The sequence below is a fragment of the Panthera uncia genome, chromosome X, assembly GCF_023721935.1.
Source record: "Panthera uncia isolate 11264 chromosome X, Puncia_PCG_1.0, whole genome shotgun sequence".
Taxonomy (NCBI): domain Eukaryota; kingdom Metazoa; phylum Chordata; class Mammalia; order Carnivora; family Felidae; genus Panthera; species Panthera uncia.
Window position 1 is genome coordinate 122,447,331 of NC_064817.1, and position 144,179 is coordinate 122,591,509.

A 144,179-nucleotide genomic window follows, 5' to 3' on the forward strand; every position below is an offset into this window, starting at 1 on the left:
TCACTGGTTATTGGAGAATTTAGTTCCTTGCAGTTGTAGGGCTGAGGATCAGAGAAAGAGTTGCTGATCAGTCCTCTGAATCACTAGAGCAAATAAATCAGTTGGAAATTTTCAGGGTAATCTGAGAACCCAATTACATCAAGTCATTAAAGTAAGACTATGAAGTGGGAACTTATGTAGGTATCTGTGGAAAGCTTATGCCTTTGTGTAAGCCATCATTTTTTTTAACTTAATATCTGATGGTAGATCTGGGGCTGCTGTTGGTCAGCAGGGGCAGCAGTTGATAAGAAGAGACAAAGGCTGAGCAGAGGAGAGTAATGACAAACTAATCTATAAGGCACCTCTGCATTTGTCTATCACTATATCTGCAGCACATTTGTATTTTTCAAAGATGGTTGCTACAATATCTCCCATCTTATATGTTCTTCTGCAATATGACTTTGCTATTCCCCCATCAGGAGGTACAGTCTATTTCTCACCCCATTGAATCTGGCCCCTGTCTGTGACTATTTTGACTAAAAGTATATATTGTAAGTGGAACTATGCCAGTTCTAGGCACAGCACTTACCTGGCATAAAACTTCTGATTCCTGCCTCTTGGAACACTTACTGTTTTTTTTAAGTTTATTTACTTTGAAAGAGACAGCACAAGTGAGGCAGGGGCAGAGAGAGGGAGAAAGAGAGAATCCCAAGCAGGCTCCATGCTGCCAGCACAGAGCCCTATGTAGGGCTCGAACTCACAAAACCATGAGATCATGACCTGAGCTGAAACCAAGTCGGATGCTCAACTGACTGAACCACCCAGGCACCCAGGAACACCCACTGTTGATACATACCCTTGTGGAACCCACTTTCCATACTGTAGAGGCCAAAGCCACATGGTGAGACCATATATAAGTGCTATAGTCCACAGCAGCAGCTAAGTTCCCAGTCAACAAGTTCTCAGGCAAGAGCCAACCATGTGCATAAACCATCTTGGATATCCAGTTGAGTTAATTTTTAAGATAAATCCAGCACCAGATATCATCTGAATGAAGCTGTGAAACCCCAAGTAAGAACCGCTGAGCTGAACCCAGTCAACTCACAGAACAATAAGAGAGAATAATAAATTTTTTCAGCCACTAAGTTTTGGGATGATTTCTCATGTAACAATAGATAATCAGAACAGTAGCTGATCATGAAAACTTCCCAAGAAGTATAGCCATTGTTTCATTTCTACTTTCTAAATCTCACACAGGGTCCTTTAACATGGAACCATTCAAATAAAGGTTTTCTAGGAAATGTAGTTACAAGCTCAAATAAGTTGATAATAGAATACTTGATATATTTGGCTTAGTTGTGTAACTTTGGCTATTGGAATATGAATTGACAGGACACAAGCAGAGGGTTTAAGTGTATTTGTTGTGTATTGGCTTTTTCTTCTACTTTTGCTATCTGCCATGAGAAGAACATGCTTTGGGTCCTACAATGATAAATGGAGCAGATCTGAATTGAACTCTCAGTCTGGAGTCAAACCTAGCCAAGCCCAGCAGAGCTCAGCAGAACCATAAAGAACTAGCAAACCTGTGAACAAGAAATAAATACTTTTTGTGAGCCACTGAAATTTTGAAGATGTTTGTTACATGGCATTATTTCAGGCAATAACCATAATAGATAATAGATAACTAGTAAATAGGTGGAAAGAACCAAACATTTTTTCTGCCTTTCTTGATGAAAGTCCTTCAGGGTAACCCAATAGTTGATGTGGAAAAGTTCTTCTTCACAGAAGAATCCCAGCTTATAAATGCAAGAAGAGTGAGAGGATATCACCATTTTGAAACCTATAATGAAATGATAGTTCTAAGCAGAGATAATTAAAAACTGCAAAAAATATTAGGTGAAAAGTGGTTGGGTAAGTTTAAAAAATAGATAGGGGAACCTGGGTGGCTCAGTCAGTTGAGCGCCCGGCTCTTGATTTTAGCTCAGGTCATGATCTCACAGTTTGTGGGTTTGAGCCCCACATTGGGCCCCATGTCAGTCTCTGCAGTGACAGCACAGAGCTTGCTTAGGGTTCTCTCTCTCCACCCCACCCTCCTCATTTGCTCACTCGCTTGCTCTCTCTCTCTCTCTCTCTCTCTCTCAAAAAGTGAATAAATTTTCAAAAAATAGTTAGATCTGGATGTCAACATGTGAACAAATTAACCAGTGTCAACATTACAGAGAGACAACCAAATCTCATGTGTCCCCAAATGTGATGCAATAGGAAATACAAACTTATAATTTATTCTTGCAAAAATTTGAATCTAAATCTGATAAACCTGTATACCTCGCTACAGGAAATGCAGGAGTCAGAGGAACTGATGAGTGGTGGTAGCAGTTAATGAGTTGGGAACCCTGGAAGAAGTTAAATGAGGGGCGCCTGGGTGGCTCAGGCAGTTAAGTGTCCGACTTCAGCTCAGATCATGATCTCATGGTTTGTGGTTTTAAGCCCTGTTTCCAGCTCTGTGCTGACAACTCAGAGCCTGAAGACTGCTTCAGATTCTGTGTCTCCCTCTCCTTCTTCCCTTCCCCTGCTTGTGCTCTCTCTCTCTCTCTTTCAAAACTAAATAAATATTTTTAAAAATTATTTTTAAAAAAGAAGTTAAATGATACCATGGGGAGAAGCATTTAGCAAAATCCAGAGTTTGGGAAATTTTTCAGGGCATACAGCTGATTTCTTCCTCAAATACATTAAAAGGAAGGAGAAGAGAAATATAATTTATAGATTAAAAGAGATTAAAGACATGTCAATCAAGTCTGACTTAGGTACATTGCTTGGATCTTAATTTAAACAAACCAATTGAAAAATAATGTGGGACACAACTAGGGAAATTTAGACACAATGGATATTTGGTGATATTAAGGAAGAGCTGTTATCGTTACATGTGATAATATATTTAGATGCAATTAGGGGATAGCTGGTATCTTTACATATGGTATTGTGATTATGTTTAAAAATGAATCCTTATCTTTTCAAGATATATACTTAAATGTTTATGGATAAAATGATGTATCTTGGTCTTGTTTCAAACTGGAGGGCAGTGGGTACGGGTACAGATAAAACAAGACTGGCTAAGAACCTGGGTTTTTGGCTGGAGCAATTGGGTGCATGGTTGTATAGTTAATGTGATAGGAAATCCAGAGACAGAGAAACACATTTGGATTGGGATGAGTGGAGTGGCAGATCGGGAGTTCTGGTTTTGATACATTAGATTTGAAATGTCTATTAGATGTAGAAGTAGAGATATCAGTCTGATAATTGTATATGAGAGTCATGTGCTCAGCTGAGAGGTCATGCTGGAGATAGAACTTTGGGGGTCTCCAGATTCTATAGTTTACACTCTCCCTATGTGAACTCATCTATCCACATATCTTTAATACTTTCTAGATTAGGTAGGAGCTATTTCGTTCTTTTACAGTTTCTACCATTCCTACAGGGAATGTCAGTGTATTCCGTCATTTTTGGATAAGTTAGAAGTATGTATTAAAATTAAAATGCACATCCTGAATGATCAGGCAATTCCACTTCTCTGTATCTACCCTAGAGTTACATTTGTGCATGAGCAAAAGCAGACATGACGAGAATACTCCCACAACCTTATTTGTAATAGTAAAAATCTGAAAGAACCCCAATGTCCACTGACAGGGGAATGGCTAAATTAAAAATATTTTCAAATTATGGAATATTATGCAATAGTTAAAAAGAAAGTAGGTAGGATATCTCTATGTACTATAATTAAAAGATCTTCAAGGTATATTGTTGAATAAAAAATGCAAGTTGCAGAGGAATACTTCTATGTTTATGTTGATACCTTTAAAAAACTGTGTGTGTGCATGTGTATATACATATATTTATATATGTGTGATAAAAATTTAAAAATATTTCAAATACTATACAACAAACATAATATTGGCTATATTGGGATACAATATGAGTTTGGGGAGCTGATAAAGAGAACTTTTAGCTTTCTAAAAGTAATGCTTTTAGAAAGTAATGCTTTCACAGGGCACCTGGGTGGCTCAGTCGGTTAAGCGTCTGACTTCGGCTCAGGCCATGATCTCAGGGTCCATGAGTTCGAGCCCCAAGTTGGGCTCTGTGCTGACAGCTCAGAGCCTGGAGCCTGCTTCAGATTCTGTGTCTCCTCTCTCTGCCCCTCCCCCTCTTGTGCTCTGTCTTTCTCTGTCTCTCAAAAATGAATAAATGTAATTTAAAAAAAATTTAAATAATGCTTTCATTTTATAATAAAAATATATTTACGTGTTACTTGCAAATTTATCTTTTATCTAACTTAAAAGAGTGAAGTAATTACATGTGCCTATCTGCAATCAAGTAATAGTAAATGGCATAGTGAAGTGGTTGGGAACAGGGTCTTTGGAGTGGGACTTCCTGGGTTTGAATCCTGGTTCTGCAGTTTAGTAGCTGTGTTTGAGCAAGACACATAAATTCTTTATGCTTCTGTTTCCTTATTTTTATTTTTATTTATTTTTTATAGTAAAGCCCACTGATAACATTTTTAATTTTTATTTTTTTAATGGTTATTTATTTTTGAGATAGAGAGAGACAGAGCACAAGGGGGAAAGGGCAGAGAGAGAGGGAGACACAGAATCCAAAGCAGGCTCCAGGCTCTGAGCTGTCAGCACACAGCCCAACGCAGGGCTGGAACTCATGAACTGTGAGATCATGACCTGAGCTGAAGTCAGATGCTTAACTGACTGAGCCACCCAGACGCCCCCACTGATACTTTTTTTAAAGTTTATTTATTTATTTTGAGAGAGACAGAGACAGCACGAGCAGGATAGGGGCAGAGAGAGAGGGAGAGACAGAATCCCAAGCAGGCTATGGGCTGTCAGCTGCAGAGCCCCACACAGGGCTCAAACTCATGAATCACCAGATCATGACCTGAGCAGAAACCAAGAGTCAGTCGCTTAACTGACTTAGCCACCCATGTTTCCTTTTTTTTAAAATGGAGATAGCAGTAGTACTTGTTTCAAAGGGTTGTATTCAAACAATACATGCAAGAGGTTTAAAAGACTGCCTAGTACATAGTGATTGATAAATTCTGGTCATTTTTATTATTTTAAAATTTTATTTATTTATTTTTAAAATTCAAGTATGATTAACATACAGTGTTGTATTAGTTTCAGGTATACAATGTAATGATTCAACATTTCTGTACACTACTCAATGCTCATCATGATAAGTGTACTCTTAATCCCCTTCACCTACTTCACCATTAGGGAAATGCAAATTGAAACCACAATGAGATATCACCTCATCCCTGTTAGAATGGCTAAAATAAAAAACACAAAAAACAAAAAAAGTTGACAAAGATGTGGAGAAAAGTGAACCCTCTGTCACTGTTGGTGGGAATGCAAGCCGGTGCAGCCACTATGGAAAACAGTATGCAGTTTCCTCAAAAAATTAAAAATAGAACAACCATATGATCCAGGATTTTCTACTACTGATATTTATCCAAAGAAAATGAAAACACTAATTTGAAAATGTCTATGCACCCCTATGTTTACTGTAGCATTATTTACAAGAGGGAAGATATGGAAGCAACCCAAGTGTCCATCCATAGATAAATGGATAAAGATGTGGAATATATATACATATACACAATGGGATATTACTCAACCATAAAAAGAATGAAATATCGCCATTTGCAACAACATGGATGGATCTAGAGGGTATAATGCTAGGTGAAATAAGTCAGAGAAAGACAAATACCATATGACTTCACTTATGTGGAATTTAAGAAACAAAAATGAACAAAGAATTATTATTATTTCCACTTTTTTTTTTTTTTAATTTTTTTTTTCAACGTTTATTTTATTTTTGGGACAGAGAGAGACAGAGCATGAACGGGGGAGGGACAGAGAGAGAGGGAGACACAGAATCGGAAACAGGCTCCAGGCTCCGAGCCATCAGCCCAGAGCCCGACGCGGGGCTCGAACTCACGGACCATGAGATCGTGACCTGGCTGAAGTCGGACGCTTAACCGACTGCGCCACCCAGGCGCCCCTATTTCCACTTTTTAATAGACTTCTGGTTTGGTACATTAAGGGTATCTGGATATTATTCTTGTAAATGAGATGATAAATATGGTCTGAATGGTATTGTTAGGATATTCATAACAGATTCATTCATTAAATATTTTGCATACCTATTATGTGCAATTGTGTCCAATGTGTTTTCATTCATAGATTGCTTTCTCCCTGAAAAGGCATGATGTGGTACTATTCAATAGTTTTGTAAAAAATTTGAGAAGAATAAACAAAGTGCAGATTACATAAATCTTCAAGGGAATACAAATCCCACAGATAATATGCAGGGTTGAATCCAATAAGATGAAAATAATTTTTTCATAAAGTAAAGTAATCTTAAATTAGATCTTAAAGTTTCTTTCATCCAACAGCCACTTCATGCTATACTACTCTCACCAGTATCCCAAATAAGAATCATTGTACCTCTTCTTAAGTATTGTTTTGAACAGAGGAATCATTATTTCATGAAGCAGACTGTTCAGTTGTTGAACAGCTAGAACTATACCTTATGTTGATCTTAAATCAGCAACTCAGCAACTTCAAAAACTGGCTCATTTTCCTACAATAGCTACACAAATCAATTCTCTTTCATCTTTTACATGGCAACTTTTTGAATATTTATAGACAGTGATCCTGCCACCCTAGAATCATTTCTTCTTCAGACTAAAAACTCCTGCATTTATTTGATTTCCTATCACCCTCCTTATCCTTTGGACTAATTCCAGTTCAGTGGTGTTCTACTTAAAGTGTAGGACTTAGTATTTTTGTTTCTGGGAGAGTATATCTGCTATTGCAACTCTCCACTTTTGTACATATCAGAGAGATAATCTGGAGCAGTTGTTCTTCTAATGACCTCATATAATTAACCCTTCTGGTGTCTAATTAAAAATAAACATATATCAGGGTCTCTATGTTTCCCTGTGGAACTGTTCTAATTCATCTTTGTCCTCTGGCTACTATTTTACATAAGATAACCATAGGGCAGTTAATTTTGGAAACACATATGACAGAAACTTGTAGTTCAGTTTTTTTCCTTAATGTACTTTCAATCAGCCCTTCCAGTTATACTCAGTGATAATTTTCTTATATCTATTTTTTCTTCAATCCATAACCCTACATAGGAAATACTGAAAATTAGACCTTAAAATGACATGGCCTAGAGCATTACCCTGATATCAAAACTAGACAGACACTACAAAAAAGTAGTATTTTTTTAAAAAGTAGTATTTATCAGTGATAAACATAGATGCAAAAATCCCCAACAAAATATTAGCAAATTGAATTCATTAATACATTACAAGGATCATTCACCATGGTCAAGTGAGATTTATTCCAAAGATCCAAGGATGGTTCAGTATTTTCAAATCAATCAATGCAATACATCACATTAACAAAAGGAAGGATAAAAACTATATGATCATGTCAATAGATGACAAAAAAGCATTTAACAAAATACAACATCTATTCATGATAAAACAAAACTCTTAAAAAATAGAGTTAGATGGAACACACCTCAACGTAATGAAGGCCATACATGACAAGCTAACATCATACTCAATGATGAAAAACTGAACTTTCCTCTAAGATCATGACCTCTAAGATGTCCACTCTAACCACTTTTTTTCAACTTAGCACCAGAAGTCCTAGCTGCAGCAATCATACAAGAAAAAGAAATTTTAAAAAATCCAAAATAAGTAAGGAAGCAATAAAACTGTCATTATTTGCAGATGAAATGATACTATTAGTAGAAAACCCTAAAGATTCCATCAAGAAGCTATTAGAACTTATAAATGAATTCAGTAAAGTTGCAGAATGTAAAATTAACAAAAATTAACTAACAAAAATGCACTATATTAGTGCATTTCTATACACTAATAACAAAGCAGCAGAAAGAGACATTAAGAAAACAATTGTGCTTACTTTTGCACCACAATGGATAAAATATTTAGGAATAAATTTAACCTAGGTTGTGAAAGACCTATTACTCTGATAATCATAAGACACTGATGACAGAAATTGAAGACAATACAAACAAATGGGAAGATATACCATGCTCATGGATAGGCAGAGTTAATATCATTTAAATGTCTATACCACCCAAAGCAATCTACAGATTCAGTGCCATTCCTGTCAAAATACCAACAGCATTTTTCACATAACTGGAACAAATAATCCTAAAATTTGTATGGAATCCCAAAGAGCTCAAATGGCTAAAGTGATCTTGAGAAAGAACAAAGCTGGAGGTATCACAATCCCAGATTTCAATATATACTACAAAGTTATAATAATCAAAACAGAATGGTATGGGCACAAAAACAGACACATAGATTAATATAACAGGATAGACAGCCCACAAACAAATCCATTCTTATGTGGTCGATTAATCTATGACAGAGGAGGCAGGAATATACAATAAGAAAAGACAGTTTTTTCAATAAATGGTGTTGGGAAACTGGACAGCTACAGAAAAGAATGAAACTGGACCACTGTCTTACACCATACACAAAAATAAACTCAAAGTGGATTGAAGACCTAAATGTGAGACCTGAAACCCTAAAATCCCCAAAACAAAACAGGCAGTAATCTCTTGGACATCAGCCTTAGCAATATATTTATGGCTATGTCTCCTCAGGCAAGGGAAACAAAAACAAAAAATAAACTATTGGGACTATACCAAAATAAAAAGCTTTTGCATAGCAAAGGAAATCATCAACAAAACAAAAGGGCAATGTACTGAATGGGAGGAGATATTTGCAAATGATATATCCAATAAGGGGTTAATATCTAAAATATATAAAAAACTTATACAACTCAAAACCAAAAAAAACCAAATAACCTGTTTTAAAAATTAGCAGAGGACCTGAATACACATTTCTCCAAAGAAGACATACAGATGGACAACAGACATGAAAAGAGGCTCAATATCACTAACCACTGGGGAAATGCAAATCAAACCCACAAAAAGATATTTTTCCTCACACATGTCAGAATGGCTAGTAACAAAAAGACAAGAAATAACAAGTATTGGCAAGGATGTAGAAAAAAGGGAAGCCTTGTGCACTACTGGTGGCAATGTAAATTGGTACAGCCACTGTGAAAAACAACATGGAGGCTCCCCAAAATATTAAAAATAGAAATGCCACATGATTCAGTAATTCCCCTACTGGGTATTTACCCAAATAAAATGAAAACACTAATTTGAAAAGATACATGCACCCTTATGTTTACAAGAGGGAAGATATTTATTTTTATTATTTACAAGAGGGAAGATATGAAAGCAAGCCAGTGTCCATCCATAGGTGAATGGATAAAAAATATGAATTGATAAAGAAGGAGATACATATAATGGAATATTACTCAGCCATAAAAATGAGCTCTTGCCATTTGCAGCAACATGGATGGACTTAGTTTATTAGGTTAAGTGAAATAAATCAGAGAAATACAAATACCATATGGTTTTACTTATATGTAAAATCTAAAAAAATGAACAAACAAGGGCACCTGGGTGACTCAGTAGGTTGAACATCCAACTTTGGCTCAGGTCATGATCTCTTGGTTCACGAGTTTGAGCCCCACGTCAGGCTCTGTGCTGACAGCTCAGAGCTTGGAGCCTGCTTTGGATTCTGTGTCTCCCTCTCTCTCTGCCCCTCCCCCACTGGAGCTGTGTGTATGTGTCTCTCTCTCTCAAAAATAAATAAACATTAAAAAATAAAAATAAAAAAATGAACACACAAAAAATTTGACACTTAAATACACAGAACTGAAGGTTGCCTGAGGGGAGGTGGGTAAGGGGGTGTTTGAAATATATAAAGGGGATTAAGAGGCACAAACTTCCAGTCATAAAATAAAGTCATGGAGATAAAAAGTACAGGATAGAGAATATAGTCAATAATATTATAATAATGTTGTATGGTGACTACATTTATCATCGTGAGCATCGAGTAACCTATAGAATTATTGAATAAGTATATTGTATACCTGAAGCTAATATAAAATTGTATTTCAATTTTAAAATGACATTGCCTATGTTATTCCAATCCTCAGATCTACCCAAATTTCCCCTCTGAAGCCAGGTGACAGATATTTTCCTCAACCAGAGACAATCTTGGCCTCTACTCTCAGAAATAAGAGAAATCTTAGGGAGGCCACATCAGCATACCTGAATCTGTATCTTTAGGCCCTTATACACCCTTTGGTTATCAAGTTTTGATCCCACCCAGAATGTGCTCTTTTATTAGAGTCACTGAATTCAGAGCTGTCTTTTTCCCCCCGGCCCTTTAAGGTAAGTCTCAGCTGCTTCCCATAAGACTAAGTAACTTCCAAACATTGGGGCTCCATCCTTGGATCTCTTCCCTGCCTACACTTACTCTCCTCCTTTAACCAGTTTTGTAGTGTTAAATACCATATACATGTTGATAATACAAGATGTATTATCTCCTGTTCAAATCTCTCCATTGAATTCTGACATTCATGTTGTCAGACTTATCCTATGGCTGACTCCTTTTAAAGTCATAGGATGGCTGCCAGCACACATCAGAATTATATTCTTCCTTGTTCCTATCTATTGGAAAATAGATTGCATTGCTTCCAACAGTCAAAATGTTATAAAAGGCTTTTTCTGTAATAGATTTCTATCATCATGAAGTTTTAACTTTTTTTAAAATTTTTTAACGTTTATTCATTTTTGAGAAACACAGAGAGACAGAGCATGAGCATGGGAGGGGCAGAGGAAGGGGAGACACAGAATCAGAAGTAGGCTCCAGGCTGTGAGCTGTCAGCACAGAGCCCTATGCGGGGCTCGAACCCACAAACTGCGAGATCATGACCTGAGCTGAAGTCGGACGCTTAACTGAGCCACCCAGGTGCCCCCATATAGTTTTATCTTTTAATGGTGAATTGCTTTTATAGATTTTCTAATATTAAACCACTCCTGCATCTCTAGCATAAAACCAACCATTGTATTCAGTTATTAATATTTCATGTAGGATTCAACATGTATATTTATAAATGAAAGAGAAATGTCATTTTACTTTTATATAATGTGTTTGTCTTTTTGGTACTATGATTATGCTGTCTTCAAAGATAAGTTATAAAGTGTTCTTTTTTATCTGTTGCTTGGGAGAGTTTGATTAAAATTAGAATGATCATCTTGAAATTTAGTTGAACTTGCCTGTGAAACCATCTGGACCAGGTATTTTCATTGGAGGAATATTTTTAAAATACTGCTTTAATCAATTTCATGATTCCAGGACTTTCAAAATTTTTGTATTTTCTTGGGTCAGTATTGGTTAGTTTATGTCAAACTTCTTAACGGTGATGTTGATATCTTTTATATTCTTCTGAATTGTTTTGTCTCCTTGATCTTACACTAATTGAGAGAAATGTGTTAAAGTCTCCATGTAGTAGATTTGTCAACTTCCTTCTGTATTCTACCAACTAAAAATAAACCCTTTTATTTGGCTAAGTTCTAAGCATTTGACATTATTATTGTTGACTTATAAGAATTACTTTTAACAATTTATATGTAACCTTCAAATTAGTACATTTTGATCATTTACCCTTTAATTGTACATGGAAGTTAATTCAGAGAAATCCCAATTGTGCAGTTGGCCCATGACATATGCAGACTCAACGACACACATTCATTTGGGCAGTTAGTTCATAATGATTTCTAATTGTTCCAGCTTGCTGCAGGTACAGTTCATGTCACCAACCCCTCTATTACTGCATATTCCTGCATTTAAATGGTGGATTTAAAATAATGATAGCACAGTAGTTGTAAGTACAGATAGTACTTCATTTCCATCATTCCTTTGATCACTTAGAGTTTTTATTTGTTTTGAACTCTGTTACTAGTGTAACATAGTATGAACTGAAAGATACAAAATTTTGTTTCATGTGGATTGTGAAAGTTTTAGTTCACACATGAAATATTTTACTCAGTTTAAACAATGTGCTTAAAATTGAAATTTAGTTTTCTTGGGGCGCCTGGGTGGCTTGGTCGGTTAAGCGTCTGACTTCAGCTCAGGTCATGATCTCACACTCCGTGAGTTCGAGCCCCGCGTCAGGCTCTGTGCTGACAGCTCAGAGTCTGGGGCCTGTTTCAAATTCTGTGTCTCCCTCTCTCTCTGCCCCTCCCCTGTTCATGCTCTGTCTCTCTCCATCTCAAAAATAAATAAACGTTAAAAAAAAAAATTAAAAAAAAAAAAAAAGAAATTTAGTTTTCTTAAGACATTGTTTTTAAGCTAAAGAAGAAACCAAAAAATAAAGATGAAACCAAGAAGATAACTTATTATTGCATTATTTGCGATATTAGTATGCAATATTGCAAAACATAATAATGCAACATTATTATAATTATTTGAATATTATTATGTTTATCATTATTTGCATATGTTTACCATAATTATTTACATATTATTATGTTTACCATTGAAAATAATTTTGTCACATGAAGGAAGAGGACACTAAAAAATGATCTCCAGGTGATAAATGCACTAGGTATACCACTGTTAGGCAATTTGCTCATTCAGTTAAAAGCTCTTAGAATTTTCTCTTTAAGATATTATGGAATTTCACTATCACTAGGTGTGGGTTTTTCCTTATTTATCCTTAAGAGCACTGTCAGTGAGAAATGTTGTTTATCTTTAATTCTGGAAAATTTACCTATATTTTTTCCTTACATTTTTCTCTTCCCTATTTTAATTTTCTTCTCCCTTTCTGACACTCCCATTACCCAAATGGTTTACTCTTATCACACACATTTCCAAGGTTTTCTTTTACATTTTCTTTCTGATTGAAAATTTTCTTCAGTCGAGTTTCAGAATTTGTTAATCTACTCCTTAGCTGTATCCATTTTCCTATTTATTCCAAAGGTTGTACTAGTTTTTATTTATTTATCTCAGACATTATACTCATTTTTTATACAAAGTATTTCTGCTTTTTTCTTTTTTGTAATGTAATCACCTTTAATCACTGAGACATAATTTATACACAGTAAATGTACCTATTATAGTTTGGTGAGTTTTGAAAAATGTATATGATCATGTAACTACCATCAATATCAAGATGCTGAACATTTCCATCACCCAAGAAAGTATTCTCACACCCCTCCTCCAACCCTTAAGTCCATCGCTTTCTGTCACTGTAGTTTACAGTTGGATTCCATAAAAATGGAATCATACAGAATGTACCCTTTGGTGTCTGGCTTCTTTCACTTAGCAGACAGTTTTTGAGATTCATTTATGTTGTTTTATGTATCAGTAGTTTATTCTTTTTTAATTACTGGGTAGTATTCCATTGTGTGGACGTAACCCTTTGTTTATTCATCTGTTGATGGAAACTTCAGTTGTTCCCAGGTTAGGGCTACTATGGATAAAGCTGATATGAATATTCAAGTTCAAGATTTCTTATGGAAATATCTTTGTATTTACTAGATAAATACCTATGGATGGAATTACAGGATTGTATGGACAGCATATATTTAGCTTTATAAGAAACTGCTGAACTGTTTTCCACCGTGGTTGTATCATTTAATGGTCTCACCAATAAGATGTGAGAGTTTCAGTTTCTTACATCCTTACCAATACAGGGTATCATAACATCCTTTAATTTTGGCCATTCTACTGGGTGTACAGTGGTATCACTTTGTGATTTTATTTGTACTTCTCTGGTGACTAGTTTTGCTGAGGATCGTTTCATGTGCTTATTGGCCTGTGTATTTTTTTTATAAAATGCCTATTCAAATTTTTGGCCCACTTTTCTGCAGGTTGTTTTCCTTTTGTTATTATTAAGTTTTGAAAATTCTTTGTATATTCTCAATATAAATCCTTTGTCAGATATGTTTTGCAAACATTTTCTCACAGTCTGTTACTTGTCTTATTTTAACAGTATATTTTGAAAACTAAAGGCTTTAAAATTTTGGAGAAGTCCAGTTAATCAGTGTTTTCTTTTCCTTTATGACCTGTGTTTTACAGTTGTGTCCTAGGAAATCTTTACTCACCCCAAGATTGCAAAGATTTTCTCGTGTCTTTTTCTATTGTCCATCTAAAGTGAATTTTTATATGACATGAGGTGTCAAGTTTGTTTTATTTTATTTTATTTTATTTTTTTGTATGTGGACATCTAGTTGTTCCAGCACCACCTGCTATAAAGATTATCTTTTTTCCATTTAATTATTTGCCACCTTTGTCAGAGATCAACTACCCATAACTGTGTGGCTTTATTTTTGGATGCTCTATTCTGTTCCATTGATCTAAAGGAATATCTTTTTGCCAGCACCAAATTATCTTGATTTCTGTAGTTTTATAGTAAGTCTTAAAATCAGGTAAATTTTTATTTTAGAAAATTCTTTATGGCATTTAGATTGTTTGCATTTCCATATAAATCTTAGTATCAGCTTGTAAATATCCTTTAAAAATCTGTTGGGATATTGATCAGCTCGAGTTAAACTTATGAATTAATATGAAGAAAATTGACACTTTGACACAACTGATTCTTCTAATCTATGAATATGATATATCTCTCCATTTATTTTTCTTCTATTTTTGTAAGCAAAATTTGAAGTTTTAATTGTACAGGTTTGCACTTACTTTGTTAAATGTAACTTTAAGTAATACATGTTTGGGGTGCCTGACTGGCTCAGTCGGTTAAGTCTCCAACTCTTGATTTTGGCTCAAGTCATGGTCTCACAGTTTCATGGGCTTGAGTCCCACATTGGGCTCTGAGCTGACTCTGCAGAGGCTGCTTGGGATTCTCTCCCTCTTTCTTTCTGTCCATCCCCAGCTCACGCTTTGTCTCTCTCAAAATAAACTTAAAAAAATAAAAAATAAAAAAGTAATACATGTGTGGAGATGCTATTTTAAATGTAATTGTTTTTTATGTCAATATCTAATTGTTATTTGTTATGGAAATACAATTGACTTTTGTATGTTGATATTACATCTTGTGATCTTGCTCACTTGTATACTTAAGAGTTTTCTTGGAAACTCATTAGGATTTTCCATGTATATAATTATGTCACTTGTGAATACAGATAGTGTTGTTTTCTTCTTTCCAATCTTCATGTCTTTAATTTTTTTATACTGATCTCATTGCAGTGGCTAGTTGAAAAGAAATAGCAAGAGTGGCCATCCTTGCTTTGTTTTCAATTCTAAGAGTAAAACAATAGGGCTGGTTTTTTTTAATATGCCCTTTATCTAGTTGAGGAAGTAACCTTAAGATTTTTGTGGTTTTTGATGGGTTCTTTTGCTTTTTTTTTTCATGAATTAATCTTGATTTTTTTCAAATGCTTTTTCCAAATGTATTGAGATGATCATATGGCTTTTATCCTTTATTCTGTTGATATGGCGAATTATAATATTTTCTGTTTTTAAGTTTTTATTTAAATTCCTTTTAGTTAACAGTTAGTTTCAAGTGTACAATTTAGTGATTGAACACTTCCATACAATACCTGGTGCTCATCACAAATGCACTCCTTAATCCCTATCACCTATTTAACCCAATCTCCCACCCACCTCCCCTTTGGTAACCGTCAGTTTGTTCTCTATGCTTAAGAATCTGTTTCTTGGTTTGCCTCTCTCTTATTTTCTCCCTACGGTCATTTACTTTACAACAATTTGTTTTCAATTGTTAATACAACCTTGTATTCCCAGAATAAATCCCATTTGGATGTAATGGATTATCCTTTATATATATTGCTAGATCCAATTGGATAATATCTTGTTAAGTACAATTGTATCTTTGTTCTTAAGGGATGTTCTGTAGCTTTCTCTTCTTGCAATATCTTAGTCTGTTTTTTTTTAATTTTTTTAATGTTTATTTATTTTTGATAGAGACAGAGTGTGAGCAGGGTCAGGGGGTGGCGCAGAGAGAGACGGAGACACAGAATCCAAAACAGGCTCCAGGCTCTGAGCTGTCAGCACAGAGCATGACATGGGGCTTGAACCCACGAGCTGTGAGATCATGACCTGAGCTGAAGTTAGATGCTCAACCAACTGAGCCATTCAGGCACCCCTTTAGTCTGGTTTTAAAATCAGGGTAATGCTGGCCCGAAAACTTGATTTAGAATACTTGAGCAGTATTTTCTAATTTCTGAGTTTGTGTAAGATTTATATTATTTCTTCCTTAAATGTTTCATTGAATTTATCAGTGAAACCATCTGGTCCTGTAGTATTTTAAGTTTGGAATTCAATGTCTTTATAAAATATAAACTTATATTTTCTTTTTTTTGGTCAGTTTCAAAATTTGATTTTTTGAGGAATTTGTCAATTTCATCTAAGCTATAAAGTTTTTTGGCATAAAGTTGTTCATAATTTTTCCTTACTATCCTTTTCATATATGTAGGATCTGCAGTGACATTCCTTCTTTCATTCCTGATGGTCATAATTTGTTTCTTCAGCCTTTTTTCTTGATCATATTAAGATTTATGAATCTTTTCAAATAACCAGCTCTTGATCTCATTGATTTTCTCTACTGTTTTTCTGGTTTCAATTTCATTGATCCCCCTTCTCTACTTACTCTTCCATTTCTAGTTATTGAGGTAGAAGCTTATATTGTTGATTTAAATACTTTTCTTCTAATATATAATGAGTACTTAATAACATAAATTTCCCTAGAGCACACTGATTTAGCTAAAAACCACAAATGTTGGTATGCCATGTTTTCATTTTAATTTAGTTAAAAATATTTTTTTAAATTTTTTGATGTTTATTCATTTTTGAAAGACAGAGAGAGACACAGCATGAGCAGTGAGGGGCAGAGAGAGAGGGAGACAGAATCCAAAGCAGACTCCAGGCTCTGAGCTGTCAGCACAGAGCCTGATGCAGGGCTCAAACCCACTAACTGGGAGATCATGACCTGAGCCAAAGTCAGATGCTTAACTGGCTGAGCCATCCAGGTGCCCCAGTTAAAAATATTTTCTAACTTATGGTTTCTTCTTTGACTCATGTGTTATGTACAAACATGCTTTTAATTCTAAACATTTAGATATCTTTGAGATATCTTATAGTTATAGATTCCTAATTTAATTCCACTGTGCATCATACTTTGCATGATTTCACTATTTCTAAAGTTATTGAGACTTGTTTTGTGGCCCAAAGTATGGCTGTTTTGGTAAATGTTCCATGACTATTTTATCTGATACTAATATAGCTACTCCAGATTTCTTTGGATTACTTTTTATATCGTATACTGCTTGCCATATATTTTCTTTTAACCTGTGTCTTTATAATAAAGTGAGACTCTTATAGACAACACATAGTTGTAGTTGTATCTTGGTTTTGTATCCAAGAGAGGAGAAGAGAAAATGTTTCTTTCATTTTCTTTTCTTTCTTTTCTTTTCTTTCTTTTCTTTTTTTTTTTTTTGTAATATAAGGAACTCTTATTTGAAAGTCAAAGTAAGTGAAGTCAAATGAGTATATTTTCTAAGATGAGTCAACACTGCCTGACCCAGCAGGATTTGAAAAGTTGCAGTAGGAAATAAGGAAGAATTAAAAGTATTTCTGGGCATTTTGACATTGAATGAATAATGCATGACTTTCAAGCAGTATATAATACAAATTAAAAATTTTGAGTCGGCAGTTCAGGTACATTTTATAATAGGATTGTAATAGAGAATGAAGAATAGGTCCAAGTCATAGACATAGTTATAATATGTATATCTCTCAGTTTTATGTTTCAGTATAAGGGAGTAAAGACATTAGTGATCTATAATGAAAAATAATTTGAAATAGTTTTATTTATTAGTGGAATAGATTGTAATACATTGATATGTATTATTTTTCCAGCAGTTTAACAATATTCCGGGTAGTGAGGGCACAATATTTAACAATATAATCATTATCTCTGCCCTCATGAAGTTTATATTTTAGAAGAAGAAAGAAAGAAGCACATAATTAAATAATTACATGGAATTAAGCAATTCCATGTAATTACTAGTAGTGAGAGCACTGAGTGCTAAGGAAGTGTATAATGAAGGACATAATCCAGTGTTCAAGGGACCAGAACCAAAATGGATAGTTAAGAGATCTAAAGAATAAGAAGGAGGGGTTGGTTTGATAGACTAATATGGCCAAATGCCTGGGGCAGGAGATAACTTGATATGTTTAAGGAAATGAAAGAAGGTTAGTATACCTGGAATAAATTGAGGGGTAGAAAGTAAGATATGAGATAGGAGAGAAGTTGGCAGTGACCTGACAACGTTAAGTTTGGTTTAGTAATTATGGAGCTGCAAAAAACAATGGAAATCAAGGCAATTACGTAGTCAAATTTGCATTAAAATTTTTTTACTCTTTGGTATGTAGATAAAATATTAGTGTGGAGCAAAAGATCTTATAAGAAACTAGTTAAGATGCTATTGAAACAGCACAACCAGGCATTGTTAATAGCTTTGTGGTTTGTATGTTATGGTTGTAGAGATGTAGAAAAGCTGATCAATTGGAGAGATTTTTAAGAAAGTAGGATTAGCAGGACATTTTGATTCATTGTATATATGGGGTGAAGAAGGAGGAGATAAGATTGATTCATTAGCTTATGGCTTCAATAGCTGAGCAGGCAGTATTACCATTTATCAAGTCTGAGAATCCCAGAAGATGACCAGGTTTGAGGCAAAAAAAGGTAATTAGTTCAATTTTGTGCATACTGAACTTGAGGTAACGGATGTATGCAGATGTAGAGTATGTAGTTGGATATAGTCTTGAGTTTGAAAAAATGATGGATGTTGGAGATACAAATGTGGGAGTCATCAGCATATTAATGACAGTTGGTCATAAGAATGGATGACAGACATTTCTTCAGTAAACTGTGTAGAACTGAAAAGCAAAGGGCACAGGAAGAGTCCTGAGTATCCAATACTGAAGGGCCATGTAGAGGAGAAGAATCTAGAAACAGAAACTGGAAAGTAGCTACAAAAATAGGAATGAAACCAGGAAAATGTATCTTAATGGAAGCCAAGATAGAAAAGGACTTAAAAGAGGGAAGAGTCAGTTATGTTGAAAGCTATTGATAGACCTGATAAAATGAAAAATGCATGTTTAATTTTAATATGCACATTTTAAGTGGATATAATCAGCAAATAAGGTAGTGCTACAGAGTTCAAAGAACATGATGTTTGATTGAGACAAACCTGGTTTTATTTAAATTTTTAGGCTTATTTATTTATTTATTTATTTTGAAAGAAAAAGAGAGAGATAAAAAGTGCACACAGGAAAAACAGAGAGAAAGAGGGAGGGAGAGAATCCCAAGAAGGCTCTGTGCTGTCAGCAGGGAGCCCAATGCAGGGCTTGAACCCACAAACCATGAGATCATGACATGAGCTGAAATTATGAGTCAGATGCTCAACCAATTGAGCCATCCAGGCACCCCAAGACAAATCTGGTTTTATTTCCTCAGGAAAGAAATGTCAGCAAGATGGTAGAATAGGAGTTTTAGCCTTCATCTCCCACAAAGAAACAAATTTTGACAACCACCCATGGATAAGAATACCTTTGTGGAAGTACAGAAATCCACAGAGAGGTTCTAGCACCTTGTTGGAGCCAAAATATCTGAGAATAGACTCACTGAAGAGGATAACAAAAAGTTTCACTTTACCTGTATAAACCCTCCACAAACAGCTCAGTGCCAAGAGGACCCTCTCAGCCTATGATTTCTCCCATGGGGCAAAGTGAGTATTTGACTTCCTTAGCTGCTCCATTCTCATCCTGCCCATAACACTTAGTAGCTGAGTAGTCAGGGGCAGCAAGGAGCAGGGAAAAGGGATGGGGACTCAGAGTAACTGGAGAGTTGAAGTCAACAAAGAGGCATAGATTCTACTACTTACCTTGCATAATCTGCCAGGAACCCCACAAGAAACTTTGTAAGATACATCACCTGCAGTCTCTTCCAATTATTCCACAAGTGCAACCTAGATCTACATGCATCCCTTACCCCCTCAGAGCTGGTCCCCTCCATAACCCCCACAAAATACATACTCAAGCCTCTACAGATTGTGCACAAGCACATAGAGGTGGCGCAACTGTACTGTGTTAGGAGAAGACACATAACCTTGAATGCTTCAGGGCCCTGCCTAGGGAAAATAAGTGGGAGGCTCTCAGCACGTGGTCCAGTCTTGCAGGATTGAGAAAGGGCATACAATCCTAAGAATCTCCCCTAAGAGGAACAAGAGGATCCATAGGAAAGGTCTAAGAGACCACTAGAGCCAATCAGCAAAGACCAAAAGAAGTGACTGCTTCAAATGCAAAGATGGCAATGCAAGAACTCAAGGAATATGAAAAATTAAGGAAACATAACACTACTAAAGGAGTGCAATAATTTCCCAGTAACCAACCCCAAAGAAATGGAGATCTACAAGTAGTCTGACAAATAAGTAAAAATAATTCTTTTAAGGAAGGTCAGAAAGCTACAAGAAAACATAAGCAATGCAATGATAAAATCAGGAAAACAATATATGAACAAAAGAATTTCAACAAAGAAAAAATAAATTATTTAAAAAAACAAACATTCTGAAGCTGAATAAAATGATAAAAGAAATGAAAGATGAAATAGAGAGCTTCAACATCAAAACTGTCAAATGGAAGAATTTGTGAACTTGAAGACAGATCATTTGAAATTATCCAATGAAGGGAAGAAAAAACAATAAAGAGTGAAAAAAGCCTTTTGGTTTTATAGGGCACTATGAAATGAATTAATATATTCATTATGGGACTCATAGAAGAAGAGAGAAAAGAGCAGGTTTATTTAAATAAATGGTGACAGAAAACTTCCTAAATAATGGGAGGAACATGGACATCCAGATGCATGAAGCTCAAATAGTCAAACAAGGTTAACCACATTATAATCAAATTCTCAAAATTCAAAGACAAAAAGAAAAATTTGAAAGCAGTAAAAGAAAAAGAAACTCATCACATACAAGAGAAACACCATTAGGCCATCAGTGGATTTCTCAGCAAAAACCTTACAGACCAGGAAATAGTGAGATGATACATTCAAAGTGCTGAAAGAAAAAAAAAACCTGCCAAATAAGAATAGTATACTTAGCAGAGATGTCCTTCATAAATGGAGAGATAAAGATTAAAGAAAACAAACTGAGGGAGTTTATCACCACTAGATCTGCCTTACAAGAAATGCTAAGTGGAGTTCCTTAAGTTGAAATGAAAGGATGCTAATTAATAATATTAAAACGTATGAAAGTATAAAACTCAATGATAAGGATAAGTATATAGTCAAATTCAGAATACTCTAATACTGTAATGGTGGTGCTTAAATGACTTTTAACTCTAGTATAACAGTTAAAAGACAAAGGTATTAAAAACAACTAGACCTATGATACTTTGATAATGAACACATATTATAAAAAGACAAATTGAGACATCAGTAACATAAAATGTGGTGGGGGAGTAAAAGTATAGAGTTTTTGTATGCAATTGAAGTAAAATTTTTTTAAAAGTCTATTTATTTTGAGAGAAAGAGGAAATGAGAGAGGGAGAGAGAGAGAGGAAAAGAGAGAATCCCAAGCAGGCTCTGCACTGTCAGCACAGAGCCTGATGCAGGGCTCTGTTTCATGAACCATGAGATCATGAGCTGAGCTGAAATCAAGAGTCAAACACTCAACCAACTGGGCCACCCAGGTGCCTCTGAAGGAAGGTCTGTATCAGCTTAAAATAAACTGTAAGATATTTTTGTAATCCTAATACTAACCACAAAGAAAACACTTCTAGTGGATGCACAAAAGGTAAAGAGAAAGGAATCAAAGCATACCATTACAAAAAAACAATTAAATCACAAAGGAAGACAGCAAGAGAGGAAGTAAAAAAGGAACTATAAAACTATCAAAGAACAATTAACAAAATGGCAATAGTGAGTCCTTACCTATCAATAATTACTTTAAATCTTTTTTTAATATGAAATTTATTGTCAAATTGGTTTCCATACAAACCCAGTGCTCATCCCAACAGGTGCCCTCCTGAATACCCATCACCCACCCTCCCCTCCCTCCCGCCCCCCGTCAACCCTCAGATTGTTCTCAGTTTTTAAGAGTCTTTTATGTTTTGGCTCCCTCCTTCTCTAACTTTTTTTTTCCTTCCCCTCCCCCATGGTCTTCTGTTAAGTTTCTCAGGATCCACATAAGAGTGAAAACATATGGTATCTGTCTTTCTCTGTATGACTTATTTCACTTAGCATAACACTGTCCAGTTCCATCCACGTTGCTACAAAAGGCCATATTTCATTCTTTCTCATTGCCACATAGTATTCCATTGTGTATATAAACCACTGGCCAAAATGAACAAATCAGGAGACTATAGATGCTGAAGAGGATGTGGAGAAATGGGAACCCTCTTGCACTGTTGGTGGGAATGCAAACTGGTGCAGCAATAATTACTTTAAATCTAAGTTGGTTACTTCTGGGGCAGAGGTCACCTGTGGCAGCAGTCTTGGCTGGGTTTGGACTTTGATCTGTGAAGCAGGTTTGGAGTCCATGAAGACCTTCCCCAGGCAGTAAGCAGCAAAAGGTCCTTTTTACCACTTCCATTTGCTTGGTGATTGCATGGACATGCTCTTTGGAGAAGGCATCTCCTGATTATACTCAGTGCCCACTTCACCGCCCAGTAAATGCTCACTGCCTTGGCTCTCACGTCCAGGCCAGGGCTGTGGCAGGGAGTGGGGACAAGCCAGGCACTGGTACCAGGTACTGACAGTACAGAAGAGACAAACAAGCATATTTTAGCTTGGGACTTCTAGGACACCTAGAGCCCAGAGCATGCACATGGACACACACACGCGCGCGCACACACACACACACACACAAATATGACAGAGAGCAAACAAGCAAGCAAGCATGAGCCAGAGCCATGCGACTATTAATCCAATGAACATTTCTGGGACAAGATACCTTCAGAGAGGGGTTTGGACAAACTTAAATTTATTTCACTTTCTTACCATCACTCCCTGCTTAACTTGTTTGAATTTGGCTCCTCCTACCACTCACTCAAAGTACCTCTTACTCTTATTAATTAAATCCAGTGCTTTTTCTCAGTCATCTTTCCATCTCAGTCGCATCAACCACTTTTAATTTGCTCCCTTGTGGAACTTCTCTAACTCTTGGGTCTTTTGTTTTTTTCTCTTAACCTTAAAAGTGTACTACTTGCCTTTCCCCCTGAAATCCCCATTCCTTTTAAAGGTACTTCATCTGCTCAGCCACCTGGGCTGGAAATCACAGGATTATCTCTGGTTCTGCCCTCTCCCTTTCCCTGCATATCCAGTAAGTAAGTTCAGAGTATTCTGTCTTAAACAGAATCTTCTGAAATGTTCTCTCCATTCCCATTCACTTTCCTGTATTGTTGTATTCTCCCACCTGGTCTCCTTTTCCCTGATCATTTCTACTGCTGCTTAATTTTTCCTTTCAAATCACATCAATGGTTTTTGTGTGTGTGTGTCACTGCTACTTGTTTCATGTTGTGCCTAATGTGTTTTCATACTGGGTTATCACCCATTAGTGTGGATCATGAAATAAATTTAAGGGGTTAAATCAGCCTTTAAAAAACTAAATGAAATTGGGGTGCCTGGATGGCTCAGTTGGTTAAGCATCTGACTTTGGCTCAGGTCATGATCTCATGGCCTGTGGGTTTGGCCCTGCATGGGGCTCTGTGCTGACAGCTCAGAGCCTAGAACCTGCTTCGGATTCTACATATCCCCCTTTCTCAGCCCCTCCCCTGCACAGGCTCTATCTCTCTCTGTCTCTCGAAAATGAATAAATGTTTAAAAAAATGAAATAGAATAAAAAGTCTCAGCATGCATGGCACAGGAAATGAGAAGTATTCTTTTAAGAAATTTAAGTTTTCAGCATATAATCATGAATCTCTTACATAAAGTTTGTGTATGTATGCATCTGCCGGTACTTGGTTGCAATATAGAATTATTTCTTACCATGGGTTGTAGGAAAAAATGGTTGATGGCTATTGGTTTACAGGACTTCAGAATGATCAGTTAGTCAATCAAAGATCTCTAGAAACTGGCTGCTTTGCCAAATCCATTTTCCATGACTTTGCTACAATATGAGTACACTGCTTCTCTGCTTAAAAGGGTGCTATCTTTAAGAGCTGTTTTTCCCCTCCCCCCTTTAAAAAAGAAATTACCAAAAAACAAACAAGAAAAACCTACCCAGAGGCAGTATAGTGTAGTAAAGAGCCAGAATTTCTGGGGTTGAAATCATAGCTTTGCCCATAAATAGCTCTGTGACTGTGGAAAAATTACTCTTTCAGTGCCTGTTTTCTCATTCGTAAAATGGGGATAATAGTACCTATCTCCTAGGACTGTTGAGAGGATTAGATGAGTTGGTATCTGTAAAGTGCCTAGAACATTACCAGGAGTATCATAAGTGTTATCTAAGAGGCCTTATGCTATAGCTGAAAGGATACTGACAGCCTAGATTTGAATTCCCCAGCTACATGGTTAACTGGATATTATTTCTAGCCAGACTTTGCTGCTCTCCTCATCTGTAAAAATTGAGACGGTTCAAACATTGCTGTAAAAATAGATTGATTGCTGGCATTGTGAACTTGAGGTTGGGGCTGTTATCTCTGTGTCCCCAACACTTTGCATAGTGCCTGATACATAGTGTACAATAAACTTGTTTTGAAATTACAAGTGAAAAAAACCTAAATTGATTAAAATTTTCTAATCAAAAGACAAGGTGGTTAAAAAGATTTTTAAAAACCCATAGGATCTAACTACAAGAGATTCACTTAAACTTTAAGGACACATATAGACTGAGAGTGATAAGATGGAAAAAGATACTCCATGAATATAACTGAAAGAGAGCAGGGGTGGCTATACTCCTATCAGGGAAAATAGACTTTAGGTTAAAAACTCTCAGAAGAGATGAAGAAGGTCATATAATGATAAAGGGGTAAATTCATCAAGAGGATATATCAATTGCACATATATAACCTACCAACATTGGAGCACCTAAGTATGTAAGGAATATATTAACAGAAATGAAGACAGAGATAGTGGTAATAAAATAAGAGTAGGAGACTTCAATAGCCCACTTTGAACAATAGACAGATCATCCATATAGGAAATGGATAAGGAAACAGAACACTTGAATAACACTATAGAACAAATGGACCTAACAGATATATACAAAACATTCCATCCAATGGCAGGATACATATTCTTTTCAAGAGCACATGGAATATTCCCCGGGACAGATCATATTTTGGGCCACAAAAAAAGTTTTAATAAACTTAAGCAGATTAAAATCATATCAGTATCTCTCCCAACTACAATGATATGAAACTATAAATCAATAATGAGAAGAAAACTGGAAATTTCACAAATATGTATAAATCAAGCAACACACTCCTAAACAACCAATGGATCAAAGAATTCAAGTGGGAAATCAAAAAATATCTTAAGACAAATGAAAACGGAAACACAAAATACCAAACTTACGGGATGCAATAAGTTCTAACAAAGAAGCTTACAGTGATAAATGCCTACATTAAGGAAAAAATCTCAAATAAATGACCTAATTTTACACCTCAAGGAACTAGAAAAAAACAAACTAAGCCCAAAGTTAGCAAAAGGAAGGAAATGACAAAAATTGGAGCAGAAATAGATTCGAAAACAATAAAAAATAATCAATAAAACTAGGAGCTGTTTTTTGAAAAGGTAAACAAAACTGGCAACCCTTTAGCTAGATTATTAAGAACACAAGAGATTAGATTCAAAGAAATAAATTTGTAAATGAAAAAGTAGACAATGTAATTGATACTACAGAAATATAAAGGATCATATTGGACTACTATGAACAATTATAGGCCAACATATTTATTAACCTAGAATAAATGGATAAATTCCTAGGAACATACAACCTACCAAGACTGAGTCATGAAGAAATAGAAAATCTGAATAGATTTTGATAGTGAATAATGAATAAGGAGATTGAACCAGTAATCAAAATCTCCCAACAAATAAAGCCCAAGATTAGATGGCTTTTACTGGTATATTCTACCAAACAGTGGAGAATAAATGCCAATTCTCAATCTCTTCCAAAAAATATTGAAGAGGATGGAACACTGCCAAACTCATTTTATGAAGCCAGCATTACTCTGATACTAAAGCCAGACAAGGACACTATAAGAAAAGAAAATTACTGGTCAATATCCCTGATTAACATAGATGTAAAAATCCTCAACGAAATACTAGCAAACTGAATTCAATAGCATATTTAAAAGATCCTATACCATGATCAAGTGGGATTGATCCCTATCATGCAACATGGTTCAACATATACAAATCAATAAATGTGATACACTACAGTAACAGAATGAAGAGTACATATTATGTGATCATCTCAATAGATATAGAAAAAACATTTGACAAAATTAAACATCCTTTCATGACAAAAACTCTCAATAAATTGCGTATCAAAGGAATGTATGTTGGGGGAGGTCATTGAGAGGACGTGACCACTGGTTTACCCATGAGCTGGGCCCCAGCAATCAGGGGCTCCTCATCCCCTCCCCAGTCCTTTGTGCATTCTGCTTGACTACTTCACTCTCAGAAGCTTTCCCAAATATATAGCCTTGAGATAGTGATATGGACAGTATATGTGACTGAACCCAGTTAAGGCATCTATATAAAATTTTAAGATTTGGCAGGTGCTGAGGAGATCTACTCATCTTGTGGCCACTTCAGAGAAGCCTCATATATAAATTCCATTACTTATTAAATCTGCCACATAACAATCTGGAGTAGTCTGCACCTTTCTTTGGTCTCTCCCTGTCCTCCACATACAGGGGCTGGCTTCAGATTATATCCAAGAAGTTCCTGAGGTTGTTAATCAACAATGTACTTCAACATAATAAAGGGTATATATGACAAGCCCATAACTAATTATCATAGTCAACAGTAAAATAGTCAAAAGCTGAAAACTTTTCCTCTAAGATCAGGAAAAAGACAAGGATACCCACTCTCACCACTCCAATTCAACATAGTATTGGAAGACTTAGAGAAATTAGGCAAGAAAAAGAAACGGAAGGTATCCAAATAAGGTAGAAGTAAAAATATACTTTTTTGGCAGATGATATTATTTTATATATAGAAAATCCACAGACTCTACCTAAACACTGTTAGAACTAATAAATTCAGTACAATTTCAGGATACAATAACAACACAAAAAATCAGTTGCATTTTTATACACAACCAAATATCCAAAAAAGAAATTAAGAAAAAATCTCATTTGCAATAATATCAAAAATACTTAGGAATAAACTTTACAAAGGAGATAAATGACCTGTACACTGAAACCTATAAAACATTGATAATATAAACTGAAGAAGACAAAGGAATACAAAGATATTCTATATCCATGTATTGAAGAATTAATGTTGTTAAAATGTCTACACTACCCAAAGCCATATATAGATTAAATGCAATCCTTATGAAAATTTCAATTATATTTTTCACAGAAATAGGAAAACAATCCTATAATTAATGTGGAACTCCACATTAAAAGACCCTGAATAACCAAAGCAAGCTTTAGCAAGAAGAACAAAGATGGAGGTATCAGACTTCCTCCTTTCAAAAGGTATTACAAACCTATAGTAATTAAAACATTAAGATATTGGCATAAAACCAGACATCTATATCAACAGAGTAGAATGGAGAGTCAAGAAATAAATCCATACATTTACAGTCAGCTCATCTTTGATAAGGGTGCAAAAATGCACAAAGAGATAAAATAATCTTTTCAATAAATGGTGCTGAGAAAACTGGATATCCACATGCAGAATAATGAAATTGGACCCTTATATAATACATACAAAAATTAACTTAAACTGAATTAAAGGATTAAATGTAGAACCTGTAACTATGGAACTACTAGAAGAAAACATAGGGTAAAACTTCTTGACATTAGTCTGTGCGATGATTTTTTTGGACATTACCATGTATTAGTCACAGTTCTCCAGAGAAACAGAATAAAATAATGATATAGATACAGATATAGATATAGATATAGATATAGATATAGACATAGATATAGATGATATATACTTACATTTAGATTTATAGATATAAATATATGAGGAGATTGCTTATAAGAATTGGCTCATATAGTTATGGAGGCCAAGAAGTCCTATAAGCTGATGTCTATGAACTGGAGACCCAGGAATGCCAGTGGTATAATTCAGTCCATTTCTGAAGGCCTGTGAACCAGGGGGGCCAATGGTGTAATTCCCAGTCTGACATTGAAGGCCTGAGAACCAAGGTGCCGCTGCTATAAATCCTAGAGTCCAAAGACCCAAGAACCAGGACCCCCAATGTCCAAGGGCAGGAAAAGATGGGCATCTCAGCTTGAGAAGAATTTTCCCTTCTGGTTCCACTTGGGACCCTAAAAGATCAGATGTTCCCCTCTACATTGTTGATGTCAGATCTCTTTATTCAGTCTATTGAATCAAATGCTAATCTTTTCTAGAAACACCCTTACAGACACACCCAGAAATAATGATTTACCAGCTACCTGGGTCTTCCATAGTGTAGTCAAGTTAACAAAACGAACTATCACAGGCCCCCAAAACAAAGGTAACAAAAGCAAAATAGACAAGTCAAATTGAATCAAACCAAAAAATTTCTGCAAAGCAAAGGAAATAACCAACAGAGTGAGTATACAACCTATTGAATTTGCAAACCATACATCTAATAAAGTGTTAATATATAAAATATATAAGAAACTAAACAACTCAATAGCAAAAAATACAAATAACCAGATTAAAAATGACCTAAAGAACAAAATAGACATTTCTCCAAAAAAGGTACATAAATGGCCAACGAGTATATAAAAAGGTACCTATCAGTAATCATCAGGGAAATGCAAATCCAAGCCAGTGTGGTACACTGGCATAAAGAAAGACATATAGACCAATGGAATAGAATAAAGAGCCCGGGAATAAACTCTCATGCATACAGTCAAATTATTTTTGACAAAGGCATCAAAACCATTCAGTGGGGGAAAGGACAGTCTTTTAAATAAATGGTGCTGAGAAAACTAAATATCCACATGCAAAAAAATGAAGTTGGACCCTAACATTATATACAAAATTAACTCAAAATAGAGGAAATATCTAAATGCATGACATGACTATAAAACTCTTAGAAAAAAACATAGGGGAGGGATGCCTAGGTAGCTCAGTCAGTTAAGTGTCTGACTCTTAATTTCGGCTCAGGTCATGATCTCATGGTTTGTGAGTTTGAGCCCCATGTTGGGCTCTGCACTGACAGCACAGAGCCTACTTGAGATTCTCTCTCTCTCCCTCTCTATGCCCCTCCCCCTGTTCGTGTTCGTTCTCTCTCTCTCTCTCTCTCTCAAAATAAATAAACATTAAAAATTCTTAAAAAATAAAAAAAAACAGGGGAAAAAGCCTCATGACATTGGATGACAATGGTTCCCTAGGATATGACACCAAAGACACACAAAGAAAAATAGACATATTAGGCTTCATAAAAATTTAAAATTCTGTGCATCAAAAGACAATATAAACAGAGTGAAAAGGCAACTCACAAAATGGTAGAAAATATTTGGCAAATCATATATCTGATAAGGGATCAACATCCAGAATATATAGAGAATGCATAAAATTCAACAACAACAAACAACCAGATACGAAAATGGGTAAAGCCATTGAACATACATTTTATCCAAAGAAGATATACAAATGGCCAACATGAACATGAAAAGATGTTCAACATCATGAATCATTAGAGAAATGCAAATAAAAACTCACACCTGTTATGATGACTAATTCCAAAAGAACAGAAAATAAGTGTTGGCAAGGATGTGCAGAAATTGGAATCTTGTGCAGGGTTGATGGGAATGTAAAATGGAACTACCACTGTGGAAAACAATATGGCAGTTCCTCAAAAAATTAAAAATAGAAGTACATTTACCAACAATTCCACTTTGGATCTATACCCAAAAGAGTTGAAAGCAAGGTCTCAAAGAGATAGTTTATGCTCATAGCATAGTAATGCTCGTAGCAATATTACTCACGATGGCTAAAATGTGGAAGCAACACAAGTGTCAATCGACAGATAAGTGGATAAACAAAATGTGATACATCTATATCTATATATCTATCTATATCAGGGGAGCCAGCCCCAGGCTCAGTGGTAGATCAGGGGCACAGCCCGCAGGAGAAAGCAACTCCCTCCCTGGGGTGCTGCAGAACAGGACAAAGCCTGCTTGTGTCTGCCACTCCCAGGTTTGGTGGCTAGGTCAGGGGCATAGTCCACAGTAGGAGAAAGTGGTCCCCTGCTTGAAGAGCTGTGGGACAGGACAAAACCAGCCAGGACCACATATCGGGCTGCACAGAGAGGCACTTCCCCAGGGCCGGGGTGCATGGAGCGGGAGTTTGAATCCCAGCGAAGTGCCGGGCACAGGAGTCAGTGGAGTGAGACAGACTGCCACGTCTGAGACAGCACAGTGAGGACAGCTCGAATGGAGTGATTTGGGACACCACTACCAAGGCGGGGCCTCAGGGATCTGACTGTGGGGCCCACAGTGGAGGTGGGACCCATTCACACAAAACCATGCCCCTCCCTGCTGGGTAACTGCATATCTGCTGGAGTGGGATAGATGTTGAGGAACCAGATGGCCGCCTCCTCCAGACCAGTGCTACTGCATTGCCTGGATTAATTCTTGGACAATTCTGGTTATTTGCATACATTCTTCCTTCATTTTCTCCTTCTTATCTCTTCCCTCCTCTAGTATGGTTACTCTGGTTGTTGGTTTATTTAAGCAGATATATTTAATCCATTCTCTTGATACCTGTTCTACACCTCCTTCTTTCCTTTCTCTCTCTCTCTGGAATAATCAAGCCATGTAGTTTCTCTGTCTGGGTAACTTTATCTTCATTTATTTTTCCCAACCACCTTCTTTATTTTCCTTTCTCTGTCTCTGGATTAAGCCCGTTAGTCTCTCTGCCTGGTCAATGTTTATTTTTTCTTTTTCCCCTCCCCTGTTATTTCTCTCTTTGTATGTGCTCTTCCATCAGCACCGCCTCCACCCTCTTCTTTACTTGTAGCTGGTGTTTCCAGTTTTTTGCTTTTGGATTGTTTTGTTTGTTTGTTTGATTTGTTTCTGTGTTTGCATGTTTTTGTTTCCTGTTTGTTTGTTTTCCTTTCTAGGGCTACTTCAAGGAACAAATCAAAGCACACCTGGTGGAGGGTCCAAAGCATCACTACGAGTAGGGAAATAAAATAACCAAAGTCACAACAGAGAGCAAGTAACACTCTCCAAAAAACACCACCTGAAGGGCCAGGCCCTGGACAACATATGACTCCCATTTAATATAGCAGTGCTCACATGTGCAGAGCACATAACAAGCTTTTAAAACTCATAAGGGACAGAAAACTAGCCAAAATGATGAAATGGAAGAATTCTCCTCAAAAGAAATTCCAGGAAGAAGTGACAGCTAAAGAACTGATCAAAACAGGGGCACCTGGGTGGCTCAGTGGTTCAGTGTCTGACTCTGACTCAGGTCATGATCTCGTGGTCTGTGAGTTTGAGCCCCGCGTCGGGCTCTGTGCTGACAGTTCAGAGCCTGAAGCCTGTTTCAGATTCTGTGTCTCCCTCTCTCTCTGCCCCTCCCCCGCTCATGCTCCATCTCTCTCTCTCTCTGTCAAAAATAAATAAACATTAAAAAAAAGAACTGATCAAAACAGATATAAGCAATATAACTGAACAAGAATTTAGAATAATAGTTATAATTTAATCACTGGGCTTGAAAAAAAGCATAAAAGACAGAAGAGAATCTACTGCTGCAGAGTTCAAGTAACTAAAAAACTAGTTATGATGAGTTTAAAAATGCTATAAATGAGGTGCAAAATAAAATGGAGGCATCCACAGCGTAGATTGAAGAGGCAGAGGGGAGAATAGGTGAATTAGAAGATAAAATTATGGAAAAAGAGGAAGATGAGAAAAAGAGAGCTAAAAAATTCTATACCATGAGGGGAGAATTAGAGAACTAAGTGATTCAATCAAATGGAACAATATCCATATCATGGGAATTCCAGCAGAAGAAAGAGAGAAAGGGGCTGAAGGTGTACTTGAACAAATAATAGCTGAGAACTTTCCCAATCTTGGGAAGGAAACAGACATTGAAATCCAAGAGGCACAGAGAACTCCCTTCAGACGTAACTTGAATTGATCTTCTAGACAACATATCATAGTGAAACTGGCAAATACAAGGATAAAATGAGAAGTCTGAAAGCAGCTAGGGATAAATGGGCCTTAACATACAAAGGTAGACACATAAGGGTAGTAGCAGACTTATCTACTGAAACTTGGCAGGCCAGAAAGGAATGGCAGAAAGTCTTCAATGGAATGAACAGAAAAAATATGCAGCCAAGAATCCTTTATCCAGCAAGGCTGTCATTCAGAATAGAAGGAGAGGTAAAGGTTTTCCCAGACAAGCAAAAAGTTAAGGAATTCATCACCACAAACAAGCCCTACAAGAGACCCTAAGGGGGACTCTGTGAGTGAAATGTTACAAGGGCCACAAAGTACTAGAGACATCACTACAAGCATGAAACCTAAAGATAACACAATGACTCTAAACCCCTATCTTTCAATAATAACACTGAATATAAATGGACTAAATGCTCCAATCAAAAGACATAGAGTATCAGAGTGGATAAAAAACAAGACCCATCTATCTTCTGTCTACAAGAGACCCATTTTAGACCTGAGGACACCTTAAGATCAAAAGTAAGGGGACAGATAACTATCTATCATGCTACTGGAAGTCAAAAGAAAGCTAGAGTAGCCATACTTATATCAGACGGACTAGACTTTAAATTAAAGGCTGTAACAAGAGATGAAGAAGGGCATTATATAATAATTACAGGGTATATCCATCAGGAAAAGCTAACAATTATAAATGTCTATGCACCGAATTCGGGAGCACACAAATATATAACACAATTAATCACAAGCATAAACAATCTTATTGGCAAGAATGTGGCAATTGCAGGGGACTTTAATACTCCACTTATAGCAATGGACAGATCATCTAGACATAAAATCAGTAAAGAAACAAAAGCCCTGAATGATACACTGGACCAGATGGACTTGACAGATATATTTAGAACTCTACATCCTAAAGCAACAGAATATACTTTCTTCTTGAATGCACATGGAACATTCTCCAAGATAGATCACATACTGGGTCACAAAACAGCCCTCAATAAATATAAAAGAATTGAGATCATACCATGCACACTTTCAGATCACAATACTATGAAACTTGAAATACACCACAGGAAAAAGTTTGGAACACTTCCAAAAGCATGGAGGTTAAAGCATGTATTACTAAAGAATGAATGTGTCAACCAGGCAATTAGATAAGAAATCTAAAAATATATGGAAACAAATGAAAATGAAAACACAACAATCCAAATGCTTTGGGATGCAGCAAAGGCAGTCCTAAGAGGAAAATACACTGCAATCCAGGCATATCTCAAGAAACAAGAAAAATCCCAAATACAAATTCTAACAGCACACCTAAAGGCACTACAAGCAGAATAGCAAAGAAACCCCAAGGCCAGCAGAAGAAGAGAAATAATAAAGATCAGATCAGAAATAAACAATATAGATTCTAAAATAATAGTAGAACAGATCAATGAAACTAAGGGTTGGTTTTTTGAAAAAATAAACAAAATTGATAAACCTCTAGCCAGGCTTCTCAAAAAGAGAAGAGAGGACCCAAATAGATAAAATCACGAATGAAAATGGATTTATTACAACCAATCCATCAGAAATAAAAGCAATTATCAAGGAATACTATGAAAAATTATATGCCAAAACAGGACAACCTGGAAGAAATGGACAAATTCCTAAGCACCCACACACTACCAAAACTCAAATGGGAAGAAATAGAAAATTTGAACAGACTCATAACTAGTGAAGAAATTGAATCAGTCATCAAAAATCTCCCAACAAATAAGAGTCCTGGACCAGATGGCTTCCCAGGGGAATTCTACCAGACATTTAAAGCAGAGATAGTACCTATCCTGCTCAAGTTGTTCCAAAAAATAGAAATGAAAGGAAAGCTTCAGGACTCATTCTATGAAGCCAGAATTACTTTGATTCCCAAACCAGACAGAGACCCAACAACAAAAAAAGAGAACTACAGGTCAATATCCCTGATGAATATGGATGCAAAAATTCTCAACAAGATACTAGCAAATCAAATTCAACAGCATATAAAACTAATTATTCACCATGATCAAGTGGGATTCATTCCTGGGCTGCAGGGCTGGTTCAATATTCACAAATCAATCTTTGTGATACATCACATTTATAAAAAAAGGATAAGAACCATATGACCCTGTCAATAGATGCAGAAAAAGCATTTGACAAAATACAGCATCCTTTCTTTAAAAAACCCTCAAGAAAGTCAGGATAGAAGAAACATACCTAAACATCATAAAAGCCATATATGAAAAGCCCACAGCTAATATCATCCTCAATGGGGAAAAACTGAGAGCTTTCCCCCTGATATATCAGGAACACAACAGGGATGTGTACTCTCACCACTGTTGTTTTACATAGTGTTGGAAGTCCTAGCATCAGCAATCAGACAACAAAATGAAATCAAAGGCATCAAAATTGGCAAAGAAGAAGTCAAACTTTCACTTTTCGCAGGCGACATGATACTCTACATGGAAACCCGAAAGACCCCACCAAAAGGCTGCTAGAACTGATACATGCTTTCAGCAATGTCTCAGGGTACAAAATAAATGTACAGAAATTGGTTGCATTTCCAGACACAAATAATGAAGCAACAGAAAGAGAAATCAAGAAACTTATCCCATTTACAATTACACAAAGAATCATAAAATACCTAGGAATAAACCTGACCAAAGATGTAAAAGATCTGTATGCTGAGAACTACAGAAAACTTATGAAGTAAATTGAAGAAGACACAAAGAAATGGAAAAACATTCCATGCTCATGGATTGGAAGAATAAATATTGTTAAAATGTCAATGCTACCCAAAGCAATCTACACATTCAATGCAATCCCAATCAAAATTGCACCGACATTCTTCTCAAAGCTAGAACAAACAATCCTAAAATTTGAATGGAACCACAAAAGATCCTGAGAAGGCAAAGTAATATTGAAGAAGAAAACCAAAGCTGGAGGCATCACAATCCCAGACTTTAGCCTCTACTACAAAGCTGTAATCGTCAAGACAGGATGATACTGGCACAAAAACAGACACATAGACCAATGGAATAGAATATAGAACCCAGAACTGGACCCACAAATGTATGGCCAACAAATCTTTGACAAAGCAGGAAAGAGTATCCAATGAGTAAGAGTATCCAGTCTCTTTAACATGGATGTTGTTGGGAGAAGTGGACAGCAAAGGCAGAAGAATGAAACTAGACCACTTTCTTACACCATACACAAAAATAAACTCAAATTGGATGAAATACCTGAATGTGAGATAGAAAACCATCAAAACCCTAGAGGAGAAAGCAGGCAACAACTTCTTTGACCTCAGCCATGGCAATTTCTTTCTTTTTTTTTTATTAATGTTTATTTATTATTGAGAAACAGAGAGAAACAGAGAATGAACATGGGAGGGGCAGAGAGAAGGGGAGGCACAGAATCTGAAGTATGCTCCAGGCTCTGAGCTGTCAGAGCAGAACTGGACACAGGGCTCGATCTCACAAATCACGAAATCATGACCTGAGCCGAAGTCGGATGCTTAACCAACTGAGCCACCCAGGTGCTCCAGCCACAGCAATTTCTTACTCGACACATCTCCAAAGGCAAGGGAATTAAAAGCAAAAATGAACTATTGGGACCTCATCAAGATAAAAAGCTTCTGCACTGCAAAGGAAACAATCAACAAAACTAAAAGGCAACCAACAGAATGGGAAAAGATATTTGCAAATGACATATCAGATAAAGGGCTAGTATCCAAAATCTATAAAGAACTCACCAAACCCCACACTCAAAAAACAAAGAATCCAGTGAAGAAATGGCAGAAGACATGAATAGACACTTTTCCAAAGAAGACATCCAGATGGTCAACAGACACATGAAAAGATGCTCAACGTCACTCATTATCAGGGAAATACAAATAAAAGCCACACTGAGATATCACCTCACACCAGTCAGACTGGCTAAAATGAACAAATCAGGAGACTATAGATGTTGGCAAGGATGTGGAGAAACAGGAACCTTCTTGCACTGTTGGTGGGAGTGCAAACTGGTGTAGTCGCTCAGGAAAACATTACCGAGGTGCCTCAAAAAATTAAAAATAGGCCTACCCTATGACCCAGCAATAGCACTGCTAGGAATTTACCCAAGGGATACAGGAGTGCTGATGCATAGGGGCACTTGTACCCCAATGTTTATAGTAGCACTCTCAACAATAGCCAAATTATGGAAACAGCCTAAATGTCACCAACTGATGAATGGATAAGGAAGATGTGGTTTATATATACAATGGAATACTACTTGGAAAAGAGAAAGAATGAAATCTGGCCATTTGTAGCAACGTGGATGGAACTGGAGAATATTATGCTAAGTGAAATAAGTCATACAGAGAAAGACAGATACCATATGTTTTCACTCTTATGTGGATCTTGAGAAACTTAACAGAAGAGTATGGGGGAGGGGAAGGAAAAAAAAAAGTTACAAACAGAGAGCGAAGGAAGCAAACCATAAGAGATTCTTAAATACCGAGAACAGACTAAGGGTTGATGAGCACTGGGTGTTATATGGAAGCCAATTTGACAATAAATGATATTTAAAATAATAACAATAAAAGAAAGAAAAGAAATTGAAAACTATAAGACACTGATGAAAGAAATTGAAGAAGATACAAATAAATAGAAAGATATTCCATGTTCATGAACTGAAAGATTTAATATTAAAATACTCATACTACCCCAAACCACCTATAGATTCAATGAAATCTCCATCAAGATTTCAATGGCAATTATTACAGAAATAAAAAACAATCCTGAAATTCATTTGGAACCACAAAATACCTTAAATAGACAAGAAAATCCTGACAAAGAACAAAGCAGGAGGCATCACACCTCCTGATTTCAAACAATATTACAATGCTATTATAATCAAAACAATATGGTAGTGGCACAAAACAGACACATAGACCCATGGAACATAATCAAGATCCCAGAAATAAACATGTCTATCTATCTAGTCTACTAACATTTGACAAAGGAGTCAATAACACTAAATGGAGAAAAGACAGTCTCTTCAATAAATGGTGCTGGGAAAATTGGATATTCTCATGCAAAAGAATGAAACTATAGTCCTATCTTACACCAGCCATTAAAAAATAACTCAAAATGGATTAAAGACTTAAGTATCATACCTGAAACCATAAACCTCATAGCAGAGAACAAAGGGGAAAATCTCCTTGACCTTGATTTTGACATGATTTTTTAGATATAACACCTAAAGCACAACAACAAAATAAAAAATGAGTAAGACTGCATCAAACTAAAAAGCTTCTGCACATGAAAGAAATGATGAACAAAATGAAAATGAAACCTATGGAATGGGAGGAAATATTTGAAAACCACACATCTGATAAGAGATTATTATCCAAAATATATGAGTAACTCATATAAAGCAATGACCAAAAAGAAACAAACAAAACCAACAAATAATCCAATTGAAAATGGGCAGAGGAACTCCATAGAAGTTTTTTCAAAGAGGATACTCAAATGGTCAACAGGTACATGAAATGACTAACATCACTAACCATCAAGGAAATGCACAAAATTACAATGAGATTCTACCTCATACCTGCTAGAATGGTTATTATAGAAAGACAAGAGATACCCAGTGTTGGCAAGGATATAGAGAAAAGAGAACCCTTGTGCACTGTTGGTGGGAATGTATATTGGTGCAGTCACTATGGAAAACTGTATGGAGTTTCCTCAAAAAATTAAAAATAGACCCATATGATCCAGCAATTCTACTTCTGATTATTTATCCAAAAGAAGAAAATTTCATCACAAATGGAAAAAACTAGGTTTCCTTAGGAGTTCACCCAGAAAAAAATCACTAACTCAAAAGATATATACATCTTCATGTTCATCACAGCATTATTTACAATAACTAAGACACAGAATCAACCTAAAATATCATCAATGAATGAATGGAAAAGTAAATGTGGTGAATATGTACACAATGGAATATTATATATTTAAGCCATAAAAAGAAAATCTTGCCATTTGCACAACATGGATGGATCTTGAGGCCATTATGTTGAGTGAAATAAGTCAGACAGTGAAAGACAAATACTGTATTATCTCACTTATATGTGGAATCTAAAAACAAAGAAACAAACAAACAAACTCATAGATACAGAGAACAAATTGGTAGTTTCCAGAGGTGAGGGATATGGGTAGGCTGAATAGGTGAATGTAGTCATAAAGTACAAACTCTGAGTTATAAATAAGTCCTGGGGATTTAATGTACAGCATGGTGACCATAGCTAATAATACTGTATTGTATATTTGAATGTAGCTGAAAGAATAGATCTTAAAAGTTCTCATCACAAGAAAAAAAATGGAACTATGTGTGGTGATGGATGTTAACTAGACTTATTGTGGTGATCATGTCATAACATATACAAATATCAAATCATTATGTTGTATCCTGGAACTAATATAATATTATTTGCCATATCTCAATAAAACAAAAACAATACAATGCACACTTATACACAGGAAGTCCTCATTATCTAAGGACAACTAGTACTTAAAATGATACTGAAGAGAATCGACCTAAAAAGGGGAAGAAAATTTCATCACAAATGGAAAAAACAAGGTTTCTTCAGGAGTTCACCTAGAAAAATAGGCCAAAAATTGTGAAAATATGCTTGCTAATCTCATATTTAAAAGATTTTAGGTTTTAACTGAAGTTATGCACTAATTTTTAAAATGGACAAAGAATACAATAACTGGGGGATTTGGGGCATTGCTCCAATAAAAGAACTACCGTGATACAGTATCCTTTACCACACTTTTTATTCTCCTAGCAGAAAAAGGATCACTTCTGACAAAACATTTGAACAACTCATCCTTTCTTCTAAAGACCCCTCATCAATTTGGTATCAAAATCCATATCACTCATCATCCATATAGATTTTCTTCACTTCAATTTTTGAGTGATCTAATTCATGTATCTGTGGCTGTGGCCTTTTAAAGCAGGTATCCAACACCACTTTCAATTTTATGAAATCCTGTATCTTTTGCAAGATGTATAATTTCACCTTGCAATTAATTTGTAATTTTCACATTGTTAACATTCATTAGTCAACAGAGGACCAATGATGTGATGGAGGGTATTGAGGCTATTGCTAAACAGGGAGGGATTTTTGAGGAGAAATAATTTTATAAGTGATTGATTTACTGGTGATCTTTTCCATGGTATAATGAATTTTGCTTTCCTGTACAACCTTATAAATTATAAGCACTCAGAAAACATTTAAAGTAATTCTATACACATACATACATGTATATATATATGTATATATATACACACATGTGTACATGTACATACATACATGTATAGATATGCACATCTATACATGTATATAGAAAGTCTTGTGAGATATATATCCTAAATGGTAGGATTAAGGCTGATTTTTATATTTTCCTTATTACCTACTTGCATGTTCTGATTTTTCTATTACTGATCATGCATTACTTGTATAACTAAAAAAACCTTGTATGACTCATCAAATGAAAGTAAGCTTTGAATAATGTTTGAAAACAATGAAACACGGTCTCTGTCTAGTGACAGATTCCATTTGCATTGGTTTTACAAACTGGCAACTGAAATTAGGCCTTGATAGCAGTATATCCTAGAGTCATTAAGCCTAGAATTATAGGGTACCAGTTGCTAGGGACAGTAAATGACTTGAAACTACAGAATGAAAAATTTAGGTTATATCTACTAAATAACATTCTAACTGCTTGTGTTGTTAACTGCGGTAGGCACTACTACAGATTGAAAAATCTGATCCTAGATTTTTCAGATTAAATTACAGATTAAATTCAATTAAATTACAGATTAATTAATTAATTGATTACAGATTAAATTACAGATTAAATCAGATCCTAATTTGAGATTGGGGGATTAAACAATTTTTCATCGTCTTTTCCAGTATTTTCTAAGCTTATCAGCATCATCTAGGTCCCTTGCTACAAATACCAATCCTCTTCCACCCTTCAAAATGTGACTTCGTTGGGGTGCCTACATGGCTCAGTTGGTTAAGTGTCTGACTCTTGATTTCAGCTCAGGTCATGATCTCATAATTTGTGAGATTGAGCCCTGCATCGAGCCCTGCACTGAGCATGGAGCCTCCTTAAGATTCTCTCTCTGTCTCTCTCTGTTTCTGTCTCTGTCTCTGTCTCTCTCTCTCTGTCCCTCTGCCTCTCTCCCCAGCTCATGAGTGTGCACTCTCTCTCTCTCTAAAATAAAAAAGAAATGTGACTTCATAGGCCAAGAATCTATATTAACAGCTGACACCCTCAAGTGATTCTTATATAGCCCTATATATATTACTGATTTTAAGGAATTAACATTTTAGTCTGGTGATTCTGTGAAGCAATATCCAAACTCTTGGTGAATGGGCATTTACATTCATTTCAAAATGATCTTATAATGAAGAGAGTTTCTTAAGGTATGGCCCTCCTTGGGCAATACAAATGTGGTACAATTTCTATCTGTTATCAATGCCAGCACCTGCCAACCAAGAGAAAGCAAATGATAACAGTGTTATTCCTCAGTATCAAGTACCAAACAATAGAATGCAGCAAAATTTGAAAGACAAAAGCAATCACTTAAAGCAAACTTTTTGGGGCACCTAGGTGGCCCAGTCAGTTCAGCTTCTGACTTTGGCTCAGGTCATGATCTTGCAGTAAACGAGTTTGGGCCCCACATCAGGCTCTGTGCTGACAGCTCAGAGCCTGGAGCTTGCTTCAGATTCTGTGTCTCCCTCTCTCTCTCTGCCCCTCCCCTGCTCATGCTCTCTCTCTCTCTCTCTCTCTCTCTCTCAATCTCAAAAATAAATTTTAAAAAATTAAAGAAATTTTTTTATAAAAGCAAACTTTTTGATAGATTTCAATACCACAAGATCATAAAAATTTTTCTTAAAGATCAGCTAATATAACCTCATAATTTTACAGATGAAAGTCACAAAGGTGAAGTCATATGAATTGTATTAAAACCAGAACTGTTACAAAATCCAGGACACGATGACTCTTATACTTGCATGTATTTTAATGAATCAATTATGTATAGTATTTGAATTCCTTGAGAACATGTATTTCTAGTATTTAGCATACTTCTTGGTACATGATGCCTCAGTAAAACTTTGTTGAACTGAAGTGCTCTATTTAATTGCAGGAGGTAAAAATAAAAGTCATGGTGTTAACTTCAAAAAAAATAGTCCTAAATGTAGGTCTTTCTAATTTGACAGGCTAAAATTGTATGAATAACTCTCTCATTATGTCTGGACAACTGAATCATGCTACCTTAATGACTGAAAAATAGGTTCCTTCTGCGGGATTTATTACATAAGCAATAATCTTTTTCTCTATTGCACTTTTGTCCCACTCATCTCTTAAAATGCGGTTTGATTGTGAAGTCAGTTTGGGCTTGGCCCCACAGGAAGCTGCATTGTATAAAGGTATATAGGGGACATTGGAATCAAAATAGACATTGGATTTGAATTTCAGCTTTGCTATTAACTTTTAACAAAGTACTTAACCTCTTTAAACCTAAAATTTCTCATCATTTGTCACCATGTCCTTTTATATATCTACATAAGGAGATGTCTATGGATTGTTTTAAAAATTCTAGTTATTGCTGAAATTTGAAGAGATAGACTTCAAAATTATACCACCCAGATTTATTGGAATATTAACTGAAACCATGTATATTCAAAAATAAACAATGTAAGAAACATTGCCTGACACTCAGTAGGAACTCAAAAAAATGTAATCCCCAAGAGGGCAGAAACTGTTTTCTGTGCCATTAGTATTTTGGACATAGCAAGAACTCAAAAAATTATGTTCAACAAATAAAATGTTAATGTGTTTCCTTTCCTTCTTGTGCCTAATTTGTTCATAAAATATCTCCCATACCAATCATTATTGTACCATGCATATGTATTTGTCTATTTTACACCTTCACCTAGATTGTGAACACATGGTTTTACCCTTGTTTGTAGTCTCCCAGTTCATGGTCTTCAGTAAGATTCAAAATTTGAACATACCCATAACCAGTAAAGAAAGTGAATCAGTAATCAAAAATCTCCCAACAAACAAGAATCCAGGACCAGATGGCTTTCCAGGGGAATTCTACCAGACATTTAAACAAGAATTAACACCTGTTCTTTTGAAGGTATTCCAAAAAAAAAAAAAATGGAAGGAAAATGTCCAAACTAATTCTATGAGGCCAGCATTACCTTGATTCCAAAATCAGACTATAACCCCACTAAAAAGGAGAACTACAGACCAATTTCCCTGGTAAACATGGATGCAAAAATTCTCAACAGGATACTAGCCAAGCAGATCCAACAATACATTAAAAGAATTATTCACCAAAATCAAGTGGGATTCACTCCTGGGCTACAGGGCTGGTTCAATATTTGCAAATCAACATGATACATCACATTAATAAAAGAAAGAACCACATGATCTTCTCAATAGATGCAGAAAAAAGCATTTGACAAACTACGGCATCCTTTCTTAATAAAAACCCTAAAGAAAGTCAGGATAGAAGGAGCAACGTTAACATTATAAAAGCCATATATGACAGGCACATAGCTAATATCATCCTCAATGGGGAAAAACTGAGAGCTTTCCCCCTAAGGTCAGGAACATGACAGGGATGTCCATTCTCACCACTGTTGTTCAACATAGTAGTGGAAGTCCTAGCCTCAGCAATCAGACAACACAAAGAAATAAAAGGCATCCAAATCGGCAAGGAGGAAGTCAGAATTTCACTCTTCACAGACAACATGATATTCTACATGCAAAATCCAAACGTCCACCAAAAAACTGCTAGAACTGATACATGGATTCAGCAAAGGATATAAAATCCATGTACAGAAATCAGTTGCATTTCTATACACCAATAATGAAATAGTAGAAAGAAAAATCAAGGAATTGATCCCATTTACAATTGCACCAAAAACCATAAAACACCTAGGAATAAACCTAACCAAAGAGGCAAAAGATCTATACACTGAAAACTATAGAAAGCTTATGAAAGAAATTTAAGAAGATACAAAGAAATGAGAAAACATTCTATGCTCCTGGATAGGAAGGACAAATATTGTTAAAATGTCGATACTACCCAAAGCAATCTACATATTCAATGCAATCCCTATCAAAGTAACACCAGCATTCTTCACAGAGCTAGAACAAAGAATCGTAAAATTTGTATGGAACCAGAAAAAACCCTGAATACCCAAAGTAATGTTGAAAAAGAGAACCAGGGGCACCTGAGTGGCTCAGTTGGTTGAGCATTCAACTTCGGCTCAGGTCATGATCTCATGGTTCATGGGTTCAAGCCCCATGTCGGGCTCTGTGCTGACAACTCACAGCCTGGAGCCTGATTAAGATTCTATGTCTCCCTCTCACTCTGCCCCTCCCCTGCTTGTGCTCTGTCTCTATCTCTCTCTTGAAAATAAATAAATAAATGTTAAAAAATTAAAAAAAAGAAAAAGAAGAAGAAAACCAAAGCTGGAAGCATCACAATTCCAGACTTCAAGCTGTATTACAAAGCTATAATGACCAAGACAGTATGATACTCGCATGAAAACAGACCCATAGATGAATGGAATAGAATAGAGAACCCAGAAATGGATCCACAGATCTTTGACAAAGCAAGAAAGAGTATCCAATGGAAAAAAGTCCCTATTGCAAAAGGTGTTGGGAAAGCTTGAGAGCGACATGAAGAATGAAACTGGACCACTTTCTTACATCATACACAAAAACAAACTCAAAATGGAAGAAAGACCTAAATGCAAGACAGGAAGCCATCAAAATCCTAGAGGAGAAAACAGGAAATAATCTCTTTGATCTTGGCTGCAACAACTTCTTATTTGACATGTCTCTGGAGGCAAGGGAAACAAAAGCAAAAATGAACTACTGGGACCGCATCAAGATAAAAACTTTGTGTACAGTGAAGGAAACAATCAGCAAAACTAAAAGGCAACCAGCCTTTAGTTGGGGGAAGATATTTGCAAACGACATATGAAATAAAGGGTTAGTCTCCAAAATCTATATAGAACTTATCAAACTCAACACCCAAAAAACAAATAATCCAGTGAAGAAATGGGCAAAAGACATGAATAGACACTTCTCCAAAGAAGACATCCAGATGGCCAACTGACACAAGAAAAAATGCTCCACATCACTCATCATCAGGGAAATACAAATCAAAACCACAATGAGATACCACCTCACACCTGTCTGAATGGCTAACATTAACAACTTAGGCAACAACAGACGTTGGCAAGGATGTGGAGACAGAGGATCTCTTTTGCACTGCTGGTGGGAATACAAACTGGTGCAGCCACTCTGGAAAACAGTATGGAGGTTACTCAAAAAATTAAAAATAAAACTACCCTGTGACCCAGCAATTGCACTACTAGGTATTTATCCAAAGGTACAAAAATGCTCATTTGAAGGGGCATGTGCACCCCAATGTTTATAGCAATATTATCAACAATAGCAAAATTATGGAAAGAGCCCAAACATTCATCGACTGATGGATGGATAAAGAAGATGTGGCATGCATATATGTATACACACACACACACATATACACACTTATATATATAGGTGTATATGTATATATATATGTGTGTGTGTGTGTGTATACATGTATACACACACACACACAAACAATATACACCTATATATGTGTGTATACATATATACACATACACACACACACAAACAATGGAATATTACTCAGCAATAACAAGAATGAAATCTTGTTATTTGCAACAACATGGATGGAACTAGAGGGTGTTATGCTAAGCAAAATAAGTCAGAGAAAGACAAATATCATATGATTTCACTCATGTGGAATTTAAGAAACACAGCAGATGAACATAGGGGTAAGGGAAGCAAAAATAAGATAAAAAGAGAGAGGGAGGCAAACCAGAAGAGACTCTTAAATACAGAGAACAAACAGGGTTGCTGGAGAGATTCTGGGTGGGGGGATGGGCTAAATTGGTGACAGGCATTAGGGAGGGTACTTGGGATGCATACTGTGTGCTGTATGTAAGTGAGAATTACTAAATTCTACCCTTGAATTATTACACTATATGAACTAACTTGGATTTAAATTAAAAAAATAAAAACAAGAAACAAAATAAAGGCTTACTAAATAGAAGCCATTAGCGTGTATGTTGCTTCAATCTTCCTAAATTAAAAAAAAAATTATTTGAGAGAGAGAGAGAGCGCGAGAGAGCATGCAAGTGGGGGAGAGAAGCAGGGGGGAGAGAGAATCTCAAGCAGGTCCAAGCTCAGCACGGAGCCGAACAGAAGGCTTGATCCCATAACCCTGAGATTATGACCTGAGGTGAGATCAGGAGTGGGATGCTCAACCAACTGAGCCCCCCAGGCGCTCCTCAATCTTCTTAAATTTCCATATGACTTACCATTATACTTAGAAACTTAGTCTTATTACAAAAAGAATTTACATCTCTCAACAAAGTTCATGGTCTGCACGGCTGCGTGAAGATGTACCAATTACCTTCAATGTAGAGTTGAGAGTGTTCCTGTGAGCCACAAGATGTGTGAATGAATTCTAGCCACTTTTTTAGACCTTCTAAAACTCTACGGAATTATTTTCCAGAGGTGAATAAGATGGACAAATTATATATACTATAACATATATAATATACAACATATATATCCCTTGATTTTGTGTTACATATATACTCACATGTTTCTAATACTTTAAAGCATAACATGAAAACCATTACCTTAACATGAGAGCTATTTAAAGCTTTTGTTTTTATCCTTACAGGGAACCAGTGCAGGCACAGATTTGAAAAAAAAAAAAAAAAAAAAAAAAAAAAGTTGCAGGCTGTAGAGGGAAGGAAAAAAATCCTTAAGATATGTTGGGGAGAGCACGGGTTCAGGAGGCAGCCACCTATGGTTCTAGTCCCGGCTCCGCAGCCTCTAACTCCAGGGTGATTTCGAACAACCCCTTTGAGCCTTACTGTATTAGACTCTAGGGGTGAATTCCAGCGGTGCTTTCCCCTTATTCCTAACCCCAGTCTACTTGTTCTTTCGGAGAAATGTTCCATGTGAACCCGGTGGGGAGGGAGATGAAACCCTGTGTTTTCCAGGAGCAGTAAAAGAGACGGAATAAAAGCAAAGCTAACCCGGGCTGCTAAGTCGCCTTGCTGCTCTAAGGTCTCCGGTCCAGCCCGTTTCCGGCACTTTCTCAAATCGGGTCACGAGCACCACGTTCTCTATCTAAGAAGAGCGGTCCTTGAATCCTCTCACCTATGGAGGGAAGAGAAGTACTACAGTGAAGGCTCTCTGTCTTGTCCTTCCAGCGCACCCTTTGCAGAGCCGTTGCCGCCAGCAGTGACGCGACGCCAGGCCTCCCCCTCCCTGTCCCTCAACCGCATCCTCCTCCCCGCTTTAAGCTCTGAGGCCCTTGGGTATTTCTGCCGAGGTCCCTGGGCGGTGTACTTCAAAAAACTTCGCCCGTTGCTAGAATTACTGTCTTCCAATCATTCTGCTGTGAAATGAGCGCTTCCCGCTCCCTTCCCCCACCCCAGCAAAGTCGTCAGAAAAGTCCCCTTTTAAGTGCTGCAGCCCTGGAGGCAGGAACACTAATGAAAGAGAGGCAGGGAAGCAAACAGGTTGTGTACCCACCAGGGACTGATATTGGCAATCAACACTGACTGCCCACCCACTCCTTGTGTTCCCTCTTAAAGAGGTTCTGGAGGCGCCTGGGTGGCTCAGTCGGCTGAGCGGCCGACTTCGGCTCAGGTCATGATCTCGCGGTCCGTGAGTTCGAGCCCTGAGTCGGGCTGTGTGGTGACAGCTCAGAGCCTGGAGCCTGCTTCTGATTCTGTGTCTCCCTCTCTCTGACCCTCCCCCATTCATGCTCTGTCTCAAAAATAAATAAAAATAAACGTTAAAAAAATTAAAAAAAAAAAAAAGAGGTTCTGAAATTTACACAAGAGCCACAAGGTCAGGAAACCAAGACCTCCATAGGCAAACCTCGGCCCCAGTCAGTTTCTGTGCTGCTTAGAGCCTCCATTTCCTTATCTGGAAAATGAGGTTGACCATAATAATAGCTCACAGCATTACTATAATGATAGAGTGCAGTAATATATATTTACCATAGTAATACTATTTGGTACCAGAGGAGTATTAGTCCTTCTTGTTAGTATGCATGCTTTCAACAAACTGTAATTGAGCACTCACTCTGTGTCACCTTAAGGAGATACAATGGTGGGCAAGAGCATTAAACTTTCTTCCTATCTGGAACTTATATTTTCTATAAGTAAATAAAATTTAATGGGGCAAACATACAGTAAAGAAGTAAACATTGAAAAATTATTTTGATCATATATTTTGTAAAGAAAATAAAACAGAAAAATGTTAATGATCACTGGTCATGGAGAGTCCATCTGAGGAGGAGCCATATAAACTGGGAACTGAATTACAAGAAAGACATGTGCACATATCTGGAGATTCAGCATCAAATGCTGAGTAAACAGCGGATGCAAAAACTCAAAGGTGAGAACATACTTGGTCTGTTCCAAGGTGGAAAACATGCACTTCCAATATGATCATGCCTTGCAGATGTATTTCTACCCCTGCACATGTGAGGATAATTTATATGGGCATCTTCAACCTCACCAAGGAAGAGTTGGAGAATAGGAAATATGTAGCTACATGTCCTCAATGTTCTCTTATGATAAAATGACAAAGGTCACTTTATGTGTGGCGAAACAATCCCAAGCCCCTTCCACCAATGAATAATTGGTTACATGGTGAAGGCCTGAGGAGTCAAAATCCTGAACAACTTGGAATGAGCCAAGATGTAAAAAACCAAATGCCAAATTACAGGCCTCTTCCCTAGGGATAGTAGGCTTGTGGTTTGCTATTCCATTAGAATGTAGATTCCTTACATCATATGAGAAACAAGCCAAAAGATGTGACATATCTGGATTTTATGCTTAGAACTCAGAACTGGAGGTGTTCTTGACTTCCCATCAGAATTTTAAAGGAGGATGATTTCAACTCAGTGTTTTCTTTTCCTCCATTCCATCATTTTTATGCCTTAAACCTAATCACTTGCTACCTGATAGCAGCAGTATCTACCTCAAAGGCATTAGTATCCCTTATTTTTGCATTGGTTATAAAGATAATTCAAATTAGCCCTTCTTGTAATTTGACATCACCTTTGCTTTAGAAACTTTAAAACTTAAGAAAATGAGTTGCCTTGCCAGTGTTGCACTTCCATGTTCTGTACCAAGCCTCAGGCTTGCCCTTGGTCTTGTCCCTTTTTGAATGTTAGTGTTCTGTGAAGCAGTGTGTAGTTTCTGTTACACACCATTTGGTGTTAGTCATGCCATTAAAGAGAAAATTTAGTGAGCTCCCAATTTCTCCAGAACTAGAATTTTGTGGATATAAGTAAAAAAGTGAAATGGTCACAAAATTTGGAATTTCTATGTATGGAGGTTCAGTGGTTTTTAGAAAAGGCTAATGAAATTGCTCTCCAGATGGGAGTTGATGTAGACTCTTTATGACTGGCAATAATGCTTCCAGCATTATCACAATGTCATCTCACTTCACCTAAAAAGTGAAGCATCTAAAGTAACTGCTAAGACTCTCTTGAAAATGAGAGGTCACATCTGAGTAGATGTATTCATGGGTCACATCTAATGAAACTCTATAATCTACAACCAAACTAGAGGCACACTCTGACAGAAAAATGTTGTTCTGGAGAAAAAGAAACATACAAAGGTCATCAGCTTTTCTTTGTTATAGTGCTGGGAGAAGCAAGAAATTAGTCACTTATATGGAAATTGGAAAAACCCCTTTGTATATGTAAATTTCCCATGTGTACATAAAGTTAACAAAAATGCCCGGGAGCGCCTAGGTGGCTCAGTCAGTTAAGCAGTTAAACTTCCAACTTTGGCTCAGGTCATGATCTCACAGTGTTCGTGGGTTTGAGCCCTGCATTGGGCTCTCTGCTGTCAGCACAGAGCTCGCTTCAGATCCTCTGTCCTCCCCTCCCCAACTTATTCTCTTTCTCTCTCAAATAAATAAAAACTTTAAAACAGTGCACTGACATCCGGCAGTTTTTTGGGGAAATGGCTCCTGCAATTAGAGAGAAAATGAACATTCTATTACTGATAGTTGCACACAGACACTGGAGGTTTAAATTAAAACAACTCTATACGTTTTTTTGTTTTGTTTTATTTTGTTTTTGCCTACTAGCACCATGGCTATGTATAGCCATTAGACTGAGAAGTAATAAATCATCAAAAACTGGATGTTGAAAGTGTTTGGTACGTTATGAGAAGCATTGTTCTACTGCAGATGTAAATAAATGGCACGTTCCCGATATCATGAGAAATTTCATTCCTGTGTGGGAAAGACACCTCAGAGCTTCTTTGCCAAAGCTGGTGTTGGAACCACTGATGCCTCGGAGAAATAGACTAGGATATGTGATGACTGACTGGAATGAGCTGCAAAGAAAAAATGAACTGTACCATACTCAAATGCCAATGATTTTGTAGATATTGGTAATGTGTTAGCTCCCTCTGCTGATTGTGAATTTCAAAGGCGAACAGGCACTCTTGAGGTAGGTCTGTTTTGAGCATAGAACAAGAAGAAAATTTGCCCAAGACCAAATATCCAGGAGAAAAGAAGCATAAACAGCACTGGTGATCAGTGATACATTGCAACATCGTGCATGATTTTGATGCCAACACAACAGTTACTCGATTTGTGAACCACAAAATAACACATCAGGATGCAATCTTGTTAAGCGGAATGTAAAAACAGGGTCTCCCAGATACCACTAGAGCTCTGTATAATATATGTATTTTATTTTAGCCCAACAGATATTTCTGGAGCATCTAGTACATGAAAGCCGGTTTGTAATCCAGACTCTATCATTTCTTAGCTTTGTAATCTTTGTCAAGACCAGAAGATTTTTCATGTGTACAATTAGGAGACTGGATTAGGTTATCTAAGCCATCAGTTCTATAATTCCAGGCTTGGCAGCTGCAGGAATTGAAATGGAAACTGAAACCTTTGCTCCATAAACTCAAACTGTCTAAAATAATGGATTATAAAGAAGAAATTCTATTCTTCAGCAACTTGATGAAATGGTAACAGAATTTCTGAATTGAAAATTATAAAATTATAAAGCCAACTATTTAAATGGTTCTGTATGCACGTTAGTATACACATGCAGGAACATTTTTCTTGGAAACTACCCAACATATTTTTAAAACTGTAGACATTAATTTATTACCAAGATAGTATATTGGCATGTTAAATAAAGCTAGATAAGTTTTTTTAAAACCCATACATCAGATCATGTCACTGCTCTGCTTGAACATCTCTAATGATTTTCTATCATACTTAGAATAAAATCCAAATTCCTTCTCCTGGCTTACACAGCCTTGCAAGACCCTCTGGCCATAAGAAAATAAGATGTAATAGAACTCCAAGCAGAGAGAGCTGGTGCAAAGATCATAAAATGGGAAGGAGCTCAACATATTTAAAGAGCAGAAAGAAGGCTGGTGCGATCTCCTCTCCTAGCACTCTTCTCTCACTTCTACTACCTTCCAGCCACTCCGCCTTTATTTCTGTTCTCTCTTATCTTATTGTGGCCAATTCTTTCTTGACATTCAGGTTTCAGCTTAAATGTTACCTCCTGAGAGAGACCTTCCCTGATTTCCCAATATAAAGGCTTGTGCTAGAAATACAAATTTTGGAACACAGATATTACTTCATGAGAGAAAATGGAGTAAGAATTGAGGCTTTGATAGAGCCCTAAAATCTCTAAATGAGGCAGCATTTAAAGTTCACAGAGCTCTTAACTCAGGATTGTCTGGCTCCAAAACTCATTCTCTTTCTAAGAAACTATTCTCTCTCACAAAGCAAAGGTACTGAATAAAATTAATACTAATATGAAAAGCATAACTTTGCAGGTGGTGGATAAAGCTGAAAGAAGCAACATATACTTTGATGTAAAATGAAGACGAGGGGCGCCTGGGTGGCACAGTCAGTTAAGCGTCCGACTTGGGCTCAGGTCATGATCTCATAGTCTGTGAGTTTGAGCCCCACATCAGGCTCTGTGCTGACAGCTCAGAGCCTGGAGCCTGCTTCGGATTCTGTGTCTCCCTCTCTCTCTGCCCCTTCCCCGCTCATGCTCTCTCTCTAAAAAATAAACATTAAAAAGATAAAATGAAGACATGGTATTTGAGATAGGTCTTGAAGAATAAATAAGATTTAGATAGGAGAGGCAGCATGTGCAAAGGTGCTGAGGCATGAAAGAGCATGGTATCAAAGTATTAATTCCACGTAGGCAAGGACATTGTCTGTCTTGTTCACTGCTATATCTCCAGAATACATAACAGGCCTGTCTCATAGTGGGCACTTAGTGCATATTAATGGAAGAGATGGATGGTTGGATGAATGAGTGAATGCCACCATAGAGGAGCAGGCTTTAACACAGAGTGTGTAGGTGAGAGAAGCAGAATATGAAGAAGGAGGGGTAGAGAGAGGCCAGATCACAGAGGGCCTTGAATTCTCTGTTGACAATCTTAGACTTTATCCTCTACAAAATGAGGAGCCAATGAAGGTTTCAAGTAGGATTTCAAAGTGATCAGATTTTGTTTTAGATAGAGCAATCTCAAGTGACAAGAAGGGGCAGGTGGGGAGATGGTGAAGGAGATACTATAGGTACAGAGACATTATTTCTGATTTCTAGTGCTCTGATAATTTTAGTCATGATTCTCTGAATGTACTTCAATTTGTCTATAACCCACTCAGAGCTGATAACAATAACTAAGGAATGGCATATCCTGCACGTATTAGATTGGAACCACATGTATAGTGCCTTGTGACCAGTACTATACTTTTGTCATGCTTGGAAAAATACAGAGGAGTGGAATAGAGGTAACCTGCACAAAATATCTCACCATTTCTCATTTTTTCCTTTTATTTATCTCCCTGAATATAAACTAAATAAAAGTAAATGCTACTTACCATTATGTAAGACCAAATGAAGGAGAACCAATGACAAACACCATGCTTGTTTGATAAATACTTATTGTCCTTGAGTGCTTACTCTCTGCCTCACACTCTTGTTCATTAATCATTGCAACAAACCATGAAAACAGGTGCTATTATTATCCTTATTTTAAAGATGAGAAAACTGAAGCTTGAGAAGTGAGGTATTTAGGAGACAGAATTAGTATGGCGTGATGATTGTATGGATGTGAACTTTGAGGGAGTGAAATCACTCAAAATGATAGCCAGCTTTCTGGTGTGGCAACTGATTGCATGGTTGTGCTGTTCACTGACACGGGATTAGAGGAGAAGGAGGAACAAGTTATGGGAGAGGGGAGAGTAGAAATGTCTTAGGTCAACTGAGGACTATGTTAAGTTTTAAGCACCTGAAAGAGATGCCCATATGTCATTAGGTATTTCAGTCTGGGTTACAGGAGTCTTTTCTGGGCTCCCTATATGTAGGAATCATCAACATACAGATGACAACCAAACCAATGGGAATGGTAAGACCACCCAAGAAACTTGTGAAGAATGAGAAAAGAGTGTAGGATGGAGCACTATAGAACATGAACATTTCAAAGGAAAATGGTGAGCTGCCACAGAACGGGGAGGGGAACCAGGAATGCACACCATCTTAGAGATAAAAGAATAGAGGGTGCTATTAAGTGGATGTTTGTGATCCCCCTTTTTATATGTTGGAGCCCTGCTCCTCAATGTGATGCTAGTTGGAGGTGGTGCCTTTCTAGGTAATTAGGCCAGCAGGGTGGAGCCCTCATGAATGAGATTGGTGCCCTTGTAAGAGATGTGTCAGAGAGCTGATGTCTCTCCATCATGTGAGGATACAGCAAGAAGGCAGCAGTCTGCAAGTCAGCAAGCAGGTTCTCGCCAGAACCCAACTGACTGGCATTCCGGTATGAAACTTCTCAGTCTCCAGAACTGAGAAATAAATTTCTGTTGTTTAAGCCATCCAGTTTATTATATTTTGTTAAAGAAGTCCATTCTAAGACAGAGGATTTAAAGAAGGAGGAAATAAGCAATGTAAAATCCTGCAAGTTTGAAGTATGGGAATTGTTGAAAAGTGACAATTGTTTTAGCAACACAGTTGAGAATTTTGACTAGAAAAGAGAGGTGGGAAAAAGACCACAGGTTAAGTCTGTGTGTGGTGACAGGTTTGGGGGGGTGTGGGATTGAGAAAGGCGACTTTGTAATGTTTTAGAGGAGAGAAATTCTGCCAGTCTTTAAATGCTGATAATAAAGAGGGAATAAACAGGGAGCCGTTGAAGAGTCACGAGACAGAAGGGCTCATCAGTGGAGTTAGACTCTGAGTTGGCAAGACTGGAATACGAATGAAAAGAGGACGGGGGAGCTTAGATCAAAGGAGAGGAGTTATTATTATTATTATTATTACTACAAAAGCATGGGAGAAAAGATTGTTGAGGGTCTAAGGAGGTCACAAAATTTCGTGGCGAAAGTAGAGAGTTCCTGTGAGACTAATTCTATTTTATTTGTGAAGTAACAGGAGACGTTAACTGCTGACACTAAGCAGGGAGATGGCGGGGTAAGCTTCGCTCTTCGTTTATCTCGCAGACTCAATACTGGTGGACTCCTTGTGGCCCTTTCCTTTTGTGCGTTCTTTTCTTTTGCCGGAGAATCAGCGCTTGATGTTGTTTATGACAAGTTACCTACCAACTGTGCAACAGACCGGGCTATAAGCCAATTGGAACTACCATTCCCAGAATGCAGTGCGGCTGCTGGGAAGTGTTGGGGATGGGAATGCAGCAGACCCCGCCCCCCCCAGCCCACTCCCATTGGAGGAGCGCTCACATTCCCAGGAGGCCGCGCGCGGGCGGGGCGCTTTACGCGGAAGCCGGCGGCGTCGGGTCCCAGCCTCCTCTGGGAGCGGGCAATCGGCGGTCCGGCTCTGACTTGCGCCCCTCTGTCCTGAGCCCACGCGCTCTCAGGGGGTGCCCGGACAGGTAAATGGAACGGGGCACGCTCGGCAGGAGGCGGAGAGACGACGGCGGAGGGAGGGTAGAGGTGTGGACTGGAAGGTGCTGGGGTGGATTGAGGAAGCAGTGCAAGGGTGACTTGGGCTTCTCTGATGTCGACGGTTCGAATTGTCGGGTAGGTTCAGTTTTGGCGAAGTGCGTTTTCTGCCTCTGAAAAGGCCTCGAATTAAAGAGTGTCAGAATGCGTCACTTAAGTTGTTACAGGAGGAGGAAGATGTTAACTTTCCCTCAGTTCGTATTCTAAAAGACCTCTCTTGAGTCTTTTGACGACTCGTCTCTACGCCCTTGTTTTGATGACGTCACTTTTCTGCTTCATCTCCTACTTCTGAACTCCTTCGTGGGTTTCTATCCTTCCGCGTGCCGTTTCTTCACCACCCATTGTTGACATTCCTCTTCTGCCTCAGTTCGGATAGGTACTCTGTATCTCTACCCAGATCTATTTCCACAGCGTCAGACCTGTATGTTGTTATAATTGGCCAATATTTAACAAACTCTGGCCATGTACTGGACACTTCGGTAAATGCTTTATATCTCCCTCTCCCATAACCCCCGCCCCAAACGACCAGTTGTCAAGTCCTTTTCTTTCTGTCTTGTTAATTGCTCTCAACTACCTGTATCTCCATTGCCCCACACTTGATCCCAGAGACATGTTTTCCCTTTGAATAGCTGTGGCTGAGACCAGACCCATTCATATGTCTAACAAATATTGATTGAACAGCTAATATGTTCTAGATACTCTTCCAAGTTCAAAGGATATAGCTAGAAACAAGACATACGAGATTGCTACTCTCATTAGTTCACATGTTTGTGTGTGTGGGGGGGGGGGGGAACAGGAATAATCCAGATGATGTGATGTGGTGGTGGTGGTAGTTAATATAAAATAGAACAGGTTGTTGACTTAGCAGGGTAGGCTTCTATCCTGAGAAAGTCAGAGGGATTGGGTTGGGTTCAGAACATCACCCTGAAAGAATATTTGTAACGCCAAGAAGAATACACCACGTCTGTGACCAGACTCCAGGCTTTTCATAAACACATTTTCCTCTGCCATATCAATATTTGTTCATCATTCTTCTGTCTCCTCTAAGGTTATTACATCAGAATTGGTAGTTTATCTGCCATTGGCTTATTTCCTCCTAAGACCAGGACAGAAGAGTTGGGGATTAGATTAGATTAAGGCAGCTCAACTGCTTTATCTTATTTAAGGAGATAATTTAGTAATCAAAATATCCTTCTTACCAGGTCCTACTGAATATAAAGTTATCTGTTGTTTAAACCAAAACATGCTCAGTATTCATTCATTTAACAAATATTTGTGGGAAAATTATATGCCAGGCACTGTGCTGGGCACTGGAAAGCCAGTAATGATAAAATAGACTTTGACCTTTCTTCCAAAGAGAAATAGTTTTAACAGTATGTTAATGAAATGCTTTTTTAAAAATCTGAGTTACATATATTTTTTCCTTTTCAAATTTTTATTTCTAGTTAACATACAGTGCATTATTTTAAAAAAAAAATTAATGTTTATTTATTTTTGAGAGAGAGAGAGAGAGAGCAGGGGAGGGGCAGAGAGAGGGAGACAAGGAATCCAAAGCAGGCTCCAGGCTCCAAGCTGTCAGCACAGAACCAGACACAGGGCTTGGGCTCATGAACCATGAGACCATGACCTGAGCCGAAGTCGGACACTTAACCAGCTGAACCACTCAGGTGCCCCAACATACAGTGCATTTTTGGTTTCAGGAGTAGAATCCAGTGATTCATCACTTAAGTACAACATCCAGTACTCATCATAACAAGCGACCTCCTAATACCCATCACCCATCGAGCCCTCCCACCTCCCTCCATCAACCCTCAGTTTGTTCTCCTGTCTTCAAGACTCTTATGGTTTGTTTCCCTCTCTTTTTCCTCCCCCCCCCCATATGTTCATCTGTTTGTTTCTTAAATTCCACATATGGGTGAAGTCGTATGGTATTGGTCTTTCTCTGACTTATTTTGCTTAGCATAATACCCTCCAGATCCATCCACATTGGTTAATTATTTTTGATGGCTGAGTAATATTCCATTGTGTATATATACCACATCTTCTTTATGCTGAGGAAATTCCTAATACATAGGCTGACACCTGTTTTTTTTTTTTTCTTCACCCAGGTGAAATAATCACAAAACTTTAAGAAATCTGAACAATTGTGTACATTTTTAGATTATTCACTGGTTATACTTTATTTCATTTATTTGTTTATGTCTTTCTTTCCAATTATACTATGGCTCCCTTGAGTATAGAGGTCCTTTCTTAATGGCCTCCATGCCACCAGTGTCTACTACATTGGTTGCCATATAGTAAACCCTTAGGACATATGTGTTGAACTGAAATAGAAAAACTATTTGATCCAATCCATTAATTACTTAACTTATACAAGGCCTTCTTTATATAAGGTCATTAGACTTATCCCTAGTCCTTCCCAACCACCAAATGTGGACCATTCCATCTCATCAGACTAGTTTACCTTCCCTAATTTGATCTCACTTCTATAGCTTCTCTTGTTCCATAGCTCCCCTCTAGAATGAGTTCCCATCCTTTCCTGAGCACTTTCCATGCCCCTCTCCCATTTAATTTATTGGGCCAATTTAATAGTATAAAAGGGTGGAAAAAATCTAATTGCCATTATGTATTCCCTGTGGAACATTCTGCTAATGAACTGTTGCAGGGATTAACATAACACACCCCCTTGCAATAATATAAATAATGATACAGAATGTGTTCTTTTGATTTTACACTGACTATAACCATGGGCTATGTCAGAAGTTAATTCTTCCACTTCTTTTTTGTTTGAACAGTTGCACATCCTTTATTCATAAAACACATTATAGTATCATTTGGTTTCTGCTTGGTTCAGACATATCTTTAAGTATTATTTTCTCCTTAGCCTGAGATAATTGTTAATGTTATTCTGCTACTCTGTCATCTTCAGCATGTCAAGTCTTAATTCTTCAAATAAAAGGTTTTTATTATGCAGATAGATTTCAATTGTAAATTGTTACTGCAAAAGATAAATTATGTCTTTGTAACTGATTAAAAAACACAACAAGAATACAGGAGTTCTTGAGTCATTATTGTCATTATGATTTTAGGATTTGCTAGCCTAAGAGCAGCCAGACACATGCTTCCAAGACATTAAAAATTAGGCACTGTCATTTTAAAGAATTTCTTGGCACTTAGGCCTTCATAATGCAAATGCAGCATGGAATTGTGTGCCATTGCTCATTTATAAGGTGTATGTGTAGATCCAGAATATTTACATAAATTTTTTGATGTTATCAAAATAAAAATATAGAATTAAAAAATTAGGAGTGCCTGGGTCGTTCAGTTGGTTAAGCATCTGACTTTTTGACTTAGGTTATTATCCCACAGTTGGTGAGTTTGAGCCCCACATTGGGCTCTGCTGTCAGCGCAGAGCCAGCTTCAGATCCTCTGTCTCCCTCTCTGCCCCTCCTTCTGTCTCTCTCTCTTTCTCAAAAATAAATCAACGTTAAAAAATTTGTCAGAACACATAGACTTGAATGTGAGAAAAATTGACTTGGCCTTTTTCTTTACTCAGTTCTCTAAAACAGTCTTCAATCTCTACTTGAAGATGCCTCCGCTGAGGAGCAGTGTTTGTATTGTTGCTGTGCTATTTTGTTAGCAATTTGCTTTTATTTTTTTATTTTTATTTTTTTTTTCTGGATGGGGTATGGGAAGCACTTTGTTTTTAATACAGGTAATCCATTACTTACTAATGGATATATTCCAAAAATTCCTTTTTAAGATTATTTGAAACTTGATGCCTTTTTCTTTATAAATAATGCTATTCAGGGCATTTCAGTTGTTATGCCAACTGGTAACATCTTACTTAATCTTTAATTTAATGGGCTTAAAGACCTCCACCACAATTTAATAATTCCTCTATAAAAAACTACATCTAGAATTCTCAGTTGGATTCCTCCATAGCATATCTTTTTTTGGAATCCCAGCAACTGAAACAAAAATGACCTTTCCTTGGAATCTTCTAGGCAGTAGAAACAGGTCTTTCTAACTCCAGGCTGTTGGAGGTTGCCCTTATGGCCCATCACCCTAAAGACAGGCCTATAATGTGAGTAAGGAAAGAGGATAATGGTTTCGGAGAGAAGTGGGAGGCAAGTTGGGATGATGTGAATACATGTAGAAGAGAGAGTAGGAATGATTGGGGGGAACAGTGAGTTTCTAAGATGTTTTGTGTCCTCAAAAGTGACATGTTGAATCTTGACCACTGGTACCTATGAATGTGACTTTATTTGGAAATGATGGTCTTTGCAGATGTAATTAAGATGTAAGTTAAAGTGAGGACTTACTGGAATAGGTGTCCTAATAAGAAAAGACACAGAGACTGCTGTGTGAAGACATGGGTACACATGGAGGATGCCATATGACTATGGAGGCAGAGATTGAAGTGCTGCATTAAAAGGCAAGGAATGTGAAGGATTGCCAGCCAACTGCCAGAAGCTAGGAAGAGATAAGATTCTCCCCTACACATTTCAGAGGGAGCCTGGCCCTGCCAACATCTTGATTTTGGGCTTCTGGCCTCCAGAAGTAGGAGACAGTAAATTTCTCTTGTTTTAAGCCTTTGCAGCTTTTGATACTTTGTCAAGGAAGCCACAGGAAACTCATACAGGACTCTTAGCAGGAAGGAAGTAGAATTGGGATAACGGCTCTGGGACCCAGAAAGGAATGAGAAAGAGAACTGTGTTGAGACAGGGCTTTCCTTTATATTTCATCATTGGGTTTTTTTCCCCTTCTCTTTTCTCTCTGGCTTATCTTTTTCATTCTTTTTTTCTTGAATATTATATTTATATAGCATGTTAGGATTTATTAGACATTCACATACTGCTAATAATTAGCAGAGCCAGGTTTTCTCACTTTAAATGCAGTATTCTTTTACAGCTGTTTCTATTATCCCAATACTCATGAAGACATTACAGGTTCAGGGGTGCCTGGGTGGCTCAGTCGGTTAAGCGTCCAACTTCGGCTCAGGTTGGGGCGCCTGGGTGGCTCAGTCGGTTAAGCGGCCGACTTCGGCTCAGGTCATGGTCTCGCGGTCCGTGAGTTCAAGCCCCGCGTCGGGCTCTGTGCTGACAGCTCAGAGCCTGGAGCCTGCTTCCGATTCTGTGTCTCCCTCTCTCTGACCCTCCCCCATTCATACTCTGTCCTCTCTCTGTCTCAAAAATAAATAAACATTAAAAAAAAAAAGAAAAAGGAAATCAACTTCGGCTCAGGTCATGATCTCACAGTTCTTTAGTTAGAGCCCCACGTCGGGCTCTGTGCTGACTGCTCACAGCCTGGAGCCTGCTTCGGATTCTGTGTCTCCCTCTCTCTCTCTACCAGTCCCCTGCTCACACTCTGTCTCTCTGTCTCTCTCTCTCTCTCAAAAATAAATAAATGTTAAAAAAAAAAAAAAGACATTACTGGTTCAAGTGATGGGGATTAAGGAATGCACTTGTGAGCACTGGGTGTTAAGTGTTGAATCACTGAATTGTACACCTGAAACTAATTTTACACTATGTGTTAACTAAACTGGAATTAAAAACTTAAAAAGATTGGGGCTCCTGGGTGGCTCACTCAGTTAAGTGTCTGACTCTTGATTTTGGCTCAGGTCGTGATCTCAGTCATGAGACTGAGCCCCACGTCAGGCTCTGTGCTGGGCCTAGAGCCTGCTTAAGATTCTCTCTCTCCCTCTGCCCCCCCCACCCCCACATGCATGCTCACTGTCTCTAAAAAATGAAAAAAAAAGCTGAAAAAGACATTAAAGATTCTATTGCAAGAGAGTTACAGTGGGGGAAGATGAGACTTGATAATAGGTGAGGTTTTTAACAGTCTAGAAGAGAGTAAGAAATTCCTATTATTGACACATGAGAAGAAAGTAAAAATTTCTGTGGCTGTGTACCTGATGTTTAACAGACATTTGTTCCTAATTATATTCCAAATAATGCACTCCCTGTTCTAGGTGACTGTACTTCATGTAAACTTCAAGGCTGCTGTCACGTTCTAAGTCTTCTTTTTTTAATGTTAAATGTTCCTAGTTTCTCTAGCCATTCTTCAAATGATAGCATGTCCAGGTTCCTTAACCATAATGTTGCCCTTCCATCCAATCTTGAAATACCATACTCAGAGTTGAGTTCAGTATTCCACATGTATTCTAACCAGCACAGAGTATAATGGTAATAGTACTTTAAAAGATCAAGACACTGTTTCTTAATGTAATTTAGGATTATGTAAGCATTTTAAGCAATTACCTGATGTCAGTTCATAATGAACTTCTGGTCCACTAAGACAGTAGACTTTTTTTGTATTGTTGCCAAATTCAGTTTACTTCTTGAAGCTGCTAAGGGACTGAAGCTGCTTCTTTTTCATCTGTCTCATGGACCATATAATTTCTTGTCTCTGTTTCTCTTTGTGGTTTTGTTCCATTCTACTACATATCTCTTTGACTAATGACTTGCTTCTTTATTGAATTTTAGTGGCTCTTTTACAGTCTCCCTACTATGCATCAGTGAACACAGGTAGTAGCTGACACTTGTTCCTTCTTGAAGCTTGTTTTCCCTTTGGCTTTCAGGCCACCACACTCTTCTGGCTTTTCTCTGACTTTCTCAGTTGGTCCTCCTCAGTCTTCTTTGTGGGTCCCTGTTCATCTACTTTTCTCTCAACTATTTGTTGTGCCGTGAATTTTGTCTTTGGTTTTCCCTTAACTTTGGTTGTGCCTTTGTTTTTCTTTTTCTATATGCAATGTCTTCAGCAAATAAATCATGTTTAAAATAACAGGTGTAGGTGAGCTCTTCTTGGGATGAGAGCGTAGAACTAATACCCATGGAAAGTCAACATTTAGAAGTTAGCTAGAAGAGGAGGGCTCAAAAAGAAAACAAGGAGCATCCAGACATGTAGGAGTGTTTCAAGAAGGAGGGTTAGTCAGCAATGTTGACTGTTGCTAAGAGGTCAAGTAAGTGATAATAGAGAAGTGTCCACTGAATTTTGTAGCATAGAGGCTGTTGATGATCTTAGCAAGCATGGTTTTGTGGACTCTTTAGGGCAAAACCCAGATTATAGTAAGTTGAAGAGGTAAGAACTAGAGAAGCAGAGATAGTGTGTAGATTGTGATTTTAAGAAGTGAAGCAGTACCTGAGGCATGTTATAGGGTCAGTTGAGGCTTTTAGGATCAAGGGATATAATATACAAGAAAGTGATTTGGAAATAGTAACTTGATACATATGTGTAAAGAGAAATCCAGAAAGAAGATGATGGCGAAGGACACAACCCGGGGGAATACCCTTATTTAGAGAGTGGAGTGAAGAAGAGACCCTGGAGGTGTTTAGCTCAAGTGACAGATGAGTGCTTCTTCTCTGTGTGCTGTCTTTTAGTGTGAGATTCCAGGAAGGAGTCTGAGGATTCCCTGACCTCAAGCATTTTTATGGTCTGTTGCTGTATTTCACAAAATATGGTTGTGTGAATCATCTGCATCCAGACAGGCTTGTCTCAAATACGTATTTCCATGGTGTCACCTCAAGCCTACTGAATCAGAATTTCAGGTGATGATGCCAAGAATTTGAATTTTTAATAGTGACTGTCATTCTTCTGCCCAGGATAACTCATTAACCTACATTTTAAGAACCACTGGCCTGTTGGATGAAACTGAACATGTTAACAAAAAACATTAAGTTGAAGAGTTAGAATAGAAAAGTACTTTGTCATCTCTTTTTATAAATTTATTCTATAGATAAGAGAAATGAGGAAGTTACATGGAAAAAATAGTACAAATTCATTATATGAGAAAAATAGACCTAAACTCATGCTGTATATTGTTTTAGAAATGTTTTGTTTATGAAAGACCTTACCATAATTTATAGAGCCATTCCTCTTATAGAAGGTTTGGGTTGTTTCCAGTTTGTTTCTATTATGGATGATGCCTTTAAAGTAGAGGCACTACATAGTTTGGGATAAGATTGTGGGTTCTAGAACCATACCACCTGGGTTTAAATTCCAGCTGTTACCACTTACTAGCTCTGTAATTTTGGGAAAACTGTGTAAGTCATCTATACTTCAGTTTGCTCAGTTTAGTGTAAGTATCATAATAGTGTATAATGTAATTGATGAAAGGATTGAGTGAGTTAATAATTGTAAAGTGTTTAAAATGGTCTCTGGCACACAGTAAACACTTAATAAATATGAGCTATTTTTATTGTTATTATGTATTTTTTGTGAATCTAGAGTCAAACTTCTGTTGAACTATTTTCTTAGGATAAATTTTCAGGATGGGATTACTGCATATGTGGAATTTAAGAAACAGAACAAAGAAAAAAGGAGACACACAAAAAACCAGACTGTTAAATACAGAGAACAAACTAGTGATTGTCAGAGGGTGGGGGGGGGTGGGGGTTGAGTGAAATAGATAAAGAGGATTAAGAGTACACTTACGGTGATGAGCACTGAGTAATGCACAGAATTGTTGAATTATTATACTGTACACCTGAAACTAATATAACACTGTATGTTAATTGTGCCTCAGTTAAAAAAAAGGATGAAACACCTCTATTTATGTCCCTTTGCTTATGGTAATTGCTTTTCAAGTGGTGATATCTGATTGTGTTGTATAATTTGTAAATGCACCCTATCAATGTGTGTGTGTGACATACATTACGTTGTATACACACACATGTACATATTTGGTGTATCTCTATATGTCTATGCATATCAACATGGTTTAGGGTCGTAAGTTTGTACAAGACTGTGACCTTTTTGTTAAGCCTGTTTTTAAGTGTCTTACATTAGTGTTAGTGTTAGTGTTATTGACCTTGGTCAATACTGTTTCCAGGTACACAAACAAATGGAAAGGTACCCTGTGCTCATGGATTTGAAGAATTAATATTGTTAAAATGTCCATACTACCCAAAGCAATTTTCAGATTCAGTGCAATCCATATCAAAATAGCATTTTTCACAGAACTGGAACAAATAGTCCTAAAATTTGTGTGGAACCACGAAAGACCCTGAATAGCCAAAGCAATCTGAGAAATAAGAACAAAGCTGGAAGTATCACAATCCCCGATTTCTAGATATATTACAAAGCTGTAGTGATCAAAACAGTATGGTACTGGCACAAAAATAGACACATGGATCATTGGAACAGAATAGAGAGCCCAGAAATAAACCCACAATTATGTGGTTAATTAAACTTCAACAAAAGAGGTAAAAATATACAATAGGGAAAAGACAGTCTCTTCAACAAATGATGCTGGGAAAACTGGACCACTGTCTTACACCATACATAAACTCAAAATGGATTAAATACCTAAATGTGAAACATGAAACTGTAAAACTAGAAGAAAAATAGGCAGTAATTTCCTTGACATCAGCTTTAGCAACATTTTTTTCTAGATATGTATCCTGAGGCAAGGGAAAAAATAAAAAATAAATTATTGGGACTATGTCAAAATAAAAACCTTTTGCACGGCGAAGGAAACTACTGACAAAACTAAAAGGCATCCTACTGGATAGGAGAAGATATTTGCAAATGATAGGTTCGTGAGCGATTAATATCTAAAATATACAAAGGACTTCCATAACTCAACACCATAAACCCCAAATAATCCAATTAAAAAGTGGGCAAAGGACTTGAATAGACATTTTTTCAAAGAAGACATACAGATGGCCAACAGACACATGAAAGGAAGCTCTCAACATCACTAACATCAGGGAAATGCAAATCAAAACCACAATGAGATATTATCTCATTCTTGTCAGAATGGCCGCTATCAAAAAGACAAGAAATAAGTATTGGCTAGGAAGTCAGAGTGGCCAAAATGAAGAAATCAGGAGACTATAGATGCTGGAGAGGATGTGGAGAAACAGGAACCCTCTTGCACTGTTGGTGGGAATGCAAATTGGTGCAGCCGCTCTGGAAAGCAGTGTGGAGGTTCCTCAGAAAATTAAAAATAGACCTACCCTATGACCCAGCAATAGCACTGCTAGGAATTTATCCAAGGGATACAGGAGTACTGATGCATAGGGGCACCTGTACCCCAATGTTTATAGCGGCACTCTCAACAATAGCCAAATTATGGAAAGAGCCTAAATGTCCATCAACTGATGAATGGATAAAGAAATTGTGGTTTATATACACAATGGAATACTACGTGGCAATGAGAAAAAATGAAATATGGCCTTTTGTAGCAACATGGATGGAACTGGAGAGTGTGATGCTAAGTGAAATAAGCCATACAGAGAAAGACAGATACCATATGGTTTCACTCTTATGTGGATCCTGAGAACAAACTGAGGGTTGATGGGGGGTGGGAGGGAGGGCAGGGTGGGTGATGGGTATTGAGGAGGGCACCTTTTGGGATGAGCACTGGGTGTTGTATGGAAACCAATTTGACAGTAAATTTCATATATTAAAAAATAAAAAAAAATAAAAAAAATAAAAGTATTGGCTAGGATGTGGAAAGAAGGGAACCCTTGTGCACTGCTGGTGGGAATGTAAATTGATGCAACCACAATGGAAAATAGTATGGAGGTTCCTCAAAAAATCAAAAATAGAAATGCCATATGATTCAGTAATTTTACTAGATATTTACCCAAATAAATCAAAAACATTAATTTCAATGGGTGTATGTTCCCCTATGTTTATTGCAGCATTATTTACAATAATAAACATACAGAAGGAACCCAAGTATCCATTGGTAAATGAATGGATAAAGATGTGGTGTACACACGTACACACACACACACACACACACAGGAATATTATTACTCAGGCATAAAAACGAATGAGCCATTGCCATTTGCAACAACATAGATGGACCTAGAGAGTATTATGCTAAGTGAAATAGGTCAGAAAGACAAATGTATGATTTCACCTACATGTGGAATGTAAAAAAACATGCATTAAAAAACCCCAAAAAGCAGAATCGGATGTATAAAAGCAGAGGACAAACATGGTTGCCAGAGGGGAGAGGGGTGGGCAAAAAGAGGTGAAGGGGAGTGGAAGATACGGGCTTCCAGTCATGGAATCAATGTTATAGGAATAGAAGGTATACCATAGGGATTATAGTCAATATGTTGTAATAGTTTTGCATGGTGAAAGATGGTAACTACACTGTGGTGAGCATAGCATAACTTATAGAATTGTCAAATCACTCTGCTGTATACCTGAAACTAATGTAACATTGTGTGTCAACTATACTTCAATTAAAAAAATAAATGAGTATTGAAAAAAAACTGGCCTTGGGTAGGTGTTGGTATATGATAGTTTTCTTTTGAAAGATAATGTCAAAGAAATATTCTAAGTTTTGTGTGTCTTTTTTCCTTTTGATAGATTGAAGCCATGGCCATTCTTTTTGCAGTTGTTGCCAGGGGAACGACTATCCTTGCCAAACATGCTTGGTGTGGAGGAAACTTCCTGGAGGTGACAGAGCAGATTCTGGCTAAGATACCTTCTGAAAATAACAAACTAACGTACTCACATGGCAAGTGAGTTCTGCTCTGCATGGGTAGAGGGTGAAAGAAGTAAATTGTATTATAATCAGCATAGTAGAAAACTGGAAAACGAGGTTCTTGGTGGATAGTTTAAATAAGCTGACAGAACAATAACCTTTACCAACTTAGAAAATGGTTTGCTTCTATTCATTATAAATTTAAATTATTTTATTGAAGTTATATTACTATTTTAAAGAAAGATATGGCAATGTTACTTGTAAAAATGACTTTGCTATAGAACTCTAGGATATGTGCAACATGGGACAGATAAGAGAGATGATATTCCTTTGTTCATTCTTTCAGTAAATATTTACTGAGCACTTGACTATTGCCAGGCACTGGGCTTGGTGCTGGGGATACAACAAGAAATCACACAATATTTGCCCTCATAGAGGTTAGAGTTTAATGGAGGAGAAAGTCAAATCCATAGATAATTGAAGTAGATGGTGGGAGGTAGCAGGTAGGGAGATCGCATTCTAGATAGAACGAACAGCTGGTAGAGAAATACGGAGTCATGAGATCATAGGGCATGTGTAGGGAACTGCAGGTGGTATTCTGTGACTGGCACCCAGCCTGGTGAAAACAAAGCTAAGAGATAGGTAGAAGAGAAGTCATATAGGGCCTCATAGGCCATGTTAAGAGACTGTACTTTACTCTGTGGGCCATGGGAAGGTGTTGAAGGTTTTCAGCTGGGTGTGACATGGTCAGGTTTTGCTTCAGAATCTGGTGGGCAGTTGGAGAATGGGTTGGGGAGGGCACAGATGGGAAGTCTTAGTAATCGGATAAAAGGTGCCTCCACCTTCCTCATCAGTACTTAAAAAAACTTTTGTTATTTAACTCATCCTGATTTCCTTAGTTCTTATCTCAGAAGGAGGTTCTTATTGCTTTCCAGAGCTACCTCCTTGTATAATTTAGGACCTACTCTAAATCACTGTAAGAGAGATACCCCAAATTACGGTGTTACTTAAATGAGGTATCCCAGCGATGAGTGCTTCCAGGCTGGTGGGGTGGCTCTGTCCTTTACAGTTAGTGTCTTCGATTAGCTGTGGCCAAGGCAGCTCCTTTAGTCTTGTTAACTCCCTGCACTTGCCCAGTGTTTTTAAAGGCCAAGTCCAGAAGTAGGCCGATGTTTTATTGTTCAGAAGTTTCTGCTTACGTTTTACTTTTCTCTACACAGTTATGTAGCTAACCTAGCTAGAAGGGAGGTTAGAATTTGTCCTTTATAGCTGTGCAACTGTATGTTCAGCTAAAATTCTATTGCTCTAGAAGTTAGAGGATATTAGGAGACAACTTGTGCAGTCTTCCATTCTGCTCTTTTGGGCCACTCAAATATCTGTGTGTACTTTTCTTCCCAAACCTAGAACACGTATCCTCTCTGCAGGAGATGGCCTGAAAGACTCCTGGTCACTGTCCAGCTCAGAGAGTCTGGGTGACATGCAGTCTTCTCCATCAGGCCCAGGTGTGGCTCCTGTGACCTACTGACCATAAACTAAAAGAGAAGTCATATGTTCCCCCTGCTCCCCCTGCCAACCCAATAGACAATTGTAGAAGAAGAACAACATCACCACAGTGGAAGTTACAAACTCCAATTTAGAAAAGGGAACAATGAGAAACACGTAGAGGTCACTGCTTCCTAGCAGTGTTCAAATAACTACTTCACAGCCATTTCAAAGACTTCCTGTTCTGATCCTAGAGTGGTTAGTGGTTCTGCTTTATTGGAAGAACTCCCTTGTCTTTTCTCCCTGAATCTTGGCTTTGTTTCCACGAGGCTCTTCCTGGTCCGTTATCATCTGGCCACATCCAAAATGGGTGTTAGAGAGTGTGTCATCTTTGGGAACTATACAGGTTTTGTAGTCTGCTGCCCGCTGGTATAGTTTACCGGTCCAGACGTGGTCTTAGGGGTCAAGTGATCCCAGTTTCTTGTGAGTCTGGCTTTATAATTTTGTCAGACTTATTAGGCTTGTGGTCTCTGTGTTCCGAGTCAGTTCTCAGGAAAATGCCCAGGAAAAGCACATTCAGACCTTCTAGAGGCAAGACCGGGAAGTAGGGGATATACCTTCCACTCGCAGTTTATCAACCAGAACTTAGTCACATAGCCATATCTAACTACAAGGGAAGCTAGAGTATGTAATCCAGTGAAAATATGGTTATAGTACAAGAAGGAAACATTATGCACCTGCCATGCCTCCCCACCTGCTTCCTAATCTACCCCTGCCTGGTATTCTCTAGAGTGAGGCTCCATCACTGAGTTTTTTCCTTTTAATCTTCTGTCTTTGTTTCTTTCTTATAATCATGTTCCATCATCTCTATTAAAAATATCTTTAACTATTGTACACCAGAAGAAAAAAGTCCACTTTTTTACCATATTACAACCATTTCTGCCTGAATCTGACCTTCCTCTTGCTATTTCTTTCTTCTTTAACAACATCACCAGCCATTCAGTTGGCTAAGCCTAAAATTTAAGAATCATATTTGACTTTCTCACCAAATCCTTGCCATTCTCCTACAAGACATTTTTCAATCCATTCCATTTCCTCTGTCCCCACTTGTCATAGTGGTAGTTTAGGCCTTTATTGTTTTTCATTTTTAATAGCTTCCTCCTAACCATTCGGCTTCTGGTTGCTCCTTCCTTTAATCTGTTTTGCATATTCCTGTGATTACACTTTCTGGCTTAAAACCCATTGCTTTTAGAGTAAAGGCCGAACTCTGCCTTCACAATTTTGTCCATTCCTGACCTTTCTACCCTTATCTCTATAGGACTCCTTGCCATACCCTGTCCTAGCTGTGTTATTCCTGGCTTTGTTATATATGTATATATATATTTTTTCATGCTTTTGGACTGTCTTCCTCCTCCTAGCCCCCTGGTAAACTTTTGCTAATTTTACAGGTCCCAGATGAACTATTTTCCTCATTATTACTTTAGTCCTAAAGGGCAGTTCTGATCATGTCCCTTTTCTTCAGCAGTTACTCTGTGCAGTCGGTAAAGTTATTAATGTGACTAGGAAGATTCTTCAAGATCTGCCACTGCTTCCTTCTCTGGTCTCATCTGCCACTACTTTAGCCTTTGGTTTTGTTCTCCAGCCATACTTAGCTATTTTCATTTCAGTGCTGGGTTTTTTCTCTCTTCCTATTCTTTGCAGCAGCTATTACCTTTTACTGGAAAATGTTTATCTTTTTTAAAAATCTGACTTTGTCTTTCTGAGCTTTGATATTTCCTTTTCTGGAAACTCTGAACTCCAAGACCAGACCAAGTGCCTCCCTTTTGCTTGTCTCCATAGCATCCTTTGTTTATTCATATTGTAGCACTTATTGCTCTGTATCATAATTGCAATCTTTATTTTTTGTCTCTGTCCCCTGACGGTAGGCTCCTCGGTGGCAGGGACCATGCCTTGTAACTTTTTGTGGTCTTTGCACCAAGTTACTCCCTAATGTGGTTTAGGAGAAACAAATTTTGTGGGGAAACTGATGACTTCCATTTTGAACATTGTGTTTAAGTTGTCACTGGTATGTCCAGTTGGGTATGTCTAGTAGACAGTAGTGTATGTAAGCCTGGAGCTCAGGAAGTAGGTCAGATCTAGATGTGAGAATCATCATCATAATTGTGGTAGCTGAAAACAAACAACAACGAAACATGACAGTGGATGCCACCATCCAGGGAGTGTGTGAGAAAAGAGCAGGGAGCTGAAGATGCTGGAAAACATCAATAGAGAGGGAAAGAGACTACCACATTAACCAGGCAAGCCTGGTGTTAGGAAATCTAGTGGAGAGAAAACACTTTTCAGAAGAAGGAAGTGGTCAACACTACCATGTTTCAGAGAGAGCCACTGGACATGGCGATGTGGAAGCCATTGATGGAATTGATGTGAACGGTTTTAGAGTAGTGGAGGAAGACATTTTGCCTGAGTTCCCCATACCTCCTTGTTATTCATATTAAGCTTCTATATGGACATTAAAAGTATAATTCAAGAGGTACTCCTATCTGTCCACTTGCCCAAGGTAAAATCCAGGAGGCAAAATTGAGTTATCCCTCTGCTTCACTTCCAATAGCCAGTTGTCAAGTTCTGTTCTATTTCTTCTCTTTTCTTTTCCATTGCCCATAGTACTTTAGTTTATTTCCCTCCTCATTTGCTTACCTGCTCTACTACAGCAGTCTCCTGTCAGGTCCTCCTTTCAGTCTGTTTTCCGTGTTCTAGCCAAAACATCCTTTTACGTGGCCGATCTTACCACATTCTCCTCAGGCTAAAACCTTCTGATGCTTGTTCATTATTCTGGGGATAAAGCATAGTGAGGTTGTAACATATTCTATAACCTAGTATTTGCTTACTTCCATAGCCTCATCTGTGCAGCCAAATTGTCTTTCCATTTCATGCTCTAGTCATGTGGACTCTAGTCATGTGGACTCTTTTGACTTTACTAAACCCATTATGTGCTTTTTTTTTTTTTTTTTTTTTTAATCTCCAAGCCTTTATGTTTATTGGTTTTCTACTCTGGAACACTCTGTTTGCTCTTTACCTTGCCATCTCTTACTTACTATTCAGGTCTTGGCTTACACATCACTTGCTCCAAGATGTCTTTCCCGTTACCCTCTGCTAAACTCTGTAGGTGTCTCCTTTATGTTGCCAGAGCACCGTGTACTGCCTCTCCTCATCCTATTTTACCATGTTGCTCTGTAATTCCCTGCACTGTGATCTTGGTGTAGGCGGGGACTGATGGTTTTGCCTATTTGTATCCTCAGCACCCAGCCCAGTAACTGGCTCCAAGTAGATGCCAAACAAATGTTAATGTTGAGTGTTTGGTAGAAAAAGTGTTTGCTTTGAGATCGTAAAAGAAGGCAGGGAAGACCGGATAACCCATTGGAGGTCGATCTTAATGATGTGTCCCTCCTAAGATGTCATCCCTTGTTCAGGCCTTAAGAGTCCAGTTGTGCTTTTGCAGCTGTCATTTTAATAGGTAATGTGCATACTGTTGTGCTATGTAGTTAAGGTAGAGACTTTCTTTTAATGTCTTATTTATTCTTACAAGTTTGACTTGAGAGAAACAGGTGTATAGGGGAGGGGGAGAGGGAGAATAGATAGTATCGGTAAATGATATGGTCACATTGGCAGTACTAAATTTGCTTATACATAGAAGATGGAAGTGAAAGCAATATTGCTCATAACCACAGTAAGTTTTATATCTTTTATCCTACAGTTATTTGTTTCATTACATCTGCCAAGACAGGATTGTATATCTTTGTATCACTGATGATGTAAGTAACTTGAAGACATGTTGCTATTTAAGTATGTATACTGTTAATAGAGTCAGTTCTTAATTATCTATATTTATGGTAGGTAAACATGATGTGAATATAAGTGTCCATAGATACATTTTTTTCTATACTTTGCATTTATCATATGGAGCAGCAAATGACAAGAAGAGGTGATGTCTGGGTACATGCATATCAGCTCAGTTTTGGTAGAGTTTTAGCTTAACTAATCTCTTGCAGCTTCTACATTTATCCTATTGTGCAGTGAGAATTGGTCTTCATAATCGTGACTTTTTTGTATCCAGTCCAAAATTTATTTATCTGAAATATTAAATAGGTTATTTTATTCAATCAGTAATGAATTTTTTAATGTATATAGACTTTCAGAAAACAAAATCACAGTATATCATAATCAGTTTTGTAGACCTGTAGTTCACATTGGTAGGCTGTTTTTAGAGTTTGTAGGTTCTAGACCAAAATGCTCAGTAACTTAACAACGCCATCAAGGTCATTTCTCTCTCCTCTGCTATCCTTGGTGTCAGCTTCTTCCTAGATACATTTCCCTATGGTTGCATGCAGCCACATGCTTATTTATTTTGTATTCAGAGAAGAGGGACTATGTCTTCTCAAATCTCTTCTTGTAAGAATGAGGGAAGTTCTCCAAAGCACACTGTCCTCTCTCCCTGCTTTCAAAGTGAACTTCTTTTCATGTCTTATTGGCTAGGAGTAGGTTACATACTTATTTCTAAATTGATCAATGACAAGAGGCATGGAATTGGCATGATTGCCATAGGTCAGGGTTTAATCTTTACTGTGCCACAGACTCCTTTGACACTCATAGGCCCCTCCTAGGATGTTTTTAAGTGTATGAAATACGTGATTAGAAACAAAACCAATTATATTGAAATACAGTATTCAGAGTATTTTAAAAATTGATAGATAATGTATATGCTTCTTTATGAATTTGTTAAGTAACAAGATCTAGTCAGAGGTCTAATGACTAATAATAATTTTGAAATGGCGATGATATAAATGAGATTTTGAGATATCTATAACTAATGGTATGTGAAAAAAAGATTTCTGTTGGTGACAGAGTGACAGATACTGTTTGGTATTGTTTTGGTTTGTTACCTACACTCAGATTTGAAATTTAAGTTAAAACTTACTGAAAATAATGTCATTTTTCTTTCTATTCAAGTACATGGACCCCTTGAATTCGGACCATTGACCCCAGCTTACGAACCCTTGGCATAGACTAATAATCATCTTGGGTGAAATGGAGATGAGTGTCAACCATAGTGACCATCACAATGATTTTTATCCCTGGTTTCACAGTAGTTTTTTTTTTTTTTTTTTTCATTTTAGAGAGAGAGAGGGCACAAGGGGTGAGAGGGGCAGAGAGAGAATCTTAAGCAAGCTCCATGCTCAGTAAAGAGCCTGATGCAGGGCTCGATCCCATGACCCTGGGATCATGACCTGTGCCAAAATCAAGAGTTGGATGCTCAACCAACTGAGCCACCCAGGCGCCCCATTGTTTTCTAAAATTATTTTTAAAATCCAGCTATATCTGAAATTGCTCATTGGCTGGGAGTAGGTTACATACTTATTTCTAAATTGATCAATGACAAGAGGCATGGAATTGGCACGATTGCCATAGGTCAGGGTTTAATCTTTATTGGAATATATGAGAAATATCACTAAATTTGGGTTCATCAGAGTTGAGTTTTCTGTTTCTTGAGTTGTAATTTTATACATATGTAAATACTTTTTGGCTGGGACCAGACAAGGGTACATCACTTGATCTTTTCAAGTGTACCATCACTACTGAAAAAACCCAATTGAAAGTATTTATCAGTAGTGTTATCTTTGTGTGTGAAAGACTGCAGTATTATTATGGATTTATTAAGCATCTTCTTGTGCTGGGCCTTCTTATTAGATGCTGTGAAAGATATGAAGGAAGTAAAGCCCAATTCTTGCTCTCAAGAAGCTAACTTAGATCCTGATATCTTTAGTAGGAAGTAACCAAACATTTGAATTGGACTCTCAGCTCTTTCTTTTACTAGTTGTTTAATATTTGGATTGGACTTTCAGCTCTTTTACTAGTTGTTTGACCTTTGGCAAGTTACCTTTTCAGAGCCTTTGTTTCCTTATTGTAAAATGAGGTCAGTGCTAGTTCCTCTTCATGGAATCATTGCTCAGTAATGTTAGCTGTTCTTATGGTTGTTGTTAATCATCCATATCATCTTTGTTTACTTTCTGATGTGAACTCTGTGTTGGTCTCTTTTCAGGATTTTGAACGTTCCCGAGCATTTAATTTTCTGAATGAGATAAAGAAGAGGTTCCAGACAACATATGGTTCAAGAGCACAGACAGCACTCCCATATGCCATGAATAGTGAGTTCTCAAGTGTTTTGGCTGCACAGCTGGTAAGATATTTTTAGGATGTAGTATTTTGATTCCTATCTTCTTTATTACCTTAAGGCACTTTGAATAAAGGAGACCTTGACCTGCAAATATATTTTTCTGATTTTGCCATTAAATGTGAACATAAGAAAACTTACCAGATAGAAAAATTTTAAATAACGTGATATTCTCTTTTCTAGTGTTCAACGTATCTAGGAATGGGGAAGGACATTAAATACCATCTACTTTAGCTACCTGTCTAGTGCATAAATCCACTAATATGCCAAATGGCCTCTTTAACTCATACATTAACCTTCTACCCTCCCATGAGGCAATTGTAATTTTTGAACAGCTCAACTTAGTCATTTTCAAGTCTGCTGATTTATATGAATACCTAATCATCAGCTCGGTGAAGTTTTGCATATATATACACCTGTGAAATACCACCCTTTCCAAGATATATCTCCATTACTCTAAAAGTTCCTGATGTCCCTTTGCAGTCAGTCCCCTCCCCCACACTCTGCCACAGGCACCCTATGCTCTATTTTCTGTCACTATAAATTAGTTTTGTCTTTTCTAGAATTTCCTGTAAAGGGAATTATACATTATGTACTCTCGTGTGTCTTGCATGCTCCGTGTAAAGCTTTTGATACTCATTCATGTTGCATAAATAAGTAGGTCTCTTTTTTGCTGAATAGTATTGTATGCATATACCACAATTTGTAATAAACCATCAAACTTTTTTCCAAAGTGGTTGTACCATTTACATTCCCACCAGCAGTTCTAATGTTTCTACATTCTTGCCAGTGCTTGCCATAGTCTATCTTTTTAATTTTAGTCATCCTGGTGGGTGTGTGGTGATATTTCATTGTGGTTTTAAGTTACATTTCCCTGATGACTAATGATGTTGAGACCTTTATAAATGCTTCCCTTTTATCCATGAAACTATTTGAGTGCAAAGACATATGTTCTATGATTGTGTTGTGAATGAGAGAAAAAAGAATTATTATAATTGAATGCGTTCCTTTTCACTTCTGCTTTAAGTGTTTTTTTAAATATTCTTTTTGAGTATTACACTTATAAATATGCATTCTTCTGGGGATGAAGTTCCTTTAAATAGTTATAAATCTTTATTCAGTCAGTTCATTTGTTTCATACTTCCCACTAGAAAACAATCAAATATATGAAACCATGTAAAACATCACCAACCAGAAATATACCAATGCACAGTCAAAGGTAAATAGGGTGAACTGGCAGCAAAACTTCCAACTTAGCCAGTTCATCATTAGCTCCAGATCTGTGGGTGACCTATGAATGAATCTGTGCCAGGATTGTTATCTACAGATGGAGATAATAATAAAAGCATCTTCATCATGGAGTTTTTGGGTGGATTAAATAATGTTTCTTCTTTGAAGCATTTAGCATGGTGAAGTGACCAGAATATTGTATATTAAGCACTCCATGGATAGCTATGGATAATAATTTCAAAATATATACTGTTGGAGAGAGGAGCGGTAGTGGGTCTAGCAGTGAGGAGGTGCTGGGCGTAGGGAAGAGTGAGGGAGAAAAAAAATTATATATATATACACATATGTATATATGTGTATATATATATATATATACTATTATCAGTGTCTTAGATTTCTAGATCCTATAAGAAGCCAATGAAAATGGGATGTATACTCAGATCTCAACAGATAAAAGAACAGATGCTCAGAAGCTGGGCCAGTCCCTACTTCATCATACCGAAGAAGTGGGGAACAATTTGGGGTGCTTTTATTTGTCCTGTTCCCCCTGCCCCAACTACAGTCCTCTTTTTTCCTTTCTTGTGTGAGCATAGATTATAGAACCACATACTTCTGTCCCAAGGCAGAATGTATATTGATATATTATAATATACATACCTTTATATTATTTAAATGTGATATTTTTATACTATAACACGTGGTATCACTTTTTTATTTAAAAAATCTTTAATGTTTATTTATCTTAGAGAGAGAGAATGCATGCTGGGGAGGGGCAGAGAGAGAGGGAGACACAAAATCTGAAGCAGGCTCCAGGCTCTGAGCTGTCAGCACAGAGCCCAATGCGGGGCTCAAACTCAAACTGTGAGATCATGACCTGAGCTGAAGTCGGACGCTTAACCATCTGAGCCACCCAGGCGCCCCTAGATTGTCACTTTTTTATGCTGCCTATATTTTTCCCTAGGTCTGATGACAATTTTTAAATGAAATGGCATGTATCCTTTGTGTCAATACCAGCATAATTTATTTTTTTTATTTTTATTTTTTTTAATGTTTATTTATTTTTGAGACAGAGAGAGACAGAGCATGAACGGGGGAGGGTCAGAGAGAGGGAGACACAGAATCCGAAACAGGCTCCAGGCTCTGAGCTGTCAGCACAGAGCCCGACGCGGGGCTCGAACTCACGGACCGTGAGATCATGACCTGAGCCGAAGTCGGACGCTTAACCGACTGAGCCACCCAGGCGCCCCAATACCAGCATAATTTAATAACATTCCTCAATGTCATTCCTCTTCTTTTTGTTTTCCTATTGTAAATAATGTCCGGTAAGTTAAATCTTATTTTCTTATAGAAGCATCATTCTGAGAATAAGGGCATAGACAAAGTGGTGGAGACTCAAGCCCAAGTGGATGAACTGAAAGGAATCATGGTCAGAAACATAGGTATGTTTCATGGCATAGTTCACATGCATGTGGGCAAAAATGATAATAGATTACTTGATTGGGATCAAATTATTCTAGAAAGGCCGAAATAATACTTCCTTATTCTTACTATTGGAAACTAATTATTGGCTAAGATATGGGTATTACCTACTTATGATACTGCCTGCTATATGAATGGTTTTTTCTTAGTACTATAACTGTTCTTCATTCTAATTTGTTAGTTGACTTAGCAATCCTAATTTCTGAGACTCTTACAAAAAAGTTCAGCAATGAAGAATAAATTAATCAGTTTTGGCTAGAGATACCCAGATAGCTGATGTTATCAGTAGATGCCTAGAGTATAACTATTTGACTTCCTTAGAAAGTTTGTAGCTCTTGATTGAGAGAAAGAAAGAATTGGTCCAAAAAAACTGACTGTTGTATTCTTCAGAGGACGAACTATGATAGAAATTCAGTCAGCCTGTGTTTTCTCAAGCTGTTCAGCACATTAAACTAATCCAGAGAAATTCATCAAGTTTATTTTATTTTGATGTTTCTTTATTTTTGAGAGAGACAGAGTGCAAGCAGGGGAGGGGCAGAGAAAGAGAGAGACACAGAACCTGAAGTAGGCTCCAGGCTCTGAGCTGTCAACACAGAGCCCAACACGGGGCTCAAACTTGTGAATCACAAGATCATGACCTGAGCCAAAATCGGATGCTTAACCGACTGAGCCATCCAGGCTCAGTTTATTTTTTAATTGATTATGCAGTTGTATTTAGATTTGGGATGATGCTAATTTTTCTAAAAACACTGGTTCTCAAACTGTCCCTGGGCCAGTAGCATCAACATGCCTTGGGAACTGGTTAGAAATGCAAGTTTTTGGGACCCACCCCAGACCTGTTGAATCAGAAACTGTGAGTGGGGCCTAGCAATCTGTGTTTTCAGAAGCCCTCCAGAGGATTCTAATGCATATTCAAGTTTGAGATCCACTCTTTCTAAGGGGAATATCTCAGACGATAACTTGTATAAAATTGAATGAAACTGATTATATTATTGTTTTATAAGATATTTAATTGAGATTGTTAAATTTCATAAATGTCAGTTTACTTATAATTTTGGATTTAGTATTTGAATTACTTTTACGTTTATTATTAGAACAGGTACAAACTGTAAAGACATTTTTAAAAAGATTACTCTTGGTCTCACCATTCTAAAGATTTATTTCCATTTTTTTTAATTTTTTTATCCATATATACATATTATAATAATAGTTTATATTCAGTTTTGTTTGGGCAGTATAATACAGTGACCAAGATTTGGAGTCCTATGTGCTGGAGTTTGAGTTCTGATGTCACTTCTACCTCCAGTCAGTCCTTGGTCAATCCTCTAACTTCTCGGAACTTTGTTTCCTAATCTGCAAAAAGGAGATGATAGCACCTAAGGTTACCAGGATAAAGGAGAGAATATTTGTGAAGCATATTGTACAGTGCCTAGCATATAGTAAAAGCTGAATTACTGTTAGCTACCATGAGTCTACTTTTTGCTCGTATCGTATGTAATTGGGTTATATTATAGGTTACAAATCATGTCCTTATTTTGGACCTTTGGTTCTTTAGAGAAGTGGTATTCAGAATACTGTTTTACAACCAGATAAAGAGCTTGCTCCAGCATGTAAGTCAGTGCTGTGCTTCCTTCATTGAGAACATCTTGTTATGAATATGTCAGTTGGACTGAACTCTGTGATTAGAGATAGTTGAAGCAGTAGCAAACACTCTTAGGTAGTCACTGATTTAGAGGTTTGTGTTACAGTAATAGTACTGTTATATATGGTTTTGTGCCTATTCCCAGGAATGAGATTAATAGTCAAAAGGGAAGAACTTTTTTAAAAATTTTTATTTTCATTCCAGTTAGTTAACATACAGCGTAATATTAGTTTTAGGTGTACACTAGAGTGATTCAACACTTCCATGCAACACCTGGTGCTCATCGCCACAAGTACAACCCTTAATCCCTATATTAATTCCCCCACCCACCTTGCCTTTACTAACCATCACTGTGTTCTGTATAGTTGACATCCTGTTTCTGGTTTGCCTCTCATTTCCTTTTTTTTTCCATCTGCTCATTGGTTTTGTTTCTTAAATTCCACATGTGAGTGAAATCATATGATATTTGTCCTTCTCTGACTGACTTATTTCGCTTAGCATTTTACTCTCTAGCTGTATCAACATCATTGCAGATGGAAGGTTTCATTCTTTTTGATTGCTGAGTAATATTCCTCTGTATCCATAAACCACATCTTCTTTATCCATTCATTAGTCTGTGGACACTTGGGCTGCTTCCATAATTTGGCTATAGTAGATAATGCTGCTATAAACACTGGGCTGCGTGTATCTCCTTGAGGTAGTATTTTTGTATCCTTCGGATAAATACCTAGTAGTGCAATTGCTGGATTGTAAAGGAGCTGTTTTAACTTTCTGAGGAACCTCCATACTGTTTTCCAGAGGGACTGCACCAGTTCGCATTCCCACCAACAGTGTAAAAGGGTTCCCCTTTCTCCACATCCTCGCCAACATCTGTTGTTTCTTGAGTTGTTAATTTTAGCCATTCTGACAGATGTGAGGAGATATCTCATTGTAGTTTTGATTTGTATTTCCCTGATGATCAGTGATGTTAAGCATAAAAAGGGAGAAACATGCAATTCTTGATATGTTTTGTCTCTTGGTTATTTGAAGTGATTTCCTACCATTGATTTTAGTTTTAGTTGTATGTCTGGATGCAAACTAGAGAACCTATGGAATGAACTACTAATACTTACTTTTCCTCTATTTTTGGTTGTCAGATGTATTTACTTCTCCTGAAAGTGAAGCATCTAACTGCTACAGTGTTATTACAAATGCATAAATTTCTCAGAAAATGAGCCTTTTAAGTCAACTTTTAAATGACTTACTTATTTTTAGAATTACAGAGATATCCAATTAAAATTTAGCAAAAGCATTTCTAATAATCTCAGTTTGATTTTTTAAACAGCTTTATTAAGATAAAAATCACACGCCATACAATTCACCTATTTAAATCATACCATTCAATGGTTTATAATATATTCAGAGTTGCGCAGCTATCACTGTAATCAACTTTAGATCATTGTCATCACCTCTAAAAGAAATCCTATACCCATTTACAGTCACTTCTCTTTCGCTCTCAACATCCAGACCTAAGCAACAATTAATCTTCTGTTTGTCTCGATCGATTTTCCTCTTCTGGACATTTCATACAAATGGAATCATATAATACGTAGCCTTTTGTATCTTGGCTTCTTTCACTTACCTTAATGATGTTGAGGTTCATTCATGTTGTGGCATGTATCAGTACTTCATTCCTTGTTATGGCTATGTTATAGTCCATTGTATTGAAACCAGTTGATGGACATTTTTGTGGTTTCCACTTTTTGGTTATTATAAATAATGCTTCTGTGAACAGTTGTGTATGAGTTTTTGTTTGAGCCTATGTTTTCAGTTCTCTTGGGGAAATACTGAGAACTATTATTGCTGGGTCACATCAGAACTCTACGTTTAACATTTTGAGTAAGACCAAACTTTCCTAAAGTGGCTACACCCATTGTACATTCCCAACAGTGTACAAGCATTCTGATTTCTCCACATGCCCAAATTTATTATTGTGTTTTTTATTATAGCCAAGCTAGTATGTGTGAAACGGTATCATATTGTGGTTTGGTTTGCATTTCCCATATGACTAATGATGTTGAGCATCTTTTCATGTGCTTATGGGCCATTTGTATTTATAGATCTTTGGAGAAATTTCTATTCAAATAGAATAGTGTGTGTATATATATGTGTGTGTGTATATATATATGTATATATATATATGTGGTGAAGTGTGTTGGTCATATATGACTTATTATGCTGAAATATGTTCTATACTCAATTTGTTGAGGGTTTTTATTATGAAATGATGTTGTGTTTTGTAAAATGTTTTCTTCTGCATCTATTGAGGTGATTATAAGATTTTATCTTTCATTATATTAATGTGATATATCACATCTGTTTATTTGTGTATGTTAAACCATTCTCGTATGCCATAGATAAATCCCAGTTGGTCGTGGTATATGATCATTTTAATGTAGTTTGAATTCAATTTGCTAATTTTTTTTTTTGAGAATTTTTGCCTCTGTGTTCATTAGGGATATTGGCCTATAGTTTTATTTCCCTGTTGTGTCCTCATCTGGATAATGCTGACCTTGTAAAAGGAGTTTGGAAGTATTCCTTCCTCTTCAGTTTTTTGAAAGAGTTTGAGAAGGATTGGCATTATTTTTTCCTTAAATGTTTGGTAGAATTCACCAGTGAAGCCATCCGGTTTTGGGTTTTTCTGTGTTAGAAGCTTTTTGGTTACAGATTTAATCTCCTTACTCATTATTGGAATGTTCATAATTTCTAATTCTTTCTGATTCTGTCTTGTAGGTTGTATGTTTCTAGGAATATATCCATTTCTTCTAGGTTATCCAGTTTGTTGTCATATAATTGTTCATAAGAATCTCTTATGATCCTATGTATTTCTGTAGTATCAGTTGTAATGTCTCTTCTTTCATTTCTGATTTTATTTATTTGAATCTTCTTTTTTTCTTAGTCTAGCTAGAAGTTTGTCAATTTTATCTTTAAAAAAACAGCTATTAGTTTTGTTGATCTCTTCTGTTATTTTTCTGGTTTCTATTTCATTAATTTCCACTCTGAACTTTATTTCCTTCCTTCCACTAACTTTGGGCTTAGTTTGTTCTTCTGTTTCTAGTTCTTTGAAGGGTAAAGTTAGGTTGTTTATTTGAGGTCTTTTGTTTTCTTAACATATTCATTTATCACTATAATCTTCCCTCGCAGAACTGCTTTCGTAGCATCCTATGTGTTTTGGTGTCCTATGTTTCTATTTTCATTTGCTCAGAGGTTTCTTTTTTTTCCTTTTGATTTATCTCTTTAACCCGTTAGTTGTTCAAGAGTGTGCTGTTTACTTTCCACATATTTATAGATTTTCCAGCTTTCCTCTTAGTGATTTCTATTTTCATACTACTGTGGTTGGAAAAGATACTTGGTATGATTTCAGTCTTCCTAAATTTGTTAAGATTTGTTTTATGTCCTATCATATGGTATATCCTGGAGAATGTTCCTTGTGCACTTGAGAAAAATGTGTATTTTGCTGTTGGATGGAATGTTCTGTGTATGTCCGTTATGACCACTTGTATGGTTTAAGTCCAGTGTTTCCTTGTTGATTTTCTGTTTGGATGATCTACCCATTGTTGAAAGTAGTGTATTGAAGTCCCTTACTGTTATTGTATTATCTCTTTCTCCCTTAAGATCTGTTAGTATTAAAAATCTTATTTAGGTGCTCTGATATTGTGTGCATGTATATTTAAGATTGTTATATCTTCCTAATGAATTGACCACTTTATTATTATATAATGACTGTATTTGTCCTTTTTTTTTTTTACTGTTTTTCTGTACAGTCTTATTTTGTCTAAGTATAGCTATCCCCACTTTCTTTTGGTTTCCACTTGCATGACATATCTTTTTCCATCCCTCCACTTTAAGCCTATGTGTGTACTTAAATCTAAAGTGAGTCTCATGTAAGCAGCATATTATTGGATCTTTTTTTTTTAATCCATCCAGCTACTCTGTGCCTTTTGATTGGTGAACTTACTACAGTTAATTTTTGAAATATAAGAGCTTACTAATTCCATCTTATTCACTGCTTTCTGGTTGTTTTTATAATTTCATTGTTCCTTTTTCCTTCCATTTCTGCCTACTTTTTAATTTTTTCCTTTTATTTATTATTTCCCCCCAGGCTATATATATACATACATATGTATGTACGTACATATATACATACATACATACGTGTGTGTGTGTGTGTGTGTGTGTGTGTGTATCCCAGAAAATATATGTAGTTTTTAATTGAAATATAGTTGAGGGGCACCTGGATGGCTCATTCGGTTAAGTGTCTGAAGCGTCTGACTCTTGATTTTTGGCTCAGGTCATGATCTCATAGTTCATGGATTCGAGCCCCACATCGGGGTCTGTGCTGACAGCATGGAGCCTGCTTCAGATTCTCTGTCTCCCTCTCTCCCCGCCCCTCCCCCACTTGCATGCACGCTCTCTCCCTCTGTCAAAAAAGAAAAGGAAAATAGTTGACACACCGTATTGTATTCGTTTCAAGTATACAACATAGTGATTTAACAATTATATACATTATGAAATGCTTACCACAAGAAGTGCAGTTACAGTCTGTCACCATAGAAAGTTATGATATTATTGACTGTATTCCCTATGTTGTACTTTTCATCCATGTTAATTATTTTATAGCTGGAACTTTCCACCTCTTAATCCACTCCACCTATTTCACCTATCCCCCCCTCCCCTTCCCCTCTAGCAACCACCAGTTGTAATTATTTATGATCTGTTTCTGTTTGTTTTGTTTCTTAGGTTCCATGTATTAGTGGAATCATATGGTATTTGTCTTTATTTCATTTAGCATAATACTCTCTAGGTCCATCTATATTGTCCAGAATTTCTGCCTACCTTTTAAAATTGGTGATGTTTTGGGATTGTGTGCTCCATTTTCCCTTTATCTTTTGTGAATCTATTCTAGGCTTTTGCTTTGCAGTTACCATGGGGCTTACATAAACCATCTAATAGATAAAATAGTCCATTTTAAGGTGATAGCAACTTAACTTTGACTGAATACAAAACTACCTATTTATTCCCCTTTTATACTTTTGATGTCATAATTTACCTCTTTTTATATTGTGTATTTGTTAAAAATTTATAGTAGCTGTAGAGATTTATAATACTCATTTCCTTTCATCTTTATACTATAGTTGAGTGTTTAACACACCATCCTGTTACAGAATTAGAGTTTTCTAAATCTGTATACTTAACCTTTACCAGTGTATTATATACTTTTGTAAGTTTTCATGCCACTAGTTAGTGTCTTTTCCTTTTAGCATTTCTTGTATGGCAAGTCTAGTGGTGATGAACTCCCCCAGCTTTTATTTGTCTGAGAATATCTTTATTTCTGCTTCATATCTGAAGAATAAATTTGTTGTATAGAGTATTCTTGGCTGGCAAGTTTTTTTCTTTCAACACCTTGGATATGTTATTCCACATTCATTTGTGGCCTTTAGGGTTTCTGCTACAAAATCCATTGATAGCCTAATGGGAATTTCTTTGTACATTACAATCTTGTTTTCTCTTTGAGTGCTTTTGAGAGTTTCTCTTTATCTTTGATTTTTGACAGTTTTATTATAATGTATCTTAAGGTCTTTTTGTGTTGAGATAATAGAGTGATCTTTTAACTTCATGAACTTGGATTTCCAGGTCTCTCTCCAGGTTTGGGAAGTTTTCCGCTATTATTTCTCTAAATAAGCTTACTGTCTTCTTCTCCCTGTCATCTCTTTTTAGAACCCCAGTTATTCTAATATTTGTACATTTGATGGAGTCCCATAGATCATGTAGGCATTTTGGTTATTTTACATTATTTTCTCCTTGTTATCCTCTGTGTTGTTTCAAAGTTCCTATTCTCTAGCTCACTTATGTCTTCCATTTGGTCTACTTTGAGGTAGATGTTTTCTATTGAATTTTTCATCTCATTCATTGAATTCTTCAGCTCCAGAATTTGATTCTTTGTCATGATTTCTATCTCTCTGTTAAATTTCAGATTTTATTCATGTAGTGTTTTCCTGATTTTGTTAATATTTATTTGAGAGAGAGACAGAGTGCAAGAGGGGGAGGGGCAGAGAGAGAGAGAGGGAGACACAGAATCTGAAGCAGGCTCCAGGCTTTGAGCTGTCAGCACAGAGCCTGACACGGGTCTCGAACTCACAGACCAAACTGTGAGATCATGACCTGAGCCGAAGTCAGACACTCAACCGACTGAGCCACCCAGGCTCCCCTCCTGATTTTGTTGATTATCTTTCCGGGGTTTTTTTGTTTTTTGTTTCCTTTTTGGGAGGGGGGGCGGGTTGCAGATTGTTGAGTTTCTTCAAAGCAGCTATTTTGAATTATTAGCTAGATTGCAAAATTTCATGCTTTTGATTTCAGTTATTGGAGGATGGTTGTTATCTTACAGTGTTGACATATTTCCTTGATTCTTTATGTTCCTTGAACTTTTGTGTGGCTGCCTTCACTTTTTTTTTTTTTTTCTGCCTTCACTTTTAAAGTAGCAGACACCTCCTAAAGTCTTTGCTAGTTACCCTCAGGTAGGAAATAGCATTCGTCGTCCTCTTATCTGGGGTTTTCTGCAACTTTGTCTGGATATTCCTGCTACACGTTTCTTACTCTTGTGGCAGAATTCTTAAGCTTTTATGTCTTTTCTGGTCTTAAAATTCACCATGCTGGCAGCTAGAAACCTTTTTATTGTTTTCCAGAAAATGACACTACAGTTTGAGTTTATGGTTTCTCCCTTGCCCTCAGATCCTGATCTGATATTCTGAGAGCACTCCTTTTACTGGAGCTCACTCTTGCCATTGCACTTGGGAGCATGCATTAGGAGCTGGCCACAGAGTGGGAGGAGGTGACTTTGCGACTGGTGTGTGGGGAGGAATCATTGGGTGAGGGTCTCCAAGAGGTTTGTGGGTGGACTTCCTGCTTAAGTTCTGAGCACAGTCATCAGGAAGTATGTTCTTTTCGTGTCCTGTGATATTTTTATTCGCCTCTTTCCCAGTCTCCTCCCTGCCCACAGTCTTGGAGTTCTTGCCTCGGTACTCTGTGTGCTGCTGAAGAGACGTGAGTTTCGCCAGTAGCTTGTCACATAGCTGATGTAGCCAGGTACTCACTCACTGTTTTTCCTTTCCCCTGGTAGAGAGATTGCCACCAGCTAGTTCAGCCCAATGTTGTGTTACCTTGGGGATGGTCAGTGCTGGCAAAGTTCCTCTTACTCTCTCCAGTGCATCTAAACTTAATATCTATATTTTATGCTCCAATCCCCTGCTGAAATCTCCTCTTGGCAAAGCTGGCCTTCTATAAATTATGTCTTATCCATGAGTACCTGCCTAAGTCAGTACTCTTCAGGTTTTCTCCAACTGTGGCCAAGAGGGCTTAGGGCAGGTTCACTGGTCCTGCTGGTTCCACAGCCTGCACTTAGGTCTGTCTGCCTGTTACCAATGTATGGGTGCATGAGACCCCCTCAGGTCTTTGGCATATGGTGTTGGATCTGACAACTTCGACATAGGTGCTTTTGTTTGAGGATGGATGCCTAATTAGTTTTTTAAAAGAGGGAACAAAATAGAGGGATGTCTTACACTGCCGTGATGCTGACATCACCCCACTTCTTGTTATATTTACGGTGGAGCTCAATCTTTCTTAACCTATTTTGATAGTTTTGATCCCTATTGCAGTCATCTTGAATGAAATTTTCCTTACCATTTTTGACAGGTGTCAGAATAATTTCCCTTTAATAGTATGTCTCTTCCAACATACTTCTTGCCTTGTTTCTAAGTATTTTATTTTTTAGTTTTTTGATGCTATTGTAAATGGATTTTTTCTCTATCATTTTTGGGTGGTTTCATTGCTCATGTATAGAAATACAATTGATTTTGAATATTGATTTTATATTGTCAACGTTGTTGAACTTTTTATTAGTTCTAATAGTTTTTTAGTGAGTTCCTTATGTTTTTCTATATACATAGAATAATACATAAGGATGTTAGATTCTGCCAGGTGCTGTTATGCACCAGTTGATCATATGGATTTCGGATTTATTCTGTTAATACAGCATATTATAATATTTGGTTTTTTGATATTAAATCAACCTTTAATAGTGGAAATAAATGCCACTTCATCATGAGGTATAATCCCTTTAATATATTGCTGGATTTCTTCTAATATTTTACTGTGGTTTTATGTCTTATATTCATGAGATAGTGATCTGTTTTCCTCTGGTGATGTCTTTGTCTGATTTTGATATCAGAGTAAAACTGGCCTCATAGGATGAGTTGAGAAGTATTCCCTCCACTTCTATTTTGGAAGAGTTTTTGAAAAAATGGTATTAAGTCGTCTTGAAATTCATCTTTGAAGCCATCTAGTCATGGGCTTTTCTTTGGGCAAAGTTTAAAAATTACTGATTCAGAAGTTCCAGTTCAAGTTGGCAATGTAGGAAGACCCTGAACTCACCTCCTCCATTGAACACACCAAATTACACCTATTTACAGAGCAAATCCTCCCGAGGACGAACTGAGGGCTAACTGAACAGCTTCTGTACAACAGAAGATAGAACAGCAAAAGACAATGGCAAGAGAGATGGAGACACAGCAGTGAAAGGAACCCCCACCCCTGACGCTGTGAACTGCAGTGGGGAGAGATAGTACTGAGGGACCAGGAGCAGTCATCTGTCCTTGGGCACATAAAAAAAGGCATGGTTTAAAAGAGAAACTAGCTCATAAAAGAGCTACTCTTAGAACTCCACCAAACACCACATAGCTGCTGGAAATCTCTGGGTCAGAGGAGGGACTGGTGAGCAACATGGTTTATGCTCCTGCTTCCCCTTGAAAGCACTGACCCAGCAAGGTCTGGATGCCATAACTAGTTTGCCACTTCTTGAGACCCAGGTTCCCTAACGCACACCAGCCCTGGATAGCTGGGGTACAGGGAAAACTCAGTTTAAAAGGGAAACTAGCACATAAAAGAGCCAGCCCTAGAACTCCGCCAAATGGTGAGGGAGCTGCTGGCATACTCTGCGGGTGGGAGGGACTGACAGACATGGTCTGTGTCCCCCTCTCCACCTTGAAAGCACAGACCAGTACACAGTCTTGGCATGAAAACTGACCTGCCGCCTCAGTGAGCCCCAGGCCTCTAGCCCACACCACACCACACCAGCCCAAGCCATCCCACCAAGGTGGCCACAGAGTAGCGCATGCTGCACACTGGGACACCCCTGGTTAGTGCTCAGTACAGCTCCAGCTTTTGTGCCAAGGTGACACAGGTGCAAGGCACCCCAGAACACTCCAGGACCTCACCACTTTGGCCTCAGACAGCTTGCTCGGGAACCTCTGATGCAGAGTGCTCTGGAACCTCCTGGCTGATGTCTGCTTTGGATCCAGCTGCCTCAACCAGGGCACCCCTGCATGAAGCACCCTGGCGCACCTCTGCCCATGCCAGCCTCAGCTCCATTCACCAAGCCAAGGCACCCCTGCATCGAGCACCCCAGGACATGTCAGCTGTACCCACTTCAGCTTCACCTGTTCTGCCAGGGCATACTTTGTAGGGAGAACCCAGACATCACACTGGCCCACATCCACTTCAGTTTTACCCATCCTGCCAGGATGCCCACCGCATGGAGCACTCCAAGACCCCCTGGCATATACCTTGTCTTGGCTCCAGCTGCCCCTCCAGGGCACTGGCTGTGCAGAGAGTCCTGGAACATCCTGATTTATATCCACTTCAGCTTCAGCTGTCCTGCCAAGATGGCCTCTGTGCATAGATCCCCAGGACCCTCCCATCTTTCAGCCACTTCAGCTTCAGCTAATCCTGTCAGGGCACCTGCTGTGTGGAGAGCCCATGGACCTCCCAGCCCACACACGGCCTCAGCTCCAGCCACCTTGCAGGGCATACCCGCCCCCCCCCCCACACCCCGCCCCGTCTTGGGCAACTTGGAATACCCTGAACTTCACCCATTTCAGCAATAGCTGTCCTGCCAGGGCACCTGCTGTGTGGAGAGCCCAGGGACTGTACTGGCCTGCAGCTACTTCAGCTTTAGCTTTCCTGCCAGGGTGCCCACTGTGTGGAGAACCCTGCGACCCCCAACCCATGCCAGCCACAGCTCCAGCCAGCCAGCAAAAATCACCAAGCACACACAGTCTACACAGGGAACAACCAGACACAAGATCATTCCTTCAATTTTAGGAGAAGTAGCTGGTCCATATAATCCATAGAAACAAACATAGAAAGTTAAGCTAAATGGGGAGACAGGGCAACATGCTCTAAGAGGAACAAGACAAAAATGTCAGTCAAATAACTAAATGAAATGGAGATAAGCAACATGTCTGATAAAACATTTGAAGGACTGATTGTAAAGGTGCCCACTGGGCTGAAGATGAGTGGAAGAACTTAGTGAAACCTTCAATAAAGAGGTATAAAATATAAAAAAGGACCAATCAGAGTTGAAGAATACAATAGCTGTAATGAAAAAAAATACACTAGCAGGAATCAGCAATAGATTAGTGGATGCAGAAGAACATACCAGCAATCTGGAAGGCAGGGTAATGATAAGCACCCAAACTGAATAGCAAAAAGCGAAAAGAATAATTTGAAAACATGAGAGTAGGTTAAGGGATCTCTTGGACAATATCAAGCAAATAAATGTTCACGTTCTAGGGATCCCAGAAGAGGAGGAGAAAGGTACAGAAAACTTACTTGAAGAAATAAGAGCTGAAAACTTCACTAACCTAGGGAAGGAAATAGACATCCAGTTTCAAGAAGCACAGAGAATTCCAAACAAGATGAATTGAAGGAGGTCCATACCATGACACATAATAATTAAAATGTCAAAGATTAAAGATAAAGAGAGAATTTTAAAAGCAGCAAGAGAGAAGCAAAAACTTACCTACAAGGGATACTCTATATACTCTATAAGGCTATCAGCTGATTTTTCAGAAGACACTTTGCAGGCCAGAAGGGAGTGGAATGATACATTCATAGTGCTGGAAGGAAAAAAAAAACCCTGCAACCAAGAATACTCTATCTGGCAAGGTTATCATTCAGAATTGAGGAGAGATAAAGAATTTCCCAAACAAAAGTTAAATGAGTGTATTACCATTAAACCAGCCTTACAAGAAATGTGAAAGGGACTTCCTCAAGTGAAGAAGACCGTAATTAGATATAAGAAAATTATGAATAGAAAGATGTAAAATATGACAGCATATACACAAAATGTGGAGAGAGGTAAAAAAAAAATAGTGTTTTTTTAGAATGTGTTTGAACATCAACTTAATATAGTCTGCTGTATAAGGATATTATATATGAACCTCAATGTAACCACAAACTCAAAAGCTATAAGAGATGCACAAAAATAGGAAGCCAAACATAACAGTACAGAAACTCATCAAACAAAGACAGCAAGAGAAGAAGAAAGGAACAGAGAAGAACTACAGAAACAACCAGAAAACAATTAACAAAAGTGGAAATAAGTATATATCTGTGAATAATAACTTTAAATGTAAATGGCCTAAGTGCTCCAATCAAAAGATCTAGAGTGGCAGAATGGATTGAAAAGAAAAAAATACCCATCTCTATGCTGCCTGTCAGAGACACCTCAGATGTATACAGTCTGAAAGTGAAAGGATAGGAAAATATTTACCAAAAAAATAGAAGTGGAAAAAAAAAAAGCCAGGGTAGCAGTACTTGTATCAGACAAAATATGCTTTAAAACAAATACTGTAATAAGAGATGAAGGGCATTACATAATGATAAAGTGATCACTCCAAAAAGAAGATATAAAAATTGTAAATATCTATGCACTCAATATTGGACCACCTAAATATGTAAAGCAAATATTAACAGATATAAAGAGAGAAATTGATGGTAATATATATTATTAGGGTTCTTTAACACCCCCACTTACTTTATTGGATAGATCATCTGGGCAGAAAATCAATAAGGAAACAGTGGTTTTGAATGACACCCTGGACTAGATGGATCTAGCAGATATATAAAGAACATTCCATTCAAAAAACAGAGTATACACTCTTTTCAAGTGTACATGGAACAGTCTCCAGAATAGACTACATGTTGGGTCACAAAACAAGTCTCAAATTTAAGAAGATTGAAATCTTAACCATGTATCTTTTCCAGCCATAATGATATGAAAGTAGAAATCAGTCACAAGGAGAAGAACTGGTAAAAACACAAGACATGTGAAGCCTAAACAGTATGGTACTAAACAACCAATGGTTCAATGAAGAAATCAAATAAGAAATCCAAAACTACATGGAGACAAATTAAAATGAAAACACAATAGTCCAAAATCTTTGGAACACAATGAAACCAGTTCTAAAAGGGAAGTAAATAATATACAAGCCTATTCCAAGAAAGAAGAAAAAGCTCAAATAATCTAACCTTACACCTTAAAGAACTGGAAAAAGAACAAAGCCCAAGGTGAGTAGATGGAAGGAAGTAATAAAGATCAGAGCATAAATAAATGACATGGAGACTAGAAAAAAAGAAAAAACAATAGAAAAAAAATAATGAAACTGAGAGCTGATTGTTTGAAGGGATCAAACAAAATTGACAAACCCTTAGCCAGACTCATCAATAAAGAAAGAGAAAAGGAAGGAGGCTAGGGATATTGTTGAATAGGAGGACCCTACACTCACCTTGGCCCATGGATGCAACTACATAACAGTCACATCGGTGTAGATAACCCAGAAAATGACTGGAAGACTGGCAGAGCAAACTCCACAACTAAAGGTAGAGAAGAGGCTACACTGAAGAGGGTAAGAATGGTGGAGATGTGGTGGAGAGCAAAATGGACCATGGCCATCCATGGTGGTGGCGGTGGGGCAAGCCACGGGTGTGAAGAGGGGAGAGAAATAGACTATTATACCAGGAAGCCTGCATGGTGAAGACAAATCCATGTAATGTTTGGCTCTGAAAGCTAGAAGGGCCAAATTTCATGAGTTCTTATAACCAGTGGGACTTAACACCTGGAATTTTAAAAATCAGGGGGCTCAGTTCTGGGAGAGCCTAGAAGGGTGAGCGTAAACTGAGTCCCCACCTTTATAGAGACAGCACGATGAACAGCCTGTGGAGATACAGCATAGAAGCAGTAGTTTGGAAAACGCCTGGGACATATGGGAGGGAGAGTAGCTTGCTCATTTCAGAGCATGTCCCAGAGAAGCAGGGATGGCTGATAGACTTCTATAGGAACAAAGTAGCCGGCAGGCACCATCTTACATCCCCACCCCCCAGCATAAACACAGGGCATCTGTGGGAACAAGTGTGGGGCCAACACTTACTACCTAACCTGCTCACATGAAACTCCGCTCTCCCTGTGCTTTGTTGGATCTACCCTTCCCAGTCATACTTGCCTCATTCTCAGTGCTATGGATCCCCTCCCTCAGAAGAGCAGTGCAAACCTCATCAACACTGCATCTTCCTATCCACATGTTTTTCAGGGCCTCGGTCCTGGAGGTGGGGGCAGCAGCGGTGGTGGCAGGCCTTGTGGGAGCTTGAGACTTACCTTATTAAAATAACATGTCCTGTATGCCTTGCAGATCTGCCTAGGCTGACCTGGTCCTGGTCCTCGTGGTGGCTGCAGGTCTCATTTTGCAAGCAGACTGGCGTGCACCTTGTTAAAACTTTACAGCCTACCCTGACCAGAGACCAAACACTGCCCACAGCAGGCAAAGAGAGTCTCTGCAGATGCACCAATTGAATGAAAAAGCGGCCAGGACACAACAGCAGGGTGCATGCAGCACACGTTGGTATATCCCATGAAGCACCAGGTCCTGGGGAACAAGGGACACTGAACTGCAGAGTACTACAGCACCTCTTCTTCATAAGGGCAATACCTTCAAGAGTAGGATATGTAGCTGACTTTCCTAACACACAGAAACAGACACAGAAAAAATGAGGAGAAAGACAAATATATCCCAGATGAAAGAACAGGACCAAACCACAGCAAGAGACATAAGTAAAATGGATATAAGTAATATCCCTGGTAGAAAATTTAAAGTAATGATCATAAAGATACTCATCATATTTGAGAAAAGAGTAGAGGGCGTCAGTGATACCCTTAAAAAAGAGATAAAAAAGAACCAATCTGAAGTGAAGAATACAGTAAATGAAATTAGAAATATCCCTGTTGGAATAAATACCAAGCTAGAAAAAAACAAGGAGTGAATTAGCGACCTGGAAGACAGAACAATGGGAAATAATCAGGCTGAGCAGCCGAGAGAAAAAAAAAAAAGTTATGCAAAATGAGAATGGTCTTAGGGAATTTAGCGACTCCATCAAGCATAATAATATTCACATTGTAGGTATCCCAGAAGAAGAGAAAGGAGGGGCAGAAAATTTATGTGAAGATACAATAGCTGAAAACTTACCTAATATGGGGAAAGAAACCTATCCACATGCAGGAGGCACAGAGATCCCTTCCCAAAATTCAGCCGAGGGGGTCCACACCAAGACACATAGTAATTAAAATGCCAAAAAGTGGTAATGAAGAGATAATTTTAAAAGGAGCAGGAGAAAAGACCATTATACACAAGGAAATTCCATAAGGCTGTCAGCTGATTTTTCAGCAGAAACTTTGCAGGCCACACAAGAGTATCATGATATACTCAAAGAGCTGAAAGGAAAAAATCTGCAGCCAAAAATATTTTATGTAGCAAGGCTATTATTCAGAATAGGAGAGATAATGAGTTTCTCAAACAAAAGCTAAAGGAGTTCATGACCACTAAACCAGCCCTATAAGAAATATTAAAGGTGACTCTGAGTGGAAAGACTGTAATTAAGCGTAGGAAACACAAAAGCAATAAAAATAAGTATATCTGTAAAAATCAGTCAAGAGATCCACAAAAGGATGGAAAATATGATGCTATATATGTAAAACGTGGTGGAGGGAAGAGGAGTGAGAAATGGGTTCACACTTAAATGACCATCAACTTCATACAGACTGCTATATGCATATGTTATATACAAACCTAATGGTAATCACAAATCAAAAGCTAGTAATACATATGCAAAGAATAAAGAGAAAAGAATCCCAAGTATATTACTAAGGAAAGCCAGTAAACCATGAAAGACAAAAGAGAGGATCAGAGAAGAACTACAAAAACAACCACAAAACAAGTACCAAAATGGTAATAAATATATATCTATCAATAATTACTTTTAATGTAAATGGACTAAACAATCAAAAGGTACAGGGTGACAGAGTAGCTGATAAAATAAGAAAAAGGTTATGAGAAGTGAGGGGATAGAAAAACATTTATCATGCAAATGGATGTTGGAAGAAAGCTGGAGTAGTAGTACTTCTATCTGACAAACTAGACTTTAAAACAAATACTGTAACAAGAAACAAAGAATGACACTATATAATCAGAAAGGAGAAAACCCAACAAGAAGATATAACAATTGTAAACATTTATGCACTCAACATGAAAGCACCCAAATAGATAAAACACTTAATAATAAACGTAGAAGACCAAATTGATAGTAATATGATAATAGTGGGGGACTTTAGCACCTCACTTACATCAATGGGCACATCCAAATTTAAAATCAAGAAGGAAACAGTGGCTTTGAATGACACACTGGAACAGATAGATTTAACAGATATGTACAGAATATTCCATCCTAAAACACATTCTTTTCAAGTGCATGGGGAACGTTCTCCAGAATAGATCACATATTAGGCCACAAAACAAGTCTCAACAAATTCAAAAATATTGAAGTCATACCATATATTTTCTTTGGCCACAATGCTATAGAACTAGAAATCAACCACAAGAAAAAAATCTGGAAAGACCACGAATACATGGAGGTTAAATGACATGCTACTAAACAATGAATGGGTCAACCAATAAATCAAAGAAATCAGAAATCACATGGAGAGAAATGCAAATGCAAATAAAATAGTCCAAAATCTTTGGGATGCAGTGAAACCAGTTTTAAGAGGGAAGTTTATAGCAATAGAGGCCTACCTCAAGAAGCAAGAAAAATCTCAAGTAAACAACCTACCCTTTATACCTAAAGGAGCTAGAGAAAAAAACAAACAAAACCTAAAACCTGCAGAAGGATGGAAGTAATAAAGATTAGAGCAGAAATAAATGAAATAGAAAGTTAAAAAAAAAAAGGCAATAGAACAGGTCAAAGGAACCAGGAGCTGCTTCTTAGAAAAGATCAACAAAATTCATCAATCTAGCCAGACTCATAAAAAAAGAGAGTATGCAAATAAACAATCAAATAAAGGAGAAATAACAACTGACACCACAGAGATATAAATGCTTATAATAGAATATTATGAAAAATTACATACCAACAAATTGGACAACCTAGAAAAAAATGGATATATTTCTAGAAACATATAACCTACCAAAGCTAAAGCAGGAAGAAATAGAAATTTGAACAGACTAGGGGTGCCTGGGTGGCTCAGTTGAGCATCTGACTTCGCCTCAGGTCATGATCTTCCCATTCTCGAGTTTGAGCCCCATGTCGGGCTCTGTGCTGACAGCTCAGATTCTGATAGTTTCAGATTCTGTGTCTCCCTCTCTGTCTCTGTGCCTCCCCCACTCGTGCTCTGTCTCTCTCAAAAATAAATAAACATTAAAAAACCTGGAATAGGCTAGTTACCAGCAATGAAGTTAAATCAGTAATGAAACAACTCCCAACAAAGAAGCCCATGACCAGACAGCTTCCCAGGGGAATTCTGCCAAACATTTAAAGAAGAGTTAATACCTGTTCTTCTCAAACTTTTCTAAAAAATAGAAGAGGAAGGAAATTTTCTAAATTCATTCCACGAGGCCATCATTGCTCTGATACCAAATCCAGATAAAGACACCATCAAAAAAAGAGAACTACAGGCCAGTATCTCTGATGAACATAGATGCAAAAGTCCAACAAAATAACTAGCAAACCAAATCAGCAATACATCAAAAAAATCATTCACCACATGCAAGTGGGATTTATTCCTGGGCCACAAGCGTGGTTCAGTATTTGCAAATCAATTAATGTAATACATCACATCAGGAGGAGAAAAGATAAAAACTGTATTATCATTTCAAAGGATGCAGAAAAAGCACTTGACATTGTACAACATCCATTCATGATAAAAACCCTCAGCAAAGTAGGTTTAAAGGGAGCATGCCTCAACGTAATAAAAGCCGTATATGAAAAACCCATGGCTAACATCATACTCAATGGTGAAATCCTGAGAGCTTTACCCCTAAGGTCAGGAACAAGACAAAGATGTCTGTTCTCACCACTTTTAATCAACATACTACTGGAAGTCCTAGACATAGCAGTCAGACAACATAAGAAATAAAAGGCATCCAAATTGGTAAGGAAGATGTAAAACTTTCACTGTGTGCAGATGATGTGATATTCTGTATAGAAAACCCTAAAGACTCCATCAAAAAACTACAACTGATAAATGAATTCCGTAAAGTCGCAAGATGCAAAATAGATGTATAGAAATCCATTGCATTTGTATACATTAATTAATGAACCAGCAGAAAGAGAACTTAACAAAACAATTCTTTTTACAGTTGCGCCAAATATAATAAAATACCTAGGAATAAACTTAACCAAAGAGGTGAAAAGACCTGTACTCTGAAAACTATCAAACTTTGATGAAATAAATTGAAGATAACACAAAGAAATGGAAAAGCATTCCATGCTCATGGATTGTAAGAAAAAATATTGTTAAAACATCTATACTACCCAAAGCTGTCTATACATTTAATGCAAACCCTGTCAAAGTACCACCATCATTTTTCACAGAGCTAGAAGACCCCAATAGCCAAAGCAATATTGAAAATGAAAAAATTGGAGATGTCACAATTCCAGACTTAAGTTACATTACAAAGCTATAGTGATCAAAACACTATGGTACCGGCATACAAATTAATGGAATGGGACAGAGAGCCCAGAAATAAACCCACAATTATAAGATCAGTTAATCGTTGACAAAGGAGACAAGAATATGCAATGGGAAAAAGATAGTCTCTTCAACAAATGGTGTTGGGAACACTGGACAGCAACATGCAAAAGAATGAAACTGGACCTCTTCCTTATATCATACACAAAATTAAATTCAAAATGTATTAAAGACCTAAATGTGAGACCTGAAACTATAAAAATCCTAGAGAAGAGCACAGACAGTATTTTCTCTGACAGTTGTAGCAACATCTTCCAAGATAATGTCCCCTGAGGGAAGGGAAACAAAAGCAAAAATAAACTATTGGGACTTCATCAAAATGAAAAGGTTCTGTACAGTGAAGGAAACTACAAAACTAAAAGAATCTATGAATGGAAGAAGATATTTGCAAATGATATATCTGATAAAAGGTTTTTTCCAAAATATTTAAAGAACTTGTACAACTCAACACTAAAAATTTAAGCCAAATATTCTAATTAAAAAATGGGCAGAAGACATGAACAGATATTTCTCCAAAGAAGACATTCAGATGGCCAACAGACACCTGAAATGATCTCAACATCACTTGTCATTAGGGAAATGCTAATCAAAACCATGATAAGCTGTTGCCTCACACCTGTCAGAATGGCTAAAATTAAAAACTCAAGAAACAAAAAAGTGCTGGAAAGGATGTGGAGAAAAAGGAACCCTCTTGTACTATTGGTGGGAATAAAGTGTGCAGCCACTGTAGAAAACCATATGGAAGCTCCTCAGAAAGTTAAAAATAGAGCTGCCTTACTATCCTTAATAGCACTACTGTGTATTTCCCCAAAGAATACAAAGCACTAATTCAGAGGTATATATGCATGCCTATGTTCATAGTAGCCTTATTTACAATAGCCAAACTATGGAAGCAGCCCAAGTGTTCATTAATAGATGAATGGATGGATGAAAATGTTAGACACACAGGAATATTATGCAGCCATGAAAAATAATGAAATCTTTTTATTTGCAATAACATGGATCAATCTAGAGTATAGTACTGAGTTAAATATGCTAGTCAGAGAAAGGTAAATACCATGAGTTCAATCTTGTATAATTAATGAACAAAACAAATGAACAAAGGGAAAAAGAAAAATCAAAAATCATACTCTTCATTATAGTGAACAGAAGATTAACAGTGGGGAGGTAGGTGGGGAGTGGTGTGAAACGGGTAAAGGGGATTAAGAATACACTTATCTTGATGAACACTGAGTAATATATGGAACTATTGAATCACTATATTGTACAACTGAAGCTGATACAACACTGTATGTTATTTGCTGGAATTAAAATGTATTCATTCATTCATTCATTTATGGTGCAAAAGGTGACCCATGGGCAGAAAGAGCTACATTGGGGTTGTGAAGAATGGTTGGTTTTATACTATGGAGTTGGGGGGTGGTACAGTCAAAGGGGAGGCCTCCAGAGGGACTTTGATATGCTAAAGAGGACTCCTAAGATACCTGAGGCCTTGCTATTGTCAAGCTAAGGTTGTTTTTCCCTCTAGCAAAGCATTAACATTAGGACCATAGGGGGTTCCTGGAGAAATGCTATGCTTGCTTGCCTTAAGTTTGTGTCAATGGGCTGCAGGTTATAAGGAGATTTAATTTTACCTGCCATCTCCTTCTTGCCTTTGTTCCTCCTATCACTGTGGAGGGGCGATACTGGGTCATATTATGTCACCCACTGCAGTAAAGCTATAGGGGCATTTTTCATGGGCTCCTATATCCAAAATAAAACCTGTACCCCCTTTACAGGAAACTAATGAGCAAACTAATGTGCCTTCTCATTCCTGTGAACCTGCGAAAGATGTCAAACTTCTCTTATGATGGTTGTACCTTTCTTTTTCATTCTCCTTTCCCCAATTTATACTAATAATTCCTTCTTAAAATGGGCCATTCAAAAAAGATCATCACAGACATTTGGATTACAAATCAGAAAAACCCTTCTGATTCCTGCTGTTTGTTCCAACTCCCATTTGAGGATGCTTCAAGCCTGACATCTAAAAAACTTTTCACTGGCAGCACTGGTAGACCCTGGGTTTATAATTTGCTCTGTTTTATATATATATATATATATATATATATATATATATATGCCAGTGAACCATGTTGGTATGTAATATATATACTATATATTAATCTATATTTTTCTTGTTTCTATAAATATGCCTTTTACTAATTACCTGATTGTTTACTAAACAAAACAGTCTATATGATGGCTAAACACTACCTGTCACACAGTTAAGGCCTTAAATGGCTCTCAAAGTAAAATTATATTATTAAATACTGAAATAACTCAAATGCATAAAATTATTTTAATTTAAAAAATAAAGGGGTACCTGGGTAACTCAGTCAGTTAAGCGTCCAACTCTTGATTTTGGCTTGGGTCATGATCTTACAATTGTGGGATCAAGCCACGCATTAGTCTCCTTGCTGAGCACAGAGCCTGCTTAAGATTATCTCTCTCCCCCTGCCCCTTTCCTCCATTTGTGTGTGCTCTCTCACTCACTCACTCACTCACTCGAAGGAAGGAAGGAAGGAAGGAAGGAAGGAAGGAAGGAAGGAAGGAAAAATAGAGAAGGACCCATATAAATAAAATCAGAAATGAAATGGAAGTAATCACCAACACCAAAGTAATAAAAAGGTTATAATAGACTACTTTGAAAAATTACATGCCAAGAAATTGGGCAACCTAGAAGAAATGGATAACTTTCTAGAGACATACAATATTCCAAAACTGAATTAAGAAGAAAGAGAAAATCTGAAAGACCAATTACTAGTAACAAAATTAAATCAGAATTAAAAACCTACCAAAAATTAAAAGTTCAAGACCAGATGGATTCACAGGGGAATTCCACCAAACATTTAAAGAAGAGTTAGTACCCATTCTCCTCAAACTATTCCAAAAAGTAGAAGAGGAAGGAAATCTTTCAAATATATTCTATGAGGCCAGCATTACCCTGATATCAAAACCAGACAAAGACATCACAGAAAAAGAAAACAGGTCAATATCCCTGATGAACATAGATTCAAAAATCCTCGACAAGATATTAGTAAACCACATCCAGCAATACGTTAAAAGGATCATTACCACAATCAAGTAGGATTGATTATGGGGATGCAAGGATGGTTACACATTTATAAATCAATCAATGAAATACACCATATCAACAAAACAAAGGATAAAAATCATACAGTCATCTCAACAGGTGGGGAAAAAGCATTTGACAAAATTCAATATCCATTCACTATAAAACTCTCAGCAAACTGGTTTTAGAAGGAACATAATTCAATATAATAAAGCCATATGACAAATCCACAGCTGACATCATGGTCAATAGTAAAACTTGCAGTGCTTTTCTTTTAAGATCAGCAATAAGACAAGAATGTCCACTCTCACCACTTTTATTCAACATAGTACTAGAAGTCCTAGCCATAGCAGACAGTAAAAAGAAATAAGTGGCATCCATATTGGTAAAAGAAGAAGTTGAGCTGTCTCTTTGCACATGACATGATAGTATCCATAGAAAACCCTAAAGACTCCACCAAAATGTACTAGAGGTAATAAATTCAGTAAAATTGCAGGATACAAAAATAATACTCAGAAATCAGTAGTTTGTATGCTTATAACTAAAGTAGAAGGAGAAATTAAAAAAATTCCACTTGCAGTTGTACCAAAATAAAATAAATAAAATACAGTAAAATACACTACCTAGGAATAAATTTGACCAAGGAGGCAAAAGCCTTGTAATCTGAAAACTAGAAAAAGGTCCATGAAAGAAATTGAAGACAACAAAAGCAAACAGAAAGCTATTCCATGCTCATGGATTCGAAGAATTAATATTGTTATAATGTCCATACTAGCCCAAAGCAATCTACAGACTCAATACAATCCCTATCAAAATACCAGTAGTATTTTTCACAGAAGTAGAACAACTAAAACTAAAATTTGTGTGGAACCACAAAAGACTCCGAATAGACACTCTCTTTAAGAAACGGTGTTGAGAAAACTGGACAGCTACATACAAAAGAATGAAACTGGACCACTTTCTTTAACCATACATGAAAGTAAACTGAAAATGGGTTAAGGAAATAAATGTGCAACCTGAAACCATAAAAATCCTAGAAGAGAACACTGGAAGTAATTTCTTTGACATTGCCTTAGCAACATTTTTCTAAATAGGTCTGTTGAGGCAAGGGAAACAAGCAAAAATTAACTATTGGGACTGCATCAAAATAAAAAGCTTTTGCATAGTGAAGGAAACCATCAACAAAACAAAAAGGCAATGTACTTAGTTGAAGATATTTGCAGATGACACATCTGATAAGGGTTTAATATCTAAAATATATTTTAAAAACTTGTACAACTCAACGCCCCAGTCAAATAACCTGATTAAAAAATGGGCAGAAGACCTGAATAGACATTTTGCCAAAGACAACTAGATGGCGAACAGACCCATGAAAAGATGCTCAACATCACTCCTCATCAGGAAGATGCAAATCAAAACTACAATGAAATACCATATTACATCTGTGAGAATGGCTAGTATCAAAAACACAAGATACAACAAGTACCTGTGAGGATGTGGGAAAAAACCCTCATGCAGTGTTTGTGGGTACATAAATTGTTACAGCCTCTGTCCAAACAGTATGGCAGTTCCTCAGAAAATTAAAAATCGAAATACCATATGATACAATAATTGCACCTCAGAGTATTTACCCAAAGAAAATGAAAACATTAATTGGAAAAGATATGTGCATACCTATGTTTATTCCAGAATTATTTACAATAAGTAAGATATAGAAGCAAGCTAAGTGCTCATTGATAGATGAATGGATAAAAATGATGTGGTATGTACATATAATGGAATATTATGCAGCTATAAAAAAGATATCTTGCCATTTGTAACTACATGGATGCAGCTAGAGGGTATTATGCTAAGTTAGATAAGTCATACTGAGAAAGACAGATACCATATGATTTCAGTCATATGTGGAATCTAAACAACAAATGAATATATCAAAAAAGCAGAAATAGCCTCATAAATATAGACAAAAAATTGATGGCTGCAAGAAGGGAGGGTGGTGTGAGATGGGCAAAATGGGGAAAGGGGAGTGGGAGATACAGTTATGGGAGTTAACAAGTCATAAGGATGAAAGGGAGAGCATAGGGAATATAGTCAATGATAGTAGTATATGGTGACAGATGGTAGCTACACTTGTAAGCAGAGCATAACAAGTTGAATCACTGTGTTGTGCAGCTGAAACGAATGTAACATTGTGGGTCAACTATACTCAAATTTAAAAATTATAATTATTCAGTCTATTATAACTGTTCAAATTGTCTGTTTCTTCTTGAGTCTGTTTTGATGGTTTATGTCTTTCTAGGAATTTGCCCATTTTATCTAAGTTATCTAATGCATTGACATACTCATTCGTAGCATTCTCTTAGGATCCCTTTCACTTCTGTGAAGTTGATAGTGATTATTTCAGTAATTTGAGTTGTCTCTCCTTTCTTTTTTTTGGTCAGTTTATGCAAAGATTTGTCAATTTTGTTGATCTTTTCCAAAAACCTATTTCTGGTTTCACTGGTTTTTCTCTAGTGTTTTTCTCTACTGTGTTTTAAATTTTTCTGTTCTAATTTTTATTTCCTTCCTTCTGTTAGCTTCGGATTTAGTATGCTCTTCCTTTTTCCAATTCATTAATGTAGAAAGGTTATTAGTATGAAATCTTTTTTTCTTACTCTGCTCAGGCTACTATAAAAACATTACTGTAGACTGTGTGGTTTAAATAACAGAAATTCATTGTTTCACAATTCTGGAGGCTTGAAGTCCAAGATCAAGGTGCCTTCCTAGTCATACTCTCCCTAGTCAGATTCTGGTGAGAACTCTCTTCCCAGATTGCAGATGGCCCCTATCACTATGTCTTAACATGGTAGAAAGTAAGACAGAGTAAGTTCTTTGGTGTCTCTTCTTACAATACAAGTGCACTAATCCTACCATAAGCCCTCATGGCCTCATCTAAACCTAATTATCTCCTAAAGGCCCTTATCTCCAAAGCCATCACATTAGGGGTTAGGGGCTTCAATATATGAATTTGGGGGGATATGATTCAGTCCGTAACATTTTTCTTCTTTTTAATGTAGATGTTTACTGCTTTAAATTTCCTTCTATGAACTGCTTTTGCTTCACCCCATAAGCTTTCCTTCTGTTACTGATTTTTAAATACCATTCCACTGCTAAGTCCAATAGCTGACACCCCCCCCCCCGCCAGGTAAGTTTCCAACCTCTGCTCTTCTCCCTGTAGATCACAGTTTCCTCTTTTTTTCATATCTCATAATTTTTTGTTGAAAACTGGATGTTTTAGGTAATGTATCATAGCAACTCTGGGTACTGATTCCCATCCGCCAGAGTTTGTTGTTTTGTTGTTTATTTGCTTAGTGACTGGGCTGCACTTTTTCTTTGAACTTGAGTTCTCCTACAGTGTGCAGCCTCTAATGTCATTTCTCAGAGGGAATAGCCTTGAGCATATGCAGTCACCCTGGAATGACACAATCCTCTTCGAGTGTCTCTTTTCCTAATCTCCCTGTCAGGCTGATAGCTGGTCTGCCTCTGTTGCTGTCACACGCAGATGTCAGCCTCCACTAATTGCAGGCTAATTGCTGTATTCTTTGGTAAGAGGTCCCCCAGACATAAATTACTCCAGTGTAATCTAATAAAGCTTCCAATAGAGCTTCTGCCCTATGTGTGGCAGTAGGTGAAGGAAAGGAACCCAGGCCTATCAGGTGTGCCTTGCTGGAACAGCTTTTGCATTATGGAGCTAGGGGTAGCGTGGGATAGGAGGAGAAATGTTAATGACTTGTCCCTTGTGGGGAGAAAGCATAGCCTTTGACTGGGACCTGGAGGGAAAGAGAGCCTCCTGGCTTTACTTGCCAGGACTAGAACTTCTGTGTCAGTGTGCTGAAACATGGGGCAGGTCATGGTTCAAATGCTGTAGACTCACTGTTTTTACTAAGAATTAGTTAATTTTCTTGTGTATGTTTCTCCCATTTGCTGTATGCCCGTAGGACACTTTAAATGGTGGTAGCTGTGGTTTGTTTTCATAATTTTTCAAGTTATAGTTGTTTTGTTGGAGAGAGCATCTGTGGAACTTCTCACACTGAAATTCTGGAAGTGTCCAACTCTCACTCATGTTGAGGGCTCCATTTTTGAAAACTCTCAAATCATACCCTTAATTTAGAGCTTTACAAACTATAGCCTTTGGATCAAATCCACATAAAGTTTCATTGGAATACCATCATGCCCATTTGTTTACATATTGTCTATGTCTGACAGAGTTGAGTAATTGCAGCAGAGACCATTTGCCCCAGAAAGCCTAAAACATTTAGTATCTGGCCTTTTACAGAAACAAAATCTGCCAATCCCTACTTTAGTTGGTCAGCTTTACTAAAGTCTTTTATTACTTAAAGGTGCTCCTGTAGTAAATGAGTTGTCAAGAATACCAACTACAATTAAAATCATATTTGTCTTGGGGCGCCTGGGTGGCGCAGTCGGTTAAGCGTCCGACTTCAGCCAGGTCACGATCTCGCGGTCCGTGAGTTCGAGCCCCGCGTCAGGCTCTGGGCTGATGGCTCGGAGCCTGGAGCCTGTTTCCGATTCTGTGTCTCCCTCTCTCTCTGACCCTCCCCCGTTCATGCTCTGTCTCTCTCTGTCCCAAAATAAATAAAAAACATTGAAAAAAAAAATTAAAAAAAAATCATATTTGTCTTAAAAACAAAAATAGAAGATTTATAATATAAAATGATATTTACTGGGTTTTTTTCCCAACATTTTCAGATTTGGTAGCTCAGCGAGGAGAAAGATTGGAATTATTGATAGATAAAACAGAAAATCTTGTGGATTCGGTAAGTATGGGATATGGTAATATTTTTTCAGGGTCTAAATAAAGTAGAGAAACTGTGGTTGATGGCTAACATAATAGGGAAATATGTTAAATTTAATAATTTGCATTTTTTTCCTTTCTAACCTCCATTATGTGATAATGTTGTGATGATGAGGATAATAATGAGGTATAGGTACAGAATAAAAGCCACAAGCCATTAGAAGCCATTAAGAAAATTTTGGTTTGGGGAATATACTCAATATACAGTATGGAAACAGTTTTGTAAAGCTTTAGATTGGTGCCTTTATAATTTAGCTCAGCAGCATATACCAGTTTCTATACATTTTGTGAAACATGAAACAAATATGCAGGCCAGTTGTGATCCAGCATGAATCATGAAAACTGAACAGTTCAGTCTCTTTCTTGCTGACCATGGCAGCTTGAGCCTTCATTGTATCAAGCAAGAGTCATTTGATATTGGGAAGGGCCAATGAGCCCTACTTATGCTACAGTTATATGTGTCTTTGCACTTTCCATCCAGAAAGTGGATGAAGGTTTTGAGGAAAAGATGGTAGATATACAGTGAATAGATGTGAGTAGATGGAGGGCAGAGATCAGTTAAATTTTAGGTCTACACAATTACAAATTTAAATATAGAGTAGTTTACACCTTGAAATGGATCAGTAAGTAATCATGTTTATTCTTACTGGCAGCTAGATCGTAGTGGTTAGCAGCACAAGCTCCACAGTCAGGATGCCTGGGATGAATCACATCTTTGCCACTTAGTTTTGTGATCTTAGGCAAATTACTTAACGTCTCTATGCCTCAGTCCTCATCATCTGTAAAATGGAGATGTACCTCATTAAAGCAGGTAATGCATGCAAAATGCCTAACACAGTATCTGGTGCAAAATAAGAGCTATTTCAATGTTTACTGTTACTGTTAGTTTTATAGAGACCTCTATTAACAATAGTTCTTAGGAGGATAATAGTTTTATTTCGGTCAAAGCACATGGAAATTGGAGGAAGGGCGGTACCATACAGCAAGTCAGAATACCAGGTTTTTATAATGGCTCACTTTGTCACCCATTGCTATGGGGCAAAGAAGTATCTGATTCCAGATCTGCAGACCAAATTCTTAATCTATGAAGATTGCCCTATATTTAGCTAGAACAGTCTGTGTTTGGCCAGTGTTAGTATAGTTTGTACTTTCCAAATAAGTCTTTAATTTTGTTGGCTGTGTGACCCGGAATAACGAAAGATACTAATTAACTAACAGATGTCTCTCTTTATGGAGGAATAACCTATATAGGATAAAGTGCGGCAAGTGTACCATTCAGTAGTCTTTTACACATATATCTATACCTATGTAACCACTGCTTAGGTCAAGAAAAAAAACATTCCCAATACCTCGGAAAGCTGCCTCATGCTCCTTCCTATTAATAATCCCCAACAGAAGTAGCCATTTTATGACTTATTTCACTCTAGATGATGTTTTGCTTGTTTTTAAATGTATAGAAATGGATTCATATGTTATATACTGTTTTCTCTCTGGCCTCTTTCACTATTAGGCCTATGAGATTCATCCACATTGTTGCACGTGGTAATAGTTTATTTTATTGTTTTATACTATTCCATTGTATAAATTTACCTACCACAATTTGTTTATCCATGCTCACCTGTTGGGATTCCATTCTAATTCTAGAGTCTCTATTTTGTCCCATTGATCTGTTCATTTTTTCAGCCTTTTTTCTTTCTGCATTTCATTTCGGATACTTTCTATTACGTTTCTTTTGTGGTTTGTAATCTGTTATTATTCCCTCCTCATATATTTCTTGTCTCTACAAGTTTGATTTGGTTCTTTTTTAGATCTTCCACATGTTTCCTTTGCAGATGCATACTTTCCTCTACCTTCTTGAGTATCTGAAGTATATGTATAATTGAAATGTTTCTTCCACTTTTGGTGAACTTGAGCATACAACTTTGTTTGGTATATACCTAGGAGTGGAATTGCTGGGCTATTAGGGAATTTTGTTGTTCGGTTGTTTTAAACTGTTTGTGTCCTGGTGGGAATTATTGAGAAGTCACTCTTGCAGAAGAAAATGGATAATGGATGAAGCAAAGTTCCTTGGGTTTGGGGCCTCATACAAGTAAATACGTAACCTTCTTGTGGAAATTGAACAGATTTTTATGGCTCAAATCCCACGATTATATTAGGCAGAACAGGCAAATGTGTTTGCAAACAACTGACTTAGAGGGAACCTTTCTTACTGGAAAAGCGTAAAGAGGAAAAGGCTTTCACACTAGCAGGAAGAACCACTTCTGATGCTTGGCACCATGCATATTACTTTGGTGGAGAAGAAAAAGGGGAGAAGCTTTTCCAGTGGGCTCATACTGCTCACTGTATACCTGACAGAGTCCTGCTTCTGAGAACTAGTGATTATGAATGGCTAGTCTCTACCTGTGATGACAGTAATAAATTCTTGATTCAACATGATTAATGAAAGTAAAATGTTTACAGAAATTACTACAAATCAGTCATGCAGTCAGTGCCAGGGATCAAATAATTCATGTTTTTTTCCCCTAGTCTGTGACCTTCAAAACAACCAGCAGAAATCTTGCACGAGCCATGTGTATGAAGAATCTCAAGCTCACTATCATCATCATCATCGTATCAATCGTAAGTTTTTGGCATTATAGTGAGTTACTTTATTTTTCAAACTTTAAGAAGTTCGAAGCTGGAATTCTTTCTCAGTTGTTAGCACTCTGAAATGAGCTACATATAACTTTCCGTGGTAAGACACATGAGCAAGAAGAAGCTTTGCTATGAATTCACTCCAAAATATTCTACTTACATCTCATCTTGCTACTGAGAATGTTTATATGTAAGGAGTCATGCAAGGCATTCCAAATATTCCTGGATATTTAATGTTTTTGTCACTACTGAAATGGCGTTCTTTTAAGATTACATTTTGTGGGGCGCCTGTGTGGCTCAGTCGGTTGAGCCTCCGACTTTGGCTCAGGTCATGATCTCACGGTTCGTGAGTTCGAGCCCCGTGTTGGGCTCTGTGCTGACAGCTCGGAGCCTGGAGCCTGCTTCGGATTCTGTGTCTCCCTCTCTCTCCTTTTGTATTTAAAAAAATACATTTTGTAATTGACTCCATATTTTCTAGTTACATTTCTATTTTCTAGTTGATTGCATGTTCCATTTCTTTATTTCTCTTTTCTCTTTTCTAATCTGTTTTTGTGTCTGGCAACTTTCCATAGCTCTTATTAGTTATAGTAGTTGGTCAGTTTATTCTGTATTCTGATTCTTCTGTCAGGAGTCAGCAAACGTTCTGTAAAGTGCCAGGTAGTAAATATTTTAGGCTTTTTAGGCTGCATGTAGTCTCTGTCACGTATCCTTTTTTTAAAAACAAACCTTTAAAAATATAAAAACCATTCTTAGCTCACAAGCCATGGGCTGTAATGTGCTGGCCCCTGCTATAGGTAAATTATGATACCATCTGTTAATAATTTCAACCTCATCAAATTTATACATGCACATTATATATAATTCTGTGTAATTACATATAGGTATGTATACATATATACATATAATTTAAAGTTACTAGCAATGTGGAATAATTATGGTGTCAGTGGCATCTTTAGTTTCTGGTTTTAATAGGAATGCTTCTAATATTTCATTGTTAAGAGTAATAGTAATGAATTCTTGTTAGATTTTTATTTTCAAGTTAAATAATTTTATTTTTGTTTCTAGATTGCCTAAAGTTTTAGTCAGGAATAGGCATTTAATTTTGGGAAATGATATTTCTGTTCCCAATGAATTAATAATATGACTATCTACATTTAATATTAATATAAAGAATTACATTAATAAACGTACTTAAAATTATCCTTTCATTTCTGGGATAAAATACTAAGTGACTATTATGTAGTATTCCTTTAATGCATTATGAGTTCTGTTTCATAATGTTTATTTAGTAGTTCTCTTATCTAGTATTTCTCTTGTCTATAAATATAAATGAGTCTATATGCTGTTCTCCTTTTGTAACCCCTATGTAAAAATAAATTGGACCTCTTTGAACTATCCTAAATGTCTGGTAACCATTTTAATATGCTTAAACTCCTTTTTGCATTGCATTCTGGAAGAATCATTCAGTTCACTCTTCCTGCAAGTTAATTTTCTTTTCAGCTCTCTTCATTCTATGTATTTATTTTTCATAGCCATGCTTTAAATTTCTAAGAACTCTTATTATTCTTAGTATAACTTTTTTTTTTCCATGGAATTGTCCTTGTAACAGATGTACCATCTCCTTGAATTTCTCCGGATATATATTAAGATATGCATCACAGGGAAGTAGCTTATGCTATGGTGGGAACGGCTAGGCAAGTTCAAAATCCTCAGGGCAGGCTGTCAGGAAGGGCAGGCTGGACCTCTGGGGCAGGAACAAAGCTGTAATACACAGGCATAATTTCTTCTTCATCAAGGAAACCTCAGCTCTGCCCTTAAGGACTTCTAACTGGTTGATTTAGGCTAATTCAGATTATGTAGGATAATCTGCTTTACTGAAAAGCAACTGATAATATGAGCTTTAATCACATCTACAAAATACAGTAACACCTAGATTTGTGTTTGATTGGGTAACTGTGTACTGTAGCCTAGCAAAATTGACACATAAAACTGACCTTGGAGAAAAATAGTTATGTTTATCTCTAATGGGTCTATTATTTTTATTTTAAGAGCTATTTGGAATCCTCAATAAATTTTAAGAGTATAAAGAGGTTCTGAACCAAAAGTTTGAGACTTGCTGCTCTCAGGAGAGTGGGAGGAAGGTGCTTTACATTGAAGGTAGTTTGTGGCTGGGCAAAGCAGCCTTTCTCCCTATCCTGTTGCCATTTGCAGAAGCCCAAAGTTAATTCTGAGCAGATTCCTCTGAATCAGCTCCGCTTTTCCTTGACCCCCTGTTGAAAGACCTCCAGTTTAGATAGCTGGATCTACCTAACAGAGAAGGGCAGCCATCGATCTGTTGATGTTCTACTGGAAATTGTGCCATGGCCTTGAATGTTTCCTTGCTCAGGATACTCAGGCGGCACATTCTAGGCTCCTTAGTTTAGCCTTCTTCCTTCTGCTTGGGTCTGGGAATTTAGATTGATTTATAAAGCTAGATTATTGTTAAATTCAGACTATATTTATTGATTACTTACTACATGCATAGCACCGCTCTTAATGCAGTATCAGTCTTTCCCAAAAGCTGTTGTCACCTAATATATTGTACTTTAGCTTTAAAAATCCTTATATTTTGTCTGTGGCAAATAGTCAACTTCATGTCAAATTGGAATATCTGTGTGTGTGTGTGTGTGTGTGTGTGTGTGTAGAGTTTAAACTATTCATTAATAGCCAGAATTTGCTATAAACCATCCCCCTCCCTGACATTTATAGAGTAGGCAAAAACACTCTGCTGACTTTTGGAAGTGAGCATGGAATTCATAAATGTATTTTTTTCCAGGCACTGAGTAATGAAATCAGCCACTTAAAGATCTCAAAAAAGTTGAAATTTAAAGAAAGACAAATGACTAAATTAATGCAGTGAACCTAATTTTTAAAATAAATATATCTTTGGAATTTAGTAATGTGAACAAGCATATACCATTAAAAAAATCATACTTTAAAATTACAATACGGTTAAAAAGCTAACACATCTACAATAGGACTAGTGTTTTTACTGTTGCTTGTATCGTCAGCTTTCCTTTGATTCGGTAATTGTAATTATATCATTATTCACTAAAAGTTTCATAACATTCTTGCTCATAGATTATGTAGATGTAGAATCTCTCCTTATACTTTTAAATATTTCTAATCATCCTAATAATGAAAAGCAATGCATGTGTAAAACCTAAAAATGTGCTTCATAATAAAATCATACTTCAGGAGAATTATGATAATTTGCGATCTTGATAATTAATGATGTTTCATGAGAGTTAACTCATGTAGCTTGATTCTGCCTGGTTCCTAGTGAAGAGAAACAACTCCAGTGCTTTCTCTCCCAATGAAGAAAGTATAGTGGAATTCAAACATGTGAGAGCTATAATAAAAAGGATCATTTTAATTCCGCTTCTACCTTTGAAAATACTTGGTTGGTGTATTATATTATTACACAACTGCTACTGTAATGGAACTAATATCTGTTAATAGGTTTTTGCTTTGCTTTATATCTTATTTATGAGCCTATGATAGAGTCAAGAAAAAAAACTGCCTTCTCTCTCCCTCTAGGTGTTCATCTATATCATTGTGTCACCTCTCTGTGGTGGATTTACATGGCCAAGTTGTGTGAAGAAATAAAACAAGGAAAAGTTATCATTAACCAAGGATATGAGAGAACAAGGAGTTAAAAGCAATCCATGTGATTCAAGCCTTTGAATACTGACAGATGGTGTCTGCCAGTCTCTTCAACTCTCTTCTATTTCTTTTTTTTAATCTTGTTGTATGCTTCCAGATTTATCTTTGTCCAGTTTATTCCAGTGCACTTCAGATTGAACCATTTATTGCAGCAGTAGCCTTAAAAAGGCTTTTGTTTCTTTAGTTCATTAACTAGAGTCATCTGCTTAGAGAAACATTTTTGTTTGCAATTGCACAAAGCTATCACCGAGGTAGAAACCACCAGTCTTAAACACTGTCTACTAAGACTTTGGATGAACTTTGTTTGTGCACACAACAGTATTCAAGAGAAAGCATTGCTAACATCTCATCCTAATGTCTTTTGCTATTGAAGAGTTTTAGGTGCTTGAAAACAATATAAATGGAGAATTGTTGTTACTTGGGGAATTGTAATTAATTTGTTGGTGCTGCTTGTTTCCAGGAGCCCATGCAGGTAAAGTTTTAAACATTTTCTTTCAGTCATATGGGGAACATTTTGCTAGCCCACTAGAAACACACAGATGTAACCTTGTCCTCCTAGTATTCACTTTCAGGAAGAAAGTTTTAACCATTCACAAACTTTGCAGAGCTTGATATCCTCTCTTTCCCCCATTGCAGTTGATTTGAAAAGATGATGGTTTAAATATTGTTGAAGGTTGTGGTTTTTTATATATTTCTTTCTCTTTGGTGGATAATTAGGGCAATTGTACGGTTAATAGAATGGGTAGTATAGGAGGTGGAAAGGCAAATTCTTCTGGCTCACCAGAGAAAAATAAAAGAACCACAGTGGATGTGCTAGTGTTTTAGAGATGTATGAAGAGGAGGTAGTGTGGGTAATTTTTTCCAGTCTGGGAGAAGCCCAAACTGAATATAGTCAACTGCCAACTCTAGGGTTTGGGTTTGACTGCTGTTGAATACTAGTTTTAGTATCCTTTGTGGATTAATAAATTCTCTAATCTGACTAGTTTTGAAGAATTCTTTTGCGAAACTTGAGAGTAGACATTATGGTGTATAGAAACATTATCAGAAAGTTTAACATCCATTTAACTGCAGTGTGGGAAAACTGGAGTGTGATCATACTGCTTTGGCTACACTGGCATCTGTTAGCTATTATGTAGTTTGGTGTGTATCTGAAAGGACATTTGCTGCCCTAAATCTAATTGCATTTATTTATCAATAAATGCCAGTAAATGGAAATTATATTACATTTGACTATTTTCCAAATGAAAGAACAATGTAGTCTGTAAAACCTAGCCATCTGTGTAATCCTAGTCACGTGCCTTGAATATATACGTGTCACATAATCTGACTCATGCTACCTGTTCTTCCATCTGCATACACCTTTTCATTCATGCTCTCTGATTCATTTCTTTGACATATACTTTAGGCCCACTGGGACTCTTCGTGATCACACATAGCACAAGTGTTTCTTGGTCTTCTTTATCAACACTAATGCCTTTTAATTACATCAGCATTTCCTACTGGAAAACACATTTCTTCCAGGAGAACATTTGGCATTCCTGAATAATAATTTCCAAATGTCTTTAATCCAAAGAAAAAGACTTAAAAGCTTATTTCCCTTTCTTATACACACCTGAGTAAAAGTGATGTGCATGTTTTAGGGATAAATTACTTAACTGTTCATTGGTCTATTTATGTATAAGAATGCTTTTGAAAGCACATATCTTGTTTTAAATGACGCACAAATTGAAGGCATTAATAAAATTTAAGACTACTGCAATGAGCTTTCCTCCTTGAATCTAATTTCGTCTGATGACGTTTTATCATAGTTCACTTATGCTAAAAATACATTAAGAATTGTGGCCCGGGAGGAGTTAAGATGGCAGAGTAATAGGGGGACCCTATGCTTGCCTCATCACTTGAGCACAGATAAATATCAAATCATTCTGAATACCCAAGAAATCAATCTGAGGACTTAGAGAACAAACTGCACAACTAGTGGGAGAAAAGAGGCCACACTGAGGAAGGTAGATGTAGAGATGGGATCTGGGGGAGAATAGAATCATGGGTGCTGCAGAGAAGCAGAACCCCTGATTAGGGAGAGAGGAGAGAAGGAGAGTGAGAGTGCATGTGCAGTGCACAAGGTAAACAATTCCCCAGGGGTGCCTGGGTGGCTCAATGGGTTAAACATCTGACTCTTGGTTTCGTCTCAGGTCATGATCCCAGGTTATGGGATCAGCCCCGTATCAGGCTCCGTGCTGAACATGGAGCCAGCTTGGGATTCTCTCCCTCTCCCTCTGCCCCTCCCTGCCTTGCGTGCTCGCTCTCTCTCTCTCTCTCTCTCAAAATAAATAAACTTTTAAAAAATTCCCCAAAATCATTGATGGGGAAAATGAGAGGACCTGATTATCCCAAGTTTTTATAAGCAACAGAGCTCAAAGTCTGAAGTCTTAGAAGTGCATACCATCACCAGGGTGGAGCTTGGTGGGCATAGAGGTGTTCCTGTGGAGGAGGGCAGAGGCCCAAGAATGGACAGCATGGTCTGAGAATCCTCTGGGTGGCACCGGGAGAGACAGTTCCCCTTCTTGGAGTGCATTTAGGAGAGGTGGCACTGTCTCTCCACAGACAGCAGAGTCATTAGGTACCATTGAGTTCATTAACATAGCAGAGGCACCTGCTGAGGGCAGCTAACTTGGATGTTGGCTTTTTGCTGCACTTTACCATAAACTCCAAGCCCCTGTGCATTTGTGCAACTGCCCTTCTGGGACACACCACCAGCCGCAGCACAGCAAAACTCTCCCCTAGAAGATCAGTGCAGGTCCATGCCATGACAGATCCCTAAAATTTGGAGTTTTGAAACCCAACCAGTGCACCTGGGGTACAACACAGGACTGTGCTGCTAGGTGGGCAGATAAAACACAGGACTGTCCTGTTGGGTGGGCAGACAGCTCAGACACAGGGTGAAGTCAGGGATCTGAGGGATACCTGGGACACATGAGGGGAGATTATTTACTCTTCTGTGAGAGCTTCATGAACACCAGTGGGCATGAACTCCTCAGGGATGAGAGAGTAGTGGGATGATGCCATTTTTACCCCTGCCCATCAGTATGGACAGACTTCAGTGAGCGGCACAGCGCCCACAGTGGAGTCTTGAGCAGCTTGCGCCAAGCCCCGCCACCCCACCCCACCCCCGTGTTCTGCAGGTGCTTTTTTACTAGGGCATGTGTGCTGTGAGAGCAGCAGTGGGCCCCTCCCCAAGAGGACCACAAATACACACACACACACACACACACACCAAGTCTGCTGGTCATAGAGTGTTTCAAAGCTTCAGCTCTTAAGAGAAATAGGATCTAGCCTCTTTGAACAAGCAGACCAAAACACACCTAATTAAAACCCACCAACCAGTGGGCAGGGTCCAAACACTCCCCAACACAGGCGGAGAAACTCTGCAGAGAACTTAACGGAGGGAAACAGCAGCCAAAACACAACAGCAGAGTGAACCCAGCATGCACCAGAAACATGGAAGCTCCAGGCCCTGGAAAGTATATGACATCTTCTTAATAGATCCATTACTGTCAGGAGTAGGAAACATAACAGGCATTCCTAACATACAGAAGACAGAGACCTAGACAAAATGCCAAGACAGGAATTTGTCCCAAAAGAAAGAACACAGAGAGATCATGGACAAGGATCTAATCAAGAAAGATAAAAGTAATATGAACCAGAATTTAAAACAACTATCATAAGGATACCAGCTGGGCTTGAGAAAAGCATAGAAGATACCAGGGAGTCCCTTACAGCAGAGATAAAAGACCTAAAAATTAGGCTGAAATAAAAAATGCTATAACTGAGGTGTAAAATCAACTGGATTTAATGACCATAAAGATGGAAGAAGCAGAGGAATAAACAAGTGATATAGAGGATAAAATTATGGAAAATAATGAAGCTGAAAAGAGGGAAAGAAAAATATTGGATTATAAATGTAGACTTAGGGAACTCAGAAACTCCATAAAGCATAATAACATTCATATCATAGAAGCCCCAGAAGAAGAGAAGGAAAGGGGGACAGAAAATTTATTTGAGCAAATTATAGCTGAAAACTTCCCTAATCTGGGGAAGGAAACAGACGTCCAAATCCAGGAGGCAGAGTGAACTCCCATCAAAATCAACTAAAGCTGGCCAACACCAAGACATATCATAGTAAAATTTAAAAAATACAGAGATAAGGAAAGAATACTGAAAGCAGTAAGGGAAAAGAAATCCCTAACCTACAAGGGAAGACAAGATTAGTAGCTGATCATTCCACAAAAATTTAGCAGACCAGAAAGGAGTAGTATGATATACTCAGTGTGCTGAATGGGGAAAATATGCCAAGAATACTTTATCCACTAAGGCTGGCATTCAGAATAGGAGAGATCAAAAGTTAACCAGATAAACAAAAACTAGGAATTCCTGACCACTGAACCAGCACTACAAGAAATATTAAAGGGAAAGAAAGACCAAAAGCCACAAAGACTAGAAAGGAACAGAGAAAATCTCCAGAAACAATGACTTTACAGGTAGTACAATGGCACAAAATTCATATCTATCAATAATCACTCTGAATGTAAATGGGCTAAATGCTCCAATCAAGAGACATAGGGTATCAGAATGGATTTAAAAAGACAAGACCCATCTATATGCTGCCTACAAGAGATTCATTTTAGACCTAAGGACACCAGCAGATTGAAAGTGAGGGGATGGAGAAACATCATGCAAATGAACATCAAAAGAAAGCCAGAGTAGCCATACTTATACTAGATTTTACACCAAAGACTAACAGATGAAGAAGGGCATTACATCATAATTAAGGGGTCTATCCATGAGGAAGATCTAACAGTTGTAAATATTTATGCCCCCAACTTGAACATCCAAATATATAAAACAATAACAAACATAAAGAAACTCAATAATACTACTACAATAATAGGGGGCTATAATACTCCACTTATAACAATGGATAGACAATATAAGCAGAAAATCAACAAGGAAACAATGGCTTTTAGTGACACACTGGACCAGAAGGACTTAACAGATACATTCAGAACATTTCATCCTAAAGCAGCAGAATGCACATTCTTTTAGAGTGCACATGGAACATTCTCCAGAATAGATCACATACTGGGTCGCAAATCAGCCCTCAACAAGTACAAAAATATTTAGATCATTGTGGGGAATAAGCTTAGGAATTTCCTGAGCTTGCACCTATGGGTAACAAAGCATAAAGAAATAGCCATAGGATGTACACACCCAAGTTTGGGTAAATGAGATTAGATAAATAAGATTAGGTAAATGGGGCAAAGTCCCCCAGTATAGGACAAGCAGGGCGAAGGCCCCCAGTATAGGACAAAAGTATAGGAATAGGGTATCTCAGGATGAAAACATCCAAGATGAGGTAAAAAAGATTAGGTATTCAGGACGGGATTGCACCCCAACTTAGTATAATAGCAGAAAGCTGCTTTCACAGGAAGGAAGGGCCAAATTAGGTAAACAGGTAAATAGGGCTATCGACCGTAGCAGAGCGAAGTTGCCCAGAGTGGAACTAATTAGCAAAAGAAAGGTGCCTTGTTGACCCTGGGGTAGCATGGTCTTTCATGTCCCCTAGGCCAGTTTAGGTAAACAGAGGTGGGGCCTCACCTCAGCTGTAAACCAAGATTTTGTTTTGTATTGACCCAAACCCTTACTGCATATCTTCAAAACCCCCTTTCCCTCACGCCCATGAATTAATATTCATGATTTCATTGTCTCTGTGCACATCCATCACCATGTTTGTAAGCCTTCTGATCCTAATAAAAATGGAGAAAGGACCCTTACTTGGTGCTGTTTCCTCCCGGACATTAGCCTCTCTCACATTTTTAATCCTGTGTCCTGCTTTCTTGCTGGACAAGAGAGAACTCCAGACCCAGAGTCTACAACAGATCATACCATGCATATTTTCAGACCACGATGCTATGAAACTTGAAGTCAACCATAAAAAAATTCGAAAGGCTACAAATCTATGGAGATTAAAGAACATCCTACTAAGGAATGAATGGGTAGGAGGAGATCCAACATGGCGGAGAAGTGTGGGGACCCAAAGTTCCCTTGTCTTTCAAACACAGCAGTGTTGAGGCCAAAAGACTTTGAATTCCAAGAGTCAGGGCTGCAGAGTAACAGAGACGTCTCCAGGGGCCCACAGAGACAACCTGGAGGGCCATAGGTGTGTGACTGCAAACTGGGAGAGATAAAACAGGTGGTGCAGACACAGATGGGAGGGATCCCCTTCTGCGTAGAGACAAAGGGAAGAGAGAGGCTTGGGAAGTGTAGGACTGTATCTGGACAAGAGAAAAACCAAGATCCAATCTCTGTGGGGCTTTCTCCAGACTGGGGCTGGTTGCCCTATTCATGCACCTGGGGAGGAGGGGAGCCAGCCCTGGGCTTGGTAACTAGTTCAGAGGCGCAGTCCTCAGTGAAAGAAAGCAACCCCCTCGAGGCATGGAGAGCTGTGGGGAGAAGGTATATAACCATTCAAAGGACAAAGACTGCCTGCGCCCACCAGCCAGAGACCATATATCAGTGGGCACGTAGTGGCACTTCCCTGGAACCTGGACGCACACGGAGCAAGACCCTTTAAGACATCGGGGTTTAAATCCCAGCTGAGTGCCAGGGAGGTGTGGGAGTCAGCGGAGTGGAACAAACTGCCTTGTTTGTGACTGTGGCACTCTGAGGATGGACTGAACAGAGTGGTTTGAGAAACCTGGCCCGTGGAGGAGAGACTGGGGTGTCGCCATTTTTCTCCCCATCACCAACAAGGTGGGGCTTCAGGGAATAGACAGCAGGTCCACAGTGGAGGCAGGACCTGCCTACATGAAACCACACCCCTCTGCACCTGGTAACTGCATATCTACTGGAGCGGGATAGATGCTGATGAACCAGACGACCCCTCCTCCAGACCAGCACTGCCACCAGTAAGTACCAAGGCACCCAGCAGTTTTGCATATTCTAATTTAATTATTGGACAATTCTTATATATATATATATATATATATATATATATATATTTCCCCCCTTCCTTTTCTCCTTCTTATTTCTTCCCTTCTCTAGTCTGGTATTCTGGTTGTTGGCTTGTTAAAGCAGACATATATAATCTATTCTCTTTATACATATTCTATGTCTCCTTTATTTTCCTCTCTCTCTCTCTCTGATTTAAGCCATATAGTTTCTCTGCCTGGTCAATTCTCTTGTCTTTTCTTTTTCCCTGCCCCTGTCATTTCTCTCTTGGTAAGGGATAAAGCCTCTTTCATCAACACCACCGTCACCCCGTTGTTTTTTGTAGATGGTGTTTTTGGGGTTTCTGGTTTGTTTGTGGGGTTTTTTTTTGTTTGTTTCATCATTTCGTTTTGTTTGTTTTTGGCTTTTGTTTGTGTTTTTTTGTTTGTTTTCTTTCCAGGGTTACTTCAATGAACAAATCAAAGCACAGCTGGTGGAGGGTCCAAACATCACTACAAGTAGGGAGATAAAGCAACCAAAGTCACAACAACAGAGTGCAAGTAACACACTCCAAAAAACACCTCCTGAAGGGTCAGGCCCTGGGCAGTGCATGACTCCTCTCTAATATAGTAGTGCTCGCAGGTGCAGGACACATAATGAGCTTTTAAAACACATAAGGGACAGAAAAGTAGCCAAAATGATGAAAAGAATAATTCTACTCGAAAGAAGTTCCGGGAAGAAATGACAGCTAAAGAATTGATCAAAACAGATACAAACAATATAACTGAACAAGAATGTAGCCATAATTAATAGCCATAAGATTAATTGCTGGGCTTGGGGCACCTGGGTGGCGCAGTCGGTTAAGCGTCCGACTTCAGCCAGGTCATGATCTCGCGCGGTCCGTGAGTTCGAGCCCCGCGTCAGGCTCTGGGCTGATGGCTCGGAGCCTGGAGCCTGTTTCCGATTCTGTGTCTCCCTCTCTCTCTGCCCCTCCCCCGTTCATGCTCTGTCTCTCTCTGTCCCAAAAATAAATTAAAAAAAAATTAAAAAAAAAAACGTTGAAAAGATTAATTGCTGGGCTTGAAAAAAGCTTGGAAGACAGCAGGGAATATATTGCTGCAGAGATCAAGGAACCAAAAAATAGTCATGATAAATTTAAAAATGCTGTAATTGAGGTGCAAAATAAACTAGAGGTGGTGATAGTGAGGATTTAAGAGGCAGAGGGGATAAGTGAAATAGAAAATTAAATTATGGAAAAAGATGAAGCTGAGAAAAAGAGAGATAAAAAAATTCTAGACCATGAGGGGAGAATTAGAGAACTGAGTCAATGAAATGTAACAACCATATCATAGGAGTTCCAGAAGAAGAAGAGAGAGAGAAAGGGGCCGAAGGTGTACTTGAACAAATCATAGCTGAGAACTTCCACAATCTGGGGAAGGAAGCAGACATTAAAATCCAGGAGACACAGAGAACTCCTTTCATACATAACAGGAATCGATCTTTTGCACGACAATATCATAGTGAAACTGGCAAAATACAAAGATAAAGAGAGAAACCTGAAAGCAGCTAGGGACAAATGGGCCTTAACCTACAAGGATAGACATAACAGGAGTAGCAGACCTATCTACTGAAACTTGACAGGCCAGAAGGGAGTGTCAGGAAATATTCAATGTGCTGAATAGGAAAAATATGCAGCCAAGAATCCTTTATCCAGCAAGCTTGTCATTCAGAATAGAAGGAGAGATAAAGGTTTTCTCAGACAAACAAAAACTGAAGGAGTTCATCACCACTAAAGCAGCCCTACAAGAGATCCTAAGGGGGACTCTATGAGTGGAATGTTGCAAAGACCACAAAGGACCAGAGACATCACTACAAGCATGAAACCTACAGATAACCCAATGACTCTAAATCCATAGCTTTCAATAATAATACTGAATGTAAATGGACTAAATTGCTCCAATCAAAAGACATAGGGTATCAGAATGGATAAAAAAACAAGACCCATCTATTTGCTGTCTACAAGAGACCCATTTTAGACCTGAGGACACCTTTAGATTGAAAGTAAGGGGATGGAGAACCATCTATCATGCTACTAAAAGTCAAAAGAAAGCTGGAGTGGCCATACTTATATCAGACAAGCTGGATTTTAAACTAAAGGCTGTAATAATAAATGGAGAAGGGCATTATATCATAATTATGGGGTATATCCATCAAGAAGAGCCAAAAATTACAAATGTTTATGCACCCAATGCTAACAATTATAAATGTTTTTTCACCCAATTTGGAAGCACCAAATATATAAAACAATCAAAAACATAAGCAATCTTATTGGTAAGAATATGGTAGTTGCAGGGGACCTTAATACTCCACTTATAACAATGGACAGATCATCTAGGCAGAAAATCAATAAAGAAACAATGGCCCTGGATGATACACTGGACCAGATGGACTTGGTGTATATATTCAAAACTTTTCATCCTAAAGCAGCAGAATACACATTCTTCTCTGGTGCACATGGAATATTCTCCAAGATAGATCACATTTTGGGTCACAAAACAGCCTTCAATAAATATAAAATAATTGAGATCATACCATGCACATCTTCAGATCACAATGCTATGAAGCCTGACATCAACCACAGGAAAAAGTTTGGAAAACCTCCAAATGCATGGAGGTTAAAGAACATCTTACTAAACAATGAATGGGTCAACCAGGCAATTAAAGAAGAAATTAAGAAATATATGAAAATAAATGAAAAAGAAAACATGACAGTCAAACCCTTTGGGATGCAGCAAAGGCAGTTCTTAGAGGAAAATACATTGCAGTCTAGGCCTATCTCAAGCAACGAGAAAAATCCCAACTACAAAATCTAACAGCACACCTAAAAGCATCAGAAGCCAAACAACAAAGAAATCCCAAGGTCAGCAGAAGAAGAGAAATAATAAATATCAGAGCAGAAATAATACAGAATAAAAAAAAAAAACAGTAGAACAGATCAATGAAACTAAGAGCCGTTTTTTTAAAAAATAAATAAATAAACAAAATTGTTAAACTCCTATCCAGACTTTTCAAAAAGAAAAGAGCTAGGACCCAAATAGATAAAATCACAAACTAAAATGGACTTATCACAACCAATCCTTCAGAAATACAAACTATTATCAGAGAATACTATGGAAAATTATATGCCAACAAACAGGACAACCTGGAAGAAATGGACAAATTCCTACACACCCACACACTACTGAAACTCAAACGGGAAGGAATAGAAAACAGACCCACAACTAGTGGAAGAAATTGAATCAGTTATCAAATATCTCCCAACAATAAGAGCCCTGGGCCAGATGGCTTCCCAGGGGAATTCTACCAGACATTTAAAGCAGAGTAAATACCCATCCTTCTCAAGCTGTTCCAAAAAATAGAAACGGAAGGAAACCTTCCAGACTCATTCTATGAAACCAGCATTACTTTGATTCCCAAACCAGACAGAGACCCCACAAAAAGGAGAATTACAGGCCAATATCTCTGATGAACATGGATGCAAAGATTCTCAACAAAATACTAGAAAATCGAATTCAGCAGCATATAAAAATAATTATTCACCATGATCAAGCGGGATTCATTCCTGGGCTGCAGGGCTGGTTCAATATTCACAAATCAATCAGTGTGATACATCACATTAATAAAAGAAAGGATAAGAACCATATGATCCTGTCAATAGATGCAGAAAAAGCATTTGACAAAATACAGCATCCTTTCTTAAAAAAACCCTCAAGAAAGTCAGGATAGAAGGAACATACCTAAACATCATAAAAGCCATATATGAAAAGCCCACATCTAATATCATCCTCAATGGGGAAAAACTGAGAGCTTTCCCCCTGATATCAGGAACACAACAGGGATGTCCACTCTCACCACTGTTGTTTAACATAGTGTTGGAAGTCCTAGCATCAGCAATCAGACAACAAAATGAAATCAAAGGCATCAAAATTGGCAAAGAAGAAAAACTTTCCCTTTTCATAGACGACATGATACTCTACATGGAAAACCCAAAAGACTCCACCAAAAGGCTGCTAGAACTGATACATGAATTCAGCAAAGTCGCAGGGTACAAAATCAATGTATAGAAATCGGTTGCATTTCCAGACACCAATAATGAAGCAACAGAAAGAGAAATTAAGAAACTGATCCAATTTACAACTGTGCCAAGGACCATAAAGTACCTAGGAATAAACCTAACTGAAGATGTAAAAGATCTGTGTGCTGAAAACTATAGAAAGCTTATGAAGGAAATTAAAGGAGACACAAAGAAATAGAAAAACATTCCATGCTCACGGATTGGAAGAATAAATATTGTTAAAATGTCAATACTACCCAAAGCAGTCTACACATTCAGTGCAGTCCCAATAAAAATTGCACCAGCATTCTTCTCAAAGCTAGAACAAACAATCCTAAAATTTGTATGGAACCACAAAGGACCCCAAATAGCCAAAGTAATATTGAAAAAAGAAAAACAAAGCGGGAGGTATCACACTCCCAGACGTTAGCTTCTATTACAAAGCTGTAATCATCAAGAAAGTATGGTTTTAGCACAAAAACAGACCAATGGAATGGAATAAAGAACCCAGAATTGGACCCACAAATGTATGGCCAACTAATCTTTGACAAAACAGGAAAGAGTATCCAATAGAAAAAAGACAGTCCCTTTAGCAAATGGTGCTGGGAGAGCTGGACAGCAACATGCAGAAGAATGAAACTAGACCACTTTCTTAGACCATACACACACACAAAAAAACTCAAAATGGATGAAAGACCTGAATGTGAGACAGGAAACTATCAAAACCCTAGAGGAGAAAGCAGGCAACAATCTTTTTTACCTCAGCCGCAGCAATTTCTTGCTCAACACATCTCCAAAGTCAAGGGAATTAAAAGCAAAAATGAACTATTGGGACCTCATCAAGATAAAAAGCTTCTGTACTGCAAAGGAAACAATCAACAAAACTAAAAGGCAACTGATGGAATGGGAAAAGATATTTGCAAATGACCTTTTGGAAAAGGGTTACTATCCAAAATATATAAAGAACTCACCAAACTCAACACCTGGAAAACAAATAATCTAGTGAAGAAATGAGCAGAAGACACATGAAAATATGCTCAATATCACTCATCATCAGGGAAGTAAAAATCAAAACCACACTGAGATACCACCTTGCACCAGTCAGAATGGCTAAAATTAACAACTCAGGAAACAACAGATGCTGGCAAGGATGCGGAGAAACGGGAATCCTCTTGCACTGTTGGTGGGAATGCAAACTATTGCATCCACTCTGGTAAGCAGTGTGGAGGTTCCTCAAAAAATTAAAAATAGAGCTACCCTATGACCCAGCAATATCACTACTAGGAATTTATCCAAAGGATACAAGAGTGCTGATTCATAGGGGCACAATGTACTCCACTGTTTATAGCAGCACTTTCAACAATAGCCAAATTATAGAAAGAGCCTAAATGTCCATCAACTGATGAATGGATAAAGAAGATGTAGTTTATATATACAACGGAGTACTACTTGGCAATGAGAAAGAATGAAATCCTGCCATTTGCAGCTATGTGGATGGAACTGGAAGGTATCATGCTAAGTGAAATAACCCAGTCAGAGAAAGACATATGTCATATGTTTTCATTCATATGTGGATCTTGAAAAACTTAACAGAAGACCATGGGGAAAGGGAAGGGGAAAAAATAGTTACAGAGAGGGAGGGAAGCAAACCGTAAGAGACTCTTAAATATAGAGAACAAACTGAGGATTGACGGGGGTGAGTGGGGGAGAGGGAAAATGGATGATGGGCATTGAGGAAGGCACTTGTTGGGATGAGCACTGGGTGTTGTATGTAAGTGATGAACCATAGGAACCTACCCCCAAAACCAAGAGCACACTGTACATACTGTATGTTAGCCAATTTGAAAATAAATTATATTTTAAAAAGACAAATAAATAAATAAATACATAAATAAATAAAGGATGAATGAATGAATGGGTTAACTGGGAAATTAAAGAAGGAAAAAAAAAACATGGAAGCAACTGAAAGTGAAAACACAACAGTCCAAAGCCTTGGGGTGCAACAAAAGCAGCCATAAGAGGGAAGTATATACCAGTATAAGCCTACTTCAAGAAGGAAGAAAATTCCCAAACACAAAACCAAACTTACACCTAAAGGAGCTAGAAGAGGAAATTTTCTAGGAAATTTCCAAGAATTTTTCAGGAAATTTTAATTCAAAGAAGAATTAATAGTCTATTAACTCTATTCTTCTCAAACTCTTTCAAAAAATGGAAATGGAAGGAAAACTTCCAAACTCATCCTACAAGGTCAGCATTACCTTGGTTCCAAAACCAGACAAAGACCCCACTAAAAAGGAGAATTATAGGCCAATCTCCCTGATGAACATGGGTGCAAAAATTCTCAACCAAGATACTAGCAAACTGAACCCAGAAGTATATTAAAAAATTATTCACCATGATCAAGTGGTATTTATTCCTGGGCCGCAAGGAATAAAAGATAAAGGAATAAAAGATGGTTCAATATTCATAAAATCAATCAACGTAAATCACCACATTAATTAAAGAAAGGATAAGAACAAAATGATCCTCTCAATAGATGCAGAAAAAGCATTTGATAAAGTAAAGCATGAATTCTTGATAAAAACCCTCAACAAAGTAAGGATACAGGGAACATGCCTCAACATCATAAAGGCCATGCACAAAAGACCACAGCTAATGTCATTCTCAGTGGGGAAAAAGAGCTTTCCCTCTATGGTCAGGAACGAGACAGGGATGTCCCCTCTCACCATTGTTACTTAATATAGTACTGAAAGTCCTAGCCTCAGCAGACAACAAAAGAAATAAAAGGCATCCAAATTGGCAAGGAAGAAGTCAAACATTCACTTTTTGCAAATGACACGATACTCTATGTAGAAAACCTGAAAGAATCCACCAAAATATTGGTAGAACTGATACACAAATTCAGCAAAATCACAGGACACAAAAATCAATGTGCAAGAATCTGTTGCATTTCTTTCTATACACAAATAATGAAGCAGCAGGAAGATTAATCAAGGAACAGATCCCATTTACAATTGAACCAAAACCCATAAGATATCTAGGCATAAACCTAACCAAAGAGGCTGAAGACTTGTACTCTGAAAACTATAGAACACTTATGAAAGATGTTGAATATGACACAAAGAAATTGAGCATATTCCATGCTTATGGATTGGAAGAAAACATATTGTTAAAATGTCAATACTACCAAAGCAATCTACACATGTAATGCAATCCTTGTCAAAATACTAGCCACATTTTTCACAGAGCTAGAACAAACAATCCTAAAATTTGTATGGAACCAGAAAAGACTCCGAATAGCCAAAGCAATCCTGAAACAGAAAAGCAAAGTTGGAGGCATCACAATTTGGGACTTCAAGTTATATTACAAAGCTGTATTGATCAAGACAGTATGGTACTGGAGCAAAAACGGACACAAAGATCAGTGGAACAGAAAAGCAAACCCAAAAATGGACCCACAACCATATAATCAATGAATCTTCAACAAAACAGGAAAAAAATCCAATGGAAAAAAGACAGTCTCTTTAACAAATGGCATTGTGAAAGGACAGCAGCATGTGGAAGAATGAACCTGGACCACTTTCTTACACCATACACAACAATAAACTCAAAATGACTGAAAGACCTAAATTTGAGACAGGAAACCACCAAACATCAAAATACTAGAGGAGAACCTCTTTTACATCAGCCATGACAACTTCTTACTAGACACATCTCCAGAGGCCAGGGAAACAAAAGCAATGAACTTTTTGAGCCTCGTCAAAATAAAAAGCTTCTGCACATTGAAGGAAATAATCAACAAAACGAAATGGCAACCTATGAAATTGGAGAAGATATTTGCAAATGACATATCTGATGAAGAGTTAGTATCCAAAATCAATAACTTATCAAACTCAACACCCAAAAAACAAATAATCCAGTTAAGAATTGGGCAGAAGACATGAATAGACATTTTTTCCAAAGAAAACATCCAGATGGCTAACAGACACATGAAAGGATGTTCAACATCACTCATCATCAGAGAAATACAAATCAGGGGCGCCTGGGTGGCGCAGTCGGTTAAGCGTCCGACTTCAGCCAGGTCACGATCTCGCGGTCCGTGAGTTCGAGCCCCGCGTCAGGCTCTGGGCTGATGGCTCAGAGCCTGGAGCCTGTTTCCGATTCTGTGTCTCCCTCTCTCTCTGCCCCTCCCCCATTCATGCTCTGTCTCTCTCTGTCCCAAAAATAAATTAAAAAAAAAACGTTGAAAAAAAAATTTTAAAAAAAATAAAAAAAAAAGAGAAATACAAATCAAAGCCATGATGAGTTATTACTTCACACCTGGCAGATGGCTAAAATTAACAACACAGGAAACAACCGATTTGACAAGGATGCAGAGAAAGGGGAACTCTCTTGCACTGTTGGTGGGAATGGAAACTGGTGCAGCCAGTCTGAAAACAGTATGTAGGTTCCTCAAAAGTTAGAACTACCGTAAAACCCAGAAATTGCACTAGGTATTTGCCCAAAGGATAAAAAATACAGATGTGAAGGCACATGCCCCCCAATGTTTATAGCAGCATTATGTACAATAGGCAAACTATGAGAGAGCCCAAATGTCCATCAACTGATGAATGGATAAAGAAGATGTGGGGTGTGTGTGTGTGTGTGTGTGTGTATAACAGATTGTTACTCAGCCATCAAAAACTGAAATCTTGCCATTTGCAATGACACAGATGGAGCTAGAGTGTAGTATGCTAAGGGAAAGAAATAAGTTAGAGAAAGACAAATACCATATGATTTCACTCATATATGGAATTTAATAAACAAAGCAGATGAACATATGGGAAGGGGGAGGGAAAAAAGAGGGAAAAATACCATAAGAAACTCTTAATTATAGAGAAGAAACTGAGGGTTAATCGAGGGAAGGTGGCAGGGAATGGGCTAAAGGGTTATGGGTATTAAGGAAGGCAGTTGTGATGAGTATTGGGTGTCTGCTGTATGTAAGTGATGAATCACTAAATTCTACTTCTTTTTTTAAATTTTTTTTAACGTTTATTTATTTTTGAGATAGAGAGAGACAGAGAATGAACAGGGGAGGGTCAGAGAGAGAGGAAGACACAGAATCCGAAGCAGGCTCCAGGCTCTGAGCTGTCAGCACAGAGCCTGACGTGGGGCTCGAACTCACGGACCGTGAGATCATGACCTGAGCCGAAGTCGGACACTTAACTGACCGAGCCACCCAGGCGCCCCACTAAATTCTACTTCTGAAACCAATATTACACTATATGTTAACTAACTAGAATTTAAATAAAAACTTGAAACAAAGAAGAAGAAATGTGACCTGGAAACTTCCAATAAAGGGCATTGTCTCAGCTATGTTTTGTTTCTTCAAAATGAAAAGACACAGAAAAAGTTTTTAAAAATGTATATGTATACCATACCAAAACCAGTGAAAGATACTGAAATGACCACACAACCTCTGCAAATATCATCCTTAAACCATGGTTGAGACATAATCGAAAACAAAAACAAAAACAAAAACAGGGATTTTAATCTAATTCAACATAATTCTGAAAAAATCTATCTAAAGTTGCATGATTGGCTCTGAATGAGATGGCTCAAAGAAAGGCAAAAGGTGGTGGGAGACAATCATTCGTTATGACAGACAGGGATAGCTAAACAGAAAAAAAGAAGGGCCAAGATCAAATGTACAAGAAGTTTGGCCACAACAAAACAATAATCAGCTATTTGAACCTAGGTAACAAGTCAGGAATGGTAGAATTTTGTTTGTTTTTATAGACTAAGGCAACTCTAAACAACCCATTTAACTTTTCTCCAGGCCTCCTCTGGGTTTCAACTGAAGTATTCCATCCCTAATCAGACATTTACAGAAAAAAATCATGGCTATTTATTTGGCTATTAACAGAGAAAGAAGTGGCACAAAATAACTCTTTCTCTGTACTTCAAACCCTTGACTGTAAGGCCAAATGTTGCCACAATCCATATGTTTCCTTCTGAATTAGTGGATATGGCTTACATCAGATAATGGTTCCTCCTTGCTTAACTCCGCTAGTACCTATCTTTCCTAGCCTTGAGATAGATAAAGAAATTGGATTGCTTCTTAGAGTATCTTGAAGGTTGTAACAAAAATAATAGCAGCATTAGACTTTACTACATTAGAAGCAGGTCTGTTACTGACTGCTCCATCTTTTTAAGAATAATAAATGAGGTGGGGTGGTGGTGGTGGTGGTGGTGGTGGTGGTGGTGATGGTTGATCTATGAGTCAATTTGAATTCAGTGAGGAAAACTGAATCAAGACAATTAAAGAAGCAGGGGGTTTAACACAGGCTTTAAGCTTATACAAGTGTCTAAAAAACTGGCAAGGGAAGATCTGGAAGGGAGGCGCAAGGGAACCAGAGGAATAGTACTAAGCATTTCTACTTGAAGCACTAACACTAGTGGGCAGGTTGAAACTTGCTGGAAAACCTGAGAATCCCTACATATCTTTTTGACAAAGCAATTGTGTGAAGAGGATGGTGTGGAAAGATTTATGGAAGCTACAGCCTCAGGAAGCTTGATGTGAAGTACTTGGCTTGGGGTCCCAGTTGGTCAGCAGGATCAGCAGACAGGAGGATGAAGTGGATATGGACTGGAAGAGAATGAGAAAAATCTGGGGCACACCAGGCACTTTATCATCTTTGTGTCTGACTGCCCTGACCTTCAGAAAGTATTGGCCTCTACTTCCTTTCTGCTTTCCAAGTCTCACATGAGTTCGTTTCACTGGCAAAATATAATCCTAAAAGTATATAGGTAAAGAAGTTTCTATAAAGTTCCCAGCTTCTGGGAAGATCAGTGGTTCCAGTTAGGACAGCCAATTTCCTCCTAGATTCATTTGTAATCTCAATTCAACTGCTTACCTTATGGAGAAAGACCTTTTGGGCAAGTTAAAACATTCTTTTGGTCAGGGTACATTGTGCAAAATTATGCTGGATTCATGCTGCTTATTAAACCAAAACATTACCTAAATCTGAGCTATGTTGTGATTTTTTACATCTCTTTTCCAAAGAGAAGGAAAACAATGACAATACTCTATATGAGAAAATTCATAGGCACAGGCTGACACCCTGATATACCTTTTTATTCCCATTCCAATTTTGTAACAACATAAAGAAAAATTTTGAAGGTCTCATGCACACAGAGAGAACATTAAATTCAGTAGTGCCCCTTACAGATTTCACTTCTAAGCAAGTGACTAGGACTGTAATTATCCTCTGTTTTGAAATAACCCCACAGAGGAAAATAATATATATATGAAACAACAGTTTTTAAGACACTGGACTCTAGGCAATGTAAGGCAGTGATTCTTCAAAGAGGTGAACACAGCAACTGCCCCAGCTTATGTTGAGAGGATACCCAGACAATTATACAGTGAGGAGGAACCCAGGAAGAGCCTGGAAGATTCCCTAAGTAGAGACGTGACTGAGATTTTCATGGAGATCAAGACACATAGTCTTTGTAGACTTGGGTATTGGAGAGGAGAGCCCTGGAGAGAGGACTCTAGAGATCTTAGGAAACTACTCAAATGCCTAAGAAAGAATCCACAAAAGATTACAGTGAACAGTATCCTACACTCACACAGGGCAAGGGATTTTTCCTGTACCTACCAGACAGACTGGAAAATCTCATGATTCACAGGCGATTTGGAAGAATACTCAGAAGGGTATTGCCTAGACCAGGATTTCTCACCCTTGGCACTGTTGGCATTTGAGGCTAAATATTCAGGATTAAGGTTTAGGTTTGGGCTGGGTGGGGTAGTGGGTTAGGGGTTAGGTTCTGGGTTTCCTTTCTATTTCCCCATTCTTTATACTGAGTTCCCCATAATAAATGTCACACAAATGTCACAATAGAGTATGCATTTCAAAGCCTTAGCAAAGAAATCAAATATTTCAAGAAACTTTGATACGAAAAGAGATATTTCTTCATTTTACTGTCAGAACCCCTCAGTGATTTCTTTTTTCCAGCTCTCTCCCAGTTTATAGCTACCTCCTGCTTCACTGCAATTTTAGTGCCAAAAAGTAGAATTTGTCTTTTCTTCACTTTCCCTTCCTTTCCCACTAACCTCCCCCAAATGCTTTGGGGACTCAAGAATTACTTATGTTAGGGATTAGGGTTAGAGGATCAGGATTGGTGGCCAGAAGTCTGGGTTAGAGGTATAGGTCAGGGGTTAGGGAGTTACATTTAGAGATTAGAGGATTAGGGTCAGTGGGTTAGGGTTAGGATTATAGTTAGTCATAACTAGCCTTCTTCCCCCTTCTCTCTCTCCATCTCTCTGGGCCTCCAGGATGGACAGAACTCACCCAGGGTCACACATGAGGCAGGGATTGGGCTGGGCCATTGGCTGTCTTCTCCCCAGTACTGGGCTCTTTTAGAAGAAAAATGAAATGCCTGTCTGGACACTGCCTATTTCAAATATAACACAACCTCAAGTGTTGTAGAAGGGTCAAGAATTGTGGAAGGCCTCAAAAGTCATGCAGGGTTTCCTCCTACCCTCCCTCCAAGAAAGGGTGCTGCTGCCACACTCTGGGCATCTCCAGGTTCCAGTACAGCCTTAACACATGAGGGCACTCAGTAGACATGTTGATTTATACAGGACAGAGTACAGCAAACTTCCAGCCCCCACATGCAGACTTCTTGAGGGCTGGTGGGGCCATCCTGGGACTGGCTGGGTCCTTCATCCCATATGAGTAGGCAGCAGTAATCAGGTTTCAGACAGGACAGTATTTGGTCTCTGGCCATCCAGGCAGGCATCTGTGGTCCTCCAGCTTGGGCCAGCCAGGGTCTTGACAACCCCCATGGCCAATTACTGAGCGGCTGTGCTCCTGGCAATTTAACAGGCCCATGGGCAGTGTAGACAGCCCTTCAGGATATTTCCATTCCTAACATCTGTGTGGTTGAGAAAAACACCTCCTCTATCACAGCTTTCTAGCCTGCCAAGAGAGATAATAATCCTTCAAATGCTGAATGTGGCCCTGACCACAGCAGCCATAAAGCAGAAGGGCCCTGCAGTCCTTTGGCCTCCCGATTGTAATGTAAACCTTTAACACGCATACTCATTAAGAATCAAGGATATGGGAGCAATTGTGTCTCCCAGTGAGCAGTTTCTCACTGAAGCTGCATGGTCTCAGAGAACCACTTGCATGACCCGGGGCCTGTGGCCTGCCAAGTGTGGATTTGTGTTGTGGAATAGTCCTTGGGTTTCCCACTGCTTCACTGAGCAATAATTTCCTTACCATCCTCACATTTGGTCTCTGCTCTTAGTAAAGGAGAGAGAAGAGACTGTAAAATGGGCCACTTTGTTTTTTGAGGATGGGTGATTAATGTGGCTGGGGAGCAGTTGTGACTCCTGGGCTCCCTCCTCCCAGGGACACAACTGAGGTCTGTGTGCCTTCCAGTATCTGAGATGTGAGGACCCAATGCCCAAGGCAGGAGCCTTGAGTTTATCACCAACAGTAAAGTTGCTTTTTCAGCAAGTGGAAGAGTGTCTTGCCATTGTGGGAGGACAAGAGCACTGGATGGGCAGCTGCAGCCCCTGACTCTAAGTGAAACCCTTTCTTCCTTGGTCTTCAGATTCTACAACCGTGCAGTGGGCCCTTAAGGGTGTGGAATCTGTTGCTTTCCTTGCCCCAACATCTGTTCTCACGCCTAAGTCCAGCACTATGGCTTTCCTTTAGGAACTGTATCTCCCCCTGCCTCCCATCCAAGCAGCTCCAGAGGGCAGCCCCCAGATTCCACCCACCTTGAAGATGGGCATATTATCCAAATCTAGCCAAACCCATGCTCCAGCCTTTGGGTGCTCTGATAGCTTCAAGGATGAGAATGTGGCCAAAGACATTTAAAGCCATGACTTTTCATGGAACCCAAGGGAAAAAGAATCCCTTTCCAGTAGAATGGACAGTGAGTGAGTGTCAGCGTGGAGTTGCTGGAGGCCCCAGATGCAGTGAGAGAGACTGTGCCTGTGAATGGGGCCTCCCCAAAGGCACTTAGCAGGATGGAGAGTTTTGAGCCCCTGGGTCTGCCAGATCCAAATGAGACTGTGAGCCCCTGGATCTGCCAAATCCAAATCCACTCTTGCCACTTACAAGCATTAATTTTTTCTACCATTTAAAAATATTAACTTATTTTACTGCAGTTAAGTGTGTCCAGTCCCTTGCAATCCAAAATCTTGACACATGGGGATCAACAGTCCCTGAGACTCCCTGTGCACAGTGGCCATAGCTGGGGAGAGGACAGTAGGTGGCATTAGGTCTTAAGGGGACCTCCAGAACAGCTCTGTTCCTGTTCCTTCTCTGTCCCTGGAAAGGAAAACTCCAGAAAAGTGGAAGGAGAACCAGCAGGAGGAAGAAAGAGGTCCCTGGATGGTTAATTGGTCTGCTTGTTTCTTCCTTACGTTAGGGTCCATTTTGTTAACATGTATATTTACTATGAATCCACCCATTTCCTCTAGGTGTCCAGTGTGATGCAATACATTTCTTTTATTTGACCTTTAATATCTACTCTCTTTATAGTTTTCTACAGAATTGTCACAATTAACGAATAAATGTTGATATGTTATTATTTACTAAAGTCCATACTTGATTCAGGTTCCCTCTGCTCTACGTTTTCCTGCTCCAGGATCCCATGCAGGGAACCACAAGACATGTGGTCATCATGTCTCTTTAGGCTCTTCTTGGCTGTGACAGTCCCTCAGACTTGTCTTGTTTCAGTGACCTTGGAAGTTTCTAGGAGATCTGCTCAGGTATTTGGTAGAAAGTCCCGCAATGGGATTTAGATGGTGATTTCCTCATGATTAGACTGGGGTTATGGGTTTTGAGGAAGCAGATCACAGAGGTAAAGTGCTCTGTCATCACTTTATATCAAGGGAATACACTTTAGAGGCCACTTATCACTGTGTTCACTATGGTCACCTGGCTGAGGCAGTGTTTTTCAGACTTCTTCACCATGAATTACTCTTTCCCATGTGTGTATGATGAGTCTTCTTGAGCAGGAATACACTATGTGGAGCCTATACTGTAGGAGAGGGGAGTTAGCTTTGCCTCCTTGATGGATGGCTGAATGTCTACACCTATTACATGGAATTTTATAGAAGAGGTCTATTCAACCCATTTGTAAAACAAACCTGTGTAATCTGTTGATAAAAATGCAACTGAGTAATTTAAAAGATCCCATTGGCTTCATTGAACAATTAATGAAGCAGGCAGCATCCCATCTAGCAAACAAAAAGGAACTCCTTTGAGCTACAGGGAAGGAAAGGTTTTTAAAGACAGTGGGAGAATTGAAAAAAGGAAATTATTAGCAAAGGATGCATTGTTTTAGGCAAGGCCGCCATCCTAAGGGAACCAGAAGAGGCCATTCAGTACATTTTCCAGGTTACCTGGGGCATGTGTGTGAAACTGCAGTTAGTTTAGATAGTACATCTTGGTTTGCTGACCTGGGTCTCTGAACATAAGTGAGTCCACTTTGAGGCCTGTGGTTTGTTTTTTAACTAATCATTTATTTTTACCAGTGTGGACACCTGGGTAGTCACTTTAAGCTGTTGTATACTCCAGCAGTATAATGTTTGCTCCTTGGTTCATTCCTGCTTAGCCACTGAGAGCACTTTCCATTGGCTCATGTTTTCATTTGACATATTTCCATCTTTGTGGGGTTTTCCTTGGTGCTTCCTTACTTTCTAATATTCAAGATTATCATGGCTCCTATATTGTCTCAGTCTTGGTGTCAGCAATTTCTTCAAGGAGCCCTTGTTCCTTTCATTAGGGAATGGTATGAAAAAAAACTTAAATGTGGGAGCTAAATGTGCTCAGTGGACAATGCAAAGAAATGTATGCATGTATTCCAACCTATATATACACACCTAATTATAAAGGTTTCTATGTGGAACTGTCTGTACCTATATTAAATTAAAGATGAGTTTATACTGATGTCCCCAAACTCTCCATCATCACATGGACATTGTGATTTTCTGCCTTTGCTAGTCTGTAACTCCCCACTCCTGCGGTGAGATACCTGGCTCCCACCGCCTGCCATTTCTATAATTCATTGCTCCTTTCCAGATTACAGATCCGGGATTTTCAGACCCACCCAGAAGGGAAAAAATCTTATAGAGTCCACTGTTTATGTTAAGTACATTTTTCCTTTAGTTTAGAGATTCCATTAATTTCTAAAGCTACTTAGGTCAGAACATTTTGCCACACAACCTATGTTACAACAAATACTCAGCGCCCAGGAAGAGACAAGCAACAAGCACTCGGGCAATCAGAAAAGACTGTTCATTTCACACTGGTGCCAGCCCTGCAGAGTCACCTCAAAAGACTGAGCATCTGGCTCAGGTTTTACTGATCTTTTATACATATGTGCTTCTGGGTTGGATAGGACTAGTATAGTCAAACTTCTAGTTCCTGGATGCTGGCTGATGCAAAAGGCAAGTAAGATTGCAGAAGCTGAAAGCATGTAAGGGGAGTATCCGGCCTTGGACATCTGGCTGGCCCTTTTTATTTGCGTTTATCAGCTTTCCTCCTCATTCCCCACTCTTGATTCTCAAGTTGTTGTAGTAGACTTAGAGAAAATCAGTTTGTGAGGGCCAGAGAAACCTTTGCTGCCACGGGAGGTGGGGCGAAGACCGTTCTGTCTTCTTCCTGCTAGACAGGGATGTCGAAGGGAGGAATGTGACAACTAGGGTTTTTCACCATTTAAAGGACAATAGCTACAGCTAGAATGGTCCAACTGGAGCATCAGCTGGAGTATTATAGCGTCCAGGCTAGAGGAAACAAATCTGGTTAGCATATTAAGAATATAAGGACCAAACAGGAGGGCTATGAAAAGTATTAGGAGAGGACCAGCTAAAGGGAGGAGCCAGGATGCCCAGTTTTATTGCTCCAAGAGTTCCATAAGTCTGCTAATTTCTGCTTCCGTTTGTTGATTTGTTTTCTAACCCAGTGGTGTAAGGTGGTTAAGGTAGAGCCAAGGGCCCACAACTGTTGCCTTAGGGTTAGATTGTCTACTTTTATTTATATCCCACCCTTATGCCCTTGATAATGGGGGGAGGGTACCCATAAAGGATTTTATAAGGGGAGAACCCCATCTGCTGCTTTAGCTTCCCATTTGCAGCTGAAGTCTGCATTTCTGAAGGTGCCTTGTCTTTTCCTGCCTAATGTTAACTATTTCTCTATCCATATTTCCCCCTGGAAGAGGGCCCGTAACTGCTGTTAGGGAACAGGGATGATAACTGTTCTGGCTTCTTTAGGCTGATAAGGGATGGTGTTGGGGGGTACAGCAGTTAGAGTCTACCCAAGGGTCAGTCGAGAGGCCCACGGTATGGTTCTACAGGAAGGCTGGCAGGCATGAGGTGGCATAAACATTAGCAGACACAAAGAGAAAAACATAAAAATTATATTGACCAACAAGATGGCAACTTAAGATAATGTTCTTAGTGGCTCCTGGGTGGCTAAGTTGGTTGGGTTCTGACTTTGGCTCAGGTCATGATATCATGGTTCATGAGTTTGAGCCCCATGTCAGACTCTGTGCTGACAGCCTAGAGCCTGGAGTCTGCTTCGGATTCTGTGTGTCTCTCTCTGCCCCTTCCCTGTTCATGTTTCTCTCTCTCTCTCTCTCTCTCTCTCTCTCTCTCAAATATAAACAAACATTTAAAAAAATTAAAAAAGATAATGTTCCTAGTCCCCAAACCAGTCAAACAATCTAGGAGGGACCCTAACTTTGTCCAATTATGCCCAAATGTCATCTATCAGTTCTAAGACTCTGTGAGAATTACTGGTTATATTAAAACAACATATGTCAGGGAATCTCTCATATCCCAGGTGATGGACAAGCAGTAAGTAATCAATGATGGCCCTATTCTCCAAGAGTTTGGCCCTAACTCTATTTAATTTTTTTAAAGCATCTAATGCTTATGAGGTGTTATTTATAGCTTTTCTGAGTATAAGCAGACAGTTTTTTTTCTTTTGAGGTGTAAAACTTTTCCAGGAGCTGGGAGTCCTAATTAGAGAAAGAGTCAAGGCAGTCATTTATCATATCTTAGAGGTGATACTATGTGGTGAACTGTCCTTGACAAATTTTTTAGTAAACATCCTTTGTGCTATTGGATAAGTTTTATCCCTCCCTAAATGAAGGGCTTGAGGCAGTGTTTTAATGATTTTTTTAGCTCTGTTAGCTCAGCAACAGTAATTACCCCTGCTCTGTTCATAAACATCCCAAGGGCTGGAGTGGGTATCCATTAGTTAGACCCCAGTTTATTTCCTTGGGAGAGTAGGTGGGATTGAGTCTCCTTTAATAGTTGATATAGTGGCACAAAAACAGACACATAGACCAATGGAATAGAATAGAAACCCCAGAACTAGACCCACAAACGTATGGTCAACTAATCTTTGACAAAGCAGGAAAGAACATCCAATGGAAAAAAGACAGTCTCTTTAACAAATGGTGCTGGGAGAACTGGACAGCAACATGCAGAAGATTGAAACTAGATCACTTTCTCACACCATTCACAAAAATAAACTCAAAATGGAGGACCTGAATGTGAGACAGGAAACCATCAAAACCTTAGAGGAGAAAGCAGGAAAAGACCTCTCTGGCCTCAGCTGTAGCAATTTCTTACTTGACACATCCCCAAAGGCAAGGGAATTAAAAGCAAAAATGAACTACTGGGACCTTATGAAGATAAAAAGCTTCTGCACTGCAAAGAAAACAACCAATAAAACTAAAAGGCAACCAACGGGGGGTGCCTGGGTGGCTCAGTTGGTTAAGCGTCTGACTTCTGCTCAGGTCATGATCTCATGGTCTGTGAGTTCGGGCCCCACATCGGGCTCTGTGCTGACAGCTCAGAGCCTGGAGCCTGCTTCGGATTCTGTGTCTTCCTCTCTCTCTGACCCTCCCCTGTTCATGCTCTGTCTCTCTCTGTCTCAAAAATAAATAAACGTTTAAAAAAAAATAAAAATAAAAGGCAACCAATGGAATGGGAAAAGGTATTTGCAAATGACATATCGGACAAAGGGCTAGTATCCAAAATCTATAAAGAGCTCACCAAACTCCACACCCGAAAAACAAATAACCCAGTGAAGAAATGGGCAGAAAACATGAATAGACACTTCTCTAAAGAAGACATCCGGATGGCCAACAGGCACATGAAAAGATGCTCAACGTCGCTCCTCATCAGGGAAATACAAATCAGAACCATACTCAGATATCACCTCATGCCAGTCAGAGTGGCCAAAATGAACAAATCAGGAGACTATAGATGCTGGAGAGGATGTGGAGAAATGGGAACCCTCTTGCACTGTTGGTGGGAATGCAAATTGGTGCAGCCACCCTGGAAAACAGTGTGGAGGTTCCTCAAAAAATTAAAAATAGACCTACCCTATGACCCAGCAATAGCACTGCTAGGAATTTACCCAAGGGATACGGGAATACTGATGCATAGGGGCACTTGTACCCCAATGTTTATAGCGGCACTCTCAACAATAGCCAAATTATGGAAAGAGCCTAAATGTCCATCAACTGATGAATGGATAAAGAAATTGTGGTTTATATACACAATGGAGTACTACGTGGCAATGAGAAAGAATGAAATTGGCCTTTTGTAGCAACGTGGATGGAACTGGAGAGTGTTATGCTAAGTGAAATAAGCCATACAAGGAAAGACAGATACCATATGTTTTCACTCTTATGTGGATCCTGAGAAACTAAACAGAAACCCATGGGGGAGGGGAAGGAAAAAAAAAAAAAGAGGTTAGAGTGGGAGAGAGCCAAAGCATAAGAGACTCTTAAAAACTAAGAACAAACTGAGGGTTGATGGGGGGTGGGAGGGAGGGGAGGGTGGGTGATGGGTATTGAGGAGGGCACCTTTTGGGATGAGTGAGCACTGGGTGTTGTATGGAAACCAATTTGACAATAAATTTCATATATTGAAAAAAAATAAAGAATAAAAAAATAAAAAATAAACAAATGAAAAAAAATAATAATAAAAAAATAAACGTCTGGTAGAACTCCCTTGGTGGGGGGGAAATAGTTGATATAGCAGGAGAGCTATTTTCTGAACCCTGGTATCCACAGCCTACAATATCCAGTAATTTCCCCACTCACATAATTGTTTACCTGTCCTGGAGTTTGTAGCACTATAGTCTCTAATTTAGTTATAATGTCCTTTTTTGCAAGGGAGTAAGGCTCTCTGTCATTATGAGGAATGAATGAGAAAAAATTAGGTTTTCCCTCATACATCCCAGGGGCTGAGAAAAATATTTAGTTAGAAGTTTTCCAGAGATGCCTCTAATTGTAACGCTGGCATTTGGATAGTTGGCCTGGAGTGGAAAGGGGGACAGAAAAGGTGGCTCCAGTATCAAGAAGAAACTGAACTGGCTTCCTAGTTACCTGAATTTTCCAGAGTTACCTGAGGCTCTGGGCTTCCAATAGACAATTGGTTCTGGGAGCCAACCCGAAAAGCCCAGACCCCATCAATCCCTTCCAGGGACACTGGTTATCTGAGCCCTTGCAGATAGAGGTCCCTGGGGGCATTCAGGCTTCCCGGTGATTGTCTCCACACAAGGAGCATGGCTTACAGGGCTTTGACTTCGTTGTCTCTTCTGAGGGCAGTCTTATTTCCAGGGCCCTCTATGGCCACATACATGGCATTTGGTGCCAGGACCTCTGGAAGTCTAGTATTACATAGTACTGACATGGTACATAAGGCCATGACCAAGGCCTCAAGATTTTTTTTTTTAATCTTGGTTGTAATATACCCAATTGGTAGCTCGTAAGAGCTCCTTCAGTGTCCCTTCCAGACCAACAGCCAATTTTTGCATTTCCTCTGAATATCTTGGGCTGATTGAGTGACAACTTTGTCCTTTAAAATCATCTCAGCCTTAGAGGTGTCAGGGGAGATACCCATATATTTAATGAGAGCTTCCCTCAAGTCTCCAGGAAGGCCATCAGGCTCTCATTTTGTGTTTGTAAAATAGTGGCTAATTTAGCATAATTTAAGGGCTTAATCTTAGATTTATTTAATTTTTCCAAAACATAAGCTTGGAGGTGGAGCAATATCATTCCCCATTGGGATGGTCATGGTCCCAATTAGGATCTTGGGGTGGAACTGCCTGAGCTCCAGTAGTAGGGAGCTGAAAGTTCCCTATAGGACCTCCAGTCCCATGGTAATTAATGAGTTGCTCATCTCCATATCTCTTAGCTGCTACCTGAACCCCACATTTTTCTGTCTTAAGAGTCTGATTTAACAAAAGCATTATATTTTTCCAGGTCAACTTAAAAACATACGCAATATTCTGAAAAGCCTGTACATTTTTATCTGATCAGAAAATTTACCTAGATCTCTTTTTATCTGTCTTAAATCTTATAATGTAATGGTTTCCCCTTCTGGCATTCTAGCTTCTTGTAAGGGAAACATGCCTGGATAAGGTGGGTAGCAGGGAGCAGAGTTGAATTTTTTTATATAGATTGAGGACCCGAGGAGGAGGAGGTTGAGGTGGAAGACTTTCCGTCCTCCTTCTCTAGGTCTGCTTTGGATACAGGTAAGGGGCCCTTAATTGTTTCCCCTCTTGATTGCTGGGCTTTAGAAAGGTTTGCCATTAAATCAGGATCCACCTTACATTGCTTACATATATTTTGATTTTTTTAAGTCCCCAAAACAATGAATATAGGGGGATTCTCCCCATTTTTCTTTACATTTGCAAAACAAGTTCAATTGTAGGATAGTATTATCATTGATATTTTCCTTCTGAAGCCATGTTTTCTCCTCCAATTTGTATTGGGGCCAAGGCTTTGTGCAATAGGAAATGAATCATAATGCATTCCAAAGGAATAATGGCCTTGGTTGGGGAATTATCCATCTATAAGAAAAAGGAAGAAAGGCATCCCTTATCTCAATTTCCTATAGCTGGTCAGGAGAAACCTGATATTCTGACCCCGTGTTTTGGCTGGCTATGTGACTGGCAGCCAAAAGCCCTGTCTTGTGAGGTGCTGGGAGTAGCCACTCTTACCCAGGCTTGACCTTACCCCTGAGAGCTGACCTTTTCTTCCCCAATTTCTCCTACCCCTCCGTTTCCTGCCTGCAGGACCTTGGGGGTATGGACTGTGACCAAGCGAGACTTCCCTGGTTGTCATAGAATGCACTAATTTTATTTTTGCCCAACAGGAACTTACATATTGATCACCCACCATTGAGGGAGGGGATTAAAGGGCCAAAGTCAAGGTCTATTTCCCTGCCTTTTTTAGCAATGCCCACACACATATGTTCCAGCCATGTGGATATCAATTTCGGCATACAATGGGCTAAGTTTAGTAAGATGGCTCCCATGTATCTCAGTAAAAGCCCTTTATATATCATCCATTCCTCATATGGCAGAGGCATCCATTCTCTGCTAAACAGAAACAACGCAAATGTGGAGAATTTGGAGGCCGACACCAAGGGTATTGCTATTATTTTCCAAGCCTTTGGATCAAAGGAGGAGGAATTGAATCTTAACACAGTGCAATTTACAATCCATTTATTTTTTAAAATTTTTTAATGTTTATTTATTTTTGAGAAGGGGAGGAGGGGAGGACATAGAGGGAGACACAGAATCCAAAGGAGGTTCCAGGCTCTGAGCTGTCAGCACAGAGCCTGATGCAGGGCTCGAACTCACGAACTGTGAGATCATGACTTGATCTGAAGTCTGATGCTCAACTGACTGAGCCACCCAGGTGCCCCTAAAATCCAATTATTTTAACCTTAGCCCATCCTGACCACACATAAAATTCCTTTCCAAAGATTTCCCCACATAGACCTTCTACAACTTTCCTTTCCATTTAGATTTTCTCCCAAGCCATTTCTTTTAAAATAACCAGTCTCATTTAGGACAAGATTACTTTCTTTTACCTTCACCAAAAATATATTTCAATTTCTTATATCTTTCTTTCATATCTCCTACTTCTCTACAGAGTTCCTTTTCTTATTTCCATCAGTGTTAACTACATTTAGCAGAATTTTAACTCTTAGAAATCTTAGTCTCCACTGAAAACTAAGTAGTAACCAAATGTGAACTCTACGTTACAGCAGAATTTCTTTAGATGACAAACTTATGAATCTATTAAGCATGTTTCCTCACATATCCAAATATCCTTTGTTTCTCTGCAACAAGTCAGAAGCACAAACCTACATTTAGTAATTAGTAATTAGCCTCTTATCTCGCCTGATATCCAACTAATTCAATCTCAATTCTCAATTTATCATGCAAGCAAAACTTTAACGTTTTAGGTTACCAAAAACTTTGAAAGCTATCGTAAAAATTACCCATGAAAACTTTGAGACAGACAAAATTAACCATGATTATAAGTCACCTTTTTGGCTGACAAATTGTAACAGAGATAACCAGACCTTATTTGACCTTCAGAAAACATTAGGTAGAAAAAAATTTTATGGGGGCGCCTGGGTGGCTCAGTCAGTTAAGCATCTGACTTCGGCTCAGGTTATGCTCTCACAGCTTGTGGGTTTGAGCCCCATGTCTAGCTCTGTGCTGACAGCTCAGAGCCTGGAGCCTGCTTCGGATTCTGTGCCTCCCTCTTTCTCTCTGCCCCTCCCCCGCTCACACTCTGTCTCTCCCTCAAAAAATGAACATTAAAAATTTTTTTAAATAAAAAAAGTTTTATTTACTTAATGATAACTTTAAAGACATGTCTATCTTAAACCAACAAACTTAATACGTTTAAATATCAAATCCCTTTCAATATCAAATATGTTCCATCTGTGTTCATTTAACACAGATGTTCATTTAAAACACAGATGTTCGGGGCACCTGGGTGGCTCAGTCGGTTAAGGGTCTGACTTCAGCTCAGGTCATGATCTCACAGTCCATGAGTTCGAGCCCCATGTTGGGTTTTGTGCTGACAGCTCAGAGCCTGGAGCCTGCTTTGGATTCTGTGTCTCCCTCTCTCTCTGCCTCTCCTCTGCTCATGCTCTGTCTCTCTCTGTCTCAAAAATAAATAAAAACATTTAAAAACATTAAAAATAAATAAATAAAAATAAAACACAGACGTTCAATCTGTGTTCATTCATTAATTTGTTCCCAATTGTCTATTTCTACCTGGGGCACCAGTGGGGAAACTTGAAATGGGTTAGGGTTAAAGTTAGGGGTAGGGGTAGGGGTTAGGGTAGGTGTAGGGTTAGGGTTAGGGTTAGGTATAGGTTAAGGCTGCCGGTCAGGCTTAGATTTTGGCTTCCAGGGCCAGCCTCTTGTGTGGGCCACTCTTCAGCAGGGCGTCAGGAGCCCCGTCGTGCAAATCCAATTGGGCTTTGGAAATGACATGGTGATTTTCCACAGTCCCTCAAATTGATCATGCACCGCTACTGGGACCCATGTGCATGGTGTTTTCAGAGTTAGTAATGGGTCCTCATCAGGAGACAGCCTTAGCTTCAGTGAGGGTTCGGTCCAGAGACGTCACCAGGGATGAAGTGACTCCAGTCTCGTGATTTCCCTCGAGGGCTGAAGCAAGGGCCCATGAAGGGTGCAGGTCAAGTGTAGGTAAGGGATAGAGTTAGGGTTAGGGTGAGGGTTATGGTTAGGGTTACAGTTAGGGTTAGGTTTAGGTCCAAGGAGGCTCCAGGGTCTGAACCCAGAGCAGTGCAGTTGTCTCCCTGAAGGGCTGAGTGGACTGCACAAGGGAGGGTTCCTGTCAGGATTAGTCCTTGTGTTCCAAAGCCAGACAAATGTATGTGCCACTCTTCGGGTAGGCTCAGGAATCCTCTCTTTCAGCTGCAGTCACGCTTGGGAAATGACATGATGTTCCACGTTCCATGCCGAGTATTTCTACACCGATTCTGGAACCCGTGTGTTTACTGTTGTCAGACTTTGGAATTGGGTCCCCATGGGGAGAGAGCCTTAGCTAGGGTTAGGGTTTGGTCCAGGGACATCGCCAGGGCTGAAGTGACACCAGTTTCGTGATTTTTCTCGAGGGCTGAAGTGAAGGCATATGCGAGGGTGCGGATCAAGTGTAGGGTTAGAGTTTGAGACAGGGTTAGGGTTAGGGTGAGGGTTATGGTTAGGGTTACAGTTAGGGTTAGGGTTAGGTCCCAGGAGGCTCCAGCTGCTGAACCCACAGCAGTGCAGTTGTCTCCCCGACGGGCTGAGTGGAGTACACATGGGAAGGTGACGGTCAGGATTAGTCTTTGGGTTCCAAGGCCACACAACTGTATGGGCCACTGGTCAGGTTGGCAGCAGGAATCCTCCTGGGTAGCTTCTGCTGGGCCTTGGAAATGACATGTTGATGTTCCAGGTTCTGTGCCAAGTGATCCTGCACCGCTCTTGGACCCCATGTGCATGGTATTGGACTTTGGTATTGGGTCCCCATGGGGAGAGAGCCTTAGCTAGGGTTAGGGTTTGGTCCAGGAATGCCGCCAGGGCCGAAGCTACTCCAGGCTGGTGATCTCCCTGGAGGGCTGAAGTGAGGGCCCATGGGATGGTGCAGGTCAAGCATAGGGTTAGGTTTGGAGATAGGGTTAGGTTTCGGTTGAGGGTTATGGTTAGGGTTTCAGTTATATTTAGGGTTAGGTCCCAGGAGGCTCCAGGGACTGAACCCACAACAGTGCAGTTGTTGACCAAAAGGGCTGAGTGGAGTGCATAAGGGAGGGTGCCAGTCCTAATTATTTTTTTGGTTCCATGGCCAGACAAATGTATGGGACACCCTCCAAGGCATGATGTGGGATCCCCCAGGGCAGTACTAGACCTGCAAGGTAGAATTCCGGACCCCCGAAAAGGTCTCAGACCCCCAAGGCAAGATGTGGGAAACCTGGAGGAGCACTCGGACCCCCCAAGGCAGGATGTAGGACCCCCCAAGGGGTGCCTTCACACCCCTAAGCAGGGTGTGGGAACCCTGGGGGAGCACTCTGAGCCCCAAGTCATGATGTGTGCCCCCCGCGGCCTCACTTGGACCCCAAGGCAGGATGTGGAGACCCCCCCCAAGGGCAGCACTCGGACCCCCAATACAGGATGTGGGACCCCTGAGGGAGCACTCCCATCCCCAAGGCTGGATGTGGGACCCCTGAGGGAGCTCCTCTAACCCCAAGGCTGGATGTGGACCCCCGCGGCCTCACTCGGACCCCCAAGGCAAGATGTGGGATCCCCGCTGCTTCATTCGGACCCCCAAGGCAGGATCTGGAGGCACCCCCACCCCCGGGGCAGCCTCGTACCTCCTGGCAGTATGTGGGACCTCTGGGGGAGCAGTCAGGCCTCCAGGACCAAACCACCGATCCCGCTCAGAAGCCGGATAGGGACGGGTGTGGGGAAGCGCCCGCCCAGGGTCGGATGCCCGCGCTTGCCCCGCTGGTGGCACTACCGATGCGGGCATCACCCTGAGCAGGATCCGCGGAAGGGAAGCTAATCCCCGGCGGCGTAGTCCCAAATTTTGCCTGCCCAGGACCACTCGCGCCAATCAAGCGGCGGCGAGCACGTGAAGTCCGGCGGCCAATGGGGAGTTCGCATGGGAACACGTCCCGCCCGAAGCCCCGCCCCATAGCGTTCCGGCGAGCGCGGGAAATAGGCCCTGCGGGCCGCCATCCGCCCGGGGGCCTGGCTGTCTCGCGTGGTTCTTGGCCACCGGGCTCTGAGCCCCGCGCCGCCGCTGCTGTTCTGCCCTGAGCGCGCGCTCGCCACCTTCGGGCCCGGGGGGCCTCAAGGGGCGAGGGGGCGGAGGACGGGGCCCACCGGCTGATGGCCCGAGAAGCCGAACGGGAGAGGTGGAGGAACCAGAAGATGCCGAGGACGAGGACGAAGAGGAGGAGGAGCTGCTGAGGAGG

General features: G+C 38.4%; 1 protein-coding gene across 1 annotated transcript; it reads left to right on the forward strand.

The window, feature by feature from the left end:
- Positions 1 to 54,292: 54,292 nt before the first annotated feature.
- VAMP7 (vesicle associated membrane protein 7) lies at positions 54,293 to 110,375 on the forward strand. Its single transcript, XM_049644550.1, has 8 exons — positions 54,293 to 54,419; positions 65,824 to 65,978; positions 71,175 to 71,232; positions 73,518 to 73,655; positions 76,228 to 76,318; positions 103,809 to 103,876; positions 106,441 to 106,533; positions 110,128 to 110,375. Exons 2-8 carry the CDS (start codon positions 65,833 to 65,835, stop codon positions 110,194 to 110,196), a joined length of 663 nt encoding a protein of 220 aa, XP_049500507.1. The 5' UTR covers positions 54,293 to 54,419; positions 65,824 to 65,832; the 3' UTR covers positions 110,197 to 110,375.
- Positions 110,376 to 144,179: the final 33,804 nt, after the last annotated feature.

What these genes read in the sequence shown, in the direction of transcription:
- VAMP7 (XM_049644550.1), top strand. Translation starts at nt 65,833, where the DNA reads ATGGCCATTCTTTTTGCAGTTGTTGCCAGGGGAACGACTATCCTTGCC. An exon ending in GTGTTTTGGCTGCACAGCTG is followed by an intron (nt 73,656 to 76,227) that starts GTAAGATATTTT and finishes ATTTTCTTATAG; the next exon opens with AAGCATCATTCTGAGAATAA. An exon ending in AATCATGGTCAGAAACATAG is followed by an intron (nt 76,319 to 103,808) that starts GTATGTTTCATG and finishes CAACATTTTCAG; the next exon opens with ATTTGGTAGCTCAGCGAGGA.